The sequence below is a fragment of the Tachypleus tridentatus genome, chromosome 12 (assembly GCF_004210375.1).
Source record: "Tachypleus tridentatus isolate NWPU-2018 chromosome 12, ASM421037v1, whole genome shotgun sequence".
Classification (NCBI taxonomy): domain Eukaryota; kingdom Metazoa; phylum Arthropoda; class Merostomata; order Xiphosura; family Limulidae; genus Tachypleus; species Tachypleus tridentatus.
The window spans coordinates 86159220-86303398 of NC_134836.1; the positions used below are offsets into that span (position 1 = coordinate 86159220).

The window sequence follows — 144179 nt, forward strand, 5'->3', positions numbered from 1 at the left end:
TTGCAAAGACAAAAAGTAATAACGATGTTAAAATAGGCAGTAATAGAGAACATGACAAACATACCCATAAAGCTAATTTTGTTCAGTATAAACGTTTCAATAGTTCTAAGAATTGAATACATTTGTTATTCACATTAAAATAATTTTTATAGCTGCAAATGTCTTATATTTTTTCTCCCTCATTTATAACTCACATATCATTTTCATGTTATGGATGATGAATTAAAGGTTCATATTCTTTGTTCCGTATTATCACATTTAACAAAAAAAGCTGTTCAGTTAATAAAGGTGAAATATTCGACTTTTTTACAGTTTTAATTCTTAGGTTTGGTTTTTAATTTCGAGGAAAGCAACACGAGGGCTATCTGCGCTAGCCGTCCCTAATTTAGCAGTGTAAAACTAGGGAGAAGGCAGCTAGTCATTAATACCCACCACCAACTCTTGGGCTACTCTTTTACCAACGAATAGTGGGATTTACCGTAACATTATAACGCCCCCCACAGCTAAAAGATCGAGCAAGTTTGGTGTGACGAGGATGCGAACCCGCGACCTTCTGATTTTGTGTGGAGTGCCTTAACCACCTGACCATGCTGGGCCGAAAGTTAAATTAAATTACCAAAGCATACCAGAAAGAATATTCACTTTCTATGTGTTGTTAGTGGAGTCAGCTGAACCTGTTATGGCTAATGTGATAGGGTTAAGATCGGGAAGTCTTTGTTAGGTTTATATAGGGCCGAATTCTTTACAGTAAAGTGTCTGCAGTTGTTGGCGATAACTTTCAACAATAAACGAACACGATAATCCACTTGTTTTAAAATAACATATTCAAAACATACCAAATGCAAATACATAACTTTGTTACATTGATGGTTATCAGAATTGTAACCAGAGCTTTAAATAATTGTCTCCTTCTTTCGTCAAAGTTCACAAAAGAAGGAAATGTTTCTTCAGAGCGACTTTTGACAAGACAAGTTAATCTTCTCTACTCTCGTATCACTATACAATGTGGGAAACTCACATTAGAAATTGCTTATTACGACTCAACTGACACAGTTTAAATTCAATTTGCCCCCCCAGTGGCTCAGCGGTATGTCTGCGGACTTACAACGCTAAAAACCGGGTTTTGATACCAGAGCACAGATAACCCATTGTGTAGCTTTGTGTTTCATTCAAAACAACAACAACTTTAAATTCAATTTACTTTCACTTTTACTAAGTTATCTTACTTGCATTAACTTCGTCGCCTATATATATATATATATTGCCCTACTGAGGCCTAAAACGCTTTACAAACTACGAGATGTTATGATGTAATAATACTGGTTGAAGGCAATGAATAAAATTCAGAAGACTTGAGTTACATGACATTAATACACAAGAAATGAACTATATAACAAATAATTGATAAACAGTTACGTAAGCAAACCTGCAATATATATCGCTTCTAAAAATAGCTTATTTTAATATTCGAGCTATGTAAACCTTCTAACTCATAACTTTCATATTAAACTTAACAAAAATGAAATGAAACAGTCAGCGAAATCCAATAGTTGAGATATGATGCTGAACATGCTGTGAACCTATAGCTACGGAGGCATTACAATCAGAACGACCAATCCCGCTATTTAGTTAATAGTAGCGTACATACAAATGACACTCTGTCTGATCACACTCCTTTCTTCAGATTTCAATTATCATAAAATTCCTGTAATATCACAACTAAAATCTGTTTTATAATTTTTAAACCAACCTGTTTTGTAATTTTTATAATCTCAAAATTTACTCCTATGGAGAATTTGGAAGAACTCAAATTTTATTATATACAAAATACAGCATTTAACTCCTAGAATGTCGCACACGTTGTTTCACCGTTTAGTTTTTCATTCAATATTTTTATACCAAATGCGTGTATAAGCTACACCGCAATACTTTTAGAGCGTGCATTTTTACAGTTACATGAACAGGAGCACTGAGTCTGTTGTGTCATATATTTGCATGCTGTGTAAAGTAAGCCAAGTGGTTTGTATCTGACATTTTTCCAGTACACGAAGCTTTGTGCTTAGTTAAGTAATTCTATGAAAAATGTAATCAAGTTTTATACTTCAATCACGATTTTAGAATGGGATTACCATCTATATTGCCTTCTTGTTATATCATCGTTGACAAAGTATAAATATATATAAATACATATTAGTATTTTTTACCTACATTACATATTATGGATCAATATAAAGTGGATGGTAGAAACGATACAGTTTATTAAGTTCTGCTTATGCTAATGTAGAAAATAAAATTTCAAGTAGTTATTGCTGTCTGTGAATTTATTGTTATTATTATTTATAGCTACTGATCCGAGAGTCCCTAATTTAGTAGGGTAAGACTAAAGGGAAGGCAGCTAGTAATCATCACCCACTGCCAACTCTTGGGCTACTCTTTTACCAATGAATAGTGGAATTGACCGTCACTTTGTAACGCCTCTACGGCTGAAAGGGTGGGCACGTTTGGTGTGACGAGGATTCAAACCCGCAACCCTCGGATTACGAGTCGACTGCCTTAACCACCTGACCATATCGGGGCTCCACTAGGTTTTCAACCAAAATATGGAACAAACACTTTTATTCACAGAACCTGTAAATTTAATTTTCATATTTGATAGCGAAATACAAGCAGCAGTGTTGAGTCCCTAAGTTTAACTTTTATATTCTAATCAAACTCATGAACAATAAGTCACAAATGCAACAGAATTTACATTTGAAAATGAAGAAAAATGAAGGAAAATAAATATTTGATCATTATACCGAAACAGAACAAAGACATATTTTAAAATACAATTTTCTGATTTGAAGAAAATTAAGACAAAAATGTAATATCTGTGTGTTTTAAATAAACAATTATTCTTAAAGTTTTAGAAAATCCAAAACTTGTAGTTTGAAAAGTTCTAAGAAATTATATATTTGTATTTTCTATTAAAAATGTTGGAGTGGGATGAGAGAGAAACAATGATATCATTTTGCTCACGGACGAAAATAAGAAATTAATGTACCATATGGCAACATAGCACTGTGTTTAAACCAATCGTAGATCACATAACAGTTAGGGTAATTTTCTCGTGCAAAATAAGGACGTTGAATGCAAAAACTCAATTTATTGTTGAAAACTGAGTTACGAACGTGAAACTAATTTCACCATTGCATAACTAGTAAAGGATATATCTTTCTTTATTTAGTCATGTTATGTTTAAAAATTTAAATTTTTCATCCAGATGACTTGCATGCCGTTAGTGGTTTGTTCAGAACACCAATATGTCTGAAAGTTCTACAAAGAATATCGAGGCTGGTCAATATAGATAAATCTTCAAAAATAGCTTTGTTTGCTATATTAATACATATTTTGTTTTGATCGTATGTTTTTGTTTGCTTGTTGTGGTATTCTTTAGTTCTTGTTATCTGTGTTCATTTTCTTTACCGCATATAATTTCCGGAATCTGTTTAAAACTTGCGTTTATCTCTTAGAAATCTACAGAACGTGAATTGTATAGATGTACGTTCCACGAATGGTTTAGGTGTTTGTTATTACTAAGAGTTAAGTCAGCTGTATGCTAACTTCGCAGCTGTGTAAGGGAGCGCTACAAAAGTGAGAGAGTTTCTTCAAGTGACATATAAACAAATAAGTTAAATGACTGAGCCAAGTCATCTTAAACAAGTTCGAGAGACCCCTTGTGAACAAAGCCTTCCTAACGTCAGGCTATACACGTAATTACATAAAAACTAGAAAAAACTCGTTGACCTCGGTAAAGTTGATGCACTTCAGTCAGGATTGGCTTACCAACAGGAAACAGCGTGCTTATAAACTCATGGACTGAAACAAAGTACCTTAATCTCTTTATCTTCAACTTACTTTTACACTGAATCTACAGCAGAAACAGTTTATGTTCAGGTTATTGTAGCTGACGAGTAAAATGGGGTGGAAGAAAGTGGTCTGGATGTTCATCATATTCCCTTTATACAACTATGGTCAAAGCGTCAAGCTTGGTCGACCCTGTTACAAGGACCCTGGACCAAACTCCATCTATGACTACACTGAACGTGACATCTTGCAGCGAAGGAACATCTCATTTTCTGAGTTCAGGGACAAGGTAGTGTTAGTCGTCAATTTGGCTACCTACTGAGGGCTCAACTGGCACTATCCACAACTGAATGCACTAAAACAAATGTTTGGCAACGAACAGTTTGAAATATTAGGGTTTCCTTGCAATCAATTTGGATTGGTTAGTATACGATTATTTAGTTATTTTTGCTAAAAGAAAATGGTTATAAACATTTGGCAGTCATTTTAGTCTGAGTTTTTTAACTTTAACACAAAATAACGTAAGGTTTTTTATGAGTACAGTTGTCTGTAGCGTTGAATTTCTAGTCTAGAGGGAAAGTAACTGGTAAACAATACTTTTCATTGGCTCTGGAGCTCTTCTAGTCTAGTATAAAATGGTATTTGCATGACCGTTATCCTTATAACACACATAAAGCCAAAAGTGCGTATCGAGTTATGACAGCGAATGGAACACGAACCAAGAAATCCCATATTCACAATCCTAGCACAATAATTACAAGGCTGCCCTTGGAGCATACGCTTGTATTTTGTATTCTGTAATTCCGCCTAATGTATTATTCTCATTAAAGTCAATTTCTTTTATTCTAATTTTATTTGCATGGACTAGAAGTTTACAAAAAATATTTAATATATTTGCTTCAATTCGAGTATTTCCACTTATCGTGTAAACCTTTGTGGTTGAACATTGCATTTAGATATTCGTTTTATGTCTGAATGAAATAGTTTAGTTTTACATTTTTAATAGTACAAAAATCATTTAAACTTCAGTCTGTTTCAGCCGTTCAGTGATTTTAAAATAAAACTTTCTATGTTATTTTTATACCATAACATTAATCATCACACCTCGCATGCAAAAACACAGAATAACAATATGCATAGGAATAATGAATTCTAGTGATGGTATTTAGTATTTTCGAATTTAAAATATTCATATAAGACATTTGAACTGAACGGTTAGGTCGGAAATCCCAAAGTCCATTCCAGCGGTCCTTAACCTCGAAGTACTAACCTAAGGGAAAGGGCCCTGAATGACCAGGTGGGTTAGGGTGTTCGACTCGTAATCTGAAGGCCGCGGGTTCGAATCCCCGTCGCACCAAAAATTCTCGCCCTTTCAGCCGCGGAGGCGTTATAATATTACCGTCAATCCCACTATTCGTTGGTAAAAGAGTTGCACAAGAGTTGGCGGTGGGTGGTGATGATTAGCTGCCTTTCTTCTAGCCTTACACTGCTGAATTAGGGACGAAGTAGCTTTGCGCGAAATTCAAAAACAAAAACAAAACAAACCTAAGGGAAAGAAACCAGTTCGCAGTACAAAGAACGAAGTTCAGTCCCTGCTTTTGTTTTGTTTTATATTGTATTTTTCTCGCTCTCTTTTAATTCCGTAAAAAGTGCCGTTTAATTAATTATTTTTACTTCCTAGTGGCACAGCGGTGTGTCTGCGGACTTAAAACGCTGGAAACCAAGTTTAGATACTTGTAGTGGAAGAAGCTCAGATAGCTCATTGTTCGTTTGAAGTTAAGCAAAGTACTGAGTTCTATAATTTTTACATTTTTGGTAGTTCAAATTAAATAATGCATGAATATAAAATATCATTAACTCAGAAAACTTGATCACCTATAAACTTTAAGGAGAATTTTACCGCCTAGCAGCACCTACTGCCTACATGACTGCAGCCGAATAATGACGCTCACTGGTGTTTTTTATAAAACGTTCAAACATGTTTGTTTAATGGCAGATATTGACTATTCGATCCATAGACTGCAATTTATCCAATAGGTCGTGTCACTTTCACCATATGAGTCGTTGGATAAATAGATGCACTTCCTGGTGTATCAGTGAATTACCTTGACCTCTTCACGTTATAACCTCTTTATTTTTCTTGTCAACCCGTGCGTGGCCCAGTGATTAGCCTGCTAGGACTGTGAATCAGAGAATTCGCGGTTCTTATCCCACTGATAAAAAAATGTTTTCCACATTTGGAGTTATGTGCGTTATTAGAGTGACAATGAAACCCCACTATCTGGTTAGATAGGAAAGACTCAAGAGTTCGCGATGGGTGTATTGGTTAATTGACTTCCCCTAATGTCAGTTTGAAATTAGGGGTGGCTAAGCGTAGCTAGACCCTTGTAATAGTTCGTATGAAAATTCTGAAATGGACTTTCTTACGATTCTGTATTGAAAGTGAAAACATTATTATAGCTTACTTAGCATGACTAGGTAGTTAAGGCACTCGACTCGTAATCCGAGGGTCGCGAGTTCGAATTCCCGTCGTAGCAAACGTGCTCGCCCTCTCAGCCGTGGGAGCGTTATAAAGTAACGATCAATCCCACTATTCGTTGGTAAAAGACTTGGCGGTGGGTGGTGGTGACTAGCTGCCTTCCCTCTAGTCTTACACTTCAGAATTACTGACGTCTAGCGTAGATAGCCCTCGTGTAGCTTTTTTCTAAATTAAAAACTTGACAAAAAAACCTTTCCTCTGTTATTTTGATTTGAAACCTGTGAATATATTTCAAACAAATAAACAAGATAATTTGATATTTATCATGCTATTTCTTGCAAATTTCAACTCTCGTGAAATAAAATAGTGTAATTTCAAGTTTGCTAACTGCATTGTTAAACGTAAATGTAAACTGGGCTTTTGTATTGTTTGTTTTTGAATTTCGCGCAAAGCTACACGAAGGCTATCTGCCCTAGCCGTCCCTAATTTGGCAGGGGAAAAGTAGAGGAAAGGAAACTAGTCATCGCCACCCACCGTCAACTCTTGGACTACTCTTTTACCAACGAAAAGTGTGATTGACCGTCACATTATAACGCCTCCCCCGGCTGAAAGGTCGAGCATGGTTGGTGTGACGATGATTCAAACCCGCCACCCTCGAATTACGAGTCGAGTGCCTTAACCACCTGGCCAAACCGGCCCTAGAACTTTTGTATTTAGATTTTAATTTGTTTTATCAAGTCGCAAAGTGTGTTGTGGTATTAAACAAAGAATTTCGCCAGAAACAACTTTCTCGGTGGATCGGTGAGAATGAGGGCTTATACCTTAAAATTCGTGTCTTGATACGTGCGATAGGCAAAGCACAGATAGCCCACAGTTTATCTCTGTGCATCAGCCTGCAATATTAAAAGTTAAAAAAACAGTTACACACTTTTATTATTAACGATTCCATTTTATTGAACCCATGGTTAGGACGCTTGATTCGCAATCTACGGGTCACAGATTCGAATTCCCGTCACACCAAATATGCTCGCCTTTTAGCCGTGGAGGCGTTATAATGTACGGTTAATTCCACTATTCGTTGATTAAAGAGTAGCCCAAGAGTTGGTGATGTGAGATGACGACTAGTTGTATTTCCTTCAATCTTTGATTGTTAAATTAAGGATGGCTAATGCAGATAGCCCTTGTGTAAATTTGCCTGAAGTACAAAAACAAAAACATATCAAATCTATTTATAAAGATCTAGTGCTTAAACATGTTGATAAGTTGTTTAAAAATTATATTACTGCAAAACTTCTGTGCTCTTTCTGTTTCATTACATATAACGAAATTTAAATTTAACCTGAAAAGGTTAGCGCCAAGTTCTTATGTACAGCAATCACAAAACTACTAGTATGTATATTGAAATTAGTAAATTATGAGTATAAACGTTAAACTTTCATTTTTTTTTATGTTCAATATTTAAAATTCCGCTCCTAAGAAGTGTAGTTTGATTGCAGTATATGCCAACTGACACCTGACATTTTACGCTGCTTGTAGCATTTATATGCAGGTGTTTTACCTCTCTCCGTAGCGGTTGCTACACAGTGCTTCAAATGTAAGCTTGACGGTACATGCCACCTTGTAGCACAGTGGTAAGTCTGCAGACTAATAACGGTTGTGTATCTTTTGCTTAACTACAAACGAACTGACGGCTTATAACACTAAAATTCAGAGTACAGCGAAGAGAGTTTTGTGTTTAAAAACAAAGTATGCATCAAACACTGAACGCTTCACGGTTGTTGTTTTTTTCACGTAGTTTGTTTGAAGTTTGATCACAAAGCTACATAATGGGGTATCTGTGCTCTAATTGCTACAAATATCGAACTCGGTTTCGTTGTAAGTCCGCAGAAAAATAGTTCTACTACTGTTATAATAGTGTTTTTTTTGAGGTAGTAACAATGTTTAGTAAACTGGTTCATAGTTAACTGCTCTTAGCTACACAATTTTGTAATTCGCTTAAAACTTGGATCAACGAAATATGTTATTAATTATCATTGGTTAATGTATTTAGTAGAAAGTTTACAGTTGCTGTGTATTAAAAATATAAAAGAGTGATGCCACGGAACTTGACTCAGAGACGTTTCGTGCATAGATGACTCTTATACAAATAATATTTATTCAAGTTTTAATTCTATGTCTAGCAAGAACCGGGGGCTAATGGGACGGAAATTATGAATGGTCTGAAAGGAGTTCGTCCAGGGAACGGCTTCACTCCGAATTTTGTGATGTTCAACAAAATAGAAGTTAATGGTGAAAATCAACATCCATTCTACGCATATCTAAAGGTTAAGACTACCTTTACCGACTACCTCGTGAACATTTTTCATTACTGTCCCGTTTTTTCTGTAAATTAAAAAAAGAACATGTAAATTGGATTTTACTGTTAGAAGCATGATTTAAAAATTAGTAATTGGATTTTACTGTTAGAAGCATGATTTTTAAAAAGTTAATTAGATTTTATTGTTAGAACCATTATTTAACAAAATATTAATTGTATTTTCACGTTAGAAACATGATTTTAAAATGTTAATTGGATTTAACTTTTAAAAATATGACTTAAAAAGTGATAGTTGGTGTTGGCCTGATCTATGATTTATTTACACTTGTTATGTTTGTTTTTTATGTACACCATAATTAGCAAATTAAATATTTAAATAGATTGATCTTCAGTTAAATATTAAGTACCTTTTATTAATATTTTTGACAAATGTTTAACACTTATTTTGTTTTGTTATCGACTTTTTTGTGTAGACATTTTGTCCATCTCCTACGGCTGATTTTCGTCGCCAAGAACGGTTGTTTTACACACCTTTTCACAATCGTGACATTCGCTGGAACTTCGAAAAATTCTTGGTGAACAAGAATGGCAAACCTTTAATGCGTTATCACCCGGCAACTCGACCACTGAACATCGCATCGGATATCCGAAGCGCACTGGAGCATGATACTGTATTACGTCCTATTGGCTCCGATGGATTACCAGGCCCTTTATCTCATAAAATAACTTTATCGTCAGATCCTTATCCGGTTGTCATTGGCTCCAGCCACTTTAATAACTCATCGCAAACTGAAAAAGGATGTGGTTGCTAACTCGTTATAAAACTATGTCAAACGTTATACGACATTTCTTTACATGTTTTATTATTACATACTTTTAAAGATTAGAATATGTTTTATAACTAACTATTAAATAAAATTATGTAATAGATAAAAATGTTAAATTGACCAAAAAAGGACAATATCTAGTAAAGAATAACTGCTTACTGACAGAAATTTCTAAATCAAAAATTGAGGAAGGTAATGTGGTCAGACGTAATCTTAGTCGAAAAATTTAGCTTTCACCAGCTTTAATTAGTCTACTTTTAATTACCTAGAAATGCAAATGCTTGAACATCAACCACAATATAGAGTATACATTGTAATAAATCCTGGACATCTTACATCGGGCATCGTCAATTATTAAATATTAATTCCTTCTTAAACCTGCTATAAAGCATTTACCGTGTATTTGAATTTGTTCGTGATCCTAAAATGTTTTATATAAGACAATGTTTTCATACGTTGCTTGTAATTTGAAAACTACAGATTATCTTATTTGATGGTATAAATTCCTAATGTCTTCCAGTCTCGATACTTTTACTGTCTTGTTCTTCGTTTCTCTCTTCAGGTATATTTTTTGCACCGTTAATGTTCATGTTATATCCAGAAATAAACTGATTTCTTAAGTTTCTCCTACCTATGAAGAACTAACCATAAACTGCTACAAACAGTTGGTTAGTTCGGATGTCAACTCCTGATGTTTTCTTGGCGTTTTGTGCATTCATCCAAGTTGCATCACAGTGAGAAGGAGAACCAGATCTTCCTTTATGTAGCACCAGTTACTAACCTAAATAAATATATAAATAAAAATCATTATACTAACAAAACAATGTTTACTGTGATTCTATATTTTTATACATTAAACACAGCAAAACACATTTGTAAATTTAAACAGCTCTGATTGCCGTTTTTAGCTCACTCTTTGATTGATTTTTTTTGGATAACATAGTTTGAAAAATCCAAAGACCACTAAAGTCTGTTAAGTAACAAGCTATAAGTTGTTATTAATTAGAAACTCCAATTCTAAGTAGTTACGCCTAAGCTTAATCCGGAATATAAGATTATCACGGGGTGCAACTAGACATCCCCCGCGAGTACAACGGTAAGTCTACGGGTTTACAATGCTAAAATCAGGGGTTCGATTCCCCTCGGTGAAATCAACAACTAGCCCGATGTGGCTATGCTATAATAAAACACACACGTAATTTAACATGCGTACGTGAATCACAACATTAAACCTAACGAGTGTAACTCGCTGAAATAATAAAGATTTTGTTCTATTTTAGTACCTTTAAATAAAAAGTATATGTTACAAAATACTTTACAAAATATTTCATACTATACATTTCATTTCAGTAAAACACAACACTACTGTCTATTCTTTGCTCTTTTATAGTAACAACTATATGTTTCTTAATTTCCGAATAACCAGACAATAGTAAATGCAGAATCATCATGGATAACGTCTAACCCAAAATGTAAAGGCGATAATATATAAATTTTTTAAATGATGAAATGTAATAAAACACAAACGTACGATTTTTAAAAATTAGTTATTTATTTTTTAAAGGAAGACAGTCGGAAGGTTGATGCAATATTTATAAACTGTTTTAATCAAACAAGGAAGTTAAGTGACAACCTGTGTAACTATGGTCAACCGTGCGATCAGTAACTTATTGTATATGCTTTTATGCCTGGTTAGATAGCGATTTAAAGAAACGGGTTGATCTGCACCACGTGTTTATAAAGTAAACAGATTCAGGGTAAAAAAAAAAGATACATATAAAGTACAAAACGAAATTAACCGCTGAACATTTAAACCAGGATATATGGTTATCAAAACAAGTGGAATGCTAGGAATTACACTACCACCACATCTGATATTTTGGCAGATAACCAAAAACTTCTATTTTTTTCTCTGGGGTCCCGCATGGCCAACTGGTTAGAATACTCGACCAGCAATATGAAAGCCATGGGTTCGAATCCCTGTCACACCAAACAAGTTCGCCCTTTCCGCCGTGGGAGCGTTATAAATGTGATGATCAATTCCACTATTCATTGGTAAAAGAGAAGACCAAGAATTGGCAGAGGGTGGTGATGACTAATTGTCTTTCCTCTAGTCTTACACTTCTAAATTAGAGACGGCTAACTAGATAGACCTCGAGTAGCTTTTCGCGAAATTCAAAAATTTAACAAAGAAAGCTTTCCTCTGTTACTTCAATTTGAGACCTGTGAATATAGTTTATCTATAATGATGTCTTTTGAATGTAGCCTACCAATAAGCAAACAAACAAGCATTTGCTTTTTTTAAGGACATGAACAAAAGGTATGAAATTACCAGTTATTGTTAATGGATTTTTCGTTTGAAAAATAAGAAAATTTTACTGGAACTCATCTCATACTTCTGTTTGAAACACATAAAATCAGAAATTTATTTTTTGAAGCCACGCAGACTCAGGAGTTTTCATATGATTGATAAAATATTCACAAAGGGGACAATTTTTGTTGATAAATTATGTATGTAATTTTTAATAAATAGAAATAACCTACTAATCCTTCATTACAAGTCACCAAGCAGTTATGGAAAATTTTCAAGTATTTTATTTACGTCTTCTGTGAATGTTTTTCCACAGTAAATGGGAAAAATGCGCAGCATACGAAGATGGTATATACAAGATTACTAATATGCTAGTTTTTTTTTCAATAAACGAGCTGTACCTGAAAAAAAAAAAAGAGTCATAATTCATCCAGAATAAAATAAACGTGGTAAAACCCACGATTATGGTAATGTACTCGTGCAAAAACGCAAGATTAAAAGTTTGTTTTGAATTTCGTACAATATTACACGAGGGCTATCTGTGCTAGCCATCCCTAATTTAGCAGTGTAAGACTAGAGAAAAGGCAGCTAGTCAGCACCACCCATCGCCAACTCTTGGACTACTCTTTTACCAACGAATAGCGGTATTGACCGATACATTATAACGCCCACACAACTGAAAGGGCGAACATGTTTGGTGTGACAGAGATTCAAACCCGCGACCCTCGAATTATGAGTCGAGTGTCTTGACCAATTTATAATTTTATGACTTCTGTCTATTGTGACCTATTAGAGTTCATTTCCTGCAAAGTATTATTTTTTTCTCAATAATAAAAAGAAACTTCACATCACTGTAATTGTAATGAGGACTGAAACTTGTATTCCGATTCCTATGAGAACTAGTTTTACCTTTCTGGTTTTATCTATTTTACTTGACCCAAATAACCATTTGCTTACAAAGTGTGTGATGCTGATACTAAGAAGATGTTACGTATTACAACAGATTTTCCAAGAAAACACCACTTGTAAACTCTTTAAGTCATTTTCATAAGCTTATGTTTATTTCATACCATTCTATAGCTTTTACTAGCTCTTTTTACAATTAAAAAATCAATTGCACAAAAAGAAGGTATTGGTAGTGGTAATAGCAGTACTTTTAAATGTTGTTGATGACCAAGCTATGTTGTTATCAGTTTACTCAATATTGTTCTTCGAATGAAAGAACTACTTTCGTTTAATAATTGCATCTTTCAAAAGTATAACTGTGTACTACTGCAAAATATTTTGCGGATTGTAGTATTCAACAACAAAATTAAATCGTCATTTAACTGTACCTGTTTTATTAGTATAGTTTTATTTGCTCCGTTTTAGTGAAAAACTTATTATTGAGCTGGCTCGGCAAGGCAGGGTAGTTAAGGCACTCGAATCCCCGTCACACCAAAAATGCTCGCCCTTTCAGCCTTGGGAGTGTTATAATGTAATGGTCGATCCCACTATTCATTGGTAAAAGAGTAGCCCAAGAGTTGGTGGTGGTTGGTGGTTACTAGCTGTCTTCCCTCTAGTCTTACAGTGCTAAGTTACGGTTGGCTAGCGCAGATAGCCCTCGAGTAGCTTTGCACAAAATTCAAAATTAAACCGTGGGTATTTTGTTTCACCATATATGTATATTATCTTTTTTTATGAATTGTTTTTTTTTATTTCGCGCAAAACTACACGAGGGCTATCTGCGCTAGTTTTCTTTAATTTAGCAGTATAAAACTAAAGTGATGACAACTCCTAGGCTACTTTTTTACCAGTTAATAGTAACATTAGAACGTTCTCCACGGCTGAAAGGGTGGGCATGTTTTGTGTGACGGGAATTCGAGCTCACGACCCTCAGATCGCAAGTGAAGCTTTCTAACCACTTGGCCACGCCGAGCCAATTATTTCTTTTTGAAAATGGAACGCAAAACTACCATCCCACAGTGACACAATGTATGTCAACGGACTTAAAATCCTAGAAACTATGTTTCTATACGCATGGAGAATAGCTCACAAATAGCCGTTTGTGAATTTTGTGCTTACGTATTAGGTCATCTCTTAAGTAATGTCCAAAATTAGGTTCAGAAAAAGAGAAAAAATTTCAAACGATTTTATTGTTATTTAATCAATAATGTATGTTCCATTATTATTTGTGTTTGGAGGAAAAGAATCTAGTGAGGGTAGTTTTGACATCTTCATGTGTTTCAAACTCTTTTCCATCAAGATAGTTCTTTAAACTTCAGAATAGTTAATAATCAGATGAGACAATGTCTGGAGAATAAGGAAGATATGGAAGTTTTTCCCAGTCTAGCTCTTCAATCTTTGCAGATGTGATCCTTGCTGTATGGGGCCGTGCATTATCCTGTTGTAACACACCTTTATGATTGATCAAAGCAGGCTTCTTATTTTTCAGTGCAACATTCAAGCGCTGTTGACAACAGAAGTCTGATGTAATCGTTACATTGAGTGGTAGCAACCCAAAGTGGACCACACTTATCCCACCAAACGTTTAACAAGACTTTCCTAGGGTGAGGTCCATTTTGGGCTGTGCTTTAGCCAGTTTCCTGGTATTAAGCCATTGCCTGCGGCGCTTAATATTTTTATAAAATATCCATTTTTCATCTCCAGTCACTAACCTATCCAAAAACAGGTGTGTTACGTTCATGAGAGTGCAGAGGAGTGCAAATATCCACTGTTGCTCTATGGTTGGCTTCTGGCAAATCATGGGGGACCTATTTTCCAAGTTTTGACACCTTTTCAAGCTATTACAGATGACGGTGAACTGTTGAATACGCTGGATTAAGCTTCTGTGTTAGTTATTTAACTGTTACAGCAGAATCTTCATCAAGTGCAGCCAGCAGCAACTCATCATTAGACTCATCAGGACGACCTAAACTTGACGCATCACTTAAGCTGTAGTCACCAGATCTAAACTTCTGAAAACACTTTCAACATTTTCCTTCATTAAGAAACTCCGCACCATAAACACCTTGAATGTTTCGTGTAGTTTCTGCTGCAGGGTTTAGTTTAGGGTTTAGTTGATTAATGATCTCATAAAATGAAGGTGCATTAGTTTCTTTTATTTGTCTGATCATTTTTATACACGGCTTATTATATATATACACGGCTTACTACATATTTTAGTTAATAAAGCCTTCTGCAAAGAGAGAAATGATGATGCACTTTCTCCATTAAATTTTCGACATTACTTATAGGACAACCTGATACAAACAAACCAAAGCTCCAGTGTAGATGTCAAGCACCATTTGTAGTAGTTATTTCTTTATGAGACACTTAACACATAGGATTCAGTGATTTAAAAGCAATTAATCAGTTTTATTACAAAGCATACAAATTCACCTCTTAAAATAGGCGATAAAAATCTAAAGTTAAAATAATCGACCTTCAACAGACGAACATTCCTAATTTTATAATAAAACTATTGTACACTATTTTTGTGACATTACTGAAAAAACTTCAATCAACAGCATTGAATAAAGCATCAAATTTCACTTTTGTCCTTATATTTTTTGAAAGACAGTAATTTACAGTAACGAGCAGAGCGTTAGCTGTATATGGTGGAGATAGGCTAATTGGTTTTAGTCACCCTTCAGATTTTGGAATTATTTTTTAAAAATAAAAACATGTTAAATAACAATTAGCACTTGTTGCAAGATTTGATTTCAAATAATCTGTACATGGAACTTTTAAGGATGATAGATTTATCCAATTTTATAGTTACCATAAAAATACCATGACTTAATATTCACGGATATAAAATGCTCATAATTTATCCCATTTTTATTATACGACACCCTTAACGAACTGTAGAAGCCATATATTTTGCTAAAGATTTGTTTCGTGTTTAATATTGTATAAATCATTATAAAGCCATTTGGATAAAGAGTAACTGTAAATAAAATAAAGCTATATATGTAGAACAACAATATCAACAACTATACAGCTAAACAAACTTAAAAGAAGTATCCAGTAAGTAGAAGATGCTAGGGTGAAAAACTAACAAATACCTACCGATTTGCTCTGCTAAAATCCGGGTTTCGATACAATATACGTGGTGGGCAGAGCACAAACAGCCCTTGTGTAGTTTTGTGTTTAATTACGAACAAACTATTATTTAGAGGCTAAGAAAGAAATGTTAGGAAGGAAAGGCAGTAGCGGAAGTAAGTTTTATTTTTTGTTGTTGGTATTGATATTAGTTAAAAGTCCAGAAGGAGACGGTGAGGTCCGTAATGACTTTTCTGGTTGTTGGAAAAGTTAAAGATTAATCTGACCTTTGGTTTCAACCGATTTAACGTGGTACAATGAATAAATTCAGTGAGTTGGTGAACGAAGCTAGAAAATACACGTTTCTGACCAACTAATAAAAATTATTCAATTAAATAAAGACTCTACTCTAGCTATCCAGAAATTGTGTCCTCACCAATAAATGTTTTTGTTTAGCTTTTTTTTATTGTAGGTTTTAATGTGAAACCAGATCTTTTACGAAAGAACTGAAAAAACTCTATGTTTAAACATTGTGGAATATGCAAGGTATTTTGAACACGTTAGGATAAGTGGATCTGGATTTTACAGTAATTCATTGGAGTTTACATTCGTTTCCTATCTGGCAAGCTCTGACTGACTTGGCACGAGTATCTTGGTTTTTCCCATAACATATGCTCGTGATTCTTCACTTCTCTTTTTTTTATAGTGAACTAAGTGTTTTTGGAATTGCCTGGGAAGGAGTGTCTTAACAAGAATTAGAAATGTTTAATAACTTTGCCCCTATGGTTGATTATACTATTTGAGCCCAACGGGGAAAACTTTGGCAGCTTAACAAGAAAAATAATGTTTTCAGTTCATATGTTTAAACCATCCTAGAGTCATATTATATAGACCTTTGTTACTTCTATGTAGCTGACAAATGATTTTGAGTTTTCTCTTTCATTGTTTGTTGTAAATACCATTACTTAATATAATCTACCTTAACATCCGGCTAGAATTGTTTAATTACAGAGAAAAACACATGACTGGACAAATTGTTCATTATGAGTAGAAGGTTCTATCAATACTATCATGAAGTAGAGAAATTTGAATTGGTTCTACAAAATAGTACGAAATTTGTACTTTATAAAATTTGTGAAAGGTACCGTACTTCAAAAATTTTTAACAACGAGTGCTGTTTATAACATAATTATGTGAAAGATCTGACCGGAAATACTGAAGAAAAAAAGTCAACTTATCACGTTTCAAATTTTTTTAAAACAGTTGAAGACATCCTTGTCTATTATCAAATAAAACCACATGTTAATGTTGGTAGCAGTTTGACCTAACAATTCATTGCGATAGATTAAGTTCTTGTTTAGCGGACCAGTACGTCAACTCTGTCCATCAAGCTTACCAAAATTTCATCAAAGTAGTCAGACATACTTTACCTGTCAATTAATTTAGTAACTAACCTTTCCAATCTTAGTAATTAAGTGGTCATTCTGATAGCTCTAAAAATTTAGTATTAAATAGAGTTCTCCAATGTGTCACCGGTGACTCTACTGACTTACAATGTTAAAATCATAGGTTCGATTACCATCACTTGAGATAGCGCATTTGAAAGAATATCACTATAGGGTCACTAATAAATGAGGAAAGATACTGGGTAATTCTTCAACTATCAAATATATGACTTCAGATTAGGAACCAAAAGCTCATGTCTCGCATTCAACCCTAAAATAGTTTTATCATTGGTTATTCTTATTCTACAAATTAAATGTGCGCAGTCATTATATACTGTCTACTTAGAAACTTTTGATTATTTTTATTTTCAAATAAAATAGGTGTAAGTTTATTTAAATCGTCTCGTCAGCAGCTGAATTATCCACCATTAACACAACTGCAACCTGAAAAATCAGAAAAGACAATTACGTCAAAAACAGTCATAAGTTTATTGATTAACAGCCTCTGAACTCTAATGAGACATTCCACACCTGAAATGTATGAGCAACATCTGGACTGTGCCAATTTTTTCCCATTCAACCGGCCCAGCATGGCCAGGTGGTTAAGGTATTCGACTCATATTCCAAAGGTCGCGGGTTCGAATCCCCGTCGCACCAAACATGCTCGCCCTTTCAGCTGTTGGGGCATTCTAATGTTACGGTCAATCCCACTATTCAATAGTAAAAGAGTAGTTCAAGACTTGGTGGTAGGTGGTGATGACTAGCTGTCTTCCCTAGTAGTCTTACATTGCTAAATTATGACTATTAACGAAGATAGCTCTCGTGTAGCTTTGCGCGAAATTAAAAAAAACAACAAACTAAAGCCTATTCAACTAGCTTTCTAGATTAAAACCACACACAACAACCTGTTCTAACATTGCCGTTAGACAGATGTTATAATCCTTAGCTCTATTATTTAACAGGCATTTCAACAAAAGTAAACAAGCAACACATATCATCATACAAACTATGAAGAAATAAGTTTAATTAAAAAAACAGAAAAAAGTGTATACTCGGTCTTTCAAGGGTTATATTTATTATCATTGCTATACCAGGACCTTCGATCATTCATGTTATTCTACCATTCTTAGACATATATCTAAAATCTAACAATTGTATTGACTTCAATCAAATCGCATCTTGTTATCTTGTATTCCTAGGAAAACATATTCAGTTTCTTAAGCCTCTTTTTATTTCCTAAATAAAAATACAACACTTTTATGGCACACGAATCTCCCTCACAGCAGTGTATGTATGATCAGTTTAACAAGAGGGCTAGCGAATATTATATTGCTTAAGTACGAGCCCATTATTTTCCAAACTCTGATTAAATTTGTCTTGATGAAAAAGTCAATACACAAAAATTCAAAACTACGGTTAATAATTCCCTCCGTATAAGCTAAAAGAAAAAAAAAAAATCTTAATGAAAATAATGTCTGATTCAAATATAAACCCGCCAGTTGAACTCAAATTTAACTCTGGGTTTTTCGATGTAACTAGATCTCTGGTGAAAGCGCTTTCAACATTACAAAATCTATATGTTACAAAATTTCTACCAAAATCGTACTAACAGGAAAGTTCCTGACTTTAAATACCAAAATGCAAAAAAGCCAGGCTGCTCACACCACGCACCTCACACTCGTGACGTTTAACCACCCATACTGTCTTTTCTACAAAGTAACGTACATAACGATCACGTGACGGGCTAGTCCCTCGTGCAGTTAAAGTCAGTACGTAAAACACTAAAGCCAGAAATTCTAATCCAATATTTTCCAGACCTCAAATCATAATCTAATCTGCTTCACAAGGAATGGCCCGGCATGGCCAGGGGATTAGGCGTTCCACTTGTAATCTGAGAGTCGCGGGTTCGAGTCCCGGTCGCACCAAATATACTCGCCCTTTCAGCCGTGGGTGAGTTATAATGTGATGGTCAATCCCGTTATTCGTTGGTAAAAGAGTACCTCAAGAGCTGGCTGTGGGTAGTGATGACTAGCTGCCTCCCCTCTAGTCTTACACTGCTAAATTAGGGACAGCTAGTGCAGACAGCCCTCGAGTAGCTTTGGGCAAAATTAAAAAACAAACAAACAAACAATCACAGGGTATAACCTGACCTTAAATACTAAATACAAAAATAACAACAAAACAAGGATAATTTTGCCAAGTTCCTCGTACACGTAACCTGGTATCATTCATGTTTGTATCTGGCATAGATGCTTTTCTACAGATGATAGTTGTGCTGATGTCTCTGTGGTGATATCTGAGGTGGTGAAATGAACTCCCACTTCAGAGGTATGTTATCCAGTGTCAGCTTTATGGGCTGGATTGCTAGCTGGCAGGTTAGAAATCAAGAATTCTTGTTAATTCAAACTATTCTGCTCTGTCACTGAGATAGATACTACTAGTGTGGTAGCAAGTGATAGCTTCTGTTGTTATGGAATGTGTAAGACTAATCTGCTGGTGGCTTCTTCTGGATCGTGAATGTCATTCATCAATTCTGACAACATAGATTTAAGGTCACCTCTTGAAGTTGTTGACAATGCAGTAAACTCTAAAATATCAGAAAAAAAATCTCACCAGTAGATCCTGTAGTAAACTATGCGCAGGAGTTAGGGTCTGGAAAGAAACGAAGAGAGTCACTCACAACTGACAGGTTGAAATCTACAGATAACCAGAAAGTTTAATAATTTGATCTTAAATAATAGTAACGTAGAATTGAAAATGTAGAGCCAGAATAGCTTAAATTACTCAGAAAAACCCGGCTAAGAGTGTAGCTAAAGCTATTACAGCCCTGTTATACCAACGTTCTTCCTTAATTATACTCTAAGAACAGAATGTGAAAATACAAAGATGAAGTTTAATAGTCAAGCTGCATGTATAAAAACTTACGTAGACTTATGTTTAATCTATTTGGAGAAAACGATTCTTATCACTTGCATACATCTTGATCAATTCGGGAATTCTCTGATGCTGAGAATGATCCAAACAGAAAGCATTGTTCTCTAAGGTCATTACCATGATGATGATCTACAGCTATTTTGAAACCCTAATATATTCCTTACACTAGTATCTGGTTATTATACAAAACATGAATCGGAACCCTAACATATCTCAACCAAGAGTATCTGGTTGTTATACAAAACATGAATCGGAACCCTAACATATTCCTTCCACTAGTATCTGGTTATTATACAAAACATGAATCGGAACCCTAACATATTCCTTCCACTAGTATCTGGTTATAATACAAAACATGAATCGGAACTCTAACATATTCCTTCCACTAGTATCCAGTTATTATACAAAACACGAATCGGATAGAGTAAGAAAGAAGTAGAGACAGTTCAACAATACTTGGATGTATCTCAATATTTCTGACCACAGAAATTCAGTAACACCAACATCTCGCCATCCTCTCTTTTGTCTTTTATCAGATACAAACTTAGTACAGAAATGAGTTTTTATACAGTAACACCACAAAGGTGTTAGTTTGTTTGTTTGTTGTGAAATTTCGCACAAAGCTACTCGAGGGTTATCTGTGCTAGCCGTCCCAAATTTAGCAGTGTAAGACTAGAGGGAAGGCAGCTAGTCATCACCACCCACCGCCAACTCTTGGGCTACTCTTTTACCAACGAATAGTGAGATTGACCCTCACATTATAACGCCCCCACGGCTGAAAAGGCGAGCATGTTTGGTGTGACAGGGATTCGAACCCGCGACCCTCAGATTACGAGTCGCACGCCTTAACCCACTTGACCATGCTGGGCCCTTTCCGGTGGGATATCCTTATTGTGCCAGTAATGTTGGAACCCATTTGGGCCATCCAGGTTAAATTTTTCTCATCAGAGAACAAGACCTTCGCTCACTTTTCTACGTCTCATGTTTGGTGCTTCTCAGCAAAGTTTAACCGAGCTGTTTCGTGGTGTGGAAGGAGGCGTGGCCTTTGAAGACGTTTACGGTTTTTAAAGCCTTTCTCTTGTAAATGCCGTCTTGTTGTTCTTGAGCTGCATTCTGAGTCCTAAAGGGCCTTAATCTGGTTCGACGATCGGCTGGTGTCTTGACGAACAACCCGTCGAATCCTCCTGCTCTACTCCGGTGAAATTTTCTTGGGTCGACCACTTGAAGTTCTCGTTCCCTATCTCTCATGGTTTTTTAAGAAATTTGCAACAGCAGTTTTACTTTACTACGCCCAATCTCAGTAGCGATGGCACGTTGAGAGAGACCTTGCTTTTGTAGCTCGACAATTCTGCCACGTTCAAACTCTGTCAACTTTTTAGCCTTTGTCATGTTTTTACACAATGTAACACAGGAGATGTCAGTGGGAGATGTTGATAACGCTAATGCTTGAACACAAATGACTAAATATCGTTACGTGTTTATCAATTAACGCTTCGTTTTAGTATGGTCTTAAACTTTTGACCAGCTAGTATTTAGGCTAATTTCATAGTGTTCACATTTTCTCTGTTAAATGCTAAAAATGTTTTTTATTTTTATTTTCCGTTTTCTTATTTTCATCTTTTGAAGCTCTACTCAAATATGTGGTTGAGTCCAACAACACAAAATGCATATTTTTTTATTTATTTTTATTGGCCTTAAGAACTTTGCCAGCAATGTATGTACATTAAAGGAAAAATTATGGAAACATACAAGCTTACAGATACGAAACTAGATCAACAAGACCTACTAAAGATACCTGTTAAAAGTAACATAACAATTCATAAGATGCTTTTAATGGTAACTATGTAGTAAACTTATCAACAAAAATTTGTCACGAGGTTGCATACAGCACTTGTGTTCCATATGTGAACCTTTTGCTTTACAAAGAACATCACATCTTGTTTTCATGTTGCCATACAATGCCTCGTTGTGAAATATTATTTCTAACGTTCTATAATACTCCTCCACAGTTCAACAAAAATGATCTCCTTCTGACCGCCTAATATTTATAAAGGTTGAATAATGCCTCAAGAATGTTCATATTGGATACTATTACAAACAAAGCCTTTGTTGTGTGTATTCCAATGTTAAGACATAGTTTCACCACACTGGGATAATTGTCTTACTTTAAAATGAATCTCTTCTCTATGAATCTTGCTTCTGTGAGGACATTATGGATGAAATCTTACCTGTGATTGTCAGCTGTCAACGTACCATAAGTTTTGTGTAGATGAGTCAAAAACTTCTACTGATTTCTCACCATTCTTCACTATATCTTGTACTTTTAATACGATACTCTTCTCTTCTTTCAAACACGCCATCATTGATTGTTGCCAAACAGTTGGAACATTGTTTCACCTTTATAGAGTTCTCATTAAGTTGTTTGTGATCTATTGCACATTTCAATCTTTTGCTTTGTTTAATTATTCTTAGCAGTTGTTTTTGAAAAGCGACTTGTCTATCGGGACTACTTTGTGCTGATGTGTATCATACTGTTCTAGAGGTATCTAACATTCATTTCTACATTTACAAGAAAGTTATTAGCAAGATATGTACTCGACTGTTGTTTATCTCGCGAGAAATATACTTTGATATGGATATCATCACATTTTTAAAGAGTTCTGATTTTCTTCTCCAACCACATATTTTATTAGCAGTTCCGGTTCCGTGTACCTTGTGAAAATTCTTACATACAGCTCCTACGGAAACATGTCTTCTCAAAAATTTTTGCATGGAATATCCCGAATCAGTCGAAACTTTGACTTCGAGATGCTTTTGTGTGGTATTCAAATCCTGGAGAATACGACAGAAGATGTTATTCTATTACAAATAGTATGACTGCCTGTGCTTTCATATTTTCATACTAATGTGGTACATTCTAGCTGGTTAGATGACACAGTCAAACTGTAAAATATGTACACGTAATTATACCCTGATACAACTCATTTTCACACATATAAAGGGACGTTATTTTTGTCGTATTTGTCTTTTATACACTTTTCCATCATCTCTTTCACATAAGTAAGAATAGTATATTCCCATCGGTGAACTCAACAGATAACCCGATGTGGCTTTAGTATAACAAAACAAACAAACAAGAACAGTATATAAAAATTTTACAAACATAAGTTTGAACAGAACTTCATAAGCGACTAAAGAAAATCAACTGTTATTAAAAATTATTAAGCCATGAACAATTATATTTAATATGTACTGTTGTGAATAATAAAATTTACTTTCGATAGATTTTGTTTCTGTGGGAGTCTATAATTAAAATGATTCAACATAGTTTAATTTTTTATCCTTCGATAGCAGCATACTATAAGCCGATTGTCATTTTAGAATACTATAGGTATAAGTTATACAACACTACACAAAAATTATTATTTTATATATTTTATTTTTAATTATACCTATTAAAATGATTATTTCAAACCTATGAGAAGTTGAATATGACTAATGTATTTATTTACCCAATGTAGCTGAAGAAACTTACAGAATTGAAAAAAATATTCCCTGTCATTACTTATATGTTAACAAGACAATTATATATTCACATTTAATCGGAGTAGAAAAATAAATATTTTAGTTGAAATTGTTATAAATTCAACAATGTTCTCTTACGTAATCTTTCATATTACAACGAAACAACAGCAAGTAAAAAGAGTTCAGCTTGAAAAAAAATAGAAAAAAGCTGTTGTCTAAAAATGTGTTATATAAAAATGTATATGTTCTCTTTAATTTATAGTTTAAGTGCCAAAAGCTAGCGAATGGAATCCAGTAAACCTAAAATTTGTGTTTAAAAGTCACGTACACGATAGATTTTCCCAACTTCCTCTTAATTTATCAATTCTAATGGCAAAATTACGTGTAAAAATAGCATTTCAAATCTCTCTTTTATATCCCACAAGCCACCAGTCAAGAGACCTTTAGGACAATACTAGAACTCGTCAGTTGAGCAGGATTATAAGAAACAAAATTTTCTCCGACTAATTAACATGATGGACTTTTACAGAGCGGTCATAAGTGGTAGTAAGCCCATAAATAATTAATAACGGTTAACTTCGGCAACAGCTAATAATGCAATTATCAACCGTAGCTCGAATTCTTTTAGAATATAAACTCACTATTTCAGCATCCATTACTAGGAAATAAAAATAAAGAGCCTATTTCGGCAGGAGAAATATAATTACTAAAATTAGCAACAGATGGCACTAAAATGACTGTAAAATATTTGCTATTTCTCATGAAGCCCGAGCGAAAACGATGCTTAGAAAACGAAAAATATAAAATGTAAATAGAGCAAACTCAAACAACAACTAGTCAGTGAAAATAATATACATATATATATACAAATGTTAAGTTGCAAAAATAACATATAATCCACGCTTTCAGCTGGAAGATTACTACTCGATGGCTCAAAATAGCAAGAAACACTAGTTTTTTTTAATTACACAGGCCTGAAATTGTTTTATTGTACGCTGAATCTGAATTTCTATCATGTGTATATTTTTTTTTACAAAACGTCTTAAAGAAATACATAAAAGAAAGACCATAACATGTAGATTTGAGTCTATGATAAAAGACGTAGATTTCACACACACTGAAAAAAACAAACAGGATGAATGAGAATGCATATTCGTTTGACTACAGCGTTCTTCCCTTATCTTCAATTTGTTTGTATTTTTGTTAACAAATATAATTATAGAAACCTGGTTTGCTGACAATGATACTGCTATCTTTGAGAAGTTTACAACAAACGATGAAAGCGAAAAAACAGCAAACTTCTCATTTCACCTTCACAGCTGGTGCATCACACAAACTGATTGGGATAACATGGAAATTACAAAAGAAGTCTAAAAACAGTCTAGTCTTTCTTCCATTTCTCATTTAAACTTGTCAATATATGGATCCTAGACACATATTAATGAACCATAGGGAACCTTTAAACGTGTCTAGACATGAATCTATTCATGGGAGAAGAAAGGCTTCAATAAGAGTTGTCATTTTCACCTATCTAAAATCATGTAATGTCATCTGGTCTCACAAACACATCAGCATACTTCCTGACAAATCACTGAGTTGCTTTCACTATATTTCGTCGTTAAAGTTCTCAAGCCGAATGATCTATAGTGCGTTGGCTACTTCATATTTGCTTTAGCATTTTGTGGCACAAATACAGCTCTAGCATTGACTACTTCCACCTTGGTTTACATGCTGATCAACAATAATTACAAAGAATTGCTAGGTCTTTATCTCTTGTTAGACAGATGGCAACCATTGACAATGCTGTCAGCTTTATGGACAGAAAATAGTTAATCACATGATTGGCTGCTATAACTATGTTACTAGGCACCAATGCATTATATTTCATCCAGCTTAAACCACAAAAGGTTTTGTTTGTTTGTTTTGAATTTCGCACAAAGCTACTCGAGGACTATCTGTGCTAGCCGTCCCTAATTTAGCAGTGTAAGACTAGAGGGAAGGCAGCTAGTCATCACCACCCACCGCCAACTCTTGCGCTACTCGTTTACCAACGAATAGTGGGGTTGATCGTCACATTATAACGTCCCTAGGGCTTAAAGGAAGAGCATGTTTGGCGCGACCGGGATGCGAACCCGCGACCCTCAGATTACGAGTCGCACGCCTTAACACGCTTGGCCATGCCGGGCCAACCACCAAAGATCAACAATGACAAGGAGGCACTAGTATTCCCTCTGCTACATACACTTGGGCAGTCTACTGTTTCCGAACCTAATCTGATTGGCAGTGGATGACTTCCCCACAGAAGAGTATTTCGTGCATTGCTCAGAAAAACTAAGATGCCAATTCCATACCTGAGGTTGGAAGTGACTAAAGTAAATCCTTAAGCAACACACCTAGACTGAGCTAAAGACTCATTTCTCTTCTAATGTATAATCTGCTGGTCTTTGCCAGAACAAATCCAATATCCATTGTTCATATAAGTGGACTCATTCAAAGGACTTGAAAGAGATTGTGAGATCCAACAGTGTATGTGCTACTCTTGTTTCGATCAGGAATTCATCAGCTTGTCTTTGTGCCCTATCAGCACATATGAGGCACATTGCCCAGCTCTGCTCTCTGTATTTCCCAAAAACTGTGATCATGCTGTGGGCTTTGTCAGATTTTCTGAGCATTTTCCACAGTGTTTTCCACTTGTAGCTGATAATTCTGAACCAATTGATATGATGGTTAGTAACAATAACTTTGTTTATTTTAATGATCTGCAAAGTGATAACATTTTGAGTTGGCTGTAGTCTGTTGAGACATTGATTGAAGATATTAGTTCTATTTGGTGCTCAGCAAAGTAAACCCAAGTTTTTGCTAATGTCTTAGTAACTCACAAGCAAAGCAAATTCTCAATTATTTTCATGCTGTAGAAATTACAAGTGGAAGGCATCATCCTTTGCTGTGGATTACATTCCATGGGCAGACCTTGCAGGGGGATGTGTTCTATAAACATACGTGCAGCAGCATAAACTCCCGTGGCAGACTTTGCTGTCGAGTGGACGTACATAGCTCTGCCCACTTTCTATAGAACAGTATGGCTGCACTGAATTGCAAACATTCTTGGGTGACTGGTTATTAGCCATTCACTTAGGTTTACTTTGATGTAGTGGAGGTACCTAATCACCTTTAACGGTACGGCAGGCTTCTTTTTTTGCCGGTTGGCCTGGATTAACCACTTTCAAATCTGTCATTACAGACACTACTTCCATAAACATTCCCAAGTACTGTTGCATAACGTCTTAGGGGACTCCTTTGGTAAATTAATGGACAAGATATTCTCTTAATCTTCAAAGGTCATATTGCAGCAGTATATACAGTCATGTCATCCCATGTAGTTTGTTAAAAACATTAATGTAGGCATCAAGGCAGTCAGTGCCAATCCTCTTCCAAGACTTAATCTCACCCTTATAGATCGTCTGATACTTCACCAGTTCATGTTAGAGGTGTAGCTTTTATACACTTGCCAACCAGTTTTTCTACTGCTCCATGTCTAGATGTTTGACAGTGACGAAGGCTAGATTCTCTAAACACAGGGAGAAGCATTGAAGGGATTATTCTCGAGTCCATCCAATCTAAGCACTGACTTTTCTGAAACACCTCAGGTTCTTTTTCACCATCTCCTTGGACATTTAGACGTAACTTATTTGTCCTTGCTCACCATACTTCTATACAATCAGTTATACGATTTTACTAACTTATCAGTGTATCTCTAAACAAATCACTGAGTTGAAGGACACTGCTGTTGACCTTCTTAAACAACGTGTCGTATTGAGCAATACCCTCTCTGATGTTGATAGGTAATATCCTTTTCCAAGAATAACAATGAAAGAAATGTAGCTTCGAACAAAACATTCAACTTTCTTGACTGTGTTAAACTTGCATACATAAAGAACGAATAATCAATTCAGAATAAACACTATAATATTACAAGAAGATAGAAACAATGATATTTTGAAATATTGCAATTAATGAAATATACGTGAGGATATCAATAGCTTAGCATAAGAAAGTAGAGAAGAGTAGTATTGAATCTAATAGACAGTATATGTGTTTGTTATAGCAAAGCCACATCGAGTTGTCTGTTGTGTCCAGCGAGGGGATAAAACTCCTGTTTTTAGCAATATATGGTGTAATACATTTAAGTAATCAACACACACATATGTATTATTCAAAGTTAAACACACACATAAGATAAATTAATATATGACACGAGATTTGAAAGTTAGCCATGAAGCTACACGATAAGCTATATGTACTCTGCTTACTACGGGAATCGATACCTGGTTTCTAGTGTTGTAAGTCTGCAGACAAACCGCTGTGCCACTGGAAGGCAGTTAGAGATATAAAAGTAAAGAAATATAAAATAATGTAATTACTTTTCCTATAGTTTTAGAATCATATTCACCAAAAGCTATAGGTTTACTAGAGTACTATTAACTAAAAAACCTGCGCAGAACTGTATTTCTCACCACGCACATACGTAATTTTTTAGAGAATCTATCAGTAGGAGATTACCTATTACAACAATGAGCAAGTCAAAACGGCTTATTACATTCTTAGACAAATGATAATTTATAATAATAAAATAGGTGTGTCTGCAGGTCTGTGTATCTATGTGTGCGCGACCACTATAACTCCAAGAAGAAAGAACCTAAAAACATAAAACTGGGCATACATACTAAGTGGACCCTGAAGTGTGCTGCTGGGTATTATTACTACTCCACGTGTGTACTTACTTGCGCATCTTTCCATGAGATACGATAGCGAAAAACCACAGGGTAAAGAATATGTGACTGCCACATCTGCAAGAGAAAATAACCTAATATTTTCCTCTCATATTAAGTGGACTGCGAGGGTGTACACCTGGGTGTTACTTATCTTATCCATGTGTATGCGCGCATTTGAATCTTTCTAATGAGGCAAGTTAGTAAAACCCACATAGGAAGGAAATAGTTCCTTATGTAACAACATCTAATATATAGAAAAGCCAGTGCATATTGATAACAATGTGTTCCAATAGTGGCTTTTATGTCATGTTGCTTAGCAACAAAAAATATAGGTTGCTATTCTTAAACATATAAACTACAATACTGAAAAATATTTATTGATTTCTTAATTTAGATATTCATTGATTAAAAAGGTTTGTTTTTCATTAAAACGTTTGATTATATAACAAAAACTTCATTCAAAAAATGTTTTAAGTTTAGAATTGGATGGATAATTTTATTTTCATGATAAAGTTTATGCATTTGGTTATATAGTAGGTTATCTCACACTATTTTTGTTTGTTTTTTTAATTTTGTGCAATGCTACACGAGGGCTATCCGCCCTAGCCGTCCCTAATTTTGGAGTGTAAGACTAGACGGAAGGCAGCTAGTCATCACCATCTACATCCAACTCTTGGGCTGCTTTTTTACCAAAAAATAGTGGGATTGACCGTCACATTCCACGGCTTAAGGGACCAACATATTTGGTATGACGTAGATTTTAACCCGCGCCCCTCGGATTACGAGTCGACTACCTTAACCACATGGCCATGCCGGACCCTCACACTTTGTTTTTAATTTATGCTTATTTATTAATTTTCATAAATCATAACAACATTCACTACACTAATATTTCTCGGCCTTCTTGCATCTCATCGCTAAAGTCGTAATGGGCAGACAGTAATCGAACTATTCTATCAGGAATATAGTAATCTGGAATATTATCAACCTAATAACCCGAGCAAAGCAGTGTACTTTCGCTGGTATAGAATAAAGTGACACATCTAAATGATCCCCCGCTGGTATAGCGGTAAGTCTACAAATTTACAACGCTAAAATCGTGAGTTCGATTACCCTCGGTGGACTCAGCAGACAGCCCGATGTGGCTTTGCTATAAGAAAATATACACACACATCTAAATGAAAAAATTTTCTACTTTATTTCATTGCGTCGTTTCGAGCAGACTCCCTTCTTCAGACAGTAAAGACCTTATTATAATGAAATTAGTTCAAAAAAATATTTGTGCTTCGATGGACTGACAGTTTGATATTTTTATCATAAAAATGGGACGTTTCGTTCCTTACAAGAAAAGTTCTCTGGACACTGAGATAAAAAATGGGACGTCTGATAACCCTAGAAATGAAGTATAATAACACCAAAGTATGATTTTCATGTATAGTGATTTCAGTTATTATTGCGTGTTCCTTATTTCTTAATAGGAGGTCATTATTCTAACTTACATAAATAGAGAACTGTTAAATATTTATTACGAAAAAACGCGACTAACTGGCGTTCATCCACGCACTGCAGTTTAATTATCAGATGCCACCTTTTAAGGAAAATAAGCGCCATCTTCTGGTGAAGTGTTTGATTAAAGTGAAAGTAATAGTGAGTGACATAAGAAGTAAGAAATAGTGGAAGATACGAGTAGACAATTGCTGTTTACGTTGAATTTTCTTTATCAACAACCAAGATGTCTGCTCACTGTCCTGAACAAATGAATAGTAAAACACTAAATATACCAGCAAGAATTATGTTGAATGACGCATCGCACCTTCCGAGCGATTACAGCTCAACGCCAGGAGGCACCATCTTCTCCACAACACCAGGCGGTAGGTATATAACATTGGATGACCTTGTTTTGTTTTCATTATATTACGTTTACAAAGCAGTGAAGTCATTTACTCGTAGAAATAAAAAGTTTCATCTCATGTGTCACACGTTATTATTTTTTATAAAGAGTTAATTTAACTCGTCGTTCAGTAGCTGAACTTATAGATCACTGTCAAGTATTGGACTATGTTGCTTTCTTTCAATTCAAAGCAATCATGGTGTATCAGAACCACGTGATGTTGTTTTGACTTGAAAGTGATAGTTATTGATCACATGCTCTTTTAATTTTAGTTTACCTATGTTTTTGTTTTGTTTCAGGTATATTCAAAAACAGGGTCCTTCTTTACAGTTTGTAATGTTTATATGTATGCAATATGAACTATATAAGTTGTCATGTGCAAGAACTAATTTAACTTTCCAAAATAGACAGCTGATAAACATGGAACATTATTTTAATTAATATACTTTTAATTCGTCCAAAACAGTCATTGAATGTTTCATTTACATGATATTATTTTCCTGCATAATCAGTTGGTATTTGTTTACATGTATTATGATATATTGAAGTGAAAATGAATAATAGAAAATTTGATTTTAATGTATTGAACATTTTAAGCATAAAAATAAATTTTGATTTTATTTTTGTTTTTGTATCACATTGCCATGTATGTTTACTTACCGTAGTATAAATGTTAAATATTGGAAGAGATGATTTAATCAAAAAGACAGAATTTAGCACAATAGGCTGTTTTTTATTTTGTTTGTTTCCTTGGAATTAAGCACAAAACTACCCAGTGGGTTATCTGTGCTTTGCCCTTCATGGGTATCGAAAACCATGTCTTAGCAGTATGTGTCTGCAGACATACCACTGTGCTACTGGGTGGCTATTCTATATTAAAGACCTATTAAACATTTAATTCAAGAATCATGTTGTTATTAACTAAATTTTAATAAGTATACAGTATTAAGTGAATGAACAAACTGTGTTTTCTTTGAATGTTTAAGGTGAAAATTGCTGTCTGATTCACATTATTCTAGAACAATTGGTCACTTGTATAAAATAAACTTTAGATAAAGTTTAATTGGTAATTAGTTTTATAAAACTTTATAATAATCTTTCCAATTTTAAATGTCAATACTGGAATTCGTGTATTATAATTATATTAAACTGAAACATGACACTCATAAAGTGTTTATTAAAAATAATAATTTGTAAAATAAGAACATGAAAAACAAGGTGAAATTTTCACTGAAACTCTAACAGCAGGAATGTAGTGTCTTGCATTCAATATTGGGATATATCTCAGCATTGCAAATGCTTACAATTTGCTGTTTGGCCCAGCATGGCTAGATCATTAGAGTGCTTGACTGGTAATCTGATAGCCACAGGTTTGAACCTCTGTCACACAAAACGTGCTTGCCATTTCAGTCATGGGAGTGTTATAATGTGATGATCAATCCCACTATTCATTAGTGAAAGAGTAACCCAAGAATTGTTAGGAGGAGGTGATGACTAGCTGACTTCCTTCTAGTCTTACGCTGCTAAATTAGGAATGGTTAGTGCAAAAATTCAAAACAAATAATCAAACAAATGTTAAATATTCAACATTTAATCACTTGAACTTGGTGTTCCAGAATTTTACCAGTATGTGTGAGAATATACAGTGTACCCTGTTCCAGTGTCACTGAACTGCATTTGTGGTAATTTTATTGAATTTATATTATATAAAACTTGAAGTTATTGGTGCAAACATAAAATAGTGTAGAACTGATCATAGCATTTGGATTAACATGTATTTTATTTACTGCTAATTTTAGTAGATTTCAGTATTTTACAAACATGTAACAACAAAAGTCATATTAATAAGCTTTATACTTTTCTGAATGTTTTTTTAGTGTTTAGCTATTTTTTAAAAGTTAAAATTAAATCTCCACCACTGTTTTATAGTTTTAGTTTAATTAGCATGAAAACTATGAGTCTTCTCTTGAATATTTTCTCACCTGTAGTAAAATGTAAAACTTAATTGATCAGATAAGATATTGCTTTTTCATTTGTGAAAACAATATTATTTTGAAAATGATCCACACTTTAAAAATACTTCTTTCCTCCTCAGTAAGGTTGTCATAATAATATTTTATAAATCCAATGTTAATTCTTAATGTCTTAATGTTAATGTCTTTTGACATTTCACTTAGGCATAAAAAGGTTTTGTCAAATGTTATAATTGTTGCTGCAGAAAGTAAATCTTTGAAAAACCAAGTACTGCATTTGGTTCTTATATATTTTTCATTGAAACTTTTAAATGTTTATACATTTAGGTACTCGGATAATATATGAACGGGCATTCTTGATGCAACTAAAAAACTCTCCAGTTGCAAAAACACCTCCCAAGAACATGCCTACCATACAAGGTGTGACATCTTGTGGCCTTCAAATAGCAAAGAATAAACCTGTGGAAAATGGACTATCTGAGAAACTAAGTGCTGGAGGTAATCAGGGTAAATTTAAATTAGTTTTAGAATTTGTTATATAAAAACTTGCAACAGGAGACTTGATATATATTTATATGTTCATGCAGTTATCTAGCAGGAGAAACTCTAATCAACCAGTTTGTCTTCTTTCTTAAACATGTTTGACTTTGTTATATTAGAAGATGTACTGTTGAGTGAGGTTTCACAATTTAAAGAAATATTAAGTAGACTTAGCAATGTAATGGTTTTAATTTCTAAATCTCATCTTCAGAATATTGTATACCAGGGTGCAGTAATACCAGCTGGCATGTTTTTCCAAGATGAAAGGAAAAACAACTAAAACTTTGGATTCAAATTTCAAGCAGTCCAATGAGGGAAAGCAAACTACTGAAATATTAAGATTTTACTGAGTGTTATATAATTTCTGACAGTGTATGGCTTGTCAGATAGAGTGTTTGGCTTGCAGTCTAAGTGTCATGAGTTTGAATCTTAAGTACTGAAATTGCTTGTCCTTTATGGTTGCCATCTGTGTCAGTCACCCAGGTGTAAAAATTCTTGACTTACAAAAATACCAAACTATTTTGGTTTACAGGCCATTAGAGACAAGAAGAAAACAGTGTATTATATGAAAAAGTGCATAAAAGTATGATAAATAAATTACTTTGTAAAACATTGGGTATAATATTCATGTGTTTTTTTGCACTATATAATTGTATAATAAATAATTTGTTTTTCATTAATAGAGTAAATTTAATCAGTATTATATTTTCATATTTCATAAAAGTGCTCAATTTCAAAATAGTTTTTTATGAAAGTAGGATTAATTTTTCTTTATCATTGCATTAATAAGTTCATTATTCTCTTTATTAAGTTATAATTTTTAAGTCGTATTGATATACCCAACAAAATTACATGTTCTCTTGTGATGCCTAAGTTGATCTAAAACATGGAAGTGTTAGTAACAGTTCTAGTTGCAACACGATATACTCGTTTAACTTACAATAGTTTTAGTATTTTCATTTCTTGCATTGTAATGACATATCACTCTTAATGAGTCAGATGTGGCAACTAAGTATGGGTACATTATGCAAACAAAAAGTCTGCATTTCTGTACTAAGCCATACTGTATACATTTCTGTAGTAAGCCATACTGTATACATTTCTGTAGTAAGCCATACTGTATACATTTCTGTAGTAAGCCATACTGTATACATTTCTGTAGTAAGCCATACTGTATACATTTCTGTAGTAAGCCATACTGTATACATTTCTGTAATAAGCCATACTGTATACATTTCTGTACTAAGCCATACTGTATACATTTCTGTAGTAAGCCATACTGTATACATTTCTGTACTAAGCCATACTGTATACATTTCTGTACTAAGCCATACTGTATACATTTCTGTACTAAGCCATACTGTACCATTCCGTGTTTTATCTTAGAAAAAACAAAAACAAAAAAACAGCACCAAAGAAATGATTGCCCACTTGGAGTGTTCCTTAGTGATTGTGTACAACACAGTATGGTTAGAAGTAGGAAAGTGGTGACACTGTTAATAGAATGTGTGTCACTCTTCAACAGTTGTTGTGCCCTCCTGCAGCAAGGCAGGTTAAACAGTCCTATTTCTTTCTGTCAAGTTGGTTGAGGTGAGACACATGCAGAACAATCTGATTGTGCCCTTATCATTCTACACTTTTTGACTTGCCGACTACTTAGATGTGGTTGCTTGGTAGGTACTGCAAGAAACTCTTATTCATCTCTGCAACATTGTGGACTCTTTCACTTTCTGCATCTTTTCCTTTTAGGAGAAGTGTATACCTTGGTTGAAGTAATATACACTCTCCCATGAGTATGCTCCTACAGAATCACATTTTATGTGCATCCCATTAAGTGCTTTCAGAAGATTGCTCATTTAGTTTCATTGCTTGAATCTGCTTCTCTACAATTTAAATGTGAGATTCTAGCTATTCTGTGTGAATAGATAAGTTATTGTCGCAGAAGTAAACATTTCCTCTACTTTAAAATGTATTTTCAACAGATACCTCTTCTGACCTTTCCACCCATCCTTCCAACTTTCAGAGCACTTTCTTCTAGCTTCTTCTTAGCATGAAGTTATTTTGAGCAAAGTGCTGAAGGGGAATTACTGTACAAGGAGGTTATGTCACCTTCCTATTAGTGTAGGACTGTTGTCATATGATGATGTTATCATGCACTAATACAGTTTATGTTAACCTTGTGATTATTAGGTAGGAGTTAACTAAAAGCTATTGGCATGCAAATCTCATAGGCTGATGCACAAGAAATTACTTTATGTAAGAAGGCAATTATCTAATGGGAATACATTTTCTGGTAAAAAAAAATATTAACTTTCAATTAGTTTATTGTTTTTGAGACATTAATTGCTTTATTCATAATTCTGATCAGTCATTAATTTTATGTCACACATTGACATAATCAGCACTTGTATCTTAATGGTACTCTATTGATTAATCAGGTGAATTGCCCATCTTTAATAAGCAGTGGAGCTAATATGACACTTCTCCATAGTTTCTACTAGTTCATCAACACTGTTTTGGAATGAATCATTCTGGTGTTTCCAAACATCTTATATTTGTTCTGTTGGTTTCAAGTTTGATAAACATGCTGATTAGTCTCTTTGTTTAACATCTTCTTCTTTATGCAAGTTCCAAAACTATTGAGCACTATTCAAAAGAAATTCTGGTAAATTTAACCTACATATGGCAATAGCCAGTAGCATTTGTAGTGCAATATCTTAGCAAATAAAGGTCAGATTCACCACCAGTACTAATCTCAGCCCAACAGTGTATGCATGCTTTTCTTCCATGAAATTAAGGCTGAATATGGCCCTTTGCATTCTTCAAATATATACACATCCCTTGCAACAACCTGAAGCATGATTCGCCTGTGAGAAATTCATCCAAATGTTGTTTGATTAAATCATGTGTTATTCACATTGTTGAAACAGGGATGTAAAGGAAGCTACCATACTGGTTATCAGGAATAAAAACCAATCCAATGAAGCCTGTTTATGACCAAGTTATTGACCTTAACATCATGGAAATATCTAAGTGTCTTTGTTGAAGTCCTGGCATGTTTCACTATATTTCTTGGTCTATTTAAACTCAGATGTTTTCCATATCACATGATCAGCCTGTTTTGCATAAAGGTGTACTGAAGGGTTCTAATAACATTATTAATTAATTGGTAATTACATCTTATCATGATTGTTATATAGAAAATACAGAAAACTTTGATTATCCTTTATTTCTTTTGAGCAGTATTCAAGATGAATTAAGTGTCTATACTCCAGAGTTTTAGATAACTAGTGTATAGAATATTTTTCTTGTTAGCACCATTTTACACAAAAGTAATCTCTTAGTTGTACATAAAATAATAAAATTATTTCAATATGTTTGTAAAGTTTGCTAAATTATTATTGCTTATTTAAAATTGTTTTTTCAATGTCAGTAAGACCTATATATATATATATTTTATATATTTAACAATTGTTTATTAATTAGTAATACTGATTAAATATATAACACCTTTTTTGATCCCTTTCAATTATTGAAACTTAAAGGTTTTCATATTCTCTGCTCTCAGTGGCTCAGGAGTAAGTCTGAAGGCTTAGAACACTGAAAACCAGGTTTTGATACCTGTAAATAGCCCATTATCAAAAATAAATTCACTGTTCTTGTCTCTTGAATTTACCTGAGTACAAATAGAATAAAGTTGAATATATATTTTATAATATGAGTCATAAAACTGCAAAGCTTTTATACTCACTTTAACTGTTTCAATATCTTGAAGGCAAAGAAATATTCTTCAAATCAATGCATTCATCTGAACAGTTTTATAGCATAATAAAGGTGTTTTTTAATGAAACATTTAATATAGAATAAACAAAAGCATTAATAAAAAGTTACAGATGACAGTTTTCCAAGTGGGGGTTTTAGCATCTGTATGAAGACGTTAGGTGAAGACAGATTGTATTAAACTTCTGAATTTTAACTTTGAAGGATTATTTATTCTTTTATTTTACCAAGCTGTTTTCAGAAAAGCAAAATACAGAGACTTCCTTGGTTCTTTAATAGCTTATAGGCCAGTGATGGAAAACCTAGAGAGAGCGTGCCCAAGAGGCACGCAAAAAAATTTGCTTGCACGAGGCATGCAGTTCCACCTCTTGATTCCTCAAACTATAACACTAACCTGTAATACATAAGTATATATATAATGATTATCATTATTGCCAGTGCAGCAGCAAACGATTTTCTCTAACCTGGGAGCAGTGAGAAACGTTCACAGGAGATGTCTCATGCCCTCTTGGTACCAGCTTTGCAGTTGCTGGAACGTGCGACATTGGATGATGTGTTGAATTCGTCGCAGACCTGGTGTACACATCAGTATTTGAGTAGAAATAAATATATACTGTTGGTATTGGCTTTGCTCTACTTATTTTTCTTCTGTTGTTTGTGAATGGATATTTAGTGATAATAATGGTAAATATGCATTTATTTTATCACAGTAAATTTATCACTTGTTCAAATTATGTTATTTGGCATGACATTTGTATATTTTTTATCAGGTAACTAATTATAGATTTATTTTTATATCAATAACAAATTTTCACCTTCTGTTACGTTATGGTAAGTTAAATTATCGTATTTAAGCTAACTGATGAGGTATTTTTAAATTGCATTTACCCTACTCAGCTTGTCAAAATGTCAGCTCAGCCAGCAAAGAAACAAAAATGCTCAAATGGAAGGAGCAGCAGCAGAGATTTTCAAAAATGATGGACTGAAAGATTTGTCATGATAAAAAAGGATGATAAAGCATTATGTATCTTATGTTCTGAAACAGTGGTGTGCAGGACTTTTTCTGTAAAGCAGCATTGTGAAACTGTTCATAAATGGCTTTGTGATAAGAGTGAGTAAGAATAAAAATAACACATTTCTTGAGAAGTCAGCAACAACAATAACATGCAGTCAAATGTTTTGATGAAATTCGTTTTAGGTAGTTCCTACTTAATTGCTGCTAGTTTTGAGATTTCAAATATGGAAAACAACTTAGTGATGGGGTGAATATTAAATAATCATGTATAGAATGTTCTCCTTTCCTTTTTGACAGTTTTCCAGAAAAAGAAGAATAATTATTCAGCACATTAAGGAACTGCCAATGAGTAGAAACACAGTAAAAGATAGAATATTAAAGATGAAAACAAACATGGCAGAACTGCTAACAAAAGATATTGGTTCATGTAAATTTCTTTCCATTTGTTTTGATGAGAGCACTGATGTTACATCATCAGCTAAGCTAGCCATTATTGCTCAGTTTTGTAAGGGTGATGAATCCATTATTAAATTCAAATAAATTTTTATGAAGTTTAAATTCACAGGTTTTTGTAATTGAGTTAAATATTCTCCAGCTTTACAAAATTACAATTATGGTACTGTCCACACATAATGCAAGTTTTATGTAACTTGGTTTATTCAAATTATGCACTAGCAAAGTGTGAAACCTTATTTTTAAATTAATTAATTAAAACCAAGTGTTCTAAACACATGCAAGACACTGTAGAAATTGTTAAAGTATAACTTTAAATATTTAACAAAGTACTTTATCTAAGTAGAACCTTAGAATGTTTAGTATTATCACTTTGTGTTAAAAATAATAAAACAAAGTATTGGTTTGAAACTAGTTACACTATAAAACCATCTCAAGAGTTTTTGGTTTAGTCAGGATACCCATATTTTTTTTCACAAAGTCTATTATACATTCTTGTATACTTACTGATTTAGACATAGTATGTATTATTATCATAATTTTTTTTCTCATAATACGTGATTGTGTAGATAGATAAAAACAAATATTCCTGATGTACTCATTATGTTTCCTTTATTACAACTGCATATAATATCAGATTTATGATGTTTTTGCATATATAGATGTTAAACTTTCCTTGAAAAATTTTAATTTTTACATTTAGAACATCAGGAGGAGCCACAATTCCAACTGGACATCTGAAGGTTTTCAGAAATCTTAGCCTGATGTGGGATGGTTTAGTGTTTAACTACTGGTTATAGTCCATGTGGGCCTTTCCATGCTACAATTGTCTCCAGCGTCATCTGTGGTAACGATTCTCATGATTTTTCAACTCTTATTATCAGAGAGTTATTAACTACACATTTAATCAATAGTATCAGACAGGATCAAGGGGGTAGTCTTGTCTTATATTTTCTTTTCTATTTTTTACTGGTGAATATTTTATCACATCAAGATCTTGGTGTTAACATTACAGATTTACTTTGTTGGTTTTTATTGTTAACAGCAGTTGGAAAGTTTTATTCTGTGTCTTGGTTCTGCAAAACAAATCAAGCTGAAGTCTTTGTTTTTCTCTTTTTTTATTGTTTCAACATTTAACTATGTTCTGTTAAAATTTTGTAAATGAACCTGTAGGTTCATCTACTTTCACCTTGCTCTTATCCAGAAAAATGTTTTGCTATATCCTAACTTTAAGTAAACAAAATCTCAAGTGACATCTATTATTTTGACATTGCCATATTTGCTAATTTCTTCTTTTGTTCTGAGTAGTTTTAACATGAATACCTGGATAGTTTGCCATACAGTTCATGTGTAGTGTTTATGTATACATGTAGCTGAAGCTGAGAAAATATCTCCATATAGAAAAATAATGAAAGGAAAGCAAAGAGCATAGGATTTAGCATGAATTATAAATTTGAAGAAAAATAAAACAAATGTACACCTTTTTAAGGAATCATGGCTCTTTATTATTGACTTTGAAGATAACATAACTTCAGTTGCTTATAAAATTTAAAAGATTTATGTTATTTCTGAAAGAGATTTCTTAAGCAGAAATTTTGTATGAATCAGAATGAATGTGTTTTTAATTTGGAGTAATTATAATGTAAAAAATATCTAAAAATAAGTTACAGTTATTAATGAAAGTAACTCATTTGTAAACTTTTTTTTATAATGATATAGTATGAAATTTGGGTAATTCTACTGTTTTCAATAAATTCTTAACGCATTTTGTTTCAACATATAAAGAACATAAAAATTATGTTATGAAACTATCTAGTAAGATTTTGTAGAGAAGCTTTTCAAAGCTTATCTCCTGCTGGGACAGCAGTAAGTTTTCAGATTCACAATGCTAAAATCAGGGATTCGATTTCCCTTGATAGACACAGCAAATGGCCCATTGTTGGCTTTGCTTTAAAAACACACACACACACACCTTTTCAAAGATTGTCACTAACAGAAAAATTTTAATCTGCATTTGTCTTTTTTTTTTTACACAAAACAGTCAAATTGTAAATATTTTAATTTTACACTTTGTATTATTTTTAAATTTTATTATTTGACCATTAATAACAAACTAACTGTAAACAGCAACATACTGAAGAGAAAAACGAAATTCATTGGATTTAAGTATAAATCTTCTTGTAAGAATATGTGGATAGGAATAATGAAATTAATCAAGTTATTCTATCTAGGTAGATTAATAAATACTGAGTTCTTAAATCAACTCAGTGTTCTATGTAAAAAAAATAATTAAACATACATATTTTTGCTGATAACAAATATCAAATGATATAATCAAAAATACTGAATGGCTTCACAAAAAAATAGAAGCATACATATTGTATGAATATAGACATATGAACATTATACAATTTCTGAGATAGCGTTGTTAATGGCTATATTTTTATATATGGACCAATCATCTCAATAATAACAACATTATAATATTTAAGTATGTGTATGGTTGATAACCAATATAAATTTTGAATTCTGCCTACTTCCTTAAATTCTCATTGCTTTTACAACATAAGTTTTCCTAAAAAAAACACCAATATAATGCTACAAGATAAGCCGCATCAAATGAACTTTCACATTGTAGTAGCATGATATAAATAAACAACATATAATGATAATTCATTCTAATGCTTTTAGTATCAGTTCCTGGCTGTTTACTAGTCCTTTGTTGTTTTTTTCATTCTTACGAGCATTATAATTCTTAGTAACAATATTCAACTTTAAAAAACTAAATTAAATACAATAAATTAAAATCTTTATCAGAATATTCTATGACTTTCTCTATCTTTGTTATTTTATGTAATTTTTATACAATATTTTAATACAATGTAATACAATATTTTATGTAATTATCATCAATCAAACTGTTTTACTAGTGACATTAATTAATTATAGAGCTTCTTATATAGATCTAATGTCAATAGGAGTTATGAGGAAATATAGGATAAAATATTACAATAATACCAGTGACTAGAGCTGGATTATTAGTATCACATTTTATTATAATATCTACCACATTTTGGTAAATATTTTTATTGGCATTACTTTATGTATCATTGCATCACCAGAGTGTACACAAGTCAAGAATGGAGAAGTGTGGTCTGGTGGTTGTTGGTTACAAAAGTAGCCACAGTATAAAATACTAGTATAGCTTCATCTGATTTATGTATTGCTTTCTTATTATAAGCTACAAATGCAATGAATGTTACTTTAGCAAAAAGGAAAAAGTTATGGCAAGTTAATATTCTTTATTTGTTCAAAAAATGATTGCTGAATAATTGTGTTTGTCTTGGAAATCACTACAGAGTACTAGTACTAGACCAACATTGTGTAACACTATTAATTAATTAACCCATTCATATAAACACAACTGTTTAATTCTGACTACCTCTAACTAGATAAAAAATATTGTAAAGGGAAAACAAAAATCTGTCTTCACATGCCACGTGAATACTGCCTGCTGTTACAGTATGTGTTACGTTGCTTAATTTATTGATGTCTCAACATGCAAGGAGTTTCTATAGTTTTTTGTAGCATGTACTGCAAAATGTAACCACTAATTTTAATGTGCTATTTCTAAACTCTGTCAATATCAACAAGTGAAAACTTCTGATGGTTTCATTCTTATAAAAAATTTTAATTATTTTTAAGTTTTCATGTAGATTACTGAATTAGAAAAAAGCTTCAAAACAATCAGAAATAAAAAAATGTTATGGTATTAATATGGTATTAACTTCTGTTGACATTAGATCTATATAAAAGCTTTGTATCCAGATACTGTCACTAGTAATGCAATAGATTGTGCCTGCCTTTTTATTAGTAGCTCAGCAGTGAGTCTGAAGACTTACAACATAAAAAAACCAGGTTTTTGATACTCATGGTGGGCACAACACAGATAGCTCATTGTATAGGTTTGTGTTTAGCAACAAACAAAAAATATATAGTGTTTTCTTTTACCATATTCTAGCAACAAATATGTTAGGAAACATGGTAAACAGAAGTGTAGAGGGTGGGAAATGGCAGAAGGACTTCAGGAGAAGCTTAAGCTTTTACATCAGGTAATAATGGCTTTCATGAAGTTAGAAAGAGTACTTAAAGAGTAAAAAGTAGTGAATTTAGTTATACTAAGCCTGTTCTGTTGAGCAACAAATTTTTGCCCTTGACTTCTCCAGATGAAGAACTATTGAAGAATATAAAAACAAGAGGATCAGAAAAGGATGTGGGTGACAAGAATGTTATACCTGATTACTTGACACACATGTAGATTAAATAGTTTGTTGAGTAAACAGGGAGAAAAGAATCCATTTATGCTACCCAGGGACACAAGTGGATTATATAGCTGACAGAGTAAGAGATATAATAAAGGGAGCTCACAGAGATGCTGTTTTTGTGGCACATGAGGGGAGTCATGATGTAGGAAAAGGTAGGACAGAGGAATTAATTAATAATTACAAAGGGTTTATAAAGGAATTTAAAGAATAAGGACAATTTTGTCAGTAATATAGTGCAGAATTAACTGTGAGGATGAAGTTATAATTAGATCACTGGGGTTAAATGCACTGGGGTTGGATTAATACATAATGATGAACAGATTTACTGGTTGGACTTGTGGGATCAGTTCAGTAAAAGAAAAGTCGCGGGTTCGAATCCCTGTCGCATCAAAGATGCTCGTCCTTTCAGCCATTGGGGCATTATAATGCTAAGGTTAATCCCACTATTCATTGATAAAAGCCTAGCAGTTGGTGGGTGGTGATAACTGGTGCAGATAGCCCTTTTGTAGCTTTGCATGAAAATTCAAAACAAAGAAACAGTAGAAGAAGAAGAGATTTTTGGAATGGATGGTTTATATTTAAATAGGATAAGGGCTGGCTTGTTTGCTAGGGCAATTAACTGAGTTGTAAGGAATGCTTTAAATTAAGAGTAGACAGTGGTGAGGGTCAGGAAAACAATGTAAAAGGAATACGAAATAGAAAAAAGTTTAGCATAATAAATTAGTAGTAGATGTAGTTGTAAGGATAGGCTTAATTGTTACTTTAGAGCACTGGCAGTAATAAAGATTTGGATATGACGAGAATAACTGAAACATGTTTAAATGTATATGATTTTGATAACAGAAATTTCTTTCAATTACATGGTTATAAGTTATTTATTAGGGACAGAATAGTAAAGAAAGGGGGAGGAGTGGCTTTGTATGTAAAATGTGAGTTACATCCTGTTGAACTTGGGAATATTAAGAATAATAGCAAGGAGACTGGATCCATTTGGGTTTCTGTTAATAAATATCAAGGGGAAAAGCTCTTAATAGGAACTTATTACAGTTCCTAGATGAAGCTGATGAAATTAGTGAAAACCTTTAAAGTGAGATTAAGGTTTAGATGTTAATAAAGTAATATTTATGGATGATTTTAATTTTAGATATTCTGATTGGGAAATGCTAGTCAAACCAGTTTCTTGAAAGTTTACAAGATGGATTTATTTACCAGTTAGTTATGGAACTTACTAGAAACAATACTATTTTAGATTTATTGTTAACTTTAAATATAGAAGTAATTGAGGGGAGGGCAATTGGAGAACACCTGGATGCAAGTTGTCCTTGCTCTTTTACGTTTGATGTCTTGCTGTATGTGTAGATAAGGAATAATGATCTTTTGGTTACAAATTTAAAAAGAGCAAATTCTGAAGGTATGCTTGTTTGTTTGTTTTTTTAATTTTGCCCAAATCTACTCGAGGGCTGTCTGCACTAGCTGTCCCTAATTTAGCAGTGTAAGACTAGAGGGAAGGCAGCTAGTCATCACTACCCACTGCTAACTCTTGGACTACTCTTTTACCAATGAAAAGTGGGATTGACCATCACATTATAACGCCCCCATGGCTGAAAGGGCGAGTATGTTTGGTGCACTCGGGATTCAAACCTGTGACCCTTAGATTACGAGTCGAACCCCTTAACTCATCTGGCCATGCTGCGCCCTGAAGGGATGCAACAAGAATTATCTGTTGGGAATTAAGCAACTGAGTTATTTGGAGATACCAATTACATGTGGAAAATTTTTAAGTATTTGATTTCTTCAACTTATGTGTTTTTGTAACATTATGAATATTGTAAAGGAGTATCCATATCTTGCCAAAGGCAATTTACACAAGAAATACAGTTGCAGTATAACTGTGAATGGCTGGTACTAAACTGACAGATTTATAATTTTAATGGGGGTAACCTGCTGCAGTGAAACAAAGTTTTCTGAAAGGAGAAGTACCCACAATATTCAAGGAGACAATAATTGAGAGTTAATCATACATTCCACTTATTTGGTAGTACAGGAAGAAGAAGAAATTGGATAGTAAGAGGTTAAAAATAAAAATTTTATACCACACACAAAGAAAGAAATATTTATAAAATGTTCCTACTCTTAAAAATAAACCTGTAATATGAAGTTGTTGTAATTTCATACAAAACCAAGATAAAACTGGTTTTGAAAATCAAGATGAAATGACAGCATTTTGAGTTCAGGAGATACAGTTGTAAATATGATGTACATTTTGTAATCTTAAAGCATAACATACTGAATTTCCATATGTGGTGTTCTCTGTCAATTAGGCCTGCTAAGAAGAGGTGCAATGAATACCAGACTATGTAGAATAATGATCTCTCTGACCTACAACTAGGACTGTGTGGGAGAAAGATCAGATTCTAGTAGTATGATAATGAACACACACACAAATGTTTATTCATGAAAAATCGCATAAAATACAAAAACGAAATATGGGCAATTGGTTACTGGTTTGTATCAAACTGGTAAGAGCAAGCTGAAGACTGTTTCAAAACTTGTCAGTTTGGTGTGTGTTTTCTGTAAAGTTTATGTTAAACTAAGACGTTTCTGACAATTATTCAAAACCAAAATTATAGTTTAAATTGTAATTACATGGAGTCAAATCCAAATAACAACTCATAAAATAAAAAAGAAACAAGTTTACTTCATCCTAGATACTCTTACAAGTTAGTGATCAAACTTACACTGTTAGAGTGTTAGAAACAAGTTTACTTCATCCTAGATACTCTTACAAGTTACAGTGATCAAACTTACACTGTTGATCAAACTTACACTGTTAGAGTGTTACAAGAAAACATTAAAACCTTCACCTTCACGATTTGGTAAATTGTCAGAAGAAAGTTTTCTAAGCCATATTATAAAGGACACCAACTAGTTGCACTCTGCATTCCACTAAGAAATGCCTTGAAGGAAACGTTTGGTATTATTATTGTACCTTTGAGAACTGGTAAAAGAAACAACATTAAAACTACAAAAAAAGGAGTGAAGGATAGTTTCAAGTTCCTGAGGAGAAACTGTTCCATGTAATTCAAGTTAATCTTTGAGGAAAGTAAGGGAAACATATCTAGGAGATAGGAAATTAGATAATTTAGTTAAAAAATGATGGCCACAATGTCAATAAAGATGTGGAAATGCTACTTGCAACTCAGGCAACCAGAAGTCTACTGGAAAAAGCTTTCCTCTTCTCAAGCCTCCTCTATGAATGGAAAACTACCATGCACAAGAATCAAATCATAATGATAAAAAAATAATTCAACAGACTTTCCATTCACTGATTGTTTGTTTTTGGAATTTCACACAAAGCTACTCGAGGGCTATCTGTGCTAGCTGTCCCTAATTTAGTAGTGTAAGACTAGAGGGAAACAGCTAGTCATTATCACCCACTATGAACTCTTGAGCTACTCTTTTTCCAACGAATAGTGAGATTGATCGTTACATTATAACGCCCACACGGATCCAAGGGCGAGTATGTTTGGTGCGACCGGGATTCGAACCCGCGCCCGTCGGATGAGGAGTCGAGTGCCTTGACCACCTGGCCATGACTGATAGTACCCAACTGTTTATTTAAATATGAATACGTAGTTTGATAATACGATTGTAAAAGTGTCTCTAAACTTAATTAACCTGAAGATGACCAAAGAAGATCGAAATGTTGTTATGTATTTTAATAAAAGTTTTAATACCAATACCAGTCATCTTGATATACATTTTTACTTTTTGTGGGTTTCTCGTCATCATGAGGAAAGCTATTATACATAGAAAGATGTATAATGTTTGTTTGTAATTAAGCACAAAACTACGGCTATTTATGCTATACCCACCATTGTCATCGAAACGCAGTTTCTAGCGTTTAAGTTTGCAAACATACCACTGAGGGCGAGGTACAAGAAATATCTTTTAAAGTAAGAGAACGTTTGTTTTGTTTGTTTGAATTTCGCACAAAGCTACACCAGGGCTATCTGTGCAAGCCGCCCCTAATTTTGCAGTGTAAGACTACAGGAAAGGCAGCTAGTCATTATCACCCACTGTCAACTCTTGAGCTACTCTTTTTCCAACGAATAGTGGGATCGACCGTAACATTATAATGTACCCACGGCTGAAAGGGCGAGCATGTTTGGTGTGACGAGGATTCGAACCCGCTACCCTCAGATTATCAGTCAAACTCCTTAACCTACCTGGCCATGCCGGGCCAGTAAGAGAACGATCGTTAAGGAAAGATTGTATAAATAAAGGTAGATACACTCAGTTGATGATTTTTCGATGGATTAGCTACGCATGATTTAGGTTGTATGAAACCTTCATTTGTATGCATTTATTTTGTTTTAATAATATATAAGTGCTATTTTATTATAATGTGAAGAAAAGATCATAGCATTTTCACAATTCCAGTAAGATTTATTATAAGGATAGGAAAATTTATTAGTGTAAAATTTTCTTATCATAGTTTCAAACGTATCTGCTTTTCTTTTTTTTTAATAAAAAAATGTGAGCTATACATTAAAACAGGACCGGCGTGGCCAGATGGTTAGGGCGCTCGGCTTGTAATTCAACGGTGGCGGGTTGGAATCCTCGTCACACCAAAACATGTCCACCCTTCCAAATGTGTGGGCATTATAATGTGACGGTCAATCATTCATTGGTAAAAGAGTTGGTAGGTGGTAGTGACTATCTACCTTTCATATAATGTTATACTGCTAAAATAGGGACGGCTACTGCAGATAGCCATCGTGTAGCTTTGCGCGAAATTCAGAAACAAACAATTAAAATAATTCACACAGAAAACTGTGAAATACATTTAAAAAATTTTACTTTTTTTCATCCCCTGCTAATACAGCGGTAAGTCTACGGCTTTACAACACTACAATCATGGGTTCGATTCCCTCGATGGACTCAGTAGAGAGCTTATGTGGCTTTGCAAAAGAAATCGTTTTTTATTATTATTCACATTGTCCTTATATATTTTTGAAACATTTTTTATATTATAAGATTATTTAAATATCAACACATAACTTGATAATAGGATTGTAAAAGTATCCCTAAACTGAGCTTACCATGACTGGAATACGCGACTTCTCTCAGCTGCTGAAGTCTTGCCATGTTATATTACGTGAAGCTCAATTGAGATGTACATATGGTCCGGCATGGCCAGCTGGGTTAAGGCGTTCGATTCGTAATCTGAGGGTCGCAAGTTCGAATCCCAATCATACCAAGCATGCCTGCCCTTTCAGCCGTGAGGGCGTTATAATAAGCGATCAATTCCACAATTCGTTGGTAATTTTGTTTGTTTTGAATTTCGCGCAAAGCTACGCGAGGGCTATCTCCGCTAGCTGTCCCTAATTTTCAGTTATGGATATATATTTTTCTACAAATGTGGATTTTATTCATAAGCCAGGTGACTAAGGAGCTCCACTTGTAATCCGACGGTCGCGTGTTCGAATTCCCTGTCACATTAAACATGTTCGCCCTTTCAGCCGTGGAGACGTTATAATGTTACGGTCAATTCCACTATTCGTTGGGAAAAGAGTTGGCGGTGGGTGGTGATGACTAGCTGCCCTCTTTCTAGTCTTGCACTGCTAAATTAGGGATGACTAGCGCAGATAGCCTTCGAGTAGCTTTCCGCAAAATTCAAACAAACAAACTGACGTATATTAGCATTATTTGAATATTTATCAACACAGCAGTAGAAAATGCACACACACGTACAATGATTAACATTTCTAAAAATGCCATAGAGCAAAGTGAAACATTACAGAGAAAGATACGGAGAAAGAAAACACATTCTTACCATTCTTGGTCAGAATAAGATGAGCAGATTATATAGATTACTATAAAAACTTATGTATACTTATTAACACATTCTATAATGCTTGTGTTAAATCATGGTGACAGATAGAGAAACTTATATCATCTTATTTCGTTTTAAGCAACATTCTGGTTACATAAAAATCTGCCAATTTGACTTGTCTTCATGTAGTGTATAATGAACACTTGTGTTTTATTCTTCACGTGCTTGAAATATACAATGCCATAAAACTGTATCGTGTAAACAGTTTATGTACACTTGACTTGTGTCACTATTCTATATGGAGATCCATCTTGATTATGTTGCATGCTGCTGTCTGGAATACAAGAATGGCGTTTGTCATTTACCTGTGTATTCATTGATTATTACCTTTTACTAGGCACTATATTTTGCTTGCCATGATTGGGGTACAACTTGTAGGTCTCTTTCTGGATAAGTCTGGTCCCAGATTTCATTCATATTTCCTTGTTTTCCAATGCCATTAAGAAGAAGGAATATTCCTGTCTTAGAAATTATAAATCTCTGTTCTGAACACATCTGTAGATCTGAATGTATAAGCATTTTGCGTTGTATATTTATCCTTCCCGAGAAATGTTTGATACCATTATACTGCATACGAATGCCAAACAACATGAAAAAGGAATTCCGGTATCTTACATTCCAGCGCACTTGTATATCTACTGTGGTTGCCAAGTGCTGATTTTCTGTTTCAATATCTTTCCAATTTAAGGTAATCAATCCTTTTCATTGTGATCAACTGATTCTGTTACACTAGGCTCATACAGAATAGATCTTTGATGATATACATTGTGATTGGTGACATGATTCACAGAAGATTGTGCTTTGCAAAATCTTACATGTTTGTGTCTGAATCTATGACTCTTTGTTTGAATTGATTTCAATGGCCAAAGAAAAGTATGGAAAATAAGAAAATGCAGTAGAAGTCTTATACTATGTGCTAGGAGTTTCTTTTGCTTAAATGTTATCTACAACTCACTTAATTCGTGTCCATATAGCAGAATTTTATTTCTTCTTTGTGGTTATTAGAAAAACAAACAAACCATAAAGTATTGTATGATGTATAAATAATTCTTACAACTAGAGAACGTGTGAATTGGGCATGATTTATCCAGGTCTTTCAAGTTTTAATCTTTCCATTAATAGACTCAACCATCCATTTGATTATGGTCACCATTCTATTAGTTTGTGTTTTTGAAATTCTTTAAATAATCTCGTACTTCAATTTTTAACCTATATAATTACAGACATCGTGATAAAAAAATCATGATTTTAAAGCCATTCTTTACGACCTCCTATGTTTGATGCCACACTTTATAGAATGAAGAATCATTGTTCTAACCAACAGTAAGGAGTCCTTTATTAAAATGCTACAGATATATCCGTTTGTACCCGTAGCATCATCAGATTTCTACCAATTTCATCAAACACTTTTGGTTTTACTACTAAACTTCTACCCTGAAAATTTCAGTTACTGTTTTTTCTCACTATAGACACGTGTACCATCTATAACAAGGGTACCTATGCCCAGACCATCTACAAACAAAAGTGACTTTTTATGGTTCAAAATAAAATTATCTCAAATATTTTAGAAACTAAAATACTGAGGTGCATAATTATTCATAAGGGGCTTTCTATCACATTTGGTCACTTCTGCAAGTGAAATGGCATTACCAGTCTAGAATATTGTCTACAGTACTCTAACCAACCTGTACTTTTTCAGCTCTGCAAGGAAATTTCAAGATGTGTAATTGTGGAAAGTACATATACCTATCAAAATAAAGGCCGCCTCTTGTAACTGCTCTTTATTAGGCAGTAATAGTAATCGCTATTTAAAGATGCAAGATGGTCAAACTATAGGACATGTATCCACTAATAAATTAATTTCCTGAGATGTGATAACCAGCTTCTGCAGTTAATTTTGTTACGCATTTTCCAACCAAGTGCCTCTAACAACACATACACCTAAGTAATGTAAAAAAAAAAAAGTCTTTTCTACGAGAAATATACACTTTTACCGACACACTGTTTCGTTTATTACTAAACAACCAACATTTTGTATGAGAGATAGTTGTTCTTGGTATGTTGATGTTCTTTGTGATAAATAATAAAGCCCTATGGGATTGCAAATCCGTGGACGTCTCTCTTATTTACACTTTCTAGTCTTGTAAAAGCCATATTATATCTATATCACGTAATATCCTCTGTTGATATTTTTTCTTCTAGTGTATTTTCTTATGACACAATGTATCGGTTACTATCTTGTCCAGAACTTCAGAGTCTCATGTTGCACTTACATATCTAGGTTTTCATTGAATAAACGTTTGATTCTACAGTGCATGTCATCAGTATTTTGCTCATTCTGAACATATCCGAGATAACATAAATCAGGTGTATGCCTCTTCTACTCCCCAGCATTGCAAAAACAGTTTCATAATAATTGACAGCTTCTTTCGTCAGCACAATGCACCTTCGGTGTGCTACTGCAAATTAAAAGACGTCGTAGCTCTCACAGCAAACCATACAGAGGAATGTATTCTAACCCAAACCCGCTGCTCATTAGGAATAGTTTGCCACCAAAAATTTGTGTTGGTTTAAAAGCTTACAATACTTTCTTTTATAACCAACTGATAAATCACACTGTATCTTTGTTTCAATCGCACAGAAATAGATGTGGCCGCTGGATGTAGCAGTTAGGGCTGCAGAAGCCTTATTTGAAAGTAAATACTGCTTGAAATAGAACAATATCAATCGCTAACGTTGCTTAGCCTTATGAGTTAACCACTGGCCTTTCTTACTGTAAATACCCCTAGTGTTGCGAATCTTCCATAGTGCTTAGCAGTTTTTTTTTTTGTTGTTGTTGTCTTTCAAATTTGTAGATTATATTGGATGGATTTACGCATTTTGATAAAAGACAGAACGACCCTTATACTCCATATAACTATTAAAGAAAATGTGTTTATTTAAACCAACGTTTCATTTTACGACTTCTTTAGGGTTACATAACTGCAAAGGTGAAGCATTGGTTTAAATATAGCCTGGCATGGCCAAGCGCGTAAAGCGTGCGACTCGTAATCCGAGGGTCGCGGGTTCGCGCCCGCGTCGCGCTAAACATGCTCGCCCTCCCAGCCGTGGGGATGTATAATGTGACGGTCAATCCCACTATTCGTTGGTAAAAGAGTAGCCCAAGAGTTGGCGGTGGGTGGTGATGAGTAGCTGCCTTCCCTCTAGTCTTACACTGCTAAATTAGGGACGGCTAGCACAGATAGCCCTCGAGTAGCTTTGTGCGAAATTCCAAAACAAAAAAATGGTTTAAATAAAAATATTTTCTTTTATATTTATCTGGAGTGTAAAGGTTGTTTTTTTATCAATCGTGCAATTTTTAATAATCTCTTGCTCGTTTGTTTGTTTGAAAGTTAACATTTCAGGATTTTTCTACAAAAGTTATGCTCGAAACATTAAACCTTCTATGATGGAATCATCTGAACAAGAAATTAATTTACGCATATAAGTTAAACAAAAACGAAAAACACAGGAGCCACGTGTTTCTTTCTTATTTATAGATTTTCCATTCAATTTTAAATAAAATATCAGACTTATATATGTGTTTGTATAAGAACACGATTTTATTCAATAATCACAAGAAAAGTGTGCCCTAAAATTTAGCAATAAGAAACATGCACAGACATATACTTTCTTAAATTTGTATATCAGTTATACCTTTTTCTTTCAGAATTTGCTCTAGTCACTTGAAATAATAGAAAATATATAACGTAGCATTTATACTTTAAAAAACATGGACCCTAAGACTGTTTTATCTGCTTAGAAAACAGTACAACAACTTACGTATAGTTACAGAAGAAAGTAGAAAAGCCAATTTAATACACCTGTAACTATTTAAGAAAACGTACAGGTGCTATGTTTTCTGACACTGTAATTGGAAGAAAAGTACATCATTACATAAAAAACAAAGGTAATGAAATTTTTCTCATTATTAATTAAATTTATTTTTTACTTCAATTCTGTTTGTTTGTTCTACCTCTCTGTATTGCTATAACAAAATAATTATGAACTGAAAGGCATGCGTTTTTATTCAAAAAACAAAAATACAACCTGAACACAAAAACTTAGCATTGCTCACAGACTACAAAATAAGTAATTTATTAATCGTCCTCTGTAGCAACTGTTATATGACTTTCTGCCACCTATGAAAATAAGAATAAAATCCTTTCCATTTCGGCCCTAAAACCCACTATCTACCAAAAAACATTATACCAGTACTAACCCAAATAAAAAAAAAACAAATCCCTTATATAATATATATGAAACGCAGAAAACTGTCATATCTATAATTTAGACCAAGAAGATTCTTGATAGTAGATACACGTTCATGACGTCACGAATAACACTGGTTTGGAGTGTTTTGTAAAAACTCATTTTACTTGGTATAAACTGTTAAAAATAAAAGAAAAGGTTCTTTCTGAAATCAAAACACAATTTTACGTCTGTTGTTTCTAACCGTTCAAAGTACCGAATGGACCACTATATTCGTATTAGACACAAAAGTACGACCAATGTATATATAACATTGGTATACTGGTGTTGTTTGTATATTCGAGTTATTTCCAATTTTGTTAATCACAGCACTAATAATCCAATGATTAATAACACTAATAACTAAAAAATATCCCAATTCTGTAAGACTATGCTCTAAACGCTATACATTTGTTCTGCATACGTTTACATCAATCTGCGAATTTGATGTTTCATTTTCAGTACCTTTTTAATCTGTATAAACAGTATATGTTTCATATTGATAGCCAAACAATAACATGAGCTAAATATCTACTGAAATATGATTTTTTAAAATCATGTTTGCTACAAACTGATGTCTAAAAAACAAATTTACTTATTAATTTATTGTGTGCGTTTTAACGATTGCGAACGTTTCAGTGCTATTTTACGTATTTCAATTTAAACCATAACCATTTAACTTTAACATGGTTGATGCTGTTTCTACAGGATGCCTGAAATTAAGGTAGGACCTGTCTCACACTCTCAAAGAATATTCCATGCATGCTACAGTGGACCTTCGTTGGTCAAATGAATTTCTAGTAACTACCGTTCACAGGTTTTAAGTTACTGCTTCCACAACACACGTAAACATAAACTAACACAACTTGAGGACACTCTGTTTTCCAGACCTTTTACATTCTATTATACGTTATTTTCAGCTTCGTTAGATATCCTCTTGAGTTTTCACATTTTTTAAAAACTGCATGTCATTTCAAGTTCAACAAGCAAGGGCAAATGGTCAGATGGTATAAGAGGATGTGGAAAACCAGCTACGTTATTCTCCTTCAACGACTGGTCATCAAGTGGTCCAAGCAATCCAACGACACGCATGTATTGGTCAGGGTAGAATATATAATCAATAATACCTTTAAAATCGTTCCTGCAAGAACAAAGACAAGAGGCACAAATGTCAATACCTTGTTTTTCTCAATAATCCAAAATATTTAAACCATGTTATATTTATGTTGATATTAAAAAAATTATAAACATCTATTTAAAAAAATGCAAAGGAAAACAGTTCTTAAACTTAGTTTGATTTGTTTTGAATTTCGCGCAAAGCGACACAAGGGCTATCTGCGCTAGCCGTTCCTACTTTTGTAGTGTAAGACTAGAGGAAGGCAGGTAGTCATCACCACCCACCGTCAACTCTTGGGCTACACTTTTACCAACGAATAGTGGGATTGCTCGTGACATTGTAACGCCCCCACGGATGAAAGGGCCAGCATATTTTGTGTGACGGGGATTCGAACTCGCAACCCTCGGATTGCCAGTAGAGTGCCTTAATCACCTGGCCATGCCGGGCTGTTTTTAAATTCTTAATTTTTTCCGCTACACAGATTGCGCTTCTAAAACATTTGATGGTATTTTCAAATGATCATCAACATTACACTGCATAGCACAAAATATTGTGTAATGAAAAATGTTTGTTTCTGGTAAAAGTACAAAGCTATATAGTGGGTATCGAAACCCGGTTTTTTCATTCTAAGTCCGTAGACATACTGCTATGTCACTGTAGGACATAGTGAAAAATAAGTACAAGCCAAGATATATATTGGCAAGCAAATAATACTCCATGAAGATAAGACAGTAAACTTGATTGCACTCAAAATTGATAAATACCACATAAGTAATTTCACTAAGACTGTTGTTTAATAATTGAACTATACAGACTGGAGGACAAATAGAAAATCTAACCATTTGAACTTTACTGAATTAAGCAAGATAATGAGCTATGTTTAGTATGGTACTTACGTTTCTGTGTTTACTCCTTTTAATTCAACTACGTCGTTTCATTTCTAAGTTATAACATATATCAAAACTATTTTTATGTTTTCTACTGTTGTAGAGCTTATAACCTCATTTAGCTACATGCTTTTTTCGTCATATTTATATGTTTTCAGGGAAAGGAAAAAATAGGGCTTTAGAAATAGCATACCCAATGTTGTGGGGCGTTCGAAAGTTTTGATAGCCAATAAACAGGCGTGCTCGAAAGGATAATGTGGTTTCTACTGTACCTGTCATAGCTATAAATTAAAGTAAAAACTAAGATTTATTGCAGTTAAATGTGGAACATTGATGTGTTCGGTAATTCATTTAGGTTCTAGTAATTACCTTTAAAATTCACTTATTAATTATTCTATATTATGAAGACGCTTACTTTTGATGGAACAGCGATCACGAATAACAAACTTGCTCTGCAAGGATGTATGCCACGAAAAGGTTAAACAGACCTAGAGCCCAGTACACTATACGGAGCTCTCCCCACAAGTACGGGCCACGAAGGAAAGGGGAGTTGTAGTTCGTGAAACTTGCCCAGGGCGCAAAAATTACTGGCTACGGCTCTGATAATAATACAGATGTATAAAACTAATTTAAATAACGCCTATAAAGTTTCACAACACTAACACAATTTCTCCCATTGCAAACTTTCGCGAAACAAAGTAAAATCAACTTGGCCTATGCGTATTCAGAGGCCTCTGTTGTTGTTCTTTTTATTACATAAATTATAGAATATATAACACCTCTTTTATGACAAAAAGTCCAAAATTTACATAATAACGAAAAAGGTAGCCCTCTTACATGGTAATACATAAATATTAACACACGTTTGTAAACTTTTAACCATTATAACAAAATCGAACGTGTGCATTTTTGGGAAACAGTTAGAGCAAATGCATTCTTTGTTTTCCTTCAGTTGACTCAGCAGATAGCCATATGTGGCTCTGCTATTTGAGAAAACACACACATACATGCTCCAACATGCAACTGGACTTTGCTATGCTACAGTTGCGCGTTCGTGTTGTTAGGTTTCGCACAAAGCTATTAAAGGAATATTTGTGATAGTCACTCCTAATGTAGAAGTCATAGACTAGAGAAAAGGTAGCATATCAGCATTACCTACCGCCAGTTCTTGGGCTACTTTTTGTTAACAGAAACTAGAATTGGCAGATACATTATAACACCTCCTACGGTTGAAAGAGCGTTTTATTCACCAGGTGTAGTCACGTGTATTTTTTAGTGTGTATTTTAAAAGTTAGAACTGTTGCACACATCTAACCTCGTTTACTCCGAAGACACTTATGTGAATAATATGAGATCGTTTAAGAGCAGGAATTCTGGAATTAACTCTGTACAAAACTTTGAATTTTTAGTTGTGGTTTGAAAGTAATTCTCACATAAAACCTTTGATAAAATTATAACTTTTCCTATTCTTTTCTTTAACTTTCTTACTATAGAATGAGGATCACCAAATGACGTCACAACGTCAGTTTTATTACTTAATTTAGTGTAACCTTTGCACGTAAAGATGTTATACAACATAAAACAACTGTATTATCAACTGAAAATTCTTATATAATTGAAGCAAATTCGAAATTGTCCTTAACTGTTTAATCGTTCTTGACAAAAACTTCGAGAAATGAAAGTAAAATGACCTAGAAGTTTATAATTAAGTGAACTAATATTAGTTAAAAAAGAAAAAAATCAATTTTGCGAACCTTTGGCAATTAGTAATAAAATGCCTGACTGCAACTTTAGTGTCAGATTGTGTCATAAATCTGTTCTAAAACGATCAAATGTCTATATTATATATATATATATATATATATACAATGTTTGATTTTATATCATTAGCAAAATTTTCTTTAAAACAATATTCCATAAAGTCTAGATGTATTTTGCTTATACAATATACTACAGTTTGAGATAACTTTTCGTGAAACGACTTAAGTCTTAAAAATAACATTTTAAACTAAACAATACCAGGAAATAAAACCAAAAACAGTAAAGAATTCATTTTTTAGACGCTAGTTATCTGCATTGTTTCTCGAAATGTTTTAAATGTTTTGAACACTGCTATAGTGATTTTGTTAAAGGTAGTATTAAACAGTTTTATTAGTTTTTAATTGAATCGTACGGACAAAACGAATTGTTGTTTTGTATCACTACTGCTTATTGGTCGAGAAAGGGGTATAAATAATGGACGATAATTTTTACGACTGTAAAATAATTTAACTCTCTTTTACTAATCTCGAGTTTAAGTCACGTCGCTACGAGAAAAACTTCTGAAAGGACGTAATGAAGGTAATTTATGATCATGTTATGAAATATTAAATAAACAAGGTATTTCTTTAAAAACAGTAACTGTATTCAAGTCCGTTCTTTTCCCTTACAACAACAATGAAAACATTTAACGTTCTTTACGACAAGCCCTTCATGACAATTGGCAAATTATGAATTATAATGATTTGCTGGTTTTGAGCCACATTTTAGAGATGTCCGATTTAAAGGCGATGACAAAATTATTGTTTAATGTATGCTAGCGTAATTTGAAGATTTTCTTTTTGAATGGAACTTTTATTATAAGAAAACACTGTTAAAATCGGCTCGCCATAAAAGCGAGATTAATTAACAAAAGCCAACGCTGTCTTTGGAATGACAGAACTGTCAGCGATGTACGTGATTATGTCACTAATAAACACCACATCTGCACAATGTTGACAAACTTCAAATACAAAAAACAGATTAACTAGTATTAACAGCATGTTTTAAAGGTTTCTCTTCATAAAACGTTTTGGATTACACTCGTTATTCTTCGCTCAACTTAGTCATAAAATTATATACCTTTTTTCTAACTTTTTCTCAGCAAAAGTTCCACAAGGAACATAAAGGGCGTGGCGTTTCAACAAATAACAGAACACATGTTAATAAGTAACCAAAAAAAACAAGTTTTCGAATTGTTCTTCGCATAAACAAGTATATGTGTGTGTGTAATATAATTATATTTCTAAATTAAAGTATTTAAGACTAGAAATTTTCCATTAATTGTTTTCTCTTCCGCCTAAGATAAAACATGCCTTGGGTATATGTATATGGATACATTTCCAGATCATCTGAAGCTAGACTGCTACGCAGATATACATGGTTCACTTGTTTAACTTCCATATTATATATATAAACAGACGTATGCAATACCACTCTCACTAGCGCGAAAATAGGTACGTTGTACTGTAAATAATCGGCATTTTCAAACACATTCAATTCAAGCTACAACCGATATAAATATATATAAAGGCAACAACAGATAACATCAAAATCACATATCAGTCTAATGAAATATTGGATAGAATTTGAAGAAAATTTTAATCAGATCGTCACACTTCTAAATCCAGATTAGTCATTTTATAGTATAGCATAGAATAGTGCGTTGGTAATATACTACAGAAACAACGGGATTTTTTGTTTTTTTTTCCATTTGCACTGTCTAACATTCGCAGTAAAAATAAGTAGCGTTGCCTTAGCCACAGGCTGTAAAAAGACAAATGTGGTTCCAGCCGTATAGGAGACGAAAATTCAAGTTTTGTTATAAACTGTATAATCTACCGAAGAGAGTTAGCTCAAAACGTCATCTCTCTTGAAATAAAAATATAAAACAACTTGACGACTTCCAACCTACTGTTCAATTCAGTTAGTAGCTTTGTTGAAGTAAATGCCTCACTAATCTTTTATAGGAAATTTTTTTACGATGAAAAAAATACTAACATGTTAAAAACAATATCAAATTAACTTAGGATATTTCGTTACGGTATTTCATTACAGTTTTTATTTTTGGATTCTTTAATATCGATTTCACGAGAACAGCGTGTCACCAGCTATTTATATCACATAATTATATAAACATTACAATATCACACCAACATTATGCTTTTTGCTTTGCTTCAATAAACTTGAATAGCTGGGTATGACTTTGGTTTCAAACCTTTTACGCATACCAGCCATTCTTCACTCAGCTTTTACTACTTACGAGTCGAAAAACTAGTAGAGAGGCAGCTATTCAACAGTACTTGTTGTCAGTTCTTCACCAATCAAATAGCGAGATTTGACAATCACTATATGAACCCACGCACACACACGTAGCAGAACGCGATTTTGTATCAAGGTGGCGTGACCCTTAAATCTCGATATGCTTCTTCGTTTGTGTGTTCGTTTTTGAATTTCGTGCAAAGCTACTCGAGGACTATCTGCGCTAGCCGTCCCTAATATAACATTATAAGACTAGAGAGAAAGCAGCTAGTCATCATCACCACCTACCGCCAACTCTTGGGCTACTCTTTTACCAATGAATAGTGGGAATGACCGTCACATTGTAACGCTTCCATAGCTGAAAGGGCGAGCATGTTTGGTGTGACGGAGATGCGAACTCGGGACCCTCGGATTACGAGTCGCACGCCTTAACCCACCTGACCATCCCGGGCCTCGTGATATGCTAAACAACTGTCTACACGAAGCGCTTTCGGGAAAAAAAAAAGTAATGTTAAATACATAAATAAAAAATAAAACGTTCGCAGAACTATTAGTAAAAAGTAGAATATATATAAATACGTCTTAAAAAGTCTTACAAAGTAGAATATATATAAATACGTCTTAAACAGTCTTACAAAGTAGAATATATATAAATACGTCTTAAACAGTCTTACAAAGTAGAATATATATAAATACGTCTTAAACAGTCTTACAAAGTAGAATATATATAAATACGTCTTAAACAGTCTTACAAAGTAAAATATATATAAATACATCTTAAACAGTCTTACAAAGTAAAATATATATAAATACATCTTAAACAGTCTTACAAAGTAAAATATATATAAATACATCTTAAACAGTCTTACAAAGTAGATTAAATATAAATACATCTTAAACAGTCTTACAAAGTAGATTAAATATAAATACATCTTAAACAGTCTTACAAAGTAGAATACATATAAATACATCTTAAACAGTCTTACAAAGTAGAATACATATAAATACATCTTAAAGAGTCTTACAAAGTAGAATATATATAAACACATCTTAAAGAGTCTTACAAAGTAGAATATATATAAACACATCTTAAACAGTCTTACAAAGTAGAATATATATAAACACATCTTAAACAGTCTTACAAAGTAGAATATATATAAACACATCTTAAAGAGTCTTACGAAGTAGAATATATATAAACACATCTTAAACAGTCTTACGAAGTAGAATATATATAAACACATCTTAAACAGTCTTACAAAGTAGAATATATATAAATACATCTTAAACAGTCTTACAAAGTAGAATATATATAAATACATCTTAAACAGTCTTACAAAGTAGAATATACATAAACACATCTTAAACAGTCTTGCAAAGTAGAATACATATAAATACATCTTAAACAGTCTTACAAAGTAGAATATATATAAATACATCTTAAAGAGTCTTACAAAGTAGAATACATATAAATACATTTTAAACAGTCTTACAAAGTAGAATACATATAAATACATCTTAAAGAGTCTTACAAAGTAGAATATATATAAACACATCTTAAAGAGTCTTACAAAGTAGAATATATATAAACACATCTTAAAGAGTCTTACAAAGTAGAATATATATAAACACATCTTAAACAGTCTTACAAAGTAGAATATACATAAACACATCTTAAAGAGTCTTACAAAGTAGAATATATATAAACACATCTTAAACAGTCTTACAAAGTAGAATATATATAAATACATCTTAAACAGTCTTACAAAGTAGAATATATATAAATACATCTTAAACAGTCTTACAAAGTAGAATATACATAAACACATCTTAAACAGTCTTACAAAGTAGAATACATATAAATACATCTTAAACAGTCTTACAAAGTAGAATATATATAAACACATCTTAAACAGTCTTACAAAGTAGAATATATATAAATACATCTTAAACAGTCTTACAAAGTAGAATATATGTAAACACATCTTAAACAGTCTTACAAAGTAGAATATATATAAACACATCTTAAACAGTCTTACAAAGTAGAATACATATAAATACATCTTAAACAGTCTTACAAAGTAGAATATATATAAATACATCTTAAACAGTCTTACAAAGTAGAATATACATAAACACATCTTAAACAGTCTTACAAAGTAGAATATACATAAACACATCTTAAACAATCTTACAAAGTAGAATATATATAAATGCATCTTAAACAGTCTTACAAAGTAGAATATACATAAACACATCTTAAACAGTCTTACAAAGTAGAATATATATAAACACATCTTAAACAGTCTTACAAAGTAGAATATATATAAATACGTCTTAAACAGTCTTACAAAGTAGAATATATATAAATACATCTTAAACAGTCTTAGAAAGTAGAATATATATAAACACATCTTAAACAGTCTTACAAAGTAGAATATACATAAACACATCTTAAACAGTCTTACAAAGTAGAATATATATAAACACATTTTAAACAGTCTTACAAAGTAGAATATATATAAATACATCTTAAACAGTCTTACGAAGTAGAATATATATAAATACATCTTAAACAGTCTTACGAAGTAGAATATATATAAATACATCTTAAACAGTCTTACAAAGGAGAATATATATAAACACATCTTAAACAGTCTTACAAAGTAGAATATATATAAACACATCTTAAACAGTCTTACAAAGTAGAATATACATAAACACATCTTAAACAGTCTTACAAAGTAGAATATATATAAATACATCTTAAACAGTCTTACAAAGTAGAATATATATAAACACATCTTAAACAGTCTTACAAAGTAGAATATATATAAACACATCTTAAACAGTCTTACAAAGTAGAATATACATAAACACATCTTAAACAGTCTTACAAAGTAGAATATACATAAACACATCTTAAACAGTCTTACAAAGTAGAATATATATAAACACATCTTAAACAGTCTTACAAAGTAGAATATATATAAATACATCTTAAACAGTCTTACGAAGTAGAATATATATAAATACATCTTAAACAGTCTTACAAAGTAGAATATACATAAACACATCTTAAACAGTCCTCCAAAGTAGAATATATATATAAACACATCTTAAACAGTCTTACAAAGTAGAATATATATATAAACACATCTTAAACAGTCTTACTTGCTTACAGTTGGCTCTAGAGTTTGAATATTGTTATTGCAAATACTGCTAAACGTCTTTACGAAATTCACGAAAAACCTGTTGCAATTCCTTACTAACCAGAGCCTTGAGAAGGGTGTGGTAGCTCGGGCAAGTTGCCATTGACCTGAAACTATACTTTGTATTTTAAATTTAGATTTCGGCAAAGAAAATTCATAAAGTAATATTCATAACAAAGTTGAAATTTTTGCGTAGCAATGAGCTTCCTTGTGAAACTTCAGTGAATATTCCAAAGACCTGGACAACACACAATTTCAAGTAGGAACACTCCAGTTTGTCAAGCTTGTGCGAAATATTTACATAAAAAACAGGGCTTTATAAGAAGCAACTTATCTATTTGCTTCATTAGGTACAGAAAAGATATACGGTGTTCTCGTAATGAAAGAGTCTTAATTATTTTTTTTGCTATTTTCCAGTGCAAACGTAACTTTAATAAATTATTCAAAACGTATTTAAGAAACACAACGATGCGAAATTGCTTAAGTAACCTGGGCTTATTTTCAACAGAAAGCAATGTTACCAGAATTCTAGTCTACACCGAAGTAACAAAGATGTTCGAAACTGAGAAAACGATATATTTTTTATTATTTTCGCGAAAAGCTACACGAGGGTTATCTGCGCTAGCTGTCCCTAATCTAGCAATGTAAAACTAGATGGAAGGCAGCTAATCAACACCACCCACCGCCAACTCTTGGGTTACTTTTTTACCAAAGAATAGAGGGATTGACCATCACATTACAACGCCTCCACGACTTAAATGCAAAAATTTTTGGTGTTATGGGAATACGAATCCGGAACCATCATATTACGAGTCGAGTGCCTAAACCAACCAGCCATGCCAAGGCCTTGAAAAAACGAGAAAATAAATATTTGATGTTTAGAATAAATAAGTCATTACAGTATTTTTAAGAACTCATGTTTCCTGCTGTTTACAACACAATTAACGTATATTTTAACTATATATATAACTTCTCATTCTTCTAGAGAACCTACTATTTGTTATAGTTGTCAAAATAAGTGCACATAATAATTAGGTAAATTAAATTTATGTAATTATCTTTAGGCATAGACAAATTTAAAATATATTGTTATAGACCCATGAAAGCCTTCGAGCAACTCTGTTACAAATTTGATTTTCAACCACACTTGAACCAGTAAAAGAGAATTTTCAACGGCAACAAAAAACTTTTAACTTATAACCTTAGGTTCTAGTAATGAAAGCATTATCATTGTGATGACATTTAAACAACTTTAAACACTTTTATATATGATGAAAATAATGTTCGTGGATATTGTTTATCGGCGTCATTACTATGAATGCTCACTCAAATGTTTCCTGAGAGACTGCTATATATATTGAAAACAAAAACGATATACATATCTAAATGACCTTGCTTGCTCTAATATCTTCTGGAATTATTACCGAAGTTAATGTTCATCAAAACTAAGTATTTAGTTCCAAGCTCACCACTGGGTGAGTGTTCGTAAATATTATTCTGTGTGACACTTGTTTATGTACTAAAACTATTTTATAAGAGATCAGGGTTGGCAAGATGTTTTGAATGTGTTTAAAGTTTAGAAAACGGCGGAACAGAAATTTAAATGAAAACAACTCGTTAAAACTGAGTTTAAAATATTACGTCAAGTTGGTGAAGTGCATGTCGCCACATTTGTAGGCTGGAGAAATTCGGAAGGCATGTGAGTATTCACTCAGAAGTCCAGAGGTGCTCAATTTCTGAAGACAGTCTTTGTAGCCAAATCCCTTGAAATCAATGTGGTCAGCTGAAACTTTCCCCCTGGTCAGGAACTCAACCACTCCTAAAATATCCAAAAATACCATAAATTAATGTCTTTCTTTATTAAATGTTTTTATGTATATCTTAAAACCTAATTGCAATGCAGTACTTCAGAAAAGTGCGTGGTTAAAATTTTCTTAATGTTTTGAAAACGTACATTGCACTCAATGTACTTTATTTTAATGCGAACATGAGAAGTATTTCATACATAGAAAAACATTTAGTTTTTATCCGAAAACTAACTTTAAAAAATAAAAAGTAATTAGATGATTTATCTTTATAACTCTATTGTGTGTGTGTTAAGAACAAAACTATATGATATTTGAACTCTGCCTATAGCAGGCATTGAAACTTGATTTTCAGCGTTATAAAACCTCATACCTATCGTTAAACCATCGGTTATTTCGTGTGCTTTTGTTATTTTTTGTGATGTTTCAACTATATTTCACAGGAAAAAATTCTGGTTGTCTAGACATTCATGACTCCCACAGATGAAATACTTTATGACAAGCATGTAAAAAATCAAAATTTAAAATTGTTCAAGAATATTCGATATTTCCTTTGGAGCTGTATACACAAGACTCTGAATAGTTTATATGAAAGTGACATTTTTATTAGATGTTGGGAGTAAGAAACTGAAACTGATATGCTAAAATCCGAAATTCGATTTCTCGTGAGACACAGTGGATATCGCAAAATGGCTTTGTTCTAAAACAAATAAACAAACCAACAGCGATGTTAAGTACCTCTGAACGTGTTCTTCACCGGATAGAAAATAATTAAGTACAGATCTTTCTAAAAACCTTATTGTAAATATAGGTGTGAGTGTTAGCTCGTGAACAGTAAGACACATTGTCACGCAGTAGATCTAGTTGACTTACAACTGCTCCAAAACTGCGGCTGTCAGAAAGCAATCACATTCAAAGGTTGAAAACAGCCTCGGGAAGAATAAACGTTATTAATTATTTTTACCTAAACCAGTTATCACCACAAACAAAATCTGCACTAGGACCATGCGGGAACTCACGTAATATTGCAACTGTCTCAGTCTTGATACACTAGTGTTTGACATGTCATACATTCAGGTCGCTAGCACCTTAGGAAGGAAAAGCAAGAATCGTCCCTATAGCGAGCTAAACGTATGGTAAAGTTAGATAAATTGTATCCAAGATTTCACTGGAATAAGTTTTAACTAATGTCTGTGTGGAGAAAATAATCTAAATGAGAAAAAAGTGCATTTTTTAAAAACGTATGAGAAAAACGCACTGTAAAAACTAAATAATAGTGTTTCTGAAAATAATTTTGTATTCACTTTTTGTTTTGTTTTATGAGCTAGCCGTCCTGTTTAGTCTCAGTTTGGGTTCTTATTCTTGTTTTGGCTATGGATTTGTTGACCATAAAGACAAAAAAATTAAAATCGTAAAAATATACATTTATGAAGTTATTGTTGAAAATGTGTTGTTGGATTTGTTGCATAAGAAGGGATTTTCATGAGTATGACTACAGTGGAAATAAGTTAATAAGCTTACAATACGTTATTGAACATTGGAAAGTCTTACGCGTGGAATTACTGATACGTAGTATTAACCAAGTGGAAATAATACGTGAAGTACAACTATAGCACGAATCGAAAGGCATATTTAAGTAGGTACTCAGACAAGCTAAGAATTAAATAATGAGTGAAATGTTTAAATACTAACACTAAACAGATGAGAGACTTAGCAAAGTGTTGGTGTTGAGATGTTTTTACGTATAGCAAAGCCCGCATCGGGTTATCTGCCAAGTCCACCAAGGGTAATCGAACCCCTGATTTTAGCATTGTAAATCCGTAGACTCACCGCTGTACTAGCGGGGGACTCATAGTAAAGTAATAGCAGATGTTTGTTTTCTGTTTTGGTGACTTAAGAACTCGTTTAGCTAACTGTTTTATGAACAAATAGGTGGTGTGTTAATATTTGTGATATCCTTGAAAAAGACTCTTTGTTTTTTTTTCGTTTATGTACAAATATTTTAGGTTCAGATGGTAATTTATCCTTTGAAGTTTTTTTATCTGCATATGTAATTGTTCTAGTTAATTAAATTTACTCAATGTAATTCAATATCCTTTCTTCACTTTATTAAATCTTAAAGAGATTTAACGTAAAAACTGTGATTAATATTTATTATAAATTACAGATTATGATAACAGAAATTTATAAATAAATGGCAACTGTTACGTATTATAATTAATCTTGGACGAGTCTCTGATTTGTTACATTACGTATGTTGACGTATTACGATTTTAAATAAACAGAAATTTGAATCTGAACTTAGAAGTTAATTGAATGTCAATATGTATCAAATTTATTATATTAGCCGAAAATATTGACACACAATTTTCTTTCTTAACAGAAATATATTTTAATATACAAGCAACAATACATTTTACAATAACGGTTATTACAAAATGATTTTTAAACAAGAGTTTTACAAACTTACAAACTATACTGAGTTTTCTATTTGGTCTGGAACTGAATATTTTCTCGATGTTCATGGAGAGCGAATTAATTCTATATTGATACACCGGTACACCTCTCTTGACTGGTAGCCAGCTTGAGGCACACGGAAGTTTTTTACCAACGACAATATCTAATGTCTTTGTAGAAATCCGAAGTTAATTCACTGAAGTTTGTAATGTTCGAAATCTATAAACATTCCTGGTCAAATGTCTGTAGTTTTCCAATTAATAAGTGTTTATCATAATTATAGCTTCGGAAGTTTATTGTATACTAACTGTATACAGCGATCAAACAATACCCTATTACTGTTTCTCGGCTAGCTTTTATACCAGTTAGGTGAGATTTTCGAACGTTCAACGATATTCGAAGATACATTAGTGTTTTCGTAACGCGTTTATATTGTTACTCTTTGATAGATTGTTTAGGCAGAGTATTCATGATGAAACTTTGTAGAATGGACGGCAACTGCCTGTTGTGGAGACACAATTGTACAGGACGACGTTTCGAAAGTCTTCCGCCTTTCGTCTTCAAGTCAGTGTGTGTTTATTTCTTGGTAGGTACTTGGGTTAAATTATTATTTCGTTCCCCGAAGGTGGACGGAAATAACCTGGGGCGGTCAGAAACGTTTGTTTCTCTTCACCCAACACGTGGCTAGAGTTAATTTTCAGTGTGTGTGCAAACGCAAACGAACTTGGCAGGGGTTTAGTTTAGACAGAGAGAATGACCATATCTAGCAAGCATTCAAACTGCTCACCAAAGACCATCATCCAAATATACAAGGCTTACATCCGTCAGTTAATAGAATATGGATGTCAAGTCACATATAATATGTCTAACAACACCCCATAGAAAATCCAAGTACAACAAAATAAAATACTAAAAGCAGCAAACAGACTACCATCATACACACCCGTAAACTATATATACCAAATCAGTAACCTACCAACTCTTAGAAATAGGCTTATAGAAATATCATACAAATATTACTTAAAAGCAGAACACACTGCTTTTTGCGTTACAAACTGACTTGAAAATGAAAGGCGGAAGACTTTTGAAACGTCGTCCTCTACACTTGTGTCTCCACAACAGGCAGTTGTCGTCCATTCTACAAAGTATATTGTTACTCTCAAGAATCTTCTTCAAATTTAGAGGACATGTGGGTCTGGTGCAATACACATCCAACAATATACGTCGCATGCATCAAATTGAAACAAACGTAGTGTTAAAATATACGTATAACAGCAAATCCGTTAGACTGACGTCAGTGTTATTACTGTTTCGTAAGTTGTATTGTATAAAATGTAGTATGAAAAACTAGTTCTGTTCAAAGTATCCAACTAGATCTTTGAAAGTTTTTAAATGGTTCTAAATCTTTATAAGTATTCAGTGAATATTTAGCATAAATACAAGATGAAAAAGACGAAATTAACATAGAAAAGAATCCTTTTATTCCTCTTTGTTTAGGGAATGTATTTTGTTATACCTCAATTTCACGGAATGTTCCTCCCACTTTTGAAACGAAAGTTTTGCTCCTGAAACTCCCCATCGGAGTGCGTATCGTGGAATGAGAAAAGGTAGAGATATGTGCTCTGTAGAAACAATGACAAGTTCGAACTTCTCAGTGACGGAAAGGAGAACAACGTGATTGTCCATGAAAAACATCTTCAGTGGAGTATAGTGGGAATCAACGTATGTTTCGGAGTGCAAGCTAACCAACGGTTTCCTTAAGCTACACAAAATTGACAGCTGCTGATAGGTACATGCATACTCGGATCCATCAGCATTAGTGCATTGTAGAACTTTTATATATCTTGTGATAATGTCTTGTACCCTTAATAAGTTCACTGTATAGTTGCCGTTGCTTTTTATTTGTACCTCCTGTAAGTGCATCTCTTACGAGTTTTCGCAGTTGTTTACTTTACTACACAACTGGCACAGATTTGAAAATTGCACATATTAACAACATGTATTTTTCTTATTTTGCTATTATCTATTAGTTACAGCTTTTTTTTAAATCTACAAATTCTCTTAGTCATCTAATAAACTTGAAAACTTTCGTAGAATATATAACTCTGATATTATACAAATGCACTTGATATACGTATAGGTTCCGATTAATTATTTTCATGTACAACACAAAATTTAAAAAAGAAGTCGATATATCACAAATAGAGAGTAATTATTCCATACCTGCTGTTTATATCATAACGGAAAACATTCAGACTTAGCTGTGTAAGCCATGACTTACCAGAAGTCGGGAGCGAGTTGAAATCACCACATAATAACAAAGGAACTGTGTTGACATCTGATGCTTGCTCACTGTTATGGTTATTTAGTGACACATCTTGGGCGATACGTCTGAGCTCATGCATTAGCATCATGGTCTGGATAAGTTTTACATCAGAGTATTCTGGATCCCAGTGCATGTGGGTGGTACAGACCAGGATTGGTTGATGGAAGTGGGAGTCTTCAGAGTTACCTAGTACCAAAAAATATTTATGTGCAAAATAAAATCTAAAGAGAAATAAGAAGTAGAAAAAAAGCCATTTTTTAAGCTAAGGTTTTAAAACAATAATTTCAAAGACGATAAGTAATACGTGCATTCTAAGTCTGATTTAAGTGTGGAAACTAAAATAAAAGCAGAACACCATAGGTGTTTGCTACCAAAATGAAGTGTTTTAAAGTAAGTGCTATGAATATTACAATTTAAAGCGCAAAGGCTTAGTTATCCCTTACACATTTTTATGGTTATCTTCGCTGCTGTTTATATCACTGATAACCATTTTTAATTTAAAAACTTCTGTCGATTCCTAAGGTATGGAAAAATCGATTTCTTTTTCAAGAAGTTTTTTATCATCATTATAGTTTAAAATACTTGGTAATTGTATGATAACCATTTAGGTTATTTTTTTTTATTTTTTTTTAATTTCGCACAAAGCTACTCGAGGACTATCTGTGCAAGCCGTCCCTAATTTAGCAGTGTAAGACTAGAGGGAAGGCAGCTAGTCATCACCACCCACAGCGAAATCTTGGGCTACTCTTTTACCAACGAATAGTGGGATTGATCGTCATATTATCACGCTCCATACGGCTGAAAGGGCGAGCATGTTTGGTGCGACGGGGATTCGATCCCGCGACCCTAAGATTACGAGTCGCACGCCTTAACACGCTTGGCCATGCCGGGACCCATTTAGGTTATAATAACAATATTAATTCCACACACATCAAGTTCTTGGACAGTACATTAACTGTTCGGAGCCCGGCACTCGACTCGTAATTCGAGGGTCGCGGGTTCGAATCTCCGTCACATCAAACATGCTCACTAATCACAACAAAGTGTTACTAACTAGTTATAGACAACCGAATTGTCTTTGGCAGAGAACAGAAATGCTTCCAGGCTAATAGAACGTTTTCCCAGAGATCTGTAGAAAGCAGACCATTATCCACAACTTTAACAGACGCACTATATATATATGTCTCTTTTTGCTCGTCGTAAAAGTTTGTTCTTTTTCTGAAATTCGCGCAAAGCTACACGAGGGTCAGCCATCCAAATTTTGAAATGATAAACTAGAAAGAATACAGCTAGTTAACACCATCCACCGCCAACTCTTGGGGCTCTCTTGCCAATGAAAAATAAGATTGACCATCACTCTATGAGTGAAAGGGCGAGCATGTTCGGTGGTGGGATCATTATAAGAGAAACTAAATAGAGGTTAGCAGCCGTAACTGGATTCTATGCAAGTCCATAGGCAGCTATAAATAGACTGCATAAAGCCCACTTGTATGTTAGACTATCAACATTATGAATTTTTTTCACATTAAAAAGTAAATCTTCGAATGGCACTGAAAGCCTAACCGGTGAACATGTGGAGTGTAGCTACATATTATTTGCATTGACATGAGTCGTGCTTCAACTCGCATCCAGCAAACAGCCTACACTCATTTAGAGAGAACATGAAACTACACTGGACTTCATTTTCACACATAAGTGTGATACGGACAGGAATAAAATGTTAATGGACATACATTGACCGAACGGAATATGTAACCCGATCATCGAATTTCAAGCCCATCAACTATGTGCGTAATGCTCTTTGAAGTCGTTTCGCGTCCAAACAAGTGACCTAAAGATGCCTGGGAAACAGTTCTTTAAAGATGTGTCCAGGAATAGTTTAAAAATGTATCAGTTATTTGTGTTTAAACTTGAAACATCGATGCTAGTCTATCTGTCCCTAATCTTTCTGGTGGCTATGTTCCTCACTGAAGTGAAATGTCATGAACTGCAAAGATGTAGAACCACTTCCATTAGATTTTCTTTAACGTTTGTTCGATGAATGACCAACCACTTCTTGTATTTCAAATCACATGGTAAATTATATATAATTATCAGAAGCTTGCACTAATATGTTTGTATATTAACTGAAAGGTGTTGTTAACATTGTTTCACAACAGTGGCTTTCTTAGATAAAATATTATTAATTTTAATTGTTATTTACTGCAGGGTAGAAACTATTATCTCAGTTTATTGTAAAGAAATAACTTGAAAATGTTTTTTTAACTCATTAATTTGGAAAGTATATGGTTTGGGTTTGAGTTTCGCGCAAAGCTACACGAGGGCTATCTGCGCCAGTCGTCCCTAATTTAGCAATGTAAGACTAGAGGGAAGGCAGCTAGTCATCACCGCCAAGCGTCAACTCTTGCGCTACTCTTTTACCAAAGATTGACTGTCACACTATAACACCCCCACGACCGAAAGGGCGAGCATGTTTGGTGTGACGGGGATTCGAACCCGCGACTCTCGGATTACGAATTGAGTGCCTTAACCACCTGGCCATGGAGAGTATATGGAACCACATTGAACGTTGTTTTCATACACAAGTGTGATACGGGCAGGAGTGAAGAGTCGGTGGACAGACGAAGGTTTTAAGTAATTTTACGATTTTTACCGTCCAAAGTTTACTAATCAGTACTTTTTGTGACCGTAGTAATAGAGATGGCCACCACTAAATGATATTTAGTGATATGATAACACTTGTTGTAACTTATTTTTTGTATCTGAATATTTTGTATTTTCCACAAAATACGTCTTAAAATAATGTTATTTAGTAGTCACAAAATAAGATACTAGATATTTACTTTATATAGAATTGGTTACATTTATACATACACTTTGTTATTGGCCCTGCTTTTGGTTGAAGTAAAGCAACTAGTCCAATATTATCTTTTGTTTGAACCCTGTTCAGCATATCATCGGAACCCTCTGCAGTTGCCAGAGCAACCTGGTTGAATTCCACCAAAGTTTCTTTCATTAAAGAAAATCTAGAAATAAATGCAATATACGTTTTTATCATACTTTTTGTTAAATGACTAGAAGGTAGAAATAAATACCCTGTAAAATTGCGTTGAAACATTTATACGTACGCAAAGTAAAGCAACTTTATTTTTCCAGTTTTCCTAAGGTAAATTTCTTAACATGGATATTTTAAAACTGAGTTATTTTTTAAACTTCTTATGAGCTCTCGGATGACAAGTTATAATATACAGGCATTTTATTACTTACTTGTTTATTTGAAAGAATATAGCACAACCATCCACGTGTTTTCTTTCGTTGTCAAAGACAATCTTGGCTCTGGACTTGGGTGAAAAAACTCCATCATATCCATTTCTTTTTAGTTCGGGTAAGAAAAACTCGTAGAACTGATCGGTCTCTACTTCCTTTACGCATAAGAAAAAGGTAGTAATAAACAATAAGCATAAAAATAGTAAATATTAAACAAGAAAATAGTAATAAACATTTAACATAAAAATAGTAATGAACAATAAACATAAAAAATATTAAACATTAAACACGAAAATAGTAATAAACAAAAAATAGCAATAAAGATAAAAAATAGTAATAAAAATTAAAACACAAAAATGTTTAGTACTATTTTTAATTATAATAGTAATTAAGATTTTTTTTAATTAAAGTTTTTCTTCACTGGATTTTCTTTACTTGTCGTTAAACAAGACGCTATATAATAGGCTATCTGTGCTGCACATTATAAGTCCTTAAATTTACTTTTAGCTACTAGGGAAAGAACTATTATTTTCTTAGGTTAAAGCTACACGTCTGTTTCAGTACAAAGCCACATTGAGCTGTTAACTGTGTTAATCACGGGAATTCAATACCGGGTTTTAAAGTTGTAAATTCACTAAATTAGCGACTATCCCTCCGGAGAACAAAGCTACACAATGGACTATTGGCAATTTGTCCACAACGGAGAATCGAACCTCGAATTATAGCGCTTTTTTAAGCCCCCAAATTTACCGCTGATACACTGCACATAGTTGATAACTTTTGTAAAATTATGGCCTAAAATAGACTAATAAGAGTTTTATATTTTCCATTTAAAGTGTATCTATCGGGTGAATAAATTGACCTAGAGACTTGTATATAAAATTCACAGAAATCACTGTCGGTAGAGAAAGGCACACTTTCATATGGTTAAAATAACATAATAATAATTTTTATTGTAGTTGTAGTTGCTGAGGTCATTACTAAAGATCGACTGTTAATTTAATAGTGAAGTGTTTTTTTTTTCTCATTGATATCAGTATTTTCAGCCTTAACGCCACTTTATGAAATAAATGGTCAGTCCAGAGACCTCTAGAATCCAGATATAGCCACCCTTACCTGACCAGAAGGAAGACAACTAATCAGTAGCATCAGTTGACTAAAGGGTGCGGACTCACCCCGCTAGAAACCAAGTTTCGATACCCGTCGTTGGTAGAGCACAGATAGCCCATCGTGTAGCTTTGAGCTTAATTCCAAAACAAAGCTCAAACAAAGAAAAAATAGGGCTTTGTTCACTTTTGGTAAGGTAACGGGATTAACTGTCATTTCTATAATATATGCACCGCTGACGGTACAGAAAGCTTTGGTATCGCTGAGCGAACTTAGTACACTGCAGTATACAGCCCAGTACGTTTTTCAAATCAATTTGTATTTCAGAGTGGTTGTTCTCCTTCGCCCTATATCTCAATATCAGTCAACAGGACATTAATACCTCATTCTGTAAGCTATCAATTGTACCAGCTATTTTATCAAAGAATCCGAAGCCAATGTTCATTTCATATCACGTAATCTGTATTTAAAACTTGCCGCTTGAAAGTTCACAACATAGTTCAAACTTCACATAAACGTGAGAGATGACATAACTAGTAAATTAATATTCGAACAGATATCCATGAATAAACTTTTATCACATAATAAAACGAAAATTCTAAAATCTCATACATGTTTCTTTATTTTAACAAGGAAGCATTTCTTGTTTGGTATGTCAATGGTTGTTAACTTGAACCGCTTAACACTTTAATTTTAACTAACCTCTTGCTGTGATTTTATAACATTTAATTTCTGGGGTGAAACTATGTTACATATTTCTTTTAACTTCCATGTACTTCATTGAAATTTAAGTAAAAAGTATTGTTTATGGAAGGCTAAACAACGTTTATTTTATTATTCATTAATTGTTTTATAGTATATGTTATTTCTTTCCTGGATACGTATGTATATGTGTGGTGTCGCAGCATGAATCATGATACAACTGTCTTTCTGAGAATACTGTAGATTTATTTCTTTATATCACGTTGAATCACAAGATTGATTATTCTCTTACCCGTATCATAGCAAATGCCATATAAGATTAGGCTGGGTAATGTTCTACAAGTAAAAAAAAAAAATTTTTTTAAAAGTCACAGTTTTGTCCTAGAGACGATCAAACCACTAATAGTTTAATGCACACCATTCTTAACTGGCCCATTATAGTTTCCATTTCAAGTATATCGTGTTTGTTGTATGCCACTGCTGACGAGGCATTTCACTCATTATATAAATTGATTTTTTAATAAGTTTGTAACATAAATAAATATTTTAAGTACATTTTAAACATACCTGTAAGGTGATAATATGGGGAGAGAAATGCCTTAGGTCATCCATGATGGCTTTACGTCTGTACTCCCAGTCCAACGCCCAGGTCGGACAGTAGCTGTAAATTTGATGAGACGCATATTTCGGACACAAGATATTGTAGGACATTACAGTGAAAGTACCTGGTTTAAGTAAGACACAAATGTGTTTAGGTTACACACGTACAATAATAAAATACATATATACGTGCACAGTAATAACATATCTGTGTGCATTCACAAAATCTATTTTACCTCATTCACGACTGTTCAGAAATTTTATCGAACGACCAATGTCGAGATAAATACACGTCTAATCGCAAATTGACTAAATTTTAAACAACAGTATGGTATAGATTCGTTCATTGGTTTATTTACTTCCACTGTTATTTTACTAGAAACAGTCGTTTTTTTTATTCTAGAGAGCTCAAACTTTGGAACTGCTTGTAGTCGATAGCAGTTTTTTGCGACTCACTTAGACTTTCATTCCTTAAAGTTGTAAAAGATAGAAGATTACTATGGTGAAATTAGAGTATAATAATCAAATGGAATAGTATATATAATTCCGAAATTATTACGCGTATCTACACGAAGTGTTGGAAGCTTTGAGTAAAATATACATCTGTACTACACACAAAAGTCAGATGCGTTGCAAGATAATTTGTGTTCAAGATGTGTGTGTGTGTGTGTGTGTGAAATAACAAAGTTAGTCTTACTCAAACTCTGACACGTTATGGTGCAAGGTGATGTTCGCGTAAAAAATATATATACTTTAGTTCATCATACGGTTTGCATGTTGCATAACCTCTAGAACCTTCCAAATTCAAATCAACATTATTTTTTCGGTATCCCTTCATGTTATAACTGATGTTTACTCTTCTCTGGCACGAAGTGTCGCTAATCAGCAGTTTGGGGCAAAAAGAATAGCTGATAGCATTACATATTTAATTCCATGCTGATTGGCTCTTTGTAGAAAGTCGTGGCGTGCACACTTTGTCTCCCATCCGTGCACACAGAGATGACCTGAACAACACTCCATTTCAAAACTAACATAAATGCAATTACCCCTTAGGAACTATTAGATTTAGGTTAGTACAGTACTGTCGATAGATTGGAATTGGTAATAACTTTTTTTACATGATAAGTGGTAAACTGGGTCGATGTTTTAATGGTTATACCAAAACATGGAATACTTGTCACAGTTCGTTACTTCTATTGTTTTTATATGTCTAATTAAATTATTTCAGGTACTACGTATATGCGAGTCATAGTTGTGCTCTATTTGATAAGTAACGTAATCTATACACACATAAAAACATCCCTCAATACACATAAATGTACACAGGAAGTACGTACGATGCACTAAAAGGGAATTACTAACTAATAAAACAAATGGTTTGTAGTCTTGTCTAAATCTTTTTCGTTATTGTTGGCAAATAGAGGGAACTAAAAACACAATTCAACGTTTGTTACAAAGCCCTTCTCTGACCTTGCAAAGCTTCTATCGATGCTTAGAGAATATTATGACAACAACCCGTAGTGTTTTTTATTGTTCCGTACCTATTATTTCTTTCATAAAAAAATACTTGATTTTCTGTTATTAACGCCCATTAGAGATGTTCATAATTTAAGTGTTCCTATTTAAAACCCTACCTACGCTTACAAGATTTTTGATGAAAATCAAAACAAAACTAAAACTATCGATCTGCTCTGTTTATCAAAGCACAAACCTATAAAACATCGACTAACTTTCGTTACAAGCTAAATCATAAAACTGTAAAACATTTAATTACTAAAACATCTGCCAAACTTAAATAAAAGTCACCACGTTTAGTATTTTCATATATAGTAGTAGACACCTAGAGACCCCCGCTAGTACAGCGGTAAGTCTCCAGATTTACAACGCTAAAATCAGGGGTTCGATTCCTCTCGGTAGGCTCAGCAGATAGTCCGATGTGGCTTTACTCTAAGAAAAACACCTACAGAAAGACTGAGAGAAACTCTGCAGTTTAACTGTTGCTTTTTATTGCAGTACTAACAAGGATTTTTAAAATACTAAATAACTTAATAACCTATGAACAAAGATTCATCAAGAAGTCTGTCTAATGACTATTATTTTTCACAGTGATAAAATCCCCCGTGTGGCACATGATCTTGTTTATTACGTAACGTAAAGAGATAAGGAAAGACACTTCAAACCATAAGCATCTGTTTTGTTCTTTAAATACGATTAACTGTTGCACGTGAATGAGCTTCAACAAATAGCCAGTCTATGTACAAAGTTTTAAGAGTTTTCTAACGAGTAAATAGTGAAATAAAACGTGGTCAAAATCGCAAGTCTATAATATTAACTTCGCGGACCCTTTCGGTACGGAAAAGACCCGGCATAGCCAGGGGTTAGGGCGCTCCACTCGCAATATGAGAGTCGCAGGTTCGAATCCGCGTCACACCAAACATGCTCGCCTTTTCAGCGAGTAAAGAAAGTACATAGATCAGTTAATACAAGAAGAGTGAGTGTTCTCGTTAATACATATGATATCGAAACAGGTACAGTTTCAGCAGCCCTACCATCTGGTTAAAAAGGAATACATTTCATGTACAGGGAATGTATTCATTATAGCCGTTCAAAGGAGAAGTTGTGTTACTCAAGATATTCAGATGATTCTCTAAATTTTTTTGTTACCTAAGTTATACTTCTTGTTCCCCAAAACAAACTACGTTTAAAAAAGTCGTTAATAGAGTGGTAAGCCACATTCATGAAAAACGAAAAAATTATTTGCCACATTAGCGGCTCTTTCTGTTGCAACTCAGAATAAATGATAATTAACCAAAAATAACTTCACAAAATTAGCTAAGTAGTTCTGTCACCCCTTAAAGTGACAATGTAACTTTGACCTCAACTCACATTTCGGTACGTCTTCAACAGCCACTGCTTTATATGACGTCATCCATGGTCTAGAAAGTAGTGAGACATCAGCTGTTAGAAAAAAAATAAATGAGTAAAGCTTAATATAAAAATCACGCTTTCACAAGTTATAACATACAGGTTAATTACAAGAATTTGTAGAAATAAATAGAAGCCTTTGAAAGGTGGACCTTTCTTCTTTTTGGCTCCTGAAGAAAAAAGGTCCACCTTTCGAGAGTCCTGGGCTATAGGGTTTCTATTCCATTTCTGTCAAGTCTTCTTGAACATACGTGTTTTCATAGCATCATGACTATCAGAATTTGTGTATATGCTTTGTTCACTTTGGACTACTGTCACATGACCAGCCGAATTAGACCACCTGCTGGTCTTTTTTAAGAAACACAAATGATCTTTTTCATAGAAACACAAATGATCTTAAATAGTTTATATTCTAGTTGATGCCTACCAGGCATCAATATTTACACTTCACAGAAATAACAAGTTAAATACCATTTCTTCATTTCTTTTCTTCACATTATGGCGGTTCTTTCTCAATTACCTTCTTTATTGTATATTTAATCCACTGTTGTTAGCCTCTACGATTTAGTTGCCGGAGCTGCCATTACTTACAGTATATAATTAACCTTTGCTGTTAATCTTACCATAATTTTAGAATACTAATTATAATGCCCGGCAGGGCCAGGTGGGTAAGGCACTCGGCTCATAATGCGAAGATCGCGGGTTCAAATCCCCGTCACACCAAACACACTCGCTCTTTCAGCCGTGGGAGCGTTATAATGTGACGATCAATCCCACTATTCATTGGTAAAGGAGTAGCCCAAAAATTGGAGGTGGGTGGTGATGATTAGCTGCCTTCCCTCTAGACTTACACTGCTAAATTAGGGACGGCTAGCGTAGATAGCCCTAGTGTAGCTTTGCACGAATTTCAAAATAAACAAACAAATCTTGTATGTTGAGATATGAAGGATTGTCATTAGTTTTTAATAACACCATATAATACTAAATAAGGGCAAACATAAATAAACGTTATATCACTGTAGGAAAATATAATACATATTATTCCTGAATTGAAACTTTTATTACTAGTTCAATAATTACGCAAATTACGATGCAAAACTTTAAAGTAAATAAATGAACAATTCCACGAAAAAGTGAACTTCGAAGCTTATTTGTTTGAAGTTAAGCACAAAGTTACACAATAGACTATCTGTGCTAAACCCACCACGAGTATCAAAACCTCGATTTTAGCGTTGTAAACCTATAGATTTAACTCTGTGTCACTAGGTCTTTGTTGTTTATTACTCTTACGTTTAATACCGAAATGTTTGATTAAAGCCACGATACATTTTCTTCAACAGAACTCATTTTTTATCCCTGAGATCGCACTAAAAATACCATATGATTTACCATTGTTATACAGTTTTTCTAATCTATTTCCGGTATTTGTCCTTATGAATACCAAGGTTAACAATATACAGTCACTGAGACTTTGCCTTTCCGTGTAATGAGTAAATTTTATATGACAAGATCACATTTCCTGAACTTGGAAAATTTAAAATTTTTACACAAAAACTCCAATAAAAGTAAGAGATAAACACCCTTCTTTTCACTGATTTTTGTTCAGAACATTAGAACTGAATTAACGCTTGTCTACATAAAAGGTGGCACTAAAGTCGAGCTCGTTGAGCAATTTCATTTGTCTCCCTCGTAAAATTAGTTATGCGGAGCACGTGACAACACATTTTCACAAGGCGGACACAGCGAACCTTTTCCTCTAAACAATATAATAATTATGTGCATGTATTTATATTTATGATATGAGCAACGACTTACACGCTCGTGCCCACGCGTCGAAATACATATCCTGTCTCTAAACACAAAACTGTATTGAGATCAGTAAAGGTGTATATGAATAGTTAAATGAATACAACATTCCACATGAATGAATACAACAACAATATTAAAACCAGCCTATTCACGAAGATTACCTGGTTGTAAATTGTGACAGGTTTAATATATTAAACTAAGAGTTTCAAAGTTTCTACGAGTTTATTCAAAACCAGAACGCGTATATTAATATCAAAAAATAATTTCTATGCATTGAAATTTATATTAAAGCTTCTTTTGTTTGTAAATTGTCGTTACATCTTTTTTGTATAACTCTTTCAGACATATCGGTCTATGTCCTTTGGTGTATTTGTTATTAATTTTGTTGAATACCTCATTTTACATCTTAAAAGTGTGAACATAACGTAGTGGTAAAAATGTCTTGGCTATAAACCCAAAAGTTCATAACTAGCGTCCTTTTTTGGTACAAACCACTCTCGGAACTTTAGAGCTGGCAGTGTGTTATAAGAGTGACGGTCAAATCTTATTATTTGGTCAGGCAAGAGTGGCTCAAGAAATGGCGCTATTGACTCATTACCTTCATTCTAATCTATCAGTTCAAAATTATGAGTGATTTTAAACAATCCAAACCGCCAATCCAATCACATTATCGACTTGCATATATATATATATATTGTTCATTTCCAGGGTGGCTCACATAGTGCATCATATTGAGTAATTTTAATTTTTTTCGGTTACAACGTTTACATCAGTGAAAGAATAAACCAAAAATACCGAAAAAAACTGCATATTTCCTAAGGAAAATATACTCTTCAAAAAAAGAAACGCAAAAGGGATATTTTTGTTATTTTAAAGAGAAATATATGTTATAACGTTATAAGCTCAGAGTATGTGATGTTACACGTGTTAAGGCACTGATTGTCAGACCAAAATGACAATAAAAGTTGTGCACTTTGAAAACGGAGGAAAACATCGGATTTTTCGCCAAAACGCATCCGTATCCAATAAATTTGTTTGAGAGATCTGCATGTTCTGCAAGTGCAACATGTGCAAAATCCCTATAAAAGTGACGGGTACTCGGTTTCCATAGCTCAGTGTTAAGCCACCGACACGCAATACAGTTACGCCAAGACTGACTGAAGCACAACGCAACAACGCCATTGGTCGCTTGGAAGCAGGCGAATCTCGATCAGATGTTGCCAGAGCTGTGAATGTCCACCTAAGCACCATCACAAGGCTATGGAATCGTCACCAACAACATGGATCAACTTGTGACCGTCCACGATCTGGCAGACCTCGTGTGACCACGCCCGCACAAGATCACTACATCTGGTTACGTCACCTTCGGGATAGGACCACCACTGCGACGTCTACTGCCTCAACCATACCAGGGCTGCATAGGATTTCCGATCAGACCGTACGCAACCGTCGACGAGATTCTTAGGCCCCATCATGGTGAACGTCAACGATGTTTTTCAACATGACAACGCCCGTCTTCACACAGCCCGACTCACCACTGTCTTCTTGAGACACCACAACATCAACGTTATTCCCTGGCCCTGCAAATCACTAGATTTAAACCCCATCGAACATCTTTAGGACGAGTTGGACAGTCGTCTGCGACGGCGACAACATCAACCGCAGACTCTACCTCAGCTTGCAGCAGCTTTGCAGGCTGAGTGGACAGCCATTTCACAGGATGTGATTCGTCATCTCATCGCTTCCATGGGCAGGAGATGCCAAGCAGTTATTGATGTTCACGGGGGGCATACTCGTTATTGACGTTGAGTGACGTTAAACTTCAACTAGTGAGCGTGGACTTCGCCTTTACAGACTTTGGATGTTCAGCAGTAAATGTGCAACGTTTCACACATGTCATACAGAACTACCCGGAATAAACTTGTTAACAATATGTCTCAAATTTTGCCTTTTGCGTTTCTTTTTTTGAAGAGTATACATAGGAAACCCTAGTAGTACTTAATGGAATTAAATTCAGTGCTGCGGGATTTTCGTTCAGTTATTTACCCATATATGTGATTCATATGCTGTCAGGAATCCTATATCAATTAAATCATAGACCTGCCAACTATTTTGTAAGTAAACTGTTTATAAAAATGCGTTAAAAATCCGACAGGACTAATATGGTTCACCCGCTGGTAATTCTATAAATACGAAAGAATAAAAGAGAAGTATCTGATATTTAAGCTGAGATGATTTATTGTTACGAAATGGTAATTGTGTTTAAAGAGAACTTACTTGTTAAAAAAAAACAAACAACAACAAAAATATACAGGCCAACATGGCCAAGTGGTTAGGGTACTCGACTCGTAATTTGAGGGCGTTATAACGTGACGGTCAATCCCACTATTCGTTGGTGAAAGAGTAGTTCAAGAGGTTGGCGGTGAGTGGTGATGATTAGCTGCCTTCTCTCTAATTTTACACTGCTAAATTAGGGAAGGCTAGCGCAGATAGCTCTCGTGTAGCTTTGCGCGAAATTTAAAACAAACCAAACCAGAATATTTTATCGACAGTTCATAAACAATCATACAAAAATTGAACTTCATTTAACAATCTCAACCTCGAGAACAAAAAAGCTGAGAAAAAGGTAAGAATTCTAAATGAGCTCTGGCACAATTATAGATAGGATACTAATGTCTGTAATCAACCTCAGTATTATTAGGAGAAATTGTAATCTTTAAACCTGAAAAAAAAAGTTTTGTGCACTGAATCGCTAAACAAGTTTTCTAAAGGAGGATTAAAAAACCAAACGCGAAAGACGATAGATTTTAGGTTTTTATTGATTTGTTGTATTTCAATAACGAAGTTCTGTCACGGAAACTAGGATCCATTGTATAAGATAGGATTCATCACACGGCAGGTTGACAACTGCACTTCTCTCGGCTATGATAATACGTTAAAAAAAGGGGGAGGTGTTTACTTCATGATAATTGCGTTGTGTGCTGGTTTTACCAAACCAGAAACCAATCGATCTTTCGACAGGTTGTGTGTGGTAGGTGAGTTTATATGAGTGTCCTCCAACAAAATGTTTTAAAAATTGATGCCTGAATTAAATGCTTATGTTTTACGGGCTCGGCATGGCCAAGTGTGTTAAGACGCTCGAGTCGTAATCCGAGGGTCGCGGGTTCGAATCCCGATCGCACCAAACATGCTCGCCCTTTCAGCCGTGAAGACGTTATAATGTGATTGTCAATCCCACTATTCGGCGATAAAAAGTAGGCCAAGAGTTGGTGGTGAGTAGTGATGACTAGCTGCCTTCTCTCTAGTCTTACACTGCAAAATTAGGGACGGCTGGCGAAGATAGCTCTCGAGCAGCATTGCACGAAATTCAAAAACAAACAAACTTATGTTTGTACTTGTATGTTACTGTATCGCAATAAGGCTTTCAAAGATAAGTGTCTTAGGTGTAATCTTAGCAAAGAATAGATAAAAGAAATTGAAAATAATAGCTTGACTATCAATATCCATAATTTACCAGATAGAACACGTGAAATATTGAGGAAGAGTAGTTTGTTTGTTATTTGAATTTTGCACAAGGCTACACGAGGGCTGTCTGCGCTAGCCATCTCTAGCCGTCATCACCACCCACCGCCAACTCTTGGACTATTTCTTTACCAACGAATAGTGGGGTTAACCGTAACATTATAACGCCCCCACAGCTGAAAGGGAGAGCATGTTTGGTGCGATGAGGGATTCGAACTCGCGACCTTCGGATTACTAATCGAGTGCCTTAACCACCTGGTCATGCCGGGCCCTAAATATTTGGAGTTTATGCTTTCTTAACGTATATCTAGAAACATTTTACAAAACAATTTTATGCCACTTTTCTAAAAAGCACATTATATCAAAGGCAGGAGTGAAATTCTCAAAAAAATAATAGAGGTACTAGTGTTTTTGGAAAAGAATAAATCTGCATGTTAACATAAAAAAAATTACAAAGCAACTTAAGTCGGCTTCAAGGTAAAATTAATAGCCCACCTTCTTTCTAATCATTTATTTAGTTAAAGTCCTGAAAGTTCAATAATATATTTCCGTCTTTTGTTTAACTATGCGGCAAAAAAAAAAGACAATATTTGTAACATATACCTGGGTATAAACACATTTTGAAAGATGGCGCCCTTGGGATAAAGAGGAGAATTGGGAACACAAAATATTCGGGTTCAAAGGCACTAAAAACCTATTTCTGTAACCTTCAATAAGAAGGGAACACTACATATAGGGTCAAGCCCCTGACCTCTCCGAGTCCGCCTGACACGTTTGGTCTTGCTAGATCCAAACCACTTGGGAAGAGTTCACAGACAGACTCACACCACAAACTAATGTGAGATAATACAACGTTCCTCACTCGATCACAAACCAGTCTTAAAATAATTAAATCTTCAAGGTGTTCCGATTAATATTTAATAAACAAATCAAATGGTTCAATGCACGGGACGTTTACAGCAACAGGTTAAACATGTCTTCATTTATGTAGAGATTTTTTTTTATTTTGACTGTTATTAAACTTTTTCGCTTTAGAACAAAACATGGTTTATTTAAAAAGTAGAGAAAAAAGCGTATCGGTTTTTTTGTATAATGATCGCAAAATGAGAAACCTAATAATATAAGGATTTGGAAAATATCCCCCCGAGAGAAATTTGACCTTCAAGAAAGAAGATTTATACGCTCAGAAGTAGATCAGTTTATCAGAATTTCTATTTTAAGGTTCATCTAAATTTTAACGATACGGATTTAAATGTTGGTCGATAGTTAATATATTATTTAAGTAAACGAAAAGCGCCAAACTGCACGGCCTCGCTAGGGTTTAGGAAACTCGCTCGCACTCTGCGAGTCGCAGGTTTGAATCCCAGCCACACCAAACATCCTTGCCCTTTCACCTGTAGGGCTTTATAACGACGATCAATCTCACTATTTGTTATTAAAAAGGAGCCTAAGAGTTAGCGGTCGATGGCATTGACTAGCTAGCTACCTTTCTTCTAGTTCATCACCGCTAAAATAGGGACAGTCAGTGCAGATAGCCTTCGTATAGCTAACAAACAAACTAAACCATACTAGTTTTAGAAAAGTATGAGCAAGATGGCCGGTTTCCCAAGTCTTGCGTACTTTGTGGCAAAGCTTGCTCTTCAAAGTTCCTTTAATTCTTATCATATTGATTATTTTGCTATCTCTTCCATGTATACCCTTATCATGACTGCTATGAGATGAAGGCGAGGGTATAGGCAGCTATCAAATCTCTAACTAGCAATGTTCTATGCGTAAAACAATAACGTATGATTTAAAGCATCAGGAGAAAATAAATTGTTAAGATGTCGTTGGCAAATCCAGAAAGTGAATGCACAACAAAAAACATACTTTGTCATACTATAAATTCAGTAAATTCTTATCCCTTCAACTGTACTACTGAAAAGAAATTAAAGTTTCATCCAGAAAGTGAATGCACAACAAAAAAACATACTTTGTCATACTATAAATTCAGTAAATTATTATCCCTTCAACTGTACTACTGAGGAGAAATTAAAGTTGCATCAACTTAATGCTAGCGGCAAATAGTGGAAAAAATTCACCTTGAAAATGACTTTCACTTTCCATCAGTAAGATGTAAGCTTTCTTTCAAGGACAAGCAATTATCTTCGCTTTTTTTATTTCATTTATCTAAGTAATCGAAACTCCACCTGTCTCTTAATTATTGAAGGTAAATGTAAACTGTTATACATACGAAGGTTAAGGGCAAAGGTAAAGGTACATAAACAGTGAGTTTATAAAAGAAAACTAACTCATTATAAAGGTTGATTCTGTTTAGCTTGAAACTTATATCCATGTAAAATAATAACGAAGTAATGTACACACATGTATATAAACTAATTATGAATGGTAACATTGTGCTTTACATATAGATGTAAATATAAAGTATTTAAATTACTTAATATCGTGCTGTACGTGTCAAAAATTTAAAACAAATTCGTTTAGAACGTTAATCCTTTGTTATACCTTGTCACATGCTTGCCCTTTCCGCTGTGGTGACGTTATAATGTATTGATCAATCCCAAAATTTGTTGGTAAAAGTGTAGCCCAAGAGTTGGCGGTGGATGATGATGGCTACCTACCTTCTCTCTAGCCTTACAGTGCTATATTAGAGGGCTAGCACAGATAGCCCTCGTATGGCTTTGCGCGAGATTTCAAACAAACAAACCTTTGTTATACACTTTTTACTGAAAGTTAAAACAGTGCTTATAATGTATATATAAGGGTAAGAACTCCTTACGGGGAGCAAAACAAGGCTTTCGTATGCTTTATGGGTGATACTAGCACGTGCAGTTTTATATATATCGCAACGTAGTTGAACTACTCACATTCAGTCCTTCAATATCGGTATTCGGAGCTATTTGACCACAGTTCTATAAGCATGCCATGAAACCCGAGATGTCAAGCAGACTTAACTTTTACAATGTATTTATACTCACTCTAAAGTCTGAACACAATACAGTATCGTTTTGTAAGATTAACTAACAAGCGTTTCAGTGAATTATAAAATTAAAAACATTAAACAGGAACATTGGAAACATATACGCTGCTACATTCATCTTAGTTTAAAAGTACAGTGATAACATATTATTGCAAGATAAATATTATGCTTAAGACAAGTAGTTCAGGTTAAACTAAGTGTTACTTCAGAGTAGAATTGTAATTATCATGGGTTATCTTATAGCTATCTGCGAAGAAGAAAATCAAAATCGTAAATAGGAAATTAAACACTTTTAAGATTATTCCGGTGTTTACGATAATTTAACGTCAAAACTTACTAATTTTGGAAAATTCTGTATCGAACAACAAAATACACCAAGATAGAACATACTCATTTTGAAACCTGATATACACGATATAAAACAACATAATAAATCAACACAAAACGTAACCTTTTTTAGCATGCTGCATATAACATAGCACAGTATAATACACAGATCAAATACACTCATTTTGGAACATGTTCTATAGCACAAGATAATAAACCAAGCTGCTAACTTTTAAACCTCTTTAAGAAATATATGATGCGTGAAACCAAATTACATAAAAATGTATTTCTGACCACGTGGTGCAAGTTACAATAATCATCCCTTCCCGCAGTGGCTCAGCGGCACGTTTACGGACTTATAACACTAAAAACCGGGTTTCGACACGACTACATCCTTAATAACTAATGTGTATAAAATGTATTCATGAGATGTTTGAATGGTAATGGCAAATTATTTTTGTTGCCTATACACAAAATATTATTGTAGTATTATAGCTAGTGGCATACAATCACGGAAACATAAATAAGGGGTGGGACAGCCAGTAATACGAGGGATTTTCAAAACTGATCTGATGTACAGTTCCCCACGTACAAGAAACAGCAAGTAACCGATTGTGTATTTTTGCATTGATGGCACAGTACTACCACAAACATAGTAAACATTACTAAAAAAAAAATTACAGAATCAAAACACATTATAAATTTTATTCGAAAATGATTACATCACCCCACGCTAGTAACACGTTTAGCTTATAGTTTCAGTAAATAAAACAATGCTTTTATATATTTTTATAATGCAGAAAAAATTGAAAACGTATTATAGTAAATTATAGAAAATTTCACTTTCATTTATAATATCTTTACATATGTTTGTAATGCTGTCTATAAATCTGGCGGCCCATCATGGCTAGGTGATTAAAGCGCTCGACTCGTAATATGAGGGTAGCGGGTTCGAATTCTGGTCACACCAAACATGCTTGCCCTTTCAGCCGTGAGTGCGTTATAATGTGACTGTCAATCTCACTATTCGTTGGCAGAAGAGTAGCCCAAGAGTCGACGGTGGGTGGTGATGACTAGCTGCATTCCCTCTAATTTTACAATGCTAATTTTAGCAGATATCGCAGATGGCCTTGTGTTGCTTTTCGCAAAAATGTAAAACAAACAAACTTACAAACAATATTGAGTCTTCTTTGTCGCCTGGAACTAAATATTTTATCGACGAATCACGATCAATGAATTAATTCCATGTTAATTTCGGTGCAGTTCACTTAACTGTCTCTTGCTGCTCACACGTGGGTTTTTTCCACTGAAGCTACACGATGTCTTCGTAGAAACACTAACGTTTGAAGTTAATTCTCTGAAGTCGAAAGGTTTGTAATGTTCGAAATCTACAGATGTTCCTGGCCAAATATCTGTAATTTTACGATTAATAAACAGTTATTACAATTTTCGCTTTTGAGGTTTATAGTATATTCACTGCAGCAAACCAACAATATTAAATTGTCTCCACGATTGTTGCGATCGCTGTTTTTGATACTCCTTAAGCGAGATTTTCGAAAACTCTGTTGGCAATAATATTAGCAATTTTAGTATTTTAAATACACACATCGTACATTGTTGATTCTTACGCCAGAGAATCTTCTACAAACTTACAGAACAGGCGGGACTTATTTAACAATATGCGTCACACAAGTTTCTAATACATGTATATTAAATTGAATTAAACATATATATGAAAATATATGTATTTCAGTAAATCCGTTATACGGTTCACCACTGTACGTCGTTATCTAACGGAAGTGTATTTTTAAATTTACTGTGAGTGTTTGTGATATGTTCGTACGGTCAGTGCCTTGATATTTTGCCAACCTTAAGTTTTCAGATATAACAAACAAAAACTGTTTCTGGTATATTAAAATAACTGCTGATTCTCAGCTCTGTTTTGATAAACAGTTTGGTTTGCAGTTATCATAAAGATTCATACAAAAACGATTAATAATAACTTATAAATCACTAAGTGAAGTTTACTAAAGTTCTTTGAGCTGGTAAGTATAATGGATTGGATCTCTAAACAGAGAGTGTATTTCATACACGTCTATTCAATAGATTTATTTAATACACACCAATGTACATTTAATAGATAAAAATTATTCCTTATTCCAAACTTCTTCTAAGAAAAATTTAGCAGGACGTCAGGGCTATGCTTTAAGAGGGATATATCTTAAGTTGTGTAAAATTAACTAGATCTACAGAGCTAGTCTACAATACTGGTATATCTTGTACAACTACTGTGTAGTACAAACTTACCAAGGCCATGGGAGGTGTGTCTAAGAATGTTGTATCCTACAACACTACAAAGTTAACAAGAGCCATTGGATGTGTGCCTTACGAGTGTGGTTTTATGCAACTAGAAAGTTAATAAGGCTATCGGAACTGTATTTTGAAAATGATATATTTTATACTACTGCAATACTAATAAAGCCATCAGATACTTAGCATAATTATCATAGTTTTTAAGAGTAACATAGGTTACACTACTGCAGACTTATTAAGGTCACCAGAGCTGCACTGTTAAAATAACTTATCTTACCCCACTGCACCGTTAACAAGGCCACCGGAACTGTGCTTTAAGAGTGACGTATCTTATGCTACTACAAATTTAATAAGGCCACCAGAGTTGTTTCTTAAGAATAACTTATCTTACAACATTACAAAATTAACAAGGCCACCGGAACTGTACTTTAAGAGTATGTCTTATGCTATTAACAGTTTAGCAAAGCAGCCACAAGTGTGCCTTAGGAGTGATTAATCATACATTACTATATACTTAGCATAATCATCATAGCTTTATCTAACAGTAATGTATCTTATACTACCAGAAAGTTGGCAAAATGAAAACACACACTTCATGGCAGACATCTTGTTGAGAATACGAATGATGTTTGGTGATATTAACATGCTGTATAAATGGTATAAATGTATTTGTTCATACAAAATGTGAGCAGACTTACATGTAAGTGGAAAGTGCTTTTAGCTTGGAGGTCAAAGTTTATTTTAACTTGCTTGTTCACGTCTACTGTTTTTGTTATCATATGGAAATATCTTTCAACAAAATGTAGTTTTTGATAAACATTGTTTGCATTGTTAACTTTAAGAAATGTACTCTGAAAATTCATTCTCATCAATTATAGGAAAAACAACTTATTCAAACAGTGAAAATAAATTGTACCAAATATTTTAATTCTGTACGCTATTCATCTTTAAGTGTACACCTAAATAGTACTTTATATGTTTATATGAGAGTTGATAACATTTCCCTTCGAGCAGTATTTATTTTGTTTTATTCCTAATAATTAAATTTCAAGTGCTGTTTCAGAAAAAAAAAAATCATATGGTGTTTTCCCTGTCACACCAAACATGCTCGCCCTTTTAGCCGTGGGGCGTTATAATGTGAAGGTAAATTCTATTATTTGTTGGTAAAAGAGTAGCCCAAGGATTGGCGGTGGGTGGCGATGACTAGCTGTCTTCCCTCTAGTCTCACACTGCTAAATTAGGGACGGCTAGCGCAAATAGCCCTAGTGTAGCTTTGCGCAAAATTCAAAACAAACCAAAACCAAACAAACCACATGATATTTTTGGCTTTTTTTTTTATTCGTTCGAAAGGCTCATGAATATTTTTGGTAGATGTGTATAATTAGTTTAATTACGTGAAACAGACCGATATCTGTATTTTCATATTCTCTCAAAAACGATTACATTTATTTTAAAATATACATTTATTATTACTCTAGCATAGACATTTCAACTTATTGGTATCCAATAATTTTCTTCAGTCGTTTTCTACGTCATCTCTAAAGAAACTTCTAGTCCATAGAGTTTTCTTTTGTCATTAAACAATTGATTATACATTATCAATTATAAACTTTCCTTTAATATTACTTTATAATATTATATTTTTAATTTCATCTTTATTTTTATCTACATTTCTTATAAATAACCTGTAGTGTCCACAGTTCAAGTAATATTTATCTGATGTCTATTAAAGTGGAATAAAAAATGTATTTAATAAATTGACACTGTAATAAACACAAAATAATTATTTATCCCACAGTATATCACAATATGGTATGACCACATAGTCGCGTTTTGATATACTAGTTTCCAGTAACTTCCCAAAAGTGTCACGACAAGTTGTTATTCAGAGAGTTTTGGATTTCCAAGACAGTGATTGAATCCACACACAGGGTTTTTGGATCAAGGTGTAGAACCTTCTTGTTAGTGTGGTAAAATAAACTTCATTGATTGAACTTGCGTTAACTTTCCATTATGCTTTTGTTTAAAACACCTTGTTGATCAAACAGTTTTTCAACAAGTTGGAAGTAGCTTTTAGCGCAAAAGGATTTTCGTATTGGAAGAAAGGCTTAGAATGTTTTGATGAACACTAAAAGTAAAAAATGTATCTTTAGACTCTGAGTTCACATAGGGTCAGATAGAAAACTCGTGTAAAGGCACGACTATATGTTCAACACGCAAAACTCCAAGCCAGCCACAGTCAAAGTATATTGAAACTATACGATATCTTCTACGTCTAGGGCTTGCTATAAAAGGTCATAGTGGTGATGACCTCAGCCAACTGATAACACAGTGCATGGACGAAAATTTGTAGCTGACAGACAAGAAGTGCTTGTCACCTGATATGTTAAATGAGCTTACCGAACTGGTGGCACATTTAGTTTCATGTCAAGTCATCAATAAGGTTGCTTTAATGAAATGGTTTTCCGTTCTTGTTGAAGAAGTCAGGGGCTGTGCAAATCGTGAACAGTTAGTACTATATTTCAGATGCGTTGATGAACACTAAAGAATATATAAAGATCCCATTCGACTACTTCATCTTCGTAACTGCCATCAAGAACGTTTTCACTTGTCTTACTTTACAAGTGGTCGATTTCTGTATATAAGTTTATGATGAAGCCGGAAGCTTCCAGGAGCACATATCAGGAGCGGCAAAACAATTTCAGGTTGTTAAAACTGTCCCTGACAAAACAATGTTATTCGAGAAGTTCAAGAACATTGATATACCTAGTTTAAAAGTGCTGTGTCCTACTAGATGAACAGTTAGGACAGGAGACAAAGGTGCGATAGTAGAAAATTATAATGGCCTCAAAGAAACTCTGGAGAAATACCAAACAGAGAATACAGACGAATATTTTTGAATAGCATGTGATCTTTTTAGCATGCTGAAAAAGTTCCAAACGAACTTGGAATCGAAACTGGCTTTACTAGTTTTCTTTCCAGCTCTTGGTTACCCTCCAAGGAAAAAAGATATCTCTGCAGGATGCTTCCTTCTCCAGAAAAAAAGCAGTAGAATTGAAGAGAAATTATTTTATTGTAATAAATTAGAGGGATTGGCCGAACCACCTGTTCTGCCACGCTACAAACATATCCTCATGAATATAAAGTGGTTCTGAAAATCACAGACATACAGAAGTAAAATTATATTATCAAAAACAGTATTATGAGGTTTTAGGCAGTATAAGAGGAGAATTGGTCAAATGATTTAAGCAGCAAGGTGAAAGAAGCATCACTTCAGAAAGTTGGCTATTTAGTTTACCATGGTCCAGGATGTTGATAAGGCAGAACCTTTTCAGCAATTAAGCCTTTTGTGTTATCTGTACTATATAATTAAGAACATGTATGTTATAAATATCAGATATATATAATATAATTAAGTGTAATATATACAATATTAAATTTGATATATACAATACAATTAAGTGACGCAGTTAGAACACATACTTTTATTCATAATATTTATTGGTACGTGTTACACAAAGGACGGTATCACTCTCATGACATGACTTAATAAATTATAAATGTATTTATAGACATACATCCTTTGATGCAAATTGTGCATAATACTTCTTCATAGAATCCAGATTATTTGTGATACTATTAATGCTCAGCCTATCTACAAGATGTTGCGAGTGTACGAACTTCTATGACTCCATGTAACAGCGCTACTAATGACGTCATCAGTAAAGAGAACCAAGACATATGTGAGTAGTTCCATGTACTAGCAATGCCCCAACCACGCTTTGCTAGTTAAGTATTATCTAAACACAAAAGAAACAATTTTAACAAATATTAGAAATATGTTTGACAATCTCGATTAGAGAAGGTTTTTATTTTTGAATATTTCATGTTTTATGAATTGTTAACCAAGTTTTGTAATACTTCGATGTAGTAGAATAAAATTTTGACATGATACGTACGAGAGTGAATGTTTACAGATTTCATACGCAAAATGACACTTTTATGTACACATGCAATTTACTGAGAAAATATTATGACACGGTATTGAAAATACACAGTTTTTCAAGCACTATTTTCTAACTTGATACTTGCTAAAAACCGGTGCAATATACGAAACCTTTTTACGTGTATAGAAACAACAATTTTGAAATATTCTTCCCCCTCCCCCACCGCTAATAAAAATGTTTCTACGCCTGGATATTCCAAATATGGAGTAAAACTGACTTTCTTATTGTCTTTTAATTACAACCCACAACAGCACGGAAAACACGTAAAAGAATTAATAACTGGAGCTGACATGTTGTTCAATTCATTATCTCTGCTTTATAGTTTACGTGTGTTTTGTTGCAAGTCTATTCAGACGACCTTGCAACTTGAACACACATGCAATAGCATAAATGTAGACAATTTCTAGTTAATATAACACACATATTGACGTATACCGTGCAAAACTGACTACTTAATTGTGCGGTATAATCAAATTGGCAATATTGTTATAACGTTTCGTAAAATATAGAACTGGAAAGATCATTTACAGGATGGCGGTTGTTTTCAACTGAAAAATATGTTTTTTGTAATTAAACTGTTTCTCGTTGTAACTCTCGAGAGTGTTATTAGTTATATTAACATTTGACCTCCTTAGGACAGTCCCCATAGTTAATACAGTTTACATATGAATTTTGGTTGAGTTTCTTTGTTTTAAGTTAAGCACAAAGCTACACAAAGGACTTCCTGTGCTCTGCCCATCACGGCTATCGAAACCCGGTTTCTAGTTTTTAAGTACGAAGACATACTGCGGTGCCACTGGGGGGGGGATTATGGTTAAGATTGGTCCAATAGGATCGGAGAAGTTAGAATGAAAACAAAGTTTTTTCTCTATATATTTGTTTGTTTCCTTTTGAATTTAGAGAGGGCTATCTGCGCTAACCATCACTAATTTATCAATGTAAGACTAGAGAGAAGGCAGCTAGTCATCACTACCCACCGCCAACTCTTGGAGTACTCTTTTCCAACAAGTAGTGGGATTTACTGACACATTATAACGTCCCCGCGACTGAAAGGGTGAGCATGTTTGGTGTGACAGGGATTCGAGCCCGTGAACCAAAGATTACGAGTCAAACGCCCCAGCCACTTGGCCACGCCAGGCTTCTTGATTAGGTGTTTTGTATAATTTTATATATAATTATGATTTAAGACACAAAGCTGCCCTTAACTGTCATAAGGCTTTACTACGAAATGGTAGAGGATCATATACTAAATGATCTTTCTTACATTATTATAATTGTTGTTTAAGAGCAAAGCTACACAATGCTCGTTCTGTTCATCTCGCACTACGTCAGAAGCAAATTTATGGACTTACAACGCAAAAATCCCGAATTAGATTTCCGCAGTGGACAAAGTGCGGATAACACAGTGTGTATCTTTGCAGTAAGAAAACAATAACATCGGTCTGTTCACTGAGAGGAATGGAACCTCGAACTCTAACGTTGTTAATCCATAATCTTTCAACTGACACACCAAAGAATTTTCAATTGTAAATTTTTGGTCTAGAAATCTTCACTAATTGCTTCTCTTTATCAATATCCCAGGTGGGCTCTACAGGTGAGCTGACTCCATAAAGATTCCAGTTGTCTTAGTTTGAGCTTTGTTTATATATGAGGTAATCTATATTTATATATTAGATCTCATACAACTGTCTATTCCATTAATTAACATGTACTTATTTTTCGTTGGCATGTTTTAAGCACATCATAAAAAATACGTGTTCGATATTTTATATTGCTGTTTGATGTTTTTTGAAATGACAAGTTACCGAAAAACTATTAATATGTTGCAGAAACAAAAATCTCTTTCCTAATTTTATTAAACAAATTATTCCACATATGAAAACATATGATAACATAAGTTAGCTTCGTATGCACGTGCAAGTTATTTGACATTTAGCTTCATTTGTATATTATTGCATATACAACGAACCAACTTTCAAAAGTTTATAGTATTAATGATCTAGTGCAAGTTACACGTGGAAAATTTACGATAGAATGCAATTCATATATAAATACTCAATAAGAACTAGCCAGTAAAAACTAAACATTAATACGAAACAACCGCGAGCTCACTTTCACATACCTTCAGACGGTTTTCATTAGGGAATGAAGGTAAGTGTTTGCGATTTTGGCCTTGAACACTTTCAAGGTTTGCTATGTGCAACAGTAGCAGGCAGCAAGCAACCAAACGCGTTACCTAATTGTGCTTATTACAGCTAATGAACCTATGTATCTATACATAGCTAATGCATTACCATATATGTGCTTAATGCATCTGACTTAGCCATAAAAATCAAGAACACAAATATAATTCCTTACCCTAATAATTTAAAGACAAGCAGCAATATTGGTTCTTATTAGATGTCTCTTGTTTTACACGATATTCTTTTATATTACTAGAGATGTTTTGCCAAAATGCCTGAAGGAAAACATCCACTTGAAATGTTATATCTAAATTTTTCGTGGACCTGTGCCTAAAATTAATCCTTAATGGTTTATTTGTAACAACTGTAATGTAACTTACGACAAATGGTGGATACGAAATATATTATATCTTTATACATAATAAACAAACAAATATGTTAATGTCGTAATGATTTTTAAAGGCTTTTTTTTTTTTACTTTGCGGGTGTAGGAAAGATGAAATGCAATACGTTAATTGGCTAAAAGTTTCAGTTATATATATATAGATAGATGCACGTACACACATAACATTACTAGTTATTATAATCCTTATTTCTTTCTAGGCTTACGTAAATATCTTATACAAACTTTTATCGTTGAAAATGTAAACGTTACACACACATACATAAGTATAAACATAAATAATAATAATTAATTTAAGACTTCTTTCTGTGTTTAAATAAATACCTTCTATAACTTACGTCGTTAGAAAATTAAAAGTTCCGCTACTAATTACGGTTGTTTTTTTTAATGACATTTTATTTCCCCCAGAATGTGTCCAGCTGAACTTGATAGTTTGTTTTTGAATTTCAGGCAAAGCTACACGAGAGCTATCTTTTACCAACGAATAATGGGATTGACCGCACTTATAACGCCCTCACGGCTGAAAGGGCGAGCATGTTTGGTGTGACGGGGATTTGAACCTGCGACCTTCCGATTACGAGTCGAGTGCCTTAATCACCCAGATGATAAGAAAGATGGCGGTATGTGGTATAATCAGAGACAGCTTGTTTTCAGTTCCTAGTGCTCTCAATAGATTATACTACACAACGTATGTGCTTTTTTTTTGTACAACACCATTAAACCTTTTGCACTCTCTCGCGAAGTGCACATATGGTTTGACAAACAAATGGATGGACTTGAAAATTCTTGCTGTGATTACTCGTATATCTAAGTAATATACCTAATATACGAAGGAAGAAACAATAAAACATGTATAGCAAGTGATATATATATGCATCTGTTAAAAATACATACAAAACGACAAAGAAGCATTCAAGCATTACTGATCAAATGCTGAAAAAACTTGACTGATGAGGACTGACTATTATATCTCCAGTGTAACCTTACAAACTTCCTAATCAGAGACCAAGACTAAACATATTGCTTCAAACGTAGCTTAACCAAAGAGGTTATAATTTCATTATTTAGACCATTGGTTAGACTAAATTCGGGCTCTCATTAAGAGATATGTAAGGTTACACTAGAGCTAGATTTGGAGAAAGTTGCAATACAGTTTGGATAAACAATCGTGAAATTACCATTATATACATGTACAATTAATGTTTTAACTGATACACACTCGAAGCAAATATATAAAACACTTGAAAAGTAATATATATATATATATATATGATGAAATGGACCATTTTATTGGCCATTTCATCCCTTTAAATAAACAAATTCTTCATCGGAGCTCTTGATCTTAAGAGAAGATAGTTAAAATGATAGATATCACTTTATAAATGAATGTTTATAAACGTTCGGATGACATATGGATTTCTGTGCCGAAAACACGAAAATAACAACGCAGTATCGTACTCCTCATGTCGTTTCTATGAAGTGATAACATATGCTTTCAATTCCAATTACGTTATGCAGAATAAATATCAAATACTGGCTGGTGATACACGTTTTCCCCAATTTTCTCTTAGTTGTAGTTATAGATGGAATGAATGTTTCACTGTTAATGGTATTTCACTTACTAATCAAAAGTTACGTAACTAACATTTAATATTTGCATCAGACTTTGTTTTTTTTGGGTCAATCCCACTATTTGTTGGTAAAATAGTAGCCAAAGAGTTGGCGGTGGGTGGTGTTGACTAGCTGCCTTACCTCTAGTCTTACACTACTAAATAAGGGACGGCTATGGCAAGCAGTCTTCGTGTAGCTTTGCGCGAAATTCAAAACAAACAAACTATCGAGGGGAATCGAGCTTCTGATGTTAACGTTGTAAATCCGACGACTTACTGCTTTCCCACCAGGGAACAAACAATGAAGTAAGAAATCTTGTATATCTAATTTGTATAAAACCGTTTACCCTTTACAGAAATTCACGAAAAAGTAAAACTATGTAATGCACGTGTGGGTGTGGATGTGTGTGTATACACGTATACGCAGCTGCCAGCAAGAACAGCACAAAACATATTAGTAGTAAATTGATATGTGAGACAGAAAATAAAGTTCCTGCAAATCCATTGGTTGCTCTGATTCGCCAGCTTTTATCTCCCGATCAAATAATTATATAAAAAAACTCGTGCCAGTTCCCCCTAAAGTACGGGAATGACCTTTACAGATGTGCTGGATGCAAATTTTATTATATAATATAAAGTTTTAGAGAAAAACTACTTTTATATACCAGTTTTACGCGTTTGTGTTTAACTTATTAGGGAGGGACATTAATACCAAACGTGCTCTTCCTTTCAGCTGTAGGGGGCATTATAATGTGACTGTCAATCCCACTATTCAATGATTAAAAGAGTATCCTAAGATTTGGCAGTGAATGGTGATGACTAGCTGCCTTCTCTCAAGTCTTACACTGCCAAATTAGGGACGGGTAACGCAGATATCCCTCGTGTATTCTTTGATAAATTGTTTGGGCAGAGTATTTATGATGAAACTTTGTAGAATGGACGACAACTGCCTGTTGTGGAGACACAAATGTAGAGGACGACAACTGGCAGTTGCCGTCCATTCTACAAAGTTTCAGCCCTCGTGTACTTTGCGCAAAATTCCGAAACAAACCAAACCAAACGTATTTATGGTGAAGAACAAATGTTTGTAGCTTATTTTAAACGTGAAACATAAAAACAAGGTGAAGCAAAAACAGAGTAAAGCCTATCATTAAAAAGGCCATTGATAGAAATAAAATGGTGAACGTGTGATTCAGTCCCATTTTGGAACTTCACACAACCTTAATCATAATTTTGTTGGTGTTCTACAGAATTCATCTGAAAATCTATACTGTGTTTATTTTCTGGCTGATGGCAAAATTACAACTAATTACTCAAGCTGTGAAGCTTTACTAAAATAAATAAGATTTACCCAAAATTATGCTGGTAGTATTATTTAATTTTTACATTTTTATGCTTCATAAACAGTCTAGAAAAGTCTTCATAGCTCAAAATAATTCGTATAAATATATCGAAAGAAACAGACATTTTATGTCAGATAAGTGCTCATGCCTTTTCAGATTAACGGTATTTTTATCAATGATAATATACATGTGGTTTCCACTACAAAGTAGCGTACATGTATTACATGTATGATGTGATTACTGTACGTGGAGTCGCCAATACTACAATAGTGTACATGTATGGTGTCATCACTGTTATCGAACGGGCATATGTCCATTCTCGTGAAAAGTTTTTTTTCTTTTTTTTTTTACTGTGATAGAGCTCTAGATTTTGAAGCTAGCCAACAGTGATCGAACCCACGCGGTGATACCATAAAATTATTTCTCGCCATTATGAAGGGTGGCAGGCTACTGTTTACCAACTCTTGGGCGACTCTTTTACCAACGAATAGTGCGATCGACCGACTCTGTATAACGCCTTCACGGCAGAAAAGGCGAGCATGTTTGGTGTGACGGGGTTTCAAACCCACCACCTTCAGATTACGAGCCGAGTGCCTTAATCACCTGGCCATGCCGGGCCAACCCTCGATGGACACAACAGATAGCATGATCTGGCTTTGCTGTAAGAAAACACGTAAACCTTCACTGTTTTGTGAAGTTATTTTTTTAAGTCCATGTGACCTACTTCTTCTATAAAGTAAAACTCATACGAAAATTACTGCATTTAAATTGTAGACCCGATAGCATTCAGGTATATGTAGAATATACACTAGAACAAAATCTGAGTTAGTGGTGCAAGTCCCTAAAAACTGTTTATTGGTCAATGGTAACTGGAGGCAGTAAAACAGGAAGACAAGTGGAGTTAAAACCTAAAAAAACATAAAAAAACTTATCATTAGCAGTGGTAAGCATATTCACCCACGCTCTATTAGTAGCCCGTGTTAGCTATAAATGCAGTTATTAAATGAGTAAGCTTGTTTGTGTTTTAAACAGAGAGTAAAGATAGCCAATAACACTTTTATAGTAACACTTTAATTAAAATTGTTCTTCTTTGGAGTATATTATCAAATTCTAAGTTCATGTTTAACAATGGTTGATATATTTAATTAGATGATTTAAGTAAATTTTCTTTTTCATAAAAAATGATTATGGTTAAGAAAATGAATTCATATATTTTTATATGAATATATTTTTAACATGTGACCATGCACTTAGTGCCTTCGAATAATCTAATTTTGCCCTGCCGTCTATTGTAATTAATTATATTTCACTTCAAATATTTAACCCTAAGATTTACTTTTCTGAGAGTTGAGATTTGTTGCCCTAGGTAGTTATCATTTCTTTTGCCACTATATTAGTATTTTATAACGTTTATACGGCCTGACTTAATCAACATATAATCTTGAATTCTCATGTTTATTTTCTTCCTATCTTTTTTGCCCTTTTTCAATGTATTTTAAAATTTCTACAGTCATTTTAAAAGTATTTTTACGTGAGACCTTACATTAAAGAAATACTCTGTGATTACATTCAGTATTATATTAATGTGTCCCAAGAACCACGTGATCTCGGAGTGACAAATACTAGGCAGTCTTTTATACGATTTCCGTACTCAGAACAATCTGATTTTAGGCTTTCTTCTGCAGTTATTTATGCAAATCGCAAGACAGAAATTGGTACTGGCCGGTTGGTTTTCTATTATTATTCCGCCTGTTAAAGCTTCTTCACAAAAGATCCAATAATTGAGTTCATATCATGTTGCTAAGTCACACATCCTCCATTGGCAGATTACATAAGCCAGCATTAACTTTTCTTGTGCATTTTCAAAGAAAGATTTACATTCAACTTTTACTAACTTGTACAAATGTCTGCTTAGCTGTGATCCAGACTCAGAATCTTGGCCGAACCAGCATAAATTCTATATTACTGTGGTATCTAGTTTCAGTTGATGAGAATTAATGGAAGTGTACGACCATCTGCCTCCTTTTCACAAGGACTTTAACTAAAACCAAAATACCTGCGTGAAAATTGTTTACAAAAACCTCTATAGGTATTTCAGTAAATATACATTCTTATATAAGGGTAAAATGTAGAATATTTTCAAACGATACGTCAACAGAATTATATCCAGTTTAATCTTTGGTTTATTTTGAATTTCGCGCAAAGCTACATGAGAACTATCTGTGCTAGCCGTCCCTAATTTAGCAGTGTAAGACTAAAGGAAAGGCAGCTAATCATCACCACCCACCGCCAACTCTTGGACTATTCTTTTACTAACAAGTAGTGGGATTCACCATCATATTATAACACCCCACGGCTGAAATGGTGAGCATATTTGACCCTCAGATTACAGGTCGAGTGCCTTAACCACCTGGCCGTGCCGGGTCTATTCAGTTTATAAACCAGTGCGATTCACATCAGAATTCCTTAAGCTATCACAATGGTTAAGCATTTAAATTTTTGTTGATATAGAAAAATTACCTATAGGAACTCGTCCTTGATGTTGATTAATACAGTAATACTATTTGAAACCATACAGTTTGTAAAGGTAATTTGTTTGCTATCCTTGAAGAGTTTACTGCGCTAGTTTTATTTGCCAGATTTTTACAATTAATAAATCTTCCTATTTTAATTTGTCTACTTTTTCTCAATTCAAAACGTTTCTCTTAGATCCTTAATCATATTTTTACTCACCTGTTCCGATAAATTTTGTTCAGTTCATTGCTTGTTGGTGAACTCTGTGAATTAAATGTATGTTTTATTAAAGATCGCTGATATTCATGAAATGATATCGTAAAAGGTTATTTGATGAGACGAAAGGTACAGGTTATAGGTCATCTGACTACAGTTTTATGTAGAAGGTATCTTAACAAGATATCTGTAAACTCGTATTTTACACAACAATCTTCTTACGTTCGATTCCAATCATAAAGGCAGACAGAAGTCAGTAATAAAATCACACCTTTTTCTTGTGAAAAATACACCTTTCAACCCTTTTTTCTGTTGCGTCAAATACATTTTTCTCTTCAGAGGTGATTATTCTACTTCAGCCGCAGTCAAAATACAAGAAGTTCTGTTACTATATGATTTGAACTAGGAGAGCGGTAACTGTATATTAAAAACAAAAACTATAAGTAGCGTTTCGAGTTTCAGTGTTAATGACATGAGATTCCTGTAAAATTATAGGTCACTGGGTAACTAAGTGCACCATGTTCCATTCATGTAAATGATACATGAAATGTTTCACTATAACCAAGAACTCTTATAAACTTGATCTCAAAGGCTTCTGTCCACTTTAGTTCATATCAGTTGGATATCGCTCAAATGTAGTAGAATAACATTGTTTGACGAATTTTTCCTTATTTGTTTATTTTCTTTCTTTCAAAATCTATTAAACACAGTTCTACTAACAACTAGTTTGTGTACTGGGTCTAAACTCATTTTTGTGTTATGAATATTTTGTATATTTTGCGTCAAATAATTTTCTTCTTCATCACTTCTCTGTGTTTAATTCCTCTGTAAACATTAACTTAAAAATGGTTATTCTATTTTGCTTAAAACTTGGTCTCTGACTTCGAAAGTTTGCAGTGCACGAAATTAAGGATATAAATTAAAGTGAAATACGTACAGATCAAGAAGGAACGCAGTGTTAATCAGTATTCTCATAGATTTATTGTGAGGGCAGAGTTTTCTAAATTGCTTTTCAAAAAGTAATTTCTAAAAAGTTAAATCAATTATCATGTTTAGGAAAAGCCTTAAAGTTTTCGTATTCTATACAATAAAAAAATATGTGAAATGCAAAATCTTAAGTACAAAATGAAAAAGAGTTTTGTTTAAAGTGACAAGTAAACTGAAACACTAACTTGTGTTTTTTCGGACTGGGACTGAAATCAGCTAAAGTCGTTAAAAGAAAAAACAAGAAAAATTGTGTAATTTTTGTCTATTATATCCACCCTCAGGAGCCCAGCATGGCCAAATGGTAAAAGCACTCGACCCGTAATCTGAGGGTCGCGGGTTCAAATCCCGGTCGTACCAAACATGTTCGCCCTTTTAGCCGTGGAGGCGTTATAATGTGACGATCAATCCTACTATTCGTTGATAAAAGAGTAGCCCAAGAGTTAGCGGTGGGTGGTGATGACTAATTTCCTTCCCTCTTGTCTTACACTGCTAAATTAGGGACGGCTAGCGCAGATAGCCCTCTTGTAGCTTTGCTCGAAATTCAAACCCAATCTGAGAAGATTTTATTGGATGATTGGTTTGGTCGTTGTCAAACACAAAGGTCTGTCCACTAGAAGTATCTAGCCCTAAATTTTAGTGTTGTTAATCTGCATATTCACTATTGAGCTACTAAGTGTAGCTTCTAAAGTAGAAGGGTTATATTTATTCACAAACTATATTTGCTACATCATTATTTTCTGTTTCGAAATGTTGTAAGTCTCTTAAATATTCAATAAACTTGCAGTGTATTGAATTAATTTGCTTGTTTCTCCAACACAAGTAGCTCCAGGTACGGTACAAGTATTTTCACAGGTAACATTTTCTGTAACTGGAATCACAGTGTTTCCCAAAGAACTTTCGTTTCTTGCACTGGTTAGCTAAAGACAGATGTTAGCTTTATTATAGCTTCTGTAATATTTTTACAGGGTTTTTACACTTATCTTGCCTGCTACTCCGAGAGAACGAATGACTGTTTTGAAACTGTTAAAAAAAAGGATCGAAAACATTCGAAACGTTCCGAGTAAAGCCCACAAAGAAGGCTAGAGGCCAAAAAATTTTAGCGTCAAATACAATATATTCTTTTTTACTTCTAGAGGTAGGTCAAGATTCTCGTTTTATTATTAGTTCCATGCTTCAGTGAACTGGTTATACTTCAAGAAATAGTTTAATTTTTCCTTTTACTCTCAATTGTATCAAACTTGCTGACTCTTGTAGAGGAAAACTGGAGTTGTTTTATTCCGTTTCTATATGGATTGTTTTTTACGCGATTGAAACACTCTTGGCGTAAGATACTAATAAGTTAATAATTACCTTATTCTACAAATAAAATATTGCTTACAGCTACTTTTTGTCTTGGATTTTTGCATCTGAAAGTTTTCAGCGAGTGCGTAGAAAGAGTAATGGGTCTATACTAAGAGCTTTGAAACTGACTTTCGAACATTAGAATGTAAAGTACGAATGTACTTCGTGCTTACATCACAAGAATCCTGCGCATTGTAAACGGTTCCAACAAAACTTTAAAACTAAACAACTGTCGCCATTATGTTACAGGTTTTATGACAATCTGTGGCACATGAATTAACTTGACGAGTTAACAAAATGAGTTAACTTGCACACATTAAGTTTTTTTAAGGTTGAGTAAAGAACAATGCAGCATAGAAATAGCAGAACAATTATAGCATAAGGTAAATGACATTCAAATCCCTCACTCACAAAACATGTTCACCCTTTCAATCATGTGGGCGTTATAATGTTACAGTTCATCCCACTATTCGTTGGTAAAAGAGTTGCCTAAAAGTTGGCGGTGAATGGTGATGACTAGCTGCCTTCCCTCTAGTCCTACACTACTAAATTAGGGAGGGCTAGCGAGATAGCTCTCGTGTAGCTTTGTTTGAAATTCAAAACAATCAAATATTTGCTAGTTTCACCTGTTCTTGTAAGGCCTATTGCTGAGATATATTTCCAAATTCATTATCTTAGACATATGACGAAGATAAGATAAAGCTAAAGATAGTCTTTAAGGGCTTAATGCAATATGTAACACCAAAAATTTTCGATGAATTTCTAGATGTCTCTGACTTCGGCTAGTTATTGGACTAATGACTTTATATCAAACCGTGCTTTGTTCTTTCTAACTACAGTGGCGTTTTATTCCGTTCAAGTGTCATGTTTTTCTTGAGTTAATGTACTTAATTAATACTTCTCTGTATTTTGAGACACTATAAGAATTAATACAAAAATAAAATGCAAAAGAAAAGCCTCCCAGCGACATGTCTTACCACGCTAGAAACTGAGTTTCGATACCAGTGACGGCCACAGCACAGATATCCTATTATATAGCTTTGTGCTTAATTTCAAACCAACCAAACAAAAGAATAACTACTCGAAATCTTACGTTATTTGTGAAAGTTACTTAAAGATATTTCAATGCTATTATTACAGCATAGAAACAACAACAACGGAAGTTGTGGAGCGTGATAAGTGGAATCACGGCATGAACCTTGGACCTTCTGACCCACATTACGTCATACTAACTATTATGCCCCGTGTAATTACGACGTTTCACATCCCTCCATCTAACTGTCAAAAGCGGTTTTGTTGTTTAATGGCGAAATTGGACTAGTGCTGCAATTTATTGCATCCACAAGTCGATATGCATTGTGAAATACGACAGGAAAAACTGGCAGGATCACGTTAATTAGGAACATTATTAGTTTTCACGTTTTACATTCTCACAATTGCGATTTCAACCATACCCTTGTTATTACAGTAAATATATAACTTGATACTAGTTATATTCTGTATAGTTAAAGTGTTAGACAGCCCATATTTATGTTAATACACTAGTGTTATCCATATTAAGAAAGAATATGACGTAATCAGTACATAATAAGTTATGGCTCAGGACTAGAAACATAAGTCTGTTTAGTTGTGGTTTATTATATATGTATTTTTTATTTCACATCAAAAGAGTTGAAAGCCGCTATCTCATCACGATCCGTTTATATTTTGTTTGTTTATTTGTTTTTTGAATTTCACGCAAAGCTACGAAAGCTATCTGCGCTAGCCGTCCATAATTTAGTAGTGTAAGACTAGAGGAAAGGCAGTTAGTTATCATCACCCACAGCCAACTGTGGGGCTACTTTTTCCAACAAATTTTGGGATTGACTAAAACATTATAACGCCCCCACGGCTGAAAGGACGAGAATATTTGATGCGACGGGATTCGAACCCGCAACCCTCAGATTACGAGTCGAACGTCTTAACATATCTAGCCAATCTGTTTAAAAAAGGTGGAATAAAGTGTGATGTAACTTAGTGTATACGTGCGTGCGTGCGCGCGCGCATTCACGAAAATAGCAAACTGGAATTAAATCCGATGCATCCTTAGTGTTATGTAAGCTTTATTTTCGCTGATGCCGCTTGAAAACGATATACAACTTATATTCTCACTTTACAGTTCATCTGTTATTGTTGTGTTTCTCCTCTGGCCTGAAGCTTTTGTCTGGGTTTTGTTGAGGTATCAGGAACGCCTGATAATTTTGTTTATAAAAACTGAGATAAAAAAAAATTAAAAAGACAAGTATATAAGTTGGTAAAATGTAAAAGAAGCTCTAGTTGATTAGGTTATCAAAAAGTAAAAAAAGTTTACAACAACGACAGACAGAAAATATGAAAGTTTTACATAATTCGTTTATTTCTATAACTGATAAGTACAATAGTTAAGTAACCTGTAGCTTAAAGAAATGTGAATTAGAATGATCTAAAGTCGAATTTCATGGTACATAAAAGCAGGTTTTGTGTACGCGAAACGTGAGTGAATATGTGTGTATCAGGAAAGAGAATACTTTCGGAAAAACTGTGACCTTCATGTTATGAATGTAATTAACAAAAGCTCGTGTTAGAGCAAAAACATTAAATCAAGATAAACTAAAGTAAAGAAACATTAAACTGAGAATACGAAACCATACCAAAGCAAGCTTTATGTGAACTTATATATATATAAAGACAAAATGTGTGTTTGTTTGCATCCTAACTCCTTCGAGCTCATTAGGCCAATCACGCAGTGAAAGTAACCACTGCTAGTATAAATCACTCAGTGGCATTGACTACTGGTAGCATAGGTTACTCAGTAATTATTTAATGTATTGGGTTAATTTCTTACACCGCAGCATTATTTAAAAAAAATAACGTTTCTCTACTTTAATGCGATAAAGCTGAAACTGACAGCAGGAAGTAAGGTATTTTAGTGTACAATTTTTATAAAAACATTTATAGAAATATCTTAGAAACAGTCCACCAGATGAGTCATTAATGAGCTTACGGATATACAAATAATTGTGTAACTTTTCTTAAAACAAGGGGGCCTGGCATGGCCTAGCGCGTTAAGGCGTGCGCTTCGTAATCTGAGGGTCGCGGGTTCGCGCCCGAGTCGCACTAAACATGCTCGCCCTCCCAGCCGTGGGGGCGTTATAATGTGACGGTCAATCCCACCATTCGTTGGTAAAAGAGTAGCCCAAGAGTTGGCGGTGGGTGGTGATGACTAGCTGCCTTCCCTCTAGTCTTACACTGCTAAATTAGGGACGGCTAGCTGAGATAGCCCTCGAGTAGCTTTGTGCGAAATTCAAAAACAAACAAACAAACCTTAAAACAAAAAAAACACACCAAAGAATGGACTCAGTTGAGTTTTGGTCATTGAAGTATATCCATAATTGTATTCGCCAATTACTATTTTCAGAAAATTTGTTCATTTCTCAAAATATTTGCGCAAAGGTACACAAGGGCTAATTTGGGTTTTGAATTGATGCACTAGACTGAAGACATCTAGTTAACAACATCCACTGCCAATTATATAGCTATTCTTGTTTCACACAATGGGGGGGTTCACATTCACTCTTGTTACGCAAGCACAGGCTAGTGTGTTGAGGTTTTTGCGAAAACGGGCCACGAACCTTGGATTCACAGTCTAAGCCAACTAACATATTAGCTACGTTTGTTTCCTTTCCAGCAGAATATTCTATTAGGTTATATATTTTAAGTGCAATTAAATACGTTTTGCCATCTTTAAGACAACTATTATGTCGTTATTTTGTGAATGAAGTTGGATTAGACTCTTACAGGCAGATGCCCTTGAAATAATTCAAAGGTAATTTACCACAAAATATTGATGAATAAATATAAAAAAGATATTAGAGTGTATATGAAATGTGATGTATTCATGGGCCGTTTATAACTGTTTCTTGTCATTTTACATGTTATTTGAACATCGAAAGTTTTTATTCCGTTTGCTTTCAAACAAAAGAGATTGAAAACAATATATTGATGGTAAAAATCTTGGTAAAAAGACGTGTTGATGTTGATATGCATATGATATTTTGAAAATTGTAAAAAAATGATTTTCCTACAACGTACTCTTAAAAATAATTATGTATATTTTTTTTCAATGATTAACCGTTCAACCCCCGTCACACCAGAAACATGCTCGCCCTTTCAGCCGTGGAGACATTATTATGTCACGGTTAATCCTACTATTCGTTGGTAAAAGAGTAGCCCAAGAGTTAGCGGCGATAGTGATGACTAACTGCTTTTTCTCTAGTCTTACACTGCTAAATTAGGGACGGCTAGCGTAGATAGCCCTCGTATAACTTTGTGTGAAATTAAAAAAAAAAAAAAATAACATTTTGGAAAGATCATTGGTGGCATATTTGTCCACAGTTATCCACAAAACGTGAATAAAAAAGTATAATATAAATAGCGTGAAGCAACAAACATGTTTTCAAGTTATAAGTTATGAAAACAGTTTAGGAATAAAATACTCATTTCAAAATCTCTATTGGTCCTTTGTGCAAAATTAATATTTAAATGTACAGTTTGAAATAGAAGTCTTAAAGAATAAGAAAGTGAAAATTTATATCAATGATTTTAATGCTTTATGTGTTAAAACAAAAGTATAGTTTTTGGTTTGGTGTTACACGAATGAATGTTATTGATTATTGAGCCACGTATGTAGCATTTATTGTTTCTCCCTTTCTTTCTGATCTTTGATCTAACAATGACCAACAATAGACAAGAAGTTCTCAAGAAATTATGGGACATTTTATTATATTTTTGTAATAGTGATTTATTGATTGCCATTTAGCTAAGTTTTACTGATTCTTGCAAAGAAGTTATTGTATGTTTCTTTACACAAACTAAAATTACTTTTCTGTTATAAAATGATTCTGTGTTTAAAGAAAATTGGACATTATTCGTCACAGTTGGAGTGAACTCCAAGCTCGATTGTGAAACATATTTTCTGTTGTAAGAGTAGAATGCCTTAGCTAAGAAGCCATCTTCGATATTCATGCTATATATTTGAAACGGAACGGGTAGATCATAATACAGAGATAGAGCGAAACATACAGGTGTTATCTTAATGGAATTAGTCGCAATTTATGAAGGTTGGCAATTTGCCAATTATTCTTACTAAAATAATAAATAACATAGCAGTTTTTTGTTCTTTTTTTTTTTGCTTCGTGTCACGACTTAAAAACAAAAAAGAAAAGAAATGGGCTTGACTAACCTTGAAAAAGTGGTCTCTTTGCCTGGTTAAACTTTGCAACATCTAGAATTAATTATCGGTTGCGTAAAAAAAAATACGACACCCTTTTGCTTTCAACTAGCCTATCTACAACAGCAATATTTGGACTTAGTGTTACAATATGCAAAAAATTAGAAGTTCACGCGTGAAAAAAATTATGAGTGACATTAAAAAAAAGAAGCTAACAATTGTGTTTTTTCGATATTATGTTATTCGTCGAACATTATATTGAGCAGAAAAAATATTAAAAGTTTTAATATATTGGGATTTGAACAGAGGAGACGACTTAAATTTACTAATATTTTCAATTTATAAAAGTCGCTACATTTTGCTATACAAACATACTATATTAAGATTCTATGTTTATTAGACTTAGTTTGTTTGCTTTTGGATTTCGCGAAAAGCGACACAAGGGTTATCTGCGCTAGCTGTCCCTAATGTAGCAATGTAAGACTAGAGAGAATGCAGCTAGTCATCACCACCCACCGCTAACTCTTGGGCAACTCTTTTACCAACGAATTGTGGGATTGACCGTCACATTATAACTCCCCACGGCTGAAAAGGCAAGCATGTTTGGTGTGACGTGGATTCGAACCAGCGACCCTCGGATTACGAGTCGAACGCCTTAACCTACCTGGCTATGCCAGGCCATGGCGTTCTTACTGTAGATGTACGCGAATTTATGTTTCTGTTCATTTATCACATCAGAACTACTTGCCGGTTTAATAATAACAACAAAATAATTATGAACTTATTTAACTGTTTATTTCCCCAAAAGGGCAGGAAAAGGCCGCCTCTATAGGTATCTGTTTCAACCACACATACCATTATACAGTAGTGTGTTGTCTGTCATTCAGTCAGTAGACACTAAATTGACGTCGTGACATCAGTAAAATAGATCATATTTAAACTGAGTTATAGAAAAACGGAATGATAGTTAAGTCTATCTGTTTTGCTGAGAGTTGCAAAGAAACGTTGAGAATACATTATTGTTCCAACCTGTCTGTATAATTGATTGCACATCAAACCACAATTATATTGTTATTGTTGCTCACTTAATGAGGTACTTTTACTTTATATTTGTCAAAGCGTAACAGTAGGATTTTTCATGTAATACGTTTTTCTAGCTTCATATTTAGCACTGTAGCACTTATGTGGAACGTAGTTGAAATACTACTTTCATTAGATTTACACTGAGAAGGTTTTGATTCGATTTGTTTGAAATTAAGCACAAAGCCAAAAAATGGGCTATCTGTGTGGTGAGTCCGCAAACATACCGCTATATCACTGGGGGAAGAGGTCTACACTGAAAAGAATCGCGCACAAAAGTACGTTGTCATTGCTAATTTCCTTCGCCACATCGCACTAAAATAAAAGTGTGTTTTTTTACCAGAAAATGAGTGCAAGTGTTTATATAAAACAACTATATAAACAGCACTCCTATGGACGTCATTATAGATCCAGGTCCTTTTCAGCAGATTTAAACAATGAAGTTTTAAACGGAATCGAAACACTTGCGTTTTTATTCAGATAACCCATCATGTATGGTTTTACACGTGATGCAACTGCTCGCTTGCAGACATGCAATAATGGATTAGATTTGTGGAACAAGTTATTTATAAATGGTAGTTACATAAGTTGCTCAAAATGTTTATTCCCTTTAAGAATAAAAAAGCATATACACCATAGATTGCCCAAAATTAATTACCACATTATTTAATTAAAAAAACAATTTGTTTGTTTAAAGCTAAGCACAAAGCTACACAATGTGCTATCTGCGCTATACCCACCACGGGTATTGAAACGCTGTTTCTAGCGCTGTAAGTCTGCAGACACACAACTGTTCCACTAGGGGCGAGAAGAACCAAGAAAAACATTTACTTTTACATCATTGTGTAATTTGCTTTATCACGGATCAGAAGTTCTGTTCGCAAAATGTATTTCTAAATTTCCAAATATTACTGCTATCTGCGCTAGTCGTCTCTAATTTAGCAGTGTAAGACAAGAGGGAAGACAGCTAGTCATCACCACCCACCGCCAACTTTTGAGCTACTCTTTTACCAACGAATAGTGGGATTGACAGTGACTTTATAACCCCTGTCACGGCTGAAAGGACGAGCATGTTTGGTATGACGGGGATTCGAATCCATGACCCTAAGATTACGAGTCGACCACCTTAACCATTTGGTCATGCCGGACTAGACTGAATTTTGCGACAATATACTACATTTCCGAATATTCATAAAATGGAATAGGTGGAGACGACGATAAATTTCTTTAACTATAAAAATCATTGGTAGACTAGTTCGCGTTGTATCATCTAATTAGTCAATATTTAGTCATAACAAGAAATTATCTATTTTATTCAGAAAAAAAATAAAAAAGACGAATAATATTCACAAAATAAATGTAATTCTGTGGTATGCGGAATATTACGAGGTTCGACACCTCTTTATTGCGTCCCTGGTGGTGAGCAGAGCACAAATAGCCTTTTATATGGCTTTACACTTAACAACATGACAAATAAACAATCTAATTGTTCCAAATTCAACGTTTTGTAGTAAATCTACAGACAGCATTGTAAATTTACAGTGGCATCTTGTTTCTTTTTATGGAACTAAATTTTATAACTTTTACTGTTTTTTGGCGTGTTTTTTTTTTTTGCTAAATTCTAAATTTGGATTCCATGGGACAATTATTCCATGATATTAAAAGCCAACGTTTTATCATATGAATAGCATTCTTTTAGTTTATAATTAAAATGTGTTACTAAGAGGAAACAAAACAACCACAAGGTAGTTAAACTTATTCATGCAGCGAAATGAAAAGACTGCGCTTGACTTTTAACTGGTAAATTAGCGGAATTTGAACTTCACGTTTTAGTGTTCAAACCTTATGTCTTTCGCATTCATTCAGTGGTCTGAGCCATAGCGTTTTTAAGGGTGGGACCGAAACCTCTCCTTTCAAACAGCAAACAAACATATGTCAACAAAGACAATTTCCGAATCTCTCCAATACAAGCTGTGTAAGTCGCCTTGGAAATCCAAGACGTGAGACGCGGTACCGTTATAATAAGCTTTGAACAAAGAAGAGTTACCGGAACGGTCGACTGGACGAGGTCAGGTAAGCCGGGTTCGTTGACCTCACCTTGAAACGGGCGTAAGTTTTCTGGTAAGCGAGAAACCAAACCAGGAAAAGGGTAGTAGATAGCCCTACACCTGCACGAGACTCACTTGTCATACGACATAGGTGTTCCCGCAAATGCCCCATATAAAGCAAATATATATATTTTTTCCAAACTTTAAACCATTGGATGGTTCGGCTGTTTCGATAATGTGGGAGTCCACTTATAGAGAATACTACGTATGTGTGTGTGTTTTCTTATAGCAAAGCCATATCGGGTTATCTGCTGAGCCCACCGAGGGGAATCGAACCTCTGATTTTAGCATTGTAAATCTGTAGACTTATCGCTATACTAGCTGAGGGCAAATCTATAAGATACCTCTAAGAGGGTGTTTCGTGCTATTGTATAAAACAAGTTCGTTTAACTTTAGGTCTACAATAAGATAAAAACATGAATAAATACATTCTTGAATAGTTAAGAAGTAGAAGAAATGATATCTAATTTATGTTATTCCATATCGTATAGAATAGAATAATAATGTTTTCTTTGCTAATTTGAAGTATATTGTGATTCTTACTAATTTATTTATTTGATAACATTTTGCTTATTACATATTGTTCTAGGCCCAGCATGGCCAGGTGGTTAAGGCACTCGACTTGTAACCCGTCACACAAAACATGCTCGCCCTTTCAGCCGTGGAGGCGTTACATTGTGACGGTCAATCCCACAATTAATTGGTGAAACAGTAGCCAAGGAGTTGGCGGTGGGAGATGATAACTAGCTAGCTGCCTTTCCTCTAGTCTTACACTACTAAATTAGGGACGGCTAGCGCAGATAGCCTTCGTGTAGCTTTGAGCGAAATTTAACAAAATATATATTCTTTTACTGACAAAAGCATGGTAAACAACTAGAAGGTACACAAACAAGTTGTTAGAATAGATAGACGACATGCAACAGAAATAAGAAGGTATAAAAGTCACATACGTACTTTTATTCCGACCCCAATGGTTCCGCGGTGCGTTCACTAAACATCAATTTTTCATATTCGCGGTGTGCACGACACAGTTAACCCACTGTGCAGCATTAAGATTAACATCATACCAATTCTCGTATTTTTTTCTGATAGTTCTCATTTATTTATCTTTGTCATGAGTAAGGGCTGTCTAGATACAAAACAACGTGTGAAAATATAAATTAGGCCGTGTAGCAATACCATAATTTCGGTACTATATTCCAGTTTAAAGAAGCTGATAGCATCATATCAACAATGATATTTTTATCTCACAAAAGAACGTATGAAAGAACAAATTACGTAATTTGCTCTGTCCTGAAAACTGATTCACATAATTCTTAAGTTGGTTTATTTTGCAGATAAGCACAAAGCTACATAATAGACTATCTGTGCTTTGGCCACCACGGTTTTTAGCGTTGTAAGTACACAAACATACAGCTGTGCCACTAAGTGGGGAGGGAGGAGCATTTTTAACTAATTTTCACGAAGTATCTACTTGAGTTCAATATTTATTTTTGATTTGTTTCACTAAAGTACCATAACATCATCTCTTACTACTAATGTTTTGAATATATATATATATATCAACACATAATGACAATCCTCAACTGTGGGGCGTCTCTGAATATATGGGGTGCTAATATATTAATGCAGCTTGCTTGCAATTACATATACAAAAATATATAACTCTTTAAATTGAATCTGAAGCCAACGGCCACAAGTATTTCTGTACCTTTGTTCATTTTACTTGTACAATGGATTATTTTCTACCCTTGACCTCTATTTAACTTAACAGTTTAAATCACGTATGTTACAATACGTATGATTTTATAGAAACACTCGAAATAATTATCTTCCTTGCTCACTAATGATCGGACTACTTTTTGTGGTGTTAGAGGTAATTCACCGAATTACTTGTTCTTCTGCTTCAAGCCTAATTTCGTAGTAAAGTAGAAACAGAGCTGTTATAGTGGATTAACCCGTCTCGTGCAGCAACGTAGCACAGACATAGTCAGTGCAGGAAAAAAACAAAAGAAAACCAAAAACGGTCAAACAGAAAACTATATTTAACTCATTATATAGTATAATGTTTCCCCAGGAAAACTATGTACTTAAGGTTCAGTAAACTGTGTTTAAACAGGAACACATTGAAATGAAACACGTACATCCGGGTATTAGTTGTGTCCCATGACAACATTTTCTCAACATGGTAAAACAGACTAACAAATAGTTTGTATCAAAGTTCGATTTGGCATTTAATCATTTTAGGCGTCACGTATGACCTCAATTTGTGGTCATTAAAGATCTTTAGTTAAAATAGGTCAAAAACGTTGTTAATATTGTTTTTCATAGCTTTACACTTTTTTCTTAAAATGTAATCTACGTTTTCTTTTACCATATTAATCGATGTCTGTATTGTGTAGTATTTCAACAGGTTCTTTCATACAATTTCACCGTCCACTTAGAAAGATGATGTGTTAGTTTAAGATATTTGAACAAACCAGATAAACAAGAGTTTTGTGCAAGATTTCAAAAGTCAGGTTTTCGACTTTTTGGGGGTAAATTTTATAAAAATCCAGGCGAAACGGTTGTGTTCTGGAAAAGGTAAATAACATTTTGTACTAATATATGTTTTTTGTAAGAAACTAAAGACAAGTGTACAGAAACCAAAACATGTTAAATATTTTGAACTGCTTATTTTTCACAGATTAATGCATCTTACGTTAGTTTATTATTTTTTCTTAATATTTGCTTTTAATATACTTTTTATGCGAGTTCTCATACAAGTTCTTTTATCTGTTAGCTTTTTAAATAACACTTTGTGGAACGTGTTTTAGCAAATGATTAAAAAAAAGAGATTATGGGAACCAATTTATTATTAGTATAAGATTGAAGTTCAAGTGTGAATTTCTTTTCATTAAAATAAAGATAAAAGTACAATAACCGTTATTAGTGTATGTGTAAACATTTTACTCCGTTGTTCACTTTTTTTTTTTTTACTATTTCATATATATAATTACTTTTATAAGACAGCGAAATGTGATATATTTTAGAACGGTTTTAAATATAATGAATAGTTCTTGAAAATCTCTCCTCAGACTCTTCTTTACAAACTTTTACCAGATCACAGAGTTCAAAACATAAGACTTTAAGGTTGGTCACTGGTCAAACGAATACGGCTAGAAGGAGGTGATTTCTATTTAATCCTTTGTCAATTGTTAACTTTTGATTAAGTTAAAAACGAACATCTGTCGGAAAACATTGTACTGAATGACATTACTTACTTCGAAACGTGCAACATACAACACAGTCAAGTATCTACCAACCCACAAGTACTTTTTCTAAATATAAAGCAATAGATTTGATAATAGCTAAGAAAACTCAGGTGTACTTACATTCTGAAGTTGAGTTTGATATAGCGTCTTTTATTGACTGGCAACCTGGATCTTTTCTCTGATTGCTAGTAATAAATTTTATCTCCAGATCTCGACTTCCACATGGTGAGGTAACAATGCGAGTGGATACTTCGCATGCTGACTCTTGGAGAGATTCCTTCGTGATTTCATTTAGGTTTCCAAGTGAAAGGAAAGGAGAAGAAAGAGAGGTAGATTGGGTAATGCAACGTCTACAAGAACATAATGAAGATGGAGGGTAGGGGTAAAGTGAAGGTTGGGTCATCGTTAGAGGACCAAAGATATTTTTTAGTCTGTGCCCTGATCCTGTTGAATAAACAAGACTGCGAGTTTTCTTGGTTTTTTTCAACCTATCATTGTAAGGAAAACAGAGTGGTTGGTACGGCTTTAGTGTTAAGATTACACCTATATTCTGACCTTTTAGTTCGTTTATCTTACGGTCTCGTTTCTTTCGCTTTCTCGGCTTTATGATTCGTGGAAGACTATTATCGGAAGAACCAGAAGAATCGGAAGTGATACTCACGTTGTCGCTCTGATGAAATGCATTGGATTCATTCAGATCAGGTTCAGATTTCATATCTGATTCCCCACTGACAGAGTCGGTTTCATCTAATACTGGTGTCAGTCTCAAATCCAACTGAACATTATCAGAGGAAGTTTCGCCTATTCCAGACAACTCAGTGTCGTTCTTGATCCAAAGGTGTTGTGGGTGGAGGTACAGTTCACTCCCCACATATAAACTTCTTCCCTTCAGTATTTTTGCTGTTAAGTTCGGGTCTTCTTTGGTTATAATATCTTCTCTGGAGACAACCAAGGGAGGACCCTTAGTATGAAGTGCCAGCTTCGACATGGACGACAACTCGTTTTCAATAGCCTCTTTGTCATACTTACCTCTAGTGTGGTACTTAGGTGCACTTCCGTTCACTTTGGGTGTATTACTGTATTCATAATCTGAAGAGTTAGAAAACCAGGTCTGAGATCTGGTGTTTTTACTCTCCTGTGGTTTTCTTCGGCGCCCCTTGGCCATGCTGATCAGTGGCACGCCAGTCCATGCATAGTTCTGAAATTCTGTAAAGTTGCTGGATTTTTGTATCTGAACCCCTCCACAACAAGTACAGACGGGTACAATAACACCACCAGAATTTCTTCGGGTCCGGCAGCTGTTTTTGAAGTCTATTTTGTCATTCATCCATACTTTCCTATTTTCCCGAAAATTATGTGAAATAAGGTTGGTTCCTATATATTGCTGAAGGTCAAGGGGTAAAGGTGGTTGAGGACTCATGACCTTATAATTATTTTCATGCTTTGTACAGCCTGTTTACGTTGTCTGTCTGTTCCTTAAATGTTTGTACTGATGAAATATATATTCACGAAAATTTAGTTCTACTATAGCTTTTAGTCTTTCGGGTTTAACGAAAATACCTGCTGCACAAACGCCCTACGAACGTTTTGGCGCAAGCAAAAACCCTATCACAGTTTAATTCCTATGTTAGCAAGTCATACACACTGCAACACTATAATGGTATCGAGCAAATGTTAGTAAACACCACAACTATTTCATTTTCAACACTAGTCGTTGAGAATAAACCTATCGCTATAGTGATCTTAGTTCTTGTATCACGTGAGGACTGCCTGTTCAGTTTATGCAATACACTTCCTAGTCACCTACTCTCAGCTCCAGGTCTCCGCAAGTGTTCCAGTAGATTGACTTCCATCAGACGTCACGCTACTCTTAGGCCCAGGAGGAAAGAAACTAGAGTTAACGTTTATTAAAGCTATGCCGTGTAGTACAACAGGTCAAACAGTGGTTGGTTACCTGTTCTTCCATTTGGTCGATTAGAAGCGATACTGACAGGTCACCCTTGAGAGTCGATGTAATAAAGGAAGTAAACACATGGCATTGACATGACTCAGTTTTTAAAGGTTTACAATTGAAAGATGCATAGATAAAAACAATGTTTTAGGAATATATATAAATAATTATCAGAAATCACAGTTAGTAACGAGACACATTTCTGGGACTATGGAATACTCATTTATTCAATTCCAACTCATTGATAGGCCATCTTACAATTTTCAACATATTTTTATTGTCCTAAATACAAAGTTGCAAAGAATAAAATTTTCCAAGACATATCACATATTAGCTCATAACGTGCCAGTTGAAAATTAAGAGAAACTGCACGAATGACAAAATGCGCAAAAAAAAAATCACTTAAGTCGACATTTGTCACAAACCAGTAATTAAGTTCGCCCGACATCCGCGATTGAAATGTTCAGAATTGTACGGTGTTTGTTTGTTTTAATTAGCGACTAAGTACAGTGCATATGCTGTAGTTATACGGTTTAACGTTCTTCTTGGCGATTCTGTTTAACAAAACTTTTCCGTTAAATAATTCTAAAAGGATACAATAGTTGGCGTTGCGGGTCAAATTTAACAAGTAATATGTAGAAGATAAAACAGACGAAATTCATATAAGTGAACATTTGAAAAGAAATAAAAGTTGTATTGCGTATTTCTGGAAAATAAGTATTATGACAATTAATTCTATCATAAAACATTAAAGCCTCAGCATATATGACAATACGAAAATTAATTAAAACATATGGATTACAATGTGCAAAACCCAAGTCGAAAACCCGACAAATGCAACTATGATGTTTGTGAAAATATTATATGGCATCCGTGCTAATGAGGCATTGGTATAAATTTATATAATTGATATATGTTGTATTATAGACTTACTTTTGTTTCAAGTATCCTGAATAATAAATTCTTTACAAAACATACTTTAAGCATAAATGGGCCTGGCTTGGCCAGGTGGTTAAGGCGGTCGACTCATAATCGGAGGGTCGCGGTTTCAAATCCCCGTCGCACCAAAACATGCTCTCCTTTCAGCCGTGGGGACGTTATAATGTTACAGTCAATCCAACTTTTCTTTGGTAAAAGAATAGCCCAAGAGTTGGTGGTGGGTGGTAATGACTAGCTGCCTTTCCTCTAGTCTTACACTGCTAAATAAGGAAGACTAGCGCAGATAGCTCTCGTGTAGCTTTGCGCGAAATTCAAAAACAAAAAGTACAAAGGTGACATTACTATTATTAGCAGAAACGCCACCTTGCAGGCAGCTGTTTGTACTAGTAATCACTAACAGTAAAGTTCATACCTCATTTGAGAGAATTTGTAAAAGTGAACGTTTCTTTAGAACAATGTTGCTGTTTTCTGGGAAGTGCTGCACGGAGAAAAGTGTCGGAATTGTATTATTTAGTGATATACAACTTATTTCATTAAACTAATTCAATGTTCAGGGCTAAAATTTTCACTAATTAAACTGATATAAACTGTAATGTTTTTTTATATATTAAAAGCAGTACTGTTTATTGATAAAATAATGTTTTTTAAGAATTCCAGTTACTCAGTACTACATTTAAAAAATTACATCAATAATGATATAATGAAAACCTCACTACAGTCCTAATGAAAGTTGTGTTATTGTTGTAAGGAGAGAACTTTTATTTACAACTATGTTTTGTTATAAAGAAATTGTTGTTGAACATACCACATTTATTATTCTAATTGTCTCAATCTTGAATACCCCAAAGTGTAAATTTTTTTATTGAATTTTGTGTGTAGTGTCATTCAGTAGATGGCGCAGAAGTTTTGGTTTCATACACAGATAATGACATACACGCCATGCCTACTATAGTAAGATTTTTACTTTTGCAACAATTATCAAACAAAAAACAAGAGAGATCACTTTGAAAGTTTGAATATTAAGTAGATTAAATATTATAGTTATTTTGTGTGAACTACAAGAACGTGTGTGAAACAGCATCCATCACAGGAAACGAGTGTAAATAATGATTTGCAGGAAGCAAGTGTGAATATTCATACCTCCATAGCGACAGTAATATCCTTCTAACGCGGGCTTGTAAGGCACTTTTAAAACAGCTTAAACCACGACCGTACAGTGGTTGATCTCAAGTACCAAGTACGTTCGCACTTGCATGAACTGGTCATTTATTGTATTTTCTGTTGTGAAAGTGGTTATGTAATTCTGTGAAGGCAAAGATAAAGTAAAGAAATTTTATAATTAAGAAAATAATAACTGTTATACAGGTGTTGAGTTTAAGCAATGTGTTCGACAGCTGAATTACACTTTAAGGACTTCTGATATCTTTATTTTATGTTCATATGATTCTACCAGCTCTTGCTATACATTAAAGTTGAAACTCCATTCTATCGTTTGTTACGCTTATAACCAATGAGAAAGAGTGGCCAGGAGGGCCATTTGACAGCGTCCTCAAATTCAAAGAGGACCTCAGACGTAGATACTTTTTTCTTTTGCATTTGTTAAGATTCGCGACTTGTTTTTATGTACTTCTCAATCACACCAAAATGTGACACCCTCTCAGTTCGGAGCCGTAAATTATGTATACAAATAAAGTATTCAAATTACGTTTCATTTTTCTTTTGTACTAATAATTTTCTAATTTGTTTTCATGTACTATCTTCTTTCTATTTTTTTATTATAGCAGGGGCCTCAAAAAATAGAAGTGGTTCGAGCCTCTCTAAACTTCTGAGAGAGCCTGACTATGCTTGCCACGTTGTTCAATACTTTAAGACAAAAATAAAACATTTTGTGAAACATTAAATACCCGAGAGTAAAAATGAAGCCGTCATAACGTTCATAACATATTTCAGTACTCTTAAATGACCTCAAATTGAAACAGTAAAGGCCGATGTTTACTGGTAAAGATTAGCTAACCATCCACGACAAAAAATAGTTAATAAAAAATAAATAAATAGTGGGTATTATTGAAACCACCTGACTAAACAAAATATTCTACTTGTTTGATTATCTTTACGGTCTTTTTTTTTTTCTACAACACATTTGTTTTAGCTCAAATTTGACAAAATATCCGTTATATCTTCCGGTATAACGTAATCCTCGGCCCGGCTTATCCAGGTGGTTAAGGTATTCTACTCGCATTCCGAGGGTCGAGCGTTCAAATCCCCGTCACACCAAAAATGTCCCCTCTTTCAGCCGTGGGGGTGTTATAATGTTACAATCAATTTCACTATTTCTGAGTAAAAGAGTAGCCCAAGAGTTGGCAGTGGGTGATGATGACTAGCTGCCTTCTCTCCAGTCTAACACTGCTAAATTATGGACGGGTAGCGCAGATAGCCCTGTGTAGCTTTGTGTAAAATTCAAAACAAACCTCTCTTTGAAAATAGGGGAAATAGTAAATTCTTATTTTGTAAATGCTGTCTTAACATATTATGTGGATCTTGTGTGTTTATTATAGCAAAGCCATATCGAGCTGTCTGCTGAGTCTATCTAGGGGAAGAATAGATGAGAAAAAACGAAGAAAACCGCGTTTCTATTGCAATATAAGGTACAGGATTGTTATATTATTATGGATGGCTATTTGGCAAACTATGTAACATTCGAGCAAAATATTTTGCATTCACGCATAAGAAATCACGGGAAGTGCATTTTAGTAGTGTTTGAGAATGGCATTGGCACACTATCAACCATTCTATTAATCAAAAATTCTAATTCCAAAATAGCTTTTGTGAGAATATAATAGAAGGCAATACCAGTAACAGAGCTAAATTGTTTGCTTGTGTTATGTTCACTGGAATTCTTCATCTATCAAAGAAGTTTTTTTAGAAATATCTTTTGTAACTTAGGTTGCTCACTTATTTTCTATCAAAACACGCAAACACTGTTCTTTTAGTAACCTGAACACAGCCACGTAGTTCGTAATGAGATTTTTGATGTGAAACGTAATAATGTCTCTGATAAAACTAAAGTATAATATGTTCATATACATCTATACGTAGAGTAGAGTAGAGTTATTAGTCATAGCTTTAAAAAAGCATTACGTGCTTATATAATTTGTTTCTAGAGAATATATTGGTTCTTCTGTGAGTTAATTACCTTAAACCATTATTTTAGTGTAAATAAGCCAAAACATTTCTTTCAAATATCAAAGGAAGCAATAAATTTGTTTGCTTTTTGTTATGCACAAAGCTACAAAATGAGCTGCGAGTATCGAAATCTAAGTTTGAGCATTATAAGCAAATCAGGCTTACTGCAGGAGTGAAGGTAATAATGTCAGATTAGATACACATAAAATTCAGGTATAACCTAATTTTGAACTATAGACTAGAGGAAAGGCAGTCAGTTAGTAGCACTCGTTTCCTCAAGGTCTATGCCCAGCTTTAAACCGACTGTACTCTTATAACACACTTACTGATTAAAATGAGGCACGAAAGTGCGAATCTTGGACTTTCCAATCCACAGCTCGTCACTCCAATTATTATGCTACATCCAATCCATACAGTCATGTGAAAAAGTTAGAACACCCTATGAAAGCCTGTGTATTTGTGTAACATTTTTGGATATATAGATATTTAATCTCAATTTTAACAATACTGAGAGATTATAGAAATATAACTAAACAATTTAAACTGAAGAAAAGACTTTTCAAGATCTTCTGTAAATGTAATTCTACAAAACTGCATGTTCTAACTGAGGAAAAAGTTAGGACACCCCTACATTTATTCCCACTTAAAATGGCTCAACTCACACACAGGTGTATCACACCAGGTGCACATGATTAGAAGATTGTTACTCAGCATTTTGAATGAGGCTTGCTCAATTTAAACCTATTTGAACCTCAGACATTTAGTTTGGTGTGCTCCTGACTGTTGAAGTGAGAGTGAGCATCATGGTGAGAGCAAAAGAGCTGTTTGAGGTCTTCAGAAAGAAAATTGTAGCAGCTTATGAGTCTGGTAAGGGATTTGAAAGACCTCTTTTAGCATCTTGCGGTCTGCTTTCGGGGTGAACTTGCTTGGACCTGAACCAGACCTGGGCATGTTGGCAGTTGTTTTGAAAGGCCTTCACTTGTTGACTATTTTCCGGACAGTGGAATGGCTGATTTCAAAATCTTTTGGGATCTTTTTAAATTCCTTACCAGACTCATAAGCTGCTACAACTTTCTTTCTGAAGGCCTCAGACAGGTCTTTTGCTCTCACCATGGTGCTCACTCTCATTTCAACAGTCAGGAGCACACCAAACTAAATGTTTGAGGTTCAAATAGGTTTAAATAGGGCAAGCCTCATTCAAAATGCTGAGTAACGATCTTCTAATCATATGCACCTGGTGTGATACACCTGTGTGTGAGTTGACCTATTTTAAGTGGGAATAAATGTAGGGGTGTCCTAACTTTTTCCTCAGTTAGAATATGCATTTTTGTAGAATTACATTTACAGAAGATCTCAAAGTCTTTTCTTCAGTTTTAATTGTTTAGTTATATTCCTACAATCTCTCAGTATTGTTGAAATTGAAATTAAATATCTATATATCCAAAAATGTTACACAAATACACAAGCTTTCATAGGGTGTCCTGACTTTTTCACATGACTGTACATAAGGAAAATATGTATTATTTATTAGCATTTTATAAGAGACGATGAATCTTTTTTTTAAACACTCAATAATATATAATACAAAAAGACATACGGAAGTCAATACACTTTTTTCGTTTTACACACACGCCTCCCTCCGAAAAAAACAAACAAACAAGAATTTAATGACGAACTATAAAATCACTGTTTTCTGACTTAAGGTTTCGAAGCTGTTGGAAATGGCTCATTAAAGCTATACTTTTTTAACAGTACTATTTACGCGGTGTTCCATTTAGATAAGTATATCACATTTAAAATAGTACCAGAACCTTTACCTACTAACCTGATGACCAGATAATTTAGTTAAATGCAGTGTATCATAAAAACATGTTCTGCTGGATTTTCTCAGACACACCACTGTTCACGTTCTAGTGGTAGAATAGCTCACAAGGTTACAATACAGCAGCTACGTGTGCATACTAGTTGATATATATATAAAACTAAAGCAATTCAGCAGTTCCGAAAACATAAAATGAAAAACAATATGTTGCACTAATTTTTACGTTTAGTTGTTGCAACTAACAGTTAAAGTGTGGCGTTTTTACAGCTTTAACTGTTCCTCGGGTCCTCAGAATTGGAAGCATTTGAACTATAGACTGAGAATGTTTTTATATAGTATAATTCAAATACGTTTTGGATGTTTCTTAGAGATAAAACCAACTAAACAATCAGTGATTTTCTTTCGAATAAACGAACCTTCTTACAATTAACAAAATTCAAGTTATTACAAACTAGCTTCAAATCCTAATTTTAGGACTTCCACCATATTTGTTTTCTCATTTGCTCTACATTTAATTAAGAAATTATTTTATAATAACTCGATTTTTTAAATGCATGTTCTTAAAGAAACAAAGCTGATAAAATCGATCTTGATTATTATCGTCTCTTGTAAAGCGAAAGAAATAATTATTTTTAATAGGGTTTATGGGAGATTAATTGTATTTGTCGAACAACAAAAGTTTCGCTTCAAATATGAAGTGAAAAATGAAAAGAGGCATGCTTCTGAGTGCAGCGAGGTGACTTGATGAACAAGATACGATATAAAAACTACAAAAAAACAGTTTTCTACTCATCAGTACATTATTCAAAAAATGTAAAATACCAATACTGTCAATGCAGAGAGATTTTTCATAAAATAGAGGACAATAGACAGAAAATTCCAAGTTGATATAAATTACGTCCGAAAATAACCTATTGAGAAAAAAAGGAACTACACTCTACAAAAGAGGATAGTGTAAGAAAAAAGTAATGACAGTTCTTATTGTAATGAATATCTCTTATCAGTGTGTTAAGTTTCAGTATTCAATTATATTGAAAATGAAGTATAAAAGAGAATGGATTTATAAAAAAAAAATACAGTGAAACTAAAACTTAAAGAATTTTATGGGGAAACACTTACTGTAAATCCGAAATCTGGTTATGTTTCAGAATAATCAAAAGCAGAAAAGTTAAATGCACTCAGTGAATAACTTGAAAACAAATCTATTTTGTAAAATACGAATTTTAATAAATATCATTACGTTACTAAACAAAGACTTATGCAAGCTTCAAAAGATAAAAAAGGCAGATGTATGTAATGATCTTGCAATCTTTTTACAATGATTTGTTTAAATGATATAAAAAAGTATATATTGTAAATATTTATTATCTACTTTACAGAGAGATGACTATTTTGATTCAACAGTAATATAACGGTTTTCTTAGAATGGAAGATGAGTTTCTTATTCTCACTTGGAAGTAGTTATTTTTAAATGTTATCTGAAACTCGCAAAAGTTTCGAAAATAATAATGACTTAAAAATAAAAAATCGTACTTTTTGCACCTACAGGGTCCTCCAAATTAAAAAAAATCGACTTTTGTTATTACCTTAAGCTGGATTTTGTTATTGTCCTAATGAACTTAACGATACACTTTGAAAAGATGTTTTTTCGAAACGTTGATAGCTACAATCTCTTTCGTCGAACATTATTCTTCATTGTTAAATCTTAGGTCCGACATGACCAGGTAGTTAAGGCACTCGACTCGTAATCTGAAAGTCGCGGGTTCGAATCTCCATCACACCAAACATAACACCCTTTCAACCGTGGGGGCGTTATAATGTGACGGTCAATCCCACTATTCGACAATAAAAGAGTAGCCCAAGAATTGGCGGTTACACTACTAAATTAGGTACGGCTAGCGCAGATAGCTCTTATGTAGCTTTGCGCGAAGTTCAAAGCAAAAACAAACCAAACCATTGTTAAATCTAATATTTTACTACTTTTATATTGCTTCTTTATGTGCTAATATTGAACCTAAATTTGTATGAAGACTATTAGACGCTTTTAGATGTTTACTATATAATTTGTCTTGCCATTAAAAATATCTTTACTCAATTGCTTTTCAAACTCCTTTTTTACATGGTATATTCAGGGTCTTTGTTTGTTTAAGACCAAAACCACATTAGGGTATCTGCTGTGTTCACCGCAGGAAATCGAACCCCCAATTTCAGTGCTGTAAATCCATTAAATTACTGCTGTCCAACTATGGACGAATCAGGATCTCTAAAGACTGCCCCTATAGTAACTAATATACCACCCTCTGGATTATCGTTCTAAAGAGCAACTAAAACTTCGAAAGTATTTATCTCTATATTGTCAGTTATAACAAATATGTAAAAGCTAGTGAAACATGTTACCTGCGTTTCTATCCCTCTGTATATTTATATGTATTAAGAGAGAGAAACCGGACGCGCTTAGAAACAAGTTATTAAGTTTCATAGGGTTTATTTCGTGTATCAGTGTAATTTAGAAGTGTGCGCGTTTGTATTTTTATAGCAAAGCCACATCGGGCTATCTGCTGAGTCTACTGAGGTGAATCGAACCCCTGATTTTAGCGTTGTAAATCCGTAGACTTACCGCAGTACCAGCGAGGAACAAGTTAGAAGAGAGCATCAGTATTTTTAAATTACCATATAGTTCTGTTTACTTTTCCCAAATAAAATGAGCAAATCGAAAGAAGTTGCTTTACTTTTCTTTTCACTGATGATTAGAATATGAGATGTGTAAGTTTTGTTACATTATTTTCACACGTAATTTTCATTCTTTATCATTTTTGTGAACATTTTTCATGACATTGTTCTTCAAACAAGCGTAATAAAATTTCATTTCAAAGAACACTGTATTCATGAAAATATAAGCATGGGTTAAATACACATAAGTATTACTTTCGACTTTAAAAAGATGCTTTTCAATGTCATATTGGAATAATAAAACCTTGTTCCAAAATCACTGTATAACACCCCTTTCATTCTTATTCTAAAAATACCTGTTTTGAATGCTGTAATATAATCAAAGTCATTTCCAGTAACTCGTTAACAGGACTACACCTATAGACAACAACAGCCCACCACTTTCATATTTAAATTAGAAAAAAGAAACAACAAAGAGGCGATACTAAGATTCTGAATAAATATAACCAAAAGCTAACTGAATATATGGGATTCATAAGAGTAAGCATTTGGTTTATTAGATATTCACTTCAGGATAATTAAACACGCCTGTTAAAATTTCACAATATAATATCTTTTAAAAACACCCTTCTATCACTCCTATGGGCGTTTTGAGATAAATTAAATCCTAAATTCTAAGAAAAGCTTATTATCAAAAAAAAGCCATAATAAAAAAATTAATGTATACTTTTCTTAATCTAGATGAAAGACTTTATTTCGTTACATTAAAACACAGATAACACTATGTGATACAAATTTTGTTCCTGGATAGTATGTGTTGTAAAAGTGTAGTAAATGGCCATTATTCTCTTCAAACTTTGTTTCTGTGACCTAGATAATGAAATTTAGAAATTGACATATTTTCTATGTAAAAACGGGCAGATTTGCACATTTGCATTTACATGAAGCCTGAATAAAACAACATATGAATCAAGATTTACATGTATTTATACTAAAGTTATACAAAAATGTTTAGAAGTGAGTAGTTTTTCGAGATTTGCGACTGTAATGTAAATCACTTTCACGTATCAGCCCCCAAATATAGTCTCCCATCATGTTTTTATAATACGCTCTCAGGTCACAAAAGCAAAGTCTGAAGAGAAAAATAGGTTTATTCCATTTACTTTAAGCGTAAGCAATTGGGAAATAACACTTTCTGCTCAGGAACAAGAAAAAGTAAAAATTTTGTTACATAGTGTGATCCATTATGCAGGTTTGTGCTTATCTACAAACATGCCGTTACCTCTAAATATACGTACTTGTTTACTAAAACAAACAAAAAAACACAAAATGTTCAAAGTTAACAAAATCTTTCAAATAAATATAGAAAAATATAACTTATTTACGGCACGTTAAACGACTTATAAAAATATATATAGATTTATTAATTATTGTCGTTGCACATTTCAGTCGACTAGCTTCTGTAATCTTGCGCTGTTATCATGATCAGGATTGGTTTTTAATTGTCACTTAATCTGTTTGAAGTTAAGCATAAAACACACAATTCTCTACTTATCACGGGTATCGAAACACGGTTTTTAGCGTTGTAATTTGCAGACATACTGCTGTACCATTGTGGGGATTAGCGCTTTGTTTAGAGGAAATATGTTCATTACTTTCAAGAAATAACGACTTGTTAAAATAAATATACATATGTATGTAAAGATTGGTTCATACAGTCTCAATGAAATAAAGTTATGTGTTATATTTTCAAATAAAGATTAGTTTATGTATAATATATCGATATAAGAAATAAACTACATGGAAAGAACAAATGAGCTTAATTAAACAATCAAAACAAACTTTGAAAATGTTGACCTTTCATGGAAAAAACTAGGAGCTCCTAAGAGATCAAAATTTACAGTTTGAAGATATCTTGATCAGAGAATTACGATACATTACGTTTGTAAATTCTTAAAGAACATCTGTTAAAAGAAAATCAAGCCAACCATAGAGTTGTATTAACAAGTTGTATTCATTACTTCCTGAATAAGGTCTACGTCCAGTAATCTTATTAGCAGTTAATCATAAGAGTCACGCCATAAATGAAGGAAATGAAAACACCCTTGTATTCTTGAGCGTGAATTCATTTTTCATGTTCGATGAAGTGCTTCAAAATCGAGATCGTATGTAGAGACTTAGAATTAGAATTGGTCAAGCGATTAATAGAAACCTTATCAGATCTATTATAATATTTCTTTTGTCGCCACTGGCAAACTTTAACGTATTTTATCTTTGCTGTTATGTACAATTTACTGGATTATTGTTAGGACACAATAACTATAAGTCTTGAAATGGTAATGAGATAAGATGTAACTTTCTTCTAGGTAATGAAGACAATGTTAAACTATGGTTAGAAGACGATTTTCTCCACTGGAATTTGAAAATGAATCGTAGGAAAATATATTGAAATTTTAAAAGAAAATGTTGGCATACTAATTTCCTTATAGCACAAATAATTGTAATATAATTATCATACGGTTAGTAACTCTCGAAACTTGATACATAGTTAACCATATTCTTACAGCTTTACATATCGTTTCCTGATATTTGTCATTGATTAAATTGTTACGTAGCGACATCTGAAGACTTAGAAATAACAATGTAAATAAAAACAAAGTTAATTATAGATTATTAAATGAAACAAAGAAATCTTTGGAATGTACTAAGAATGTTTTCTTCCGATTTCATCGTTTAGAGCGCTTGTTTTGAATTTCAAGCAGAGCCAAACGAGGGTTATCTTTGCTAGCCGTCCCTAATTTATCTGTGTGAGACTCACTGCCAACTCTTGGACTACTCTTTTGCCAACAAATAGTGGAATTGACCATCACTGTATAACGTTCTAATGGCTAAAGACCGAACATATTTGGTGTGAAGGGGTTTCAAGACCCCGACCCTTAGATTGCGAGTCGAGCGCCCTAACCACCTGTATATGTTTATTGTTTAAAAAGTTTAAATTTGGTGATCACGATATACACCATTAAAGTTGTTTAGGAAAAATTATATTTCAATTTTTCTCTTCTTTTGGACACTTGTAGTAGTCAAGCAACTAAGCATTTAATTCTGGTGGGAAATCAGAATTTATAATTAAGAATGTTAACCCATTATCACAGTTAGCGTTTTAAATTAAATTATGAGCAATAATAACTCTCCTTGTGAAACGTAAATGTTAATTGAGAAATATTTTTCAAATAGGTTTTTATATACACTGCTGGCCAAAATCTTAAGGCCAATGAATATAAAGAAAAAATATCCATTTTGCGTTGTTAGACTCAACCACTTATTTGAATAGAACTTCGAAAGATGAAAATAAAGAAAGAAAAAATAAAAATAAAAAACTTTTTTAGCATTTAATAGGAAAAATGTGAACACTATGCAAAATGCATATTTTTCTTTATGTTCATTGGTCTTAAGATTTTGGCCAGCAGTGTATATCAGGCCATCCCTTAAGTAATGTCCGATTTTAGGTCCAGAAAAAGAGAAAAGATTTCAAACATTTTTAATGTTATTTACTCAATAATGTATGTCCCATTATTATTAATTACTTCCTGCAAATGGTTCACAAGCTTCTGCATGCCACTTCTATAAATTTCTTGAGGTTTGGAGGAAAAGGATGTGGAGAAGGTAGTTTTTACATCTTCATGTGTTCCAAGCTCTTTTCCATCAAGATAGTTCTGCAAACTTTGGAATAGATGATAATCAGATGGGGCAAGGTCTGGAGAATAAGGAGGATGTGGAAGTTTCCCCAGTCTAGCTCTTCAATCTTTGCAGATATGATCCTTGCTATATGGGGCTGTGAATTATCCTGGTGTAATACAACACCTTTACGATTGATCAAAACAGGCCTCTTTTCTGTCAATGCGACATTCAAGTGCTGTTGACAATAGAAGTCTGATGTAATCGTTACATTGAGTGGCAGCAACTCAAAATAGATCACACTAACAATATCTCACCAAACGCTTAGCAAAACTTTCATAGGGTAGAGGTCCATTTTGGGCTGTGCTGTAGCCAGTTTACCTACACTGAGCCATTATCTGGGTGCTTAATATTTTTATAATATATTCATATTTCATTTCCAATCACTAATCTGTCCAAAAAGATGAGTTACGTTCACGAGAGTGCAAATGTCCACTCTTGCTCTAAGGTTGGCTTCTGTCAAATCTTGGGGGACCCATTTTCCACGTTTTTCCAAGGTGTTGCAGGCGGCGGTAAACTGTCAAATGGGTTGAATTAAGCTTCTGTGCTAGTTCTTTAACATTTACAGCACAATCTTCATCAAGTGCAGCTAGCAGCAAGTCATCATTAAACTCAACAGGACAACCTGAACGTGGCGCAACACTTAAGCTGTAGTCACCAGATCTGAACTTTTGAAACCACCTTCGACATTTTTTTTCATTGACATAAACATTTTAAATATTTCGTGTAGTTTCTTTTGCTCTATTGCCTTTTTTAAACTCATAAATATTATATGCTTAATGTGCTTCTCAGACACATCTATCCTCATAAGGGCTTGTTTGATTGATGATCCGAAAAAGTGGAACTGTGTTAGTTTCTTTTATTTATCTGAACATTTCTGTTCACGTCCTAAAACATATTTTAGTAATTAAGACCTTCTACAAAGACAAAAATGATGATGCACTTCCTGTATTAAATTTTTGGGCATTACTTATGGGATGACCTGATATATATATATGTCATCTGCCGATAAACCATCTGAATGCCATAATATGAAAAATCATTATAGATTAAAACGTGTGAATGATGGGTTTTATACTAAGAATCTAAATACGCAAATTATTTATATATATGTGATGAAGCTTGGCTTTTTCAATGAATTTAGGATTTGCTTTGATTTGTTTTAAATTTTGTGCAAAGCTACACGAAGACTATCTGCGCTAGCCGACCCTAATTTAGAAGTGATAGACAAGAAAGAAGGCAGCTGTTCAACATCGCCCGCCGCTTACTCTTGAGCTACACTTTTACCAAGAATACTGACAATGACCATCATATTATAACGTCTTCACAGCTGAAAGGGCAAGCATGTTTGGTGTGACGGGAATTAGAAACAGCGACCCGAAAATTGCGAATCGAGCACTCTAACTACAAAGCCATACAAGGCCCTGAATTTATTAAATGAGCTAGTTAATATTTTGGACTAATTCTTGGTGTAGCCGATAATTCTGGAGAGTTAGTTAGCATGTGTACAATCCTATGAATAAATTAGTACATAAAAGGTAACTTTATCCCTGTTCCGGTGTCTCAGTGATAAACTTGAGAGCTAATAACGCTAGCATTCAGAATTCGATCAATGCGGTGAGTAAAGCGCAGAAGCCGACTGTGCAGCTTTGCACTTAAACAATTCGATCACAAAATCTTGCTAAATTTAGAAATTGAACTTAAAACTTTATTAATTTGTATTACTTACCCACAAGTTTAGTTATAATGCCTTTTCAAAAATATTATCATATTTAAAACATGTTACATCAAATAGGAGACGTTCCTTTCTTATTTATAAACCTGCATGTCCACGCTGTAGCTTGGTAAATTCTTGATACTTGTTAACAGAGAAATTTGGCGAATGTCTGGTGGATGCAGAGGCAGCGAGAAGACAAAGTTCGATGATGAGGATGGCGTTGATGAGAAGAAAAAGGATGACCGTTTTTGTACAAATGGACGTCCTTTTAATAGGGTCACCATTTCGACTGAACATTAATAAACATATTATAAAGTCAATAAACTGGTGTCGATCTTTATTTTCGATATGTTTAATATCAAAAAATGAGAAGAAAACAAATTATTCGCAATCGTAAAAACCCACAGGTCCAACCTTCATCTTTCAACAACGGAGAGTGGTATAAGTTGTGCTTCATCTAAGACAGTGAATGGCACAAGTGGAAAAAAGTTTAGCCTAAGAGTTGGTGGTGGGTGTTGATGACTGGCTGCCTTTCCTCTAGTCTTACACTGTTAAATTAGGGACAGCTAGCACAAATAGCCCTCGTGTAGCTTTGCACGAAATTCAAACCAAACTGAACCCATGTTTAAAGTATGATCCACCACATTTCAATAATACAAAATACCTCTTAGATGAAATACAATATCTAATACGAATACTCTGCGACGACTTTATTCGATTTGTCTTTGAAAATATTCTTGTACCCATAAAAACCTGAAGAAGGAGACATAGATAACATCATTAGCTTCATATATCTTTCCAATTAATCAATTACTTTCAATTCGGAGATACTTTGTACAAACAAAAGATTTGTTTTGCAAGATAGAGAAATACTGAGGTATTTCTGTGCTATACGTCACACTACTCCTAACAAGTCAAAAGCGGATTTATTTATTTGTTTGTTTATGAATTTTGCACAAAGCTCAAGAGGGCTATCTGCGCTAGCAGTCCCTAATTTAGCAGTGTAAGACTAGAGGGAATGCAGCTAGTAATCACCACACACCGCCAACTCTTGGGCTACTCTTTTACCAATGAATAGTGAGATTCACCTTCACTAAATAACGCCCTCACGGCTGAAACGAACCCGCAGCCCTCGGATTACTAATCGAGTGCCTTTACCACCTGCCCATGCCGGGCCTGTCAAGAAAGGAACAACAACAAAAGAACTACGTTGTAATAAATCGAAACTTCTCTATGCCTAATGTAATTCGAATAGCTCAAAACGACCCTAAAATACTACTATTACAAAACGGATATCCCGAATGTTTTTAAAGCATACAAAAACGAAAACAGCAAAACAACAATCAGAACAAACCCGAAAACAAAAAAAAGAAACATCCAAAAACGTCCCTCCTGTGAGCATTTATTCTTAAGCAACATAGTAACAACCAAAATTCGAAAAGCAATTAAACATTCGTAACTGAGAATCTAATAACGAAAACAAACAACAACAATAACAATGAAAAAATAGTTACTTCACTCCTAATACTCATAAACAAAATGTGCTGGAAAAAAATACCACATCAAAAACGTATTCCATCAAATCATGTGCAATAGACGTGGAAATACACATGCAGAAAAAACCGTAGGACCTTTACACGAACGTATCTCGGAACTCGTTAATATAAAAACACTTCCTACATTTAAGTTTATATGTTACGGGAAGCCAAAAATTGTGAAAGGCAAAGAAAATATCTGAATTCATAAAGGAAAATTATCCAAAAGTAAACAGAGATAAAGGATGGTACTAAAGGCCCATTCAAATACACACATACAAATACACGCATCATACCCAGCACCTTTAATACTGTAACCATGTCAGCAATAGAGTCACTTGTATGTAGAAATATTACGAAATAGTATACATGTCAATCGCAATTTTATTATTTCAAAATCACAATTTAAGATGTTTCTGGAAGCTGACGTAGACGTACCACCTTTTGTTTTACGACCGATATTTCAAGATTTTGTTTCTTATTTCACACACCTGAAAGATAAAATTATACAGTACGTAATTACAGTTTTTTTTACATTTTAAACGGAAGGTTTTGCGTCCTGTCAATTGAAAATCTTGTTTCTTAACTGCCTCGAATTTTGCTTAATTTATAGCAAAAAATAAAACATTTTGCAAATGTCTTTGATTTCGAATTTCATATAAGTAACATATGTCAAATGGTAGTACAGTAATTGTGTTCGTTTATTTTTCTTTCAGAGCAATGAAATATGCCGTATCCACTGTGAAAAATTGAACCCAGGATTTTAGCGGTGTAAGTCCATAAACTCACCACTCTACCACTGGACGACTGTGTAGTAATATGGTTAATATGACAACTGAACCATAATGTTTGAACAATTGTGAATCAACAATATCATTGTAAAAGTATGTTACGAAAATGTTGACTAATATAACACCAAAAGTAGTTTTAAGAAGTTAACGTACACCTTCATATGAAGCAGCTTGTGTACTGCTAACCCTGATAAAGATGCAATGATGAAACGTCGGCCGAAATAAAAAGTTGCTTTTGTTTTTGTTGTTGTTGTTATTTGCAGAGTAAAGTATATTTTTACAACTTTATTGCTGGTATTGATTTAATATATTTTATCGTTGTTATATACGTTTGTTGTTTGTTTTTTGAAATTCGCACAAAGCTACTCGAGGGCTATCTGTGCTACCCGTCCCTAATTTAGTAGTGTAAGACCAGAGGGAAGGCAGCTAGTCATCACCACCCACCGCCAACTCTTGGGCTACTCTTTTATCAACGAATAGTGGGATTGATCGGCACATTATAATGCCCCCACGGCTGAAAGGGCGAGCATGTTTAGGGGATGCGAACCCCGACCCTCGGATTACGAGTCGCACGCCTTAACACGCTTGGCCATGCCGGGCCTGTTGTATACGTACAAACAAAAATGTTGCTAATACAGAAAACAAATTTCACACTTGTTTTAGTACAATTAACAGTTTTTTCTTATTGTTAAGTACGAGACAGTATGCTTCATCAGGAGTATCAGTGAACTATCCTTCTTAAGAAACGACATTGAAAATCTATATTAAGAAATAAGGAGATGGTGCTAGGTACTACTACGATATCTTTTCACATAAAATAGCAATAAGTTTAATAATTCATACTTTATTCTCGTTGTATTTTTCCAATGTTAAGGAACACGACGGACGTTGTGGATAAGATAATATGATTTATTAATGTCAAAAGATATGAATAAACACGTCAGTGAAAAAATAATAATAAAATTGACTTTCTAATTCCTAATCAAACCAAAAATCTAACTGACCCAGTCGCTGTTACAATTATGGAACTTTTATATGTCAACCGCAATTCTATTTTAAGACCATAATTTGAGAGATTCCCGAAAGCTGATATACGCATATCACCGTTTTTTTACTGCCCAGATTTGAGAAATCGTTTTTTGATTTAAATGCCTGAAAAATAAATCGATCCTACTTTCTTCTAGCTTTTGATATATGAATAGTTCATTGAAAACAGAAAACTAAAAGTCAATTACAGTTTTATTTTAAAACCAACATTTAAAAGGTTCCTGAAAGTTTATATAGACATATCACATTGTTTACGATACAAATTTGAGAAATCGGTTTGTTGCTTTAAATGACTGAAAGATAAATTGTTTCTAAATTTGTCTATTAATATATGACAAGTTCATTAAAAACACAGCTGAGATCGAAGCTATTTTACTATCTACAGAGGATGGATAGTAGCAACTATATTATAGTATTAACTGAAACTTTCAGGCATCTGTACCATGCTGCCACATAGGTGTTTATGTGCTTGAACTTTATCACAATAAAAATGTAAATTCCAGTGTCACTAACGCGACTGTAAATGAATATACGAGAGTTTTCATTCTACTTTAACAGCAGGTGTTAGCAGGAACTATTCATTTCCCGGGAAATCCTGAATGACATTATAAATCAAATTGTTTCTGACCCATGAAGTTGAGATTAAAGTCGGTGAACTATATCTTTCCAATAGTAACAAACTTTGTTATAAAACATTACGTTTTATACAAGTGTAGCTACGTTAGGTCAGTAGCCCGGTGTTTTAAACTCTCATTTCCTCTAGCGAAAACGTTGTACGATGACACAACAACCTATTGATACTAAAAATGGTTTTCCAGCTAATAAGGAAGCTATTGACAAATGGCGTTAAATATTATAAGTTTTAATAAACATATCTTTCTACATTAGTTGGCGTTAAATACGAGGCTTCAAATATTATGCAGTTCCAGCAATTCTTGTAATATACCCTAATGCTATGAATCAGCAGGTCATGAATCTCGACAATTGCTGAACATTCTGTACGTGTGGATCATATTTTCCACTAAGGTTATAAGCCCATTTTGACAAGTTAGGACAAAATAATATGTTTTCGTTACACAAATATTTTTACTATCACCCAATGGCTACAGAATCACCTTACAATGCATGATGCAAAAGTGAAGACGTTCTAAGGAACAGCATAGAATCAGACATTGTGTGTGATTATAGGATTTGATTCATTAGATATAAAGTGAATTATTACAGTCGGTTATAGAGCATGCTAGTGATGTATTTGTCCGAATTAATTAACCAACAGCCAATCTATCATTTTTATTTCGGTAACAGTGAAAATACTTTTCTTAATTTGCAAAACAATGGAAACAAAGAATCAAAGAAAATAATACGGTTAATAAACAACTACACTCGGCCAAAATATGGGTCTAGGTTTTACACTCTATGACTTTAACATTTTACCTTTCTGACCCAGATATTACAACATAACCATGACATGAATAGAGTCATTCATATATAGACTATGTTGAGTTATTGTATCTCTGATATTTTCATGTTATGATACGGTATACATGACAAACTGCCCTGTACGTTTTGAATCATATTAATGGTCCAGTTTCAGAAAACTTGAAATATTTTCCTGTCGACCGTTCTCACGGTCGCGAAAAATAATCATATTGATGCTGCTGGGTGTTAAAAGCAATAGAGTCTTTTACAGAGTATTAACAATATTATATCTAGTTATAAAAGTAAAAGGTTTAGGTATTTATAAAAATCATTAAAACAACAGTATTTTAGAAGCTATAGTTGGCGTTTTCTCTCACTTTGCTGTCTAGAAATATGATCCTAGCGCCCCACAACTTTACAATAAATATAAAATCTAACACCTTTATCATCACTCCAACATATCATATGCTAGTATAAACTAACACTAAGTTAAAATATCGTGATGAATGCGGCCATGTGGTTAGTTGTCAGGGTTGTGGATCTGAGGTTCCGTGGCTCGTGTCCTGTTACCCTCCCCCCACATTTTGCACTACACTATGGGGCTATGTATACATTATAAGGGTGACAATCAAATACTCGATTCGTTTTGACAAGAGTGACCCAGAAGTTGGCAGTAGATGGTATTGACTTGCTGCCTACTCTCTAGTTTGTGTGTTTTCTTATAGCAAAGCCACAACGGGCTATCTGCTGTGTCCACCGAGGGGAATCAAACCCCTGATTTTAGCGGTGTAAGTCCATAGACTTACCGCTGTACTAGCGGGGAACATCTCCAGTTTATTTCTTTAACTTTGTGCGAGATTCAGCCAAAGAAGAAAATATAACAAACAAGTTTAAATATAATGGTTCTTTGTCCAGTCATAATGGAATTACACAGAAAAGAAGAAATCGGCATGAATTATCATAACTCTAAGACAGTTATGCCAAACAGATGTTTCAAAGTTGGCATATTACCCGTCCCTTTCTGTTAGTAAGCCACTAATTAGGAAACCAAATATTAAAATGTATTTGGTTTCAAAACACTCTGTTATGATTTCAGTTTTGTTCTGCTGAACTTGAATGGGAGCTTCCTTCACATAATCTGGAATCAGTGTGACATACATAACGGACATGGTACGATCATTGTCAATCAAGTACACAAGTTTTTATAGTAACGAATGTTTTACTATTAAAATAAACATTCAAAACCTAACAATGTGTTTAAATTCTAGAATTTATTGTTGTTACCTATTGAACTAATTATCAATCCGCATGAATTTTACAGATTATCAAAGCTGGACATAATGACACTACTGTCTTTAGAACAGGTACGTTGTACCTGCTCTGAATATTAATATTAATTTCTACAAAATATGTCTATTTGTTGTTGTTTTTCTGAAATTAACTCTATGTTACACAGACACACATTAAGTGAATCATGTAATTGTATCTTGCAACGTTTTTGAGAGGAAAATATTTTCTTGTTATTGTTAAAAGACTGTTTTTACTAGAAATGTACATTTCTACACCACTATTATGACAATTTTTCCCTTACGGCATTGTCGTGAAGTAACATGCTATTTTCATTAGGGATAATATACTATTTCTTCTAATAACTGAACTCAAACTCATAACGTACACCATGCTATATCATACAACAAAGAACTAAGGAGATTTTGTAGGAAAACAAGTTGTGTATACACGTGTATATTCGAGCCTGTTGCACAAACTTGATTATTTTTACTCTGTATTTGTAAAGCTGGAATTTTGAGTAATATATGACATCTGTTTGAGAATAATAATATAAGTTCCACTTTATATGTGATTGTTTACTTTTTAATATTTCTTCAACTTGGATTTGTAACAAAGACGTCATGAATGAGACGAGAGTATGTGTGTTTTCTTATAGCAAAACTGCATCGGGTTACCTTTTGAGTCCACTGAGGGGAATCTAGCCTCTGACTTCAGCGTTGTAAATCCGTAGACTTACTGCTGTACCAGCGACTGACCAAAAAGAGAGTACCCTACACACTGAACTAAAAGGTTCAAACTAATAAATTATTTGTTTATAAATAAGCAAAAAGCTACACAATGAGCTATTTGTGCTCTGCCCACCACGGGCATTGAAACCCAGTTTCTAAAGGTGTGATTCCGCAGTCATCCGGGGTGGCAATGGGGACGTTACCAAATTACTTTCCCCTCACAAACAAAGCTGTTTCTCGTGCTGTATTTCAGGGTTATGCTATTGCTCCAAGTTGAGTGACACTGTTTTCTGTGGTAATTTACCAATACACACACCCGTCGAACTCGAGACTTATCGCATATCAGGTAAGTGCTCCTTCATTTGAGATAAAGGATTAACCAAGAATTCTAGCAATTGCTGGAAAAATTTTTTTCCAAGTCAAACTACTGTATGAATGCCGAAAAACTCGCAGTCAAGTGAGTTATTTTTTTAGCCTGTAATTCAAGTAAAATATAAATAATTTATAATAGGTTATTTTCACTGTTAATGTGGTTATTCCCTATACTTACTGTGTTGTTTAACTAATTGGGTAAAGTCACTTCTTTCGTTTCACTGATACAATTACAATTGAATTAAATTATTAACAGGATTTATTACTTTATGATAATTTGCTTTTCTAGTTTGTTTGTTTGTTGTTATTTTTTTTAATTTCGCGCAAAGCTAAACGAGAGCTATCTGCGCTAACCGTCCAAATTTAGCAGTGTAAGACTAGAGGGAAGGCAGCTAGTAATCATCACCACCGCCAATTCATGGGCTGCTCTTTTACTAACGAATAGTGGGATTGACCGTCACTAAATAACGCCCTCAAGGCTGAAACGGCGAGCATGTTTGGTGTGACGGGAATTCTAACTCGCGACCCTCAGATTACGAGTCGAGTGTCTTAACCACTTTGCCATGCCAGGACCTTTTTCAGTTACTTGTATTCTATAATGATCAGTCTTCCAACAAGAAAACTTGAAATGGGAATAAAAAATTGAGGACAGCAGTTTTTCTTTGCCATTGATTGAATAGTTAAAACGATCTGTTGTTAAAATAATAATATACGCATTGCAAAAATTCAATTTAGATTTGCAAAGTGGTCCGGCATGGCGAGATGGCCCTCGACTTGTAATCCGAGGATCGCAGGTTCGAATCCCCGTCACACCAAACATGCTCACTTTTTCAGTCATGAGATCGTTATAATATGACGGTCAATTCCACTATTCGTTGGTAAAAGAGTAGCCCAAGAGTTGGCGATGGGTGGTGATGACTAGCTGACTCCCCTCAAGTCTTACACTGCTAAATTAGAGAGGGCTATCGCAGATAGCCCTCGAGTAGCTTTGCGCGAAATCCAAAACAAACCAAACTAATTGAGACTTGAGATTACTAAAGTGATTTTTATGACAGATGTTAGGCCAATTCAGGTGCTTCCGCTGCTATTGATTTTTAAACGCTTATTTAAAAACGATTGGACCGTACATATTTATAAATATTTTTTCAGGTAAGGGTTTCGTGTTTCATCGCTCTGTTTAACTAACAATTTCTTTTATTGCAAAACAAGCCTCCAGAGAAATGATTGTTTGAGACAAAAGATTCACATCTGATTGTACAGATAAACCAAGAAAAGTATGAGAGCTAAACAAATACCAGGAATATAACGTGATTTTGATCAATTGTTAAGCCTGTTGTAATATGATGCTTTGCCAACTTTTAAAGTTCTAGACCTTTACTTTAATCGAGAACTGTGAACACAGCTTATGTTATATCTATCCGTTTCCTAATCATGTGAGTTAGCTACTAAGATATTTAAATAGTAGTGAAAATATACAAATGAAGTTGTAATGATCAAAATGTTAATGACACTATAGTTTTTCATTCAGGAATTAATTGAAATTTTACGTTAATATAAGAAGAAACACGCTTGGTGTATTTCATTTAATGAATATATTTTAAAAAAGATTTAGCTTCTTACCAAATGACGTCATAAAACAAAAATGTCACACATTAATATTTCTTTACTTATTGTTTCGTATTTTTTAAAATAAAAAACAAAATAAAACTGTTTTTTCTATGATTAGATAGATGTTTAGTGTTGATAATTGTAACCTTAACGAGTATCATTATCAAAGTATTTACTCAGAAAAAGAAGTACCGACAGGCAAAAATCAGAAATATATAAACACATACTTGTGTTTATCACTGACCAGCTGGGTTAAGGCACTCAACTCCTAATCCGAGGGTTACCGGTTCGAATTCTCGTCACATCAAACATGCTCGCCCTCTCAGCCGTGTGGGCGTCATAATGTTACGGTCAACCACGCTGTTCGTTGGTAAAAGAGTAGCCCAAGAGTTGGCGGTGAGTGGTGATGACTAGCTGCCTTCCCTCAAGTCTTACACTGCTAAATTAGGGATGACTAGCGCAGACAGCCCTCGTGTAGCTTTGCGCGAAATTAAAAAACAAAACAAAAAATCACTAAGTAAATAACATTATATCTAATTTAGTGAGATCGTTTTAAAATATATGAGTATATAATTAGTGCTGCCATCTACTCCTAAAAGTGTGAATCAGTGTATATATGCAGATTATATTATCGTGTATTTTTGCTATCGTCAAATAATTTTAACATAAATGGACAATTTAATTTCGATAAAAAATACACATATAAAGTTTTTAAAACTACGTCACTTAACAATATTATGCTAATAGAACTTGTGTAAGGTAGAGTTTTCCACAACAATGTGTTACAATAGCTTGAATCTTCTAAACTGTAGAATTAAATTTACCTGCGGTAACGAAAGTTGCAAGATCAGTTTATGATTACACCTTTGGTTCCACAGTTTACATTGTGACAATCCACAAAGATTTCCATTTAAGGTCTAATATATGTTTCTAGTAAGTTACTTTTTAGCAGTTCAACTACTGCAATAAAAGTGAAATAGAAACCCTATAACCTGAGCGCTTTCAAAAGGTGGACATTTCTTCTTCACGGACAAAAAAGCGCTCTGGTTATAGGGTTTCTATTTCATTTTTATTAATATTTCTCGGACCTACGTGTTTTAGAATATCTCGAAGCTACTGCAATATTGACTTTTGATCAAAACAACGTATGTACTTAGCTCAAAACTAAAAATCAGCCCAATAATGAGTTTTTTTCCTTTCTAATTTCTGAGGGCCAGAGACCATGGTTTGTGACATCATAATTTTCTATAAGTTCTTGTTCTTTGCTCTGTTGATGCATAGGGCCGATGACAATCCTATCCATTCTATCAAGTCATCCGATCCATCTTCTGTTGTCCTCCGTACGAGTGACGCCATAAATCTTCCTTTAAAGAGCGATTGTTGAGAGTTTGTTGGCATTGATTATGTGACCAGAGTGAGAATATTTATTCTCATTAATAGTTATTTTAAAATTATTCTGTTTATTCTTAAATACAGTCTCGTAATAAAATCATTTTGGAGAAAAATATCAATTTGTTTCATTATCTCGTATTAAACATTATTAAGAATAAAAAATGTATATGTTTTTAAAGACGGCTATGCAGACATATATAGGGCTTTAAGGAACCCATAAATTAACTTAAAAAAGTTTCAGAGATAAACTGATTACATGTTCTAATGGTATTCTCACGTGTAAATTGTCTGATATTCTACCATGTACTTCTAAAATCATCAGTAGAACTAGATTAAGAAAATTCTGTAATTACTGAAAAGATGTAATATTTAAAACAAAACTTATCACGCTACTATTAAAATAATAGAATAAACATAATTTATGTAATTACATTTTGTGTTATAAACCAAATTTAATGTCAGTGGTATGACTTTCATATGAATAATGGCATCACATTAAGTGAACCGAGGTTAGTTTAGTTGTTAGTGTACCCGGCTTGTGAATCCGAGGATTCTTGGTTTATGTATCGCTGACACAAGAACTCGTTACACACTTCGTGAATGCCGTACAAGAATGACGCTGAAATTCCGCTGTTCTGGGTCACTCACTTGTGTTAACTGTATGTTGCTCTGCATAAAAATCGGAAACAGAAAAACAAACGTAAAGTATCACACAAACATAAGTTTGACATATCTGTTACAGTAATATCACGTTTTCCGATGATTACTTAATATTTCATATAGTGTACAAAATGTCCATATAATATAATCAAAGGCCTGGCATTACCAGATAATAGTGTTGTAATTCTGGAAATTTACCGCTGTCCCATCGGAAGACTCCACCATCAATGGTCAATTGATTGTACAATCTATTGCCCAAAGAATTAAGGGTATTTGTAATGAACTCCATCTCGGCTGTTAAGTTTCATTTCGTTTTGTTGAGCGAAAAACTATGCAATGGGCTATCAGTGCTTTGCCCTCCACGGCTATCGAAATTAGATTTATATTGTTTTAAGTCTGCAGACTTACCACTAAAAGACTAGGGAAGAGTTATTAAGTATGTAAGCCAAAACCATGTGAAATAAATATTGCTACATTTTCATTAACTCTCCAGCACTTGTAACAGTTGCATTTTGATTTTTTTTTTCAACATTTAAATAGTAGAGTCTGCAAAAGCTATCAGGAGGCTGATAGTAAAGAATAGTAGTGTTGGCTAAGGATAACAATAGCGAACTCAAACTAAAGAAAGTTTGCAGTGTCTAAAATCTTAAACAACAATTTCATCTGAAGAGTGAAATTAATGTTTCAAAATCTATACAAATATAATAGTATTGTATGTTGTGTATCTATGTAATTATTTCGCAGAGTATATACAAGTGCGGGGTATATAAAAATTTTCAATTTTTCATTTTGCGTCTTTTACCACTACTTTGCTCAATATAAATGAATATTCGCCAAATTTGACATGGAGGTTTGTTTGGTCTATAAGAAGCAACAAACAAAGTTTCTATTTCACACTTCATGTTTTGTAGTTTTAAAACTTCATATAAGGGAGGCAACTTTTCATCCTAAGTTAACCTTTTATTAACCAAGAATTTATACAACTTCCGTCCAGAGGACGGATACTTCAGTTGGTAAACAATAAGAAAATATCTAAATAAGGTTTTTATACACACAAGAAAACCTGCATAGGTAGGAACATCTATAACTGAAAGATAATGTATGCATAGAATGGATTGGTATCCCAAAAATATTAAACGGTCAAAGGACCAGCGGAGTTTAATGTTAGTATAAATGATCCCAGGCTTTCTCTACCTGTATGTGGTACGATAATAAATATACGTATCACAGTTGAATGACTGTCTACAAAGAGAATGCCGCAATGAAGTACACTTTCCTCAATCAGTTGTTGTTAAAAGTGGTTTGCCATCCTTGTTGTGATAAAGCCGGTTTCTCAGGATCAGCGAGTCAATCAGCTGATGTTAGAAGTGGTTCACTATCCATGTTGTTGTGATGGAGTAAGTTTCGAGGATCAGCGAGACTTTGAGAAAATCAACCAATTATTTTAAACTAAACGTTCTAAGTTAGTATGTATTGATTCCTTTCTTAAATTTCTTTTCATAAGTACTAGCTATTTACTATTCATATTAAATTCGTGCTCTAGACCTCTAAGTCTACCTTTAGGAGTAATGCCAGGTCGAGCGTGGCCAAATGTTGGCGTATCGGGTTGTGAATCTGTTGTTGGAAAACCGGTGTTCAAAACCATTGCTCTACAGATAAAAGTATCCTAGGTTGACGATGGATGTTAATGTGTAGCTGCCTCCACTCTATTCTATTGGTTCCAAATTAGAGATGGTTATACGCACATATCACTTTGTACACCTTTGGGAAACAATATAAGAAAAGGTTGTTTGTTTGAATTTCACACAAAGCTACACGAGGGTTATCTACGGTAGGTGTCACTAAGTTAGTAATCTAAGATTAGAGGTAAGGCAGCTAGTAACCACCACTCACCGCTAACTTTTTTACCAACGAATACTAAAATTGACCGTAACATTATGACACCCTCATGGCTGAAAGGGCAAGCATGTTTGGTGCGAGGGAGATTCGAACTCCAGACCTTCAAACTAACAGTCGAGTGCCTTAACCATCAGGCCATGCCGGATACCGGTTCTTTGAAGTAAAGCACAAAGCTATACAATGGGATATCTGTGCTCTGCCTACTTCGGGTATCGAAACCCGGTTTTTAGTTTGCTAAACCCGTTCCCATACATTCCATCACCAAAGTGAGGACCAAGTTTCAACCAACAAGCCCAGGACCACATTTAGATTTATTTTTATTAATATTCTCTGTTTGGGAGCTTTCAAGAGGAAGTATTTACACGTAAACAGTGATAATTAGATTGCCTACTAAGACAAAACTTCAATGACAGTTTCCTTCAATATTTGAAAATCGAGGCAGTAATTTAGTTTACTCTGACATGTACTGGCGTTTATACCCTAAGTTAATAAGCCTTAGGTTTCTAATATAAGATATATACGGTTGTTCAAACCTTGTAGGTGCAACAAATAAATAATAGAAAGAAATCCACTCTATTCATCAATTCTTTATTGAACATCTGTGTTTTGAACTTGTCTGCTTGCGCATGTACAGGTAGCCTGACAGCAGAAGGCTTCGGTTTGCACACGGCACTAAGCTAGGAAGAGAGCTTGCAAAATTTACAGGTGGCATATATTACATAGTTGCAGTAACAATACCGTCTATATCCTGTATTTTTGCCCAGAAAACTTAATAAGTTAAAAAAAACTCGAAGTATTTTTTTCTACCCTCTGAACGCTAAAAAGATTAATATACAGTAATGCCGAATTGCCCGAAATGCGACAAACCAGTATATTTTGGTAAGTTATTCTTAGCCTACTTTAATTACAAAACTGTTTCAAGTATTGGATTTAATATTAAAATAATAAACGCATTTTATTTCCTCATCTTCAAGTGCAACATGGTATTCTAATCATAATTTTTTGACAATTATATTCGTATTCGTTGTGCTTTTAGTGTGTTTTTCTCCATAATATACAATACA

General features: G+C 33.9%; 4 protein-coding genes across 5 annotated transcripts in view; 3 read left to right on the forward strand and 1 right to left on the reverse strand.

The window, feature by feature from the left end:
• The first annotated feature begins 3831 nt into the window (after positions 1 to 3831).
• On the forward strand, positions 3832 to 10293 carry LOC143233884 (glutathione peroxidase-like). Its single transcript, XM_076470739.1, has 3 exons — positions 3832 to 4267; positions 8506 to 8649; positions 9116 to 10293. The coding sequence occupies exons 1-3, from the start codon at positions 3959 to 3961 to the stop codon at positions 9452 to 9454; spliced, it is 792 nt and encodes a 263-aa protein (XP_076326854.1). The 5' UTR covers positions 3832 to 3958; the 3' UTR covers positions 9455 to 10293.
• A 19784-nt stretch (positions 10294 to 30077) lies between these two features.
• Positions 30078 to 39619, forward strand: LOC143233885 (eukaryotic translation initiation factor 4E-binding protein 1-like). Of its 2 annotated transcripts, none has more exons than XM_076470741.1 (3): positions 30078 to 30353; positions 32674 to 32844; positions 38838 to 39619. In XM_076470741.1, the coding sequence occupies exons 1-3, from the start codon at positions 30215 to 30217 to the stop codon at positions 38873 to 38875; spliced, it is 348 nt and encodes a 115-aa protein (XP_076326856.1). In that variant the 5' UTR covers positions 30078 to 30214; the 3' UTR covers positions 38876 to 39619. The 2 variants fall into 2 exon arrangements, with proteins under 2 accessions (XP_076326856.1, XP_076326855.1); XM_076470740.1 differs by having other exon boundaries at positions 30079 to 30353; positions 32674 to 32853.
• Positions 39620 to 51940: 12321 nt separating this feature from the next.
• LOC143233886 (uncharacterized) lies at positions 51941 to 116315 on the reverse strand. The gene is made up of 8 exons (XM_076470742.1): positions 114478 to 116315; positions 77074 to 77145; positions 74155 to 74312; positions 71779 to 71933; positions 71386 to 71537; positions 68467 to 68697; positions 63565 to 63742; positions 51941 to 53789 (listed from the first exon to the last, which is right to left on the reverse strand). Exons 1-8 carry the CDS (start codon positions 115775 to 115777, stop codon positions 53603 to 53605), a joined length of 2433 nt encoding a protein of 810 aa, XP_076326857.1. The 5' UTR covers positions 115778 to 116315; the 3' UTR covers positions 51941 to 53602.
• A 27426-nt stretch (positions 116316 to 143741) lies between these two features.
• The window catches only part of LOC143233887 (cysteine-rich protein 1-like), an 8634-nt gene continuing 8196 nt past the window's right edge, over positions 143742 to 144179 (forward strand). Inside the window, exon 1 of the mRNA XM_076470743.1 lies at positions 143742 to 143994. Within this exon, the coding sequence (XP_076326858.1) occupies positions 143955 to 143994 (40 nt within the window). The 5' untranslated portion in view covers positions 143742 to 143954. The remainder of the gene's footprint in view (positions 143995 to 144179) is intronic.

Coding starts and splice junctions, on each gene's coding strand:
- LOC143233885 (XM_076470740.1), top strand. CDS start 30,215: ATGTCTGCTCACTGTCCTGAACAAATGAATAGTAAAACACTAAATATA. Junction 30,354..32,673: donor CTTCTCCACAACACCAGGCG/GTAGGTATATAA, acceptor TTATACATTTAG/GTACTCGGATAATATATGAA. Junction 32,854..38,837: donor AAGTGCTGGAGGTAATCAGG/GTAAATTTAAAT, acceptor TTTTACATTTAG/AACATCAGGAGGAGCCACAA.
- LOC143233886 (XM_076470742.1), bottom strand. CDS start 115,777: ATGAGTCCTCAACCACCTTTACCCCTTGACCTTCAGCAATATATAGGA. Junction 77,146..114,477: donor ATCAAACTCAACTTCAGAAT/GTAAGTACACCT, acceptor TTTTTCTAACAG/CTGATGTCTCACTACTTTCT. Junction 71,538..71,778: donor ATATTCTTTCAAATAAACAA/GTAAGTAATAAA, acceptor ATTTATTTCTAG/ATTTTCTTTAATGAAAGAAA.